General features: G+C 34.0%; 1 protein-coding gene across 4 annotated transcripts; it reads right to left on the bottom strand.

Moving 5' to 3' along the window:
* Nucleotides 1–46,225: 46,225 nt before the first annotated feature.
* Nucleotides 46,226–126,702, bottom strand: GNAT3 (G protein subunit alpha transducin 3). 4 transcript variants are annotated; one of them, XM_081284179.1, is made up of 10 exons: nucleotides 126,671–126,702; nucleotides 126,423–126,561; nucleotides 86,912–87,929; nucleotides 76,749–76,791; nucleotides 73,465–73,606; nucleotides 66,630–66,787; nucleotides 61,511–61,639; nucleotides 50,852–50,981; nucleotides 50,508–50,661; nucleotides 46,226–47,173 (listed from the first exon to the last, which is right to left on the bottom strand). In XM_081284179.1, the coding sequence occupies exons 3-10, from the start codon at nucleotides 87,027–87,029 to the stop codon at nucleotides 46,983–46,985; spliced, it is 1,065 nt and encodes a 354-aa protein (XP_081140305.1). In that variant the 5' UTR covers nucleotides 87,030–87,929; nucleotides 126,423–126,561; nucleotides 126,671–126,702; the 3' UTR covers nucleotides 46,226–46,982. The 4 variants fall into 4 exon arrangements, with proteins under 4 accessions (XP_081140305.1, XP_081140307.1, XP_081140306.1 ...); XM_081284181.1 differs by having other exon boundaries at nucleotides 86,912–87,091; nucleotides 126,423–126,679; XM_081284180.1 differs by having other exon boundaries at nucleotides 86,912–87,227; nucleotides 126,423–126,678.
* Nucleotides 126,703–144,179: the final 17,477 nt, after the last annotated feature.

Below are 144,179 nucleotides of genomic sequence, written 5' to 3'. Positions count from 1 at the left end.
TGCCTCCTGTTATATTTGCTCTATTTTCTTTTTTGCACTTGATTATATTTTCTGAAAGATTTTTCTGCCTATTACTTCCATCTGATAGGGAACAGATAGATATGAGCAGTAGGAACATGAGGAAACAGAATACCACTCTAAACTGGGCTCTCTGTGCTAACCCCATGTGCTTTCTTTTTAAAAGCAGTTTACCAGGCTGGGGTTGTGGCTCAGAGGTACAGTGCTTGCCTAGTATGTGTAAGGCACTGAGTTCAATCTTCAGCACCACATGAAAATACAGTAAAGATATTGTGTCCACCTATAACTAAATATATATATATATATTTTTTTTTTTTTTAAATCAGTGTACCAATATCCCTGCTTGGTCTAAGTCAATAGGGAATACCACATTCCTCAGCAAACAACCTTTTATCTACAGGAGAGATTCAGACCCAAAGGACTCCAGTCAATATGAATACAAATTACCCTGGCAGGGTGGGGTGGGGGTTGTGACATTTACACAGACCAAATTCCTAGATTCCAGGATTTGGGAAGATAGGATAATGAGAAGCAGAAAACCCCAACCCTAAAATCTCTAAGAACACATTCCAATTAGAACCAATCAATTTATTCCAAGGTGACTCACCGTTGCCATGATTCTTTCTTTAAAATGTCATTATAATAGTAACTCATCTCCCCTCCATGGGTTGAGATCATGGGCATTGGGTACTTGAAAGTCTGAGGCAATACTGTTGTCAGTTAAAAGTGAAGAAGTGGACTTGGGGAGGACTCTGTGAAGACTTCACTGGTACCTCCAATAAAGCAGGAAGGCAGGGGGATTGTACCATACCTCTTCGCTCCAAGAGGACATACTTGCTTCCTTGGGAGTGTCCCCATTTTCTTTTTTCCTATGTCTTCAAGAATCTCATACCTGCAATCGTTGTGATTTGTATAAAATCCTTTTGGCCTGGTCACAAGTTAACAGAAGACTTCTCTGCTACCTCATCTTTACATCTTACTAAAATTTTTAAACAGATCTCCAAGTATACATTTAAGCTCTAACAATGGCAGCTCAAGTTGTAGTTCCTTCTGGTGGTGCTCAAGATGAAGTTTCCCTCCTCTCCTCTGTCAGCTGACACCTTTCTCCCTGCCTTCTGCTTTTACATTGTCCCATTTGCATCTGCAGAATCTCCCTTTCCTTTGGCTTGCATTGCCATGTGGGTGTACCATTTTTTAATCCTTTCCTATCATTTTTTGATGATATTTGAAAGTTCTCAAATATGTGTGCTTGGTCCCAAAATGGGCACTAAGGCCAAAATGTTAACTTCATAGCTGAACAAATGTATTCTGTGAGACACTTTGTGAAAGAATGTATAAGGGGAACAAAAATGAGAAATCAAATCTAAGTTATCCTAACCTTAAACCAAATTTCATTTGCCCTGAAAAACAAAAACAAAAGCAGAGAAACCCAAGAGAGTAAGTGGAGTGAAACGAAATATAAATAATTGATTTTTAGTTAGCAATATAATACATGTAGCTGGTTAAAACCTAAACACAAGTGGACTGCCCAAAAATTAGCTAAAGTGATCTCATAGGGACATGCCTGTTGCCTGCCATGTGAATCATGAACCTTCCTATTCTCTGAAAGCAGTAACTTTGGCATCTAATAATTGGATTTCTGTGATTATCCAACTATGCTTTCTTGATATGGCAATGATTTCTTAGATACCTTTTGTTGTTGTTGTTGTTGTTGTTATTATTATTATTATTATTATTATTATTATTATTATTATTATTATTTTGAGAGGGTTCTCTTGCTATGTTGCCAGGCTGGTCTCAATCTCACTGTCTTCTCACTTCAGCCTCCTGAGTTATTGTGATTGCAAGTATGCACCACCACACCTGACTTCTTGGATATACTTATATGCTACAGATGTTTTCCTTGATAATTCCATTGTATCAGTGGAACAAGGCATAGTGATCAGGGTGGGGGTTGTTTTGCATTTTAGATGATCATCAATTATGAGAAATCTTTGGATTAATGTCATGATTTCATTATGGCCCAAAGGAAAGGAAATAAAAGAAAGGAAAAAGCTGATCATTGCTGATTGGAGAATACATTATGCATTTAGGCATCCTGGGTGTCAGCTAGTAGTTTGGTGTTCTGCACGAACTTGGGGCATATGATTGGTACTGAAAAAAAAAAAAAAAACCTCTGTTTAGTAAGTAATTTATAATTAAATTTTACCCTTCTTGAAATGCTGTAATTAACAGACTAGAGATTATTCTCTTATTGTGCTTATTAAGTAAAAGGAAGCACATTGCAAGACAAGTAATATTTTGGACTGTTAAAAGTGTATGTGAAAAAATCGAATAACCACATAACTTTAAAATTAAATTACTAAAACAATTAATATAAACTATATAATCAAGTATAGAATGAAAATTGCATATAGTTTTAAAATTTATAATATTCAAGAGGGTATAATGAAGAATATGAAGAATAGCATTATCTTGTATTACTCCTCTGTGTCAATTAACAAGGTAATATAGATATATAAACATGAAAAACTTTAAATGAGATATAGTTTATACACTACAACATGCACCAATTTAAAGTGTACAATTCAGGGATTTTTAGCATATTAATATATCTATCACAGGATTGGGTTCAATTTTTGCCATTATCAATTTTTTAGAATGTTTTTGCTGTTTATGCTGTAATGGTTTGGATGTGAGGTGTCTCATATGTAAGAAAATGCAAGAAGGTTTAGAGGAGAAATGATTGTGTTAGGAAAGTCTTAACCCAATCATGGGATTAATCCCCTTATGGGATTAACTGAGTGTTAACTGAATGCAGGTGGGGTATGGCTGAAAGAGGTGGGTCCCTGGGGGTGTGCCTTTGGGTATATATTTAGTATCCGGTGAATGGAATCTCTCTCTCTGCTCTCTGGTCATCATGTGAGCTGCTTTCCTCTGCCACACTCTTCTGCCATGATGTTCTGCTTCACCTTGAGCCATCAGGAATGGAGGTGGCCATCCGTGGGCTGAGACCTCCAAAACCATGAGCCCCCAAATAAACTTTTCCTCCTCAACAATTTTTCTGTTTGAGTCTTTTAGTTACATAAGTGTAAAAACTGACTGAAAAAGATGCTCTGCTGTAGATCCCCGGATACTGGACCAATGAAGTGGTCACCTCCTCCTCCTTTCTCTATGGACTTGCCTTTCTGGAAATTTCATATAAAAGAATCATATGATATAAATCTTTTGTATCTAGTTTCTTACACTTAATATTTTCAAGATTCATTGCTATTGTAGCATGTATCAGTACTTTATTACTTTTTATAGATGAATAATATTCCATTATATAACTATACCACATTTTATTTAAAAATTGGGGCTGCTTCTGCTTTTTGGCTATTATAAATAATATTGCTATGAACATTCATGTACACATTTTTGTTTGAGCACATGTTTCCAATTCTCTTGTCATATGCATCTATAAATATCATCACTGAGTCATATGGAAATTTGTATTTAACTTTTCAAATAATTACCAAACTTTTTCCCACAGTGGCTGCATCATTTCAGTAGTAGTGTATGAAAGTTCACATTTCTCTATAGTCATAATAATGAATGTAAAGTGATATCTCATTGTGGTTTTGATTTGTGTTTCCATAATGACTAATAGTGTTGGAATTTATTTTTCACATGCCTGATGGCTATTTATATGTCTTCTTTGGTGAAATGTCTATTAAATTACATTCATATTTGCCCATTTAAAGATTGAATTATTTGTCTTTTTGTTGGTTTGTAAGAGCTGTTCATATATTCTGGATGTTAGACCCTTATCAAATACATGAAGCAAAAGTATTTCTCCCATTTCAATGACTACCTTTTCACTTTCTTGCTACTTCATTTGATGCACATGTTTTAAATTTTGATTGATTTGCTTTTTCTTCAGTTGTGTATTGTTTAATTATCATATTTGAGAAAATATAGTCTGATCCAATCTCACAAAGATTTACTTCTATTTTTTATTCTAGGAATTTGGTAACTTTAGCTCTTGCATTAAACATTGGATCCATTTTGAGTTAATTTTTGGTTATTGTTTTAGACATGAATAAAACTTCATTCTAGTTGCCTTTCACTATAGGTATATACAAGCACCATTTGTTGAGAATACTTTTCCCCATTTAATCTACTTCGTTTTAAAAATTAGTTCTGCAGCAATTTGAAGATATTTATGTAAAATATTACATTAGTATAAATTTTCAGAAAGCCTACATCACTTTTTATCTCTTCTTATATTTATTTTCCCTTTCTGGAAACCTTTAGAAAAATCTATTCATAGTTGATGCTTTGAGATTATACCATGAATACATTGCAGTAGGATTAAAAAAAATCTTTTGGCTAGACTTTTATTCTGACATTCAAGCTTCAGCAGTTTTATAGTTTTGAAACATGTCTGTTAGTCTCTGACACTTTCTTTCAAGAAGTGGGGTATATGTCTCATCTGCCTGAATCTGGGCCGGGTCTAATGACTTGTTTCTAATCAGTAGAGTTTATTGGAAATGATGTTATGTGACCTTCCAAATCTAGATCATCAAATATGATGCAGCTCTCATAATGCTTCTTGTTGTTGTGTTCACTGTGTGTTCGGTAGGGCCATTGTAGTGTATGGATATGTGTGCATGTTTTTAGGGGGAATGTGTTCCCTAAATATTGTGGGTACTTTTTAATTAAAAAAAGTCTTTTATAACTTTATGGGTTTTATTTTTCTCTTCTATGTGCTTATTATATCCTATTTGATTTTTCTGTGTATCCAACATCATATGTATCTCCTTTGAGGAAATTAATTTTAGAGGGTTTTTAAATTATATTTTCTCTGGTTCCTCTCATTGTTCTTTTTCTGCTTATTTTATGAGGCCCATTTTTTTCCCTATTGGAGGGATTTCTTATCTGCCTATTGGTCTATAGCTACCTGTTCATCATGTAAATCTGCCACTTCCCTTGCAAAATTAAGTGTTTCTGACTTGCAGGCTTCATAGTAGATCTGTTTTTATTTTGTCACTGTCTAATCCCAACATTTGAAAATCATATTTTCTGGGCCATTCCATCTTCCTGTGGAAGAACCTATGCCCTCCTACCTGTGGAAGCAATGCAGACCGTGTTTACTTGGCTGTAGTTATTACTAGAAATGATGCAGGGTTGGGTCCCAAGAGTTTCACCATGCATTTAACTTTCCTCTCTTAGCCTTTTGCACCTGTGACTCTCCTACACTGGTCTGGAAACTCCCTGACTTAGTTATGCCAAGCAACAAACATAGGCTTTTTGGGAGTCAGTGGAAAAACACAGTCATTTGGAGAGTAGAACTGAGCTAATTACCATTCACGTTGATTTTTAATAAATCTCCGTATTTATTAAAAATAAATATATGCTCTGTATTTAAAGTACCTTTCTGAGACCGTAAACTCCCAAACTGTGAAGAAATTAAGCATCCCCTCCACATAGGTTTCTGCAGGGTCTCAAGATTGTAGATTTTCTTGCTCTAAAAAGTCAAATACCATTTGTCTGTAAGCTTTGAATTTTTCAAAATGTGTTGAAGTGTTCTTATCCATCCTTCTATCCTTTTCTCTCTTCTTTCTTATTGTGCTTTCATATATTTGAAATAATCTTTTACTGTTATTTTTGTGGCATGTGAAAAAATAGCTTTCCCCTTATTGAACTAAAATTTTGTGATGAACTTTTGAGAATTTGAAAGTAAATTATCAGTTTTTAGGACATGGCATATAAAATCCAGTTGGAATAATATGATTGTTTATCTTTGTAGAAATAATATCACATCTGATACAACTGAACTTCTATGATATGTAGAATTATATATAGGTGACTTGTTTTCTTTGTACCATGTTCTTTGGAAAAGCAGACAAAAATATATGACATCTGTGTGTGTGTGTGTGTGTGTGTGTGTGTGTGTGTGTGTATACACACACACACACATATATATATAAATATGAGATATAGATAATTGAAAAACATAGTGCACTTTATGTTTCAGATTACATCTGTATTTCAGAATATGCTTCCCCCAGGGAGATTGGAATCTGGGAATTGGTAAAGGAGGCATTGAGCAATTCTTTCACTCATAATGTTTTGAGCCTGACTGGTAAATTAATTACAATACTTTCTATCTGCAGTACACTTGGGGAATTTATTTAGATTTGCTCTCAGAGCTTACTTCCCCAGAGAATATAAGTCAATTATGGTTCAAGCTCTTCTTGTCTCATTAGCTACTTGAATAATATATATGAATGATGGCCCAGGAGACTAGAATTAGGAAGTGCTTGTCTCAATCCCTGATGAGCTTCTGAGTCAGATAATCTTATGTGCCCATTATTAGTTCAAGATCTGCCACAGGACTGACTCAGGGATGTTCTGCTTCAAGAAAAACTGATGGCATATAGCTTTTTTTAGTATATAAAGACTCAATTGTTCTAGACATCTGTAGCTTAGCAAAGTACTTTTAAGTCATCCAAACTGCTTCAAAATCAAGATCCAAGTAGTATGTCATTTTTTTCTTATTTAGTTGTTACAAAATAACTAAGTATTGTGTTCCCAAAAAAGTAGAATTTTTAAAATTTTTAAAAATGACTGATTCTATGTAGCCAAAAATAACATGCAGTGCAAAATTATTTTGTTATCTTATTCTCATGTTCAGTAATTTTTGAAGCTTGTAACAGAAATAAGCTGTGGACTTATCTGTCGAATTCCAAAAAACATCATGACTTGGGTCATTATTTAAGTAAAATTTTAAGAAAAAGTATTGATTTACAACGTGTTTCCCAAATGCTAAGAAAAAGAAGGGTTAAGTACAATAAATACAGTATGGTTAAAGTCAGAATTCATAAAGTAAAAATAAACTCTTCAATGACAATATGAATAGTAGTCCCAGAAGGAATATGATCATTCTTTCCAAGTTATGTTTAAGTGTCAGAATATGTATAACTGAGAAACAGAATTAGTTTGACTTTGAATTAATTTTTACAACCCTCTGGAGAAGGTGGGATGAAGAAACAAAGCCCAGCACATTTACCAGTCTCTGAGGAACAGATGTTTCCTATGTGGTTAGTGCTTCATTTTGGTAATGTGGTTAGCTGACCCATACCCATCATTCCTACTTGCAGTTACAGAATTGACAGATAACATGAATATTTATTTGATTCTATTTAAATTTTATGTTGTCATTGAATTCCTTCCTATTATATATAAACGCAAAATCTTTCATTCACGGATGAATACTAGAAAAGCCTAGATTTATTATAAAGAGATTTGTACTATTTATTTGTCTACAGAATTCATGAATTTTGTTCATGTTTTATGTATGTTCATGCACAGTGTGATATTGATTATATATTGGATTTCACGAGTTGATAGATTGTTTCAGGCATCTGAAATGAATAAATTAGAGGTGAGTTAAGTTTTCATAGTGTCCTCTTTCTTTATAAATGAGGATCACCACACAAGCAGTTATCTATGATGACTAGTATTGACCAGAAAAGGAAGTGTGAAGTTTAGCATGCCTTTTGTAAGTTCAATCACCAAGGAGAAACCTAATTTCAATTAATGTCTCATTATAAACATAAAGACCCAACTAAAACAAAGATAAGCTTCCTCAATAAGGAATTAGAATTACCCTATGATGAGATACATTTAATTGACTTTTGTAGATAGGATTTGTAAACAAATTTAGCTTTATTACAATTATTATTATAGCATGCACAAACTTTTTCTACAAATGTTAAGGTTTTAAGTAGATCCCTACTGGTAAACATTCTAACATAACAGACAAGCTCCATCCTCAAATCTGTTTCTTCTCATAGTTTAAAAACAAATATCTTGGTCTATGTAAGTAGACATTTTCTCATATTAATAATATGGATCTTTCTATTCTCATTATGTACAAGGGCACATTGCTTGTGTTATGCCTTGTGCTCTGCTCACTTGAGGACTCTGAAAGCATTCGGCCTGGTTTTCAAAATACAATGATAGTTCTAATTGGATGTGGCAGTTGCTATGGACTGAACTGTATCACCACAAAATTCATATGTTAAAATCTAGCCCCCAGTGGGTCTGTATTTGGACATAGGGTCTTTAGGAGACAATTAAGTTTATATGAGGTCACGTGGGTAGGGCCTTAATATGATAAGACTGTGGTCTTATGAGGTAGAGAGACCTTTTAACCAGTCTTTCTGCCATGTGTGGATGTAGCAAAAATTGGCGATCTCAAGGCAGGAACTGTGCCCTCACCGAACACTGCTGGACTTTGATTTGGAATTTCTAGCCTCCAGAACTGTGATAAAATAAATCATTGTCTGAGGCACTTCATCCATGTTATTTTGTTATGGCAGCCTGAGCTGACTAATAGAGCAGTTTATAATTAGGTCTTCAGGCACATTTGAACAGGCTGCATCATATATTTCAGAATGGACTGATTAATTAGGAGTTGTAATTAATTGGATAGTAGTCACAGAGAAATGTCAACTCTTTTTAAAAAAATAATTACAGAATAAAAATATCTTTCATAATGTCACTGCCTTATTTAACAAAGGTTTTGAAATGCTGTGCTTATTATATATGTGTGTAAGAACTTTGTAACATTTGTAACAGCAGTTACATAACCTTAAGTTCAATAATTACATGATAAAAACCTCATGTGCATTGAACACTTACTATGTATTAGTTTTTTAAACATCACAGTATGAGGTAGATACAGCTATTTCCCCCTGCCCCCATTTCACAGATGATGAAATTGAACACAGACAAGAAAATGATGAGGACACAGGGATTTTATCAGATATTCTTAATGCCCCATTAAACCATGGTACCCAATGCTATATTATTGCCATAGAGACATATCTGCTGCATATTACCATGGTAGTGTCCATGAGAAAAAGCTTCCCTTGGTAATGCTGGAGAGCCTCTGCCAGTTTTCCTCTCTTGTTTTCCTTTTAGAAAGGGTGTTTCCATAGTATTTTTCTCATGAACATGTTTTGTCTTTTAGACATAGTAAAAGAATTTACCTAGAAAGTGATTCCTCATTTATAATCACTTTCCAAATTTGCATCCATGAGTTTATGCTCAGAATCAATTTGATTGAATTTGAGGAGTTTTCCAACAAAAACTTATGCTATTACTTAAAAAGAGCTAAACACATTCCTTACGTTTTGTACCCTTCTTTATTTACTGAGAGTACTCAGAATTTTATTTCCTAACATGCCTTATTCTTATGCTTACCTGGAGACAAAGAGCAAAGAGAGAGGGAGCCATCTGTCTCTTAGCACTCTAAGAAACTTCCAGAGCAAATCAAGTATATTTCCCCTCTTTTAGATTCTATCTCTTAGTGAGTTCAGGCCCATAAAAACTTCTCAAAATTTATGAGTGCTAACAAATAGGTGCACTAATGACCCATAGAAACCATTTTCAAAATGATGTCCTGTATCTCCAGCTTCTCCTACACCATTAAAATAAAGGACAGGGAATGGAGTTTGTGGGGCATTCACCAGGAGAATTCTCCCATAGATCTACAGAAACTGGAGGAGAGGCAAACTGCTAATCAATACATTTGGAGGGTGAAAATGCATGCACTCTCCTATGTTTCCTGTCATGAGTGTCTGTTGGGAGAATCAGTACCACCTGGCTCCTCATTACACAGCAGCTTCTTGGCCCAAACAAGCTGTTTCCTCAAGTCCAATGCTAATTATGACACAAAACAGACATTAAACACTAATAAGTACAAGCTCATCATGTAAAGATATGAATTCATGGCATCTAATAACATAATAATATATATGCTTCAAGAGAATGATTTTTCTCCATGGGAGATAACCTGTTTTTGTTAGGAGTTAGTTAAGGATTTTGTTGGTTAAGCAACTGCTGAAAGGACATGAGTCAAATAATTATCTTTAGGGACAGCTAAGTCAGAGAAAGCCCATCAAGTCTCTGATTTTTGGTGTCAAGTTTATCCAAGTCTCTAACCGATGACCATAAATATCATGATAAAATAATTTATAAAGTGAAAGAAAAAATAAATATGAAACAAAGTTAAATTAATAAATGGGAAGCAGATAGTTAAAAGGATTAAACTGAGAGAAAATAATAAAAATGGATCAAAATAAATGAGTATTTTAGAAGAAGCAATATATAATTTAGAAAATAAAGGAGTTAGAAATTTAAAAATGTAGAATAAAATTAGAGAAAATTAATTAGGAAATAAAAGAGGTAAAATGCTAATTAGGAAAAAGCTTGTAAGATGTAAAAGTGTGCATAAAATGTATCTCATGAAATGTTACAAATATGTAAAGAGGTAGGATTCTACAATAAGAATAAGAATAAAGGATTACAGATATTGAATGTGAATTACAATATAAAACTATAAAAATAAACAAGACCAAAAAAACCCCCCAAAATAAAGAGAAAGCTATTTAATAAAAAGTGATAAAAAGAAAAAGTCAAGACAATTAAAAGAACTGAAATCATAGCAAGATATTACCTTAGATTCTCCCAAGATGTGTTAGACTTTGGCAATACTCTGGGCTAAATCAATAAAGTCTATGACATGAGCTTAGTATAGCATTAAAAAAATTCTTCATTGCAGAAATTACTAATTTCATGAAGTAAAAATTGCACCATATGAATACACTTATCTGTTTATATTTTAGGCACTAATGTTTTGGAGACATAGAAAAAAAGCCTTATAACTTCTGTATTGGGGAAGGAAAAACATTTTTTCCACCAGAGTATAAGCTGAAGGATATTTGTAGGATTGCCCATGTCAAGATACTTATCTCAGTTTGGGTATTGCAGGGTGCAGAAGAGAGAAATAGAAAGTCTGAAATAATTAGCAAGAAATAGAGCCAGAGCCAGAAATTAGTTAAGCGGAGCACCCGAGAGGTCTTCCAGTCCTGATAGAAACTGGAAATAAATGACTGAAAAATGGCTCTGATTATTTATTTAAGGGGGACTACATCAAAGGCAGGGGTAAGGTTCAAAAGGAGTCTTTCTTCTAGGTGTGGCAGGGTCTTGCAGCAATCAGGTTGATTGGCATTTTGGCAAGCCACACCCACTTCTGAGAGGCTGTGTGGCTCCAGTGTGTCACCCCATCTCTGATGGATGCTGTGCTGAACTTGTGAGGCAGCTAGGTAGGAAGCCATATGAACCAAGCATTTTCAAACCAGCAGGGTCACTGCAGGGAGTTCCCAATACCAGGCTTTCCTGCCTAATGGCTTTCACATCAATTTGTTTCACACACAGTTCACGGATGGCTCCAGGCATTTGGACATTGTGTATGTATGTGATTATTTTAGAAACCAGAAAAAAAAATCTTTAAAGACTAGAATAATGAACTCTGTGAGTCAAATACATATGTGTTGTTATTAAAATATGGCCTATTGAAGTCTACTTGGTCTTGATACTGGTTTGATATAATTTTCTGGATAAAGAAAAATAGGCCATATCGGTGATTTCTGAGTTCCATCTTAGTCATGAGTTCAGCAGTGGAGAAGGATGTAGCAACTGCCTGGATGAGGTAGGATGGTGAGTCCCTGTGAGTTATTAATATCTACACTGGTTTCTACAAGATCTTAAAAAACAGAGGGAGGAGTAGGTTGAGTCATGTGTGAAGCAGCTCTGGGTGGTAGTGGAAGGCACAGGATAAGGAGATGTCTGAATGCTGGTAATTGGGTAACTTCACTGAAGATCAAAGGCTGATGAATAAAATCCTTATTTTACATCTTAACTATCTCCTCAAAGACCTGTCCCCTGGAGAGACAGACATCACTAGGCCACTGTTTTTTTTTTTCCCAAAACAGACAATGTAGGTATAGTTAAAAAGATATACACTTATAAATCTTCCATTGAATGAAGGTTATATTGTGAAGATATTTCATATATAAATTTATCCCCAGTTTTTTCCATAATCTGAAACATCTCATATTCAATAATAAATAATATTGCAGCAGAGTTGAGCTATATTTCTTGTTAGTGTCTCTTATTCTTCTACTTAATCTTCTTTTGCTTAGAGTAAAAGAACTGTCTAGAATGTCAACCAAGAAAATAGATACAAATTTGGGAAGTTACCACATCTGAATTTAAAGTGCATCAGGCGCAATATGCCTTGCAGACAAAAGGTGAAACTAGGCAGACAGGTGTAGAAGTAGCATGAAGAGAAGAGTAGAAGCAAGAGTTCTAGGATAAAAGAGAACAATATACATGTTTTATAGTCAAGCCTGGACCCTTTCTGTTTACATAAACATACACACACACACACACACACACACAGAGAGAGAGAGAGAGAGAGAGAGAGAGAGAGAGAGAGAGAGAGAGAATATTTCCCATTAATTTCTAAAGACGGTCCTGAATTCTAACTCTGATCTTTATTTGAATTTGACTTTAGACTAGTACTTTTTAATATCTGTGACTTGATTTCCTAATATGTAAAAATAGATTTAAATATGCTTTCTCTGACTTGTTTACATACTGTTTGGAAAAATATAATAGGAAAATTGATGTGAAAATCCTTTGTACTGTTAACTTATGTAAGTCCAAGATTTTTTTTTTCCACAGAATTTCTCTCAAGAAACAAATAGTAATAGCAATACTATTTAAATTGTTAAATATTCATTTCTGCTGATCTGGTTTATCTAGACTTATAGAGACTGCCAAATCAAATGAACAATTATGCATATAAGAATATTAATTTTGTCAGTATTTCAGTAAATCATGTTTCAGTGAATCCATGAAGTGGAATAATATATGATTATTTAATTGATAATAAAGTGCTTTTGTAGTAACAGGGAATGCTTTATAAACATGGTTTATAAATATTATGCAGTGAGGTAGATGTTATTGTTATGGACTGAATATTTGTATTCCCCAAAATTCATATAGAGAAGCCCTACCCCTGAAAGTGATAGGATTCAGAACATTTGGCATTTGGGAATTAATTAGATTCAGATGACCCCATGAGGATGGGAGCCACAGAATGGATGAATGCTTTAGAAGAAAAGACTCCAGACAGCTTGCTTTCCTTCCCTGTCACTGTGCACACACAAAGAAGTTACATAAGCACATAGTGGTCATCTTCAATCCAAGAGAAGAAACTCAAAACAAAACTCACCTTTGGCTCCTTGATCTTGGACGTTTTAGGCTCCAGATCTGTGAGAAATAAATCTCTGTTGCTTAAGTTGCCCAGTTCATGATATGTTGTTATGCAGGCCCAAGCTAAGACGCTTATGCAAACCTATGTTGGAAAAATGTATATTAGAAGAAAATGAAAGAATGGATTTGAGCCCTTAATGATGGTTAGCACCAGAATGTGAGAATTCATGCTACCTCCCTTCTTACTCCATAAATTTTATATTGAAATTTTCTAATGTTCCTACATTATCATTCTCATTTTAAAAGAGGAAAAATATACTTTTTAGGAAATGTAAGTCAAAATTAAAATTTTAAAAAGAGTACTGTAAGTTTAGAGTGAAAGGACTGATATTATTAGTGATCATTTACTTATAAACCAAATAATTAAGCTTCCTAACCTCCAATATCTTTATTTGTAAATTATATCTAACAATATTTACTCTACCTAAAGTCTGGGAATTTTGTAGGGGAAACCGAGATAAAAACATATGAAAGCTGTCAGAAACCACAAAAGTGCTTTTCACATGTGTGATATATTGCAAATAAGTTAGTCATTAAATCTGGGTAGAAACATTTCTGAATAAGAACAAGTGTTCAATAAGAACACTTTAGATATGGGAAATTTTAAGACTAGCTAGCAAAACACAGAGATACTTTAAAAAATTCTCTTCAGCTACATGAAAGGGGTGAAAATTGAAAGTGTTAACATTGCTAACCATGTGTCGGAACAAAAAGTACTTTCCTATTATTCTGGAATGGCAGATATTTTCAATGATGGAGTTCTTACCATTTCCTTTTTGAAAGTATCATTCAGGTTTTCTCTCGGCGAACCTTATGTTTACAATTTCTCTTCATTTTAGTCTTTGTGTATTTCAGAAAATTGAATTAGCATCTTTAGTTCTGATCAGACTATGTTAATCAAGATCTGTGGTTCCTTGCCACTTTCAATAGTTCAGTAAGACTTATCAACAGAGAACAACACTCTGAATTTTCCTGAGAAAAATAATCTATGCCATTAAAAAACCCAAACAATCCAAACCTATATGCTTTCTTGATTGATGCTGAATTAACTTTAGCAATGTCTGCAATAATATATTAAAAACAGGCCAAGTTTGATGCTGAGCAGTTTCACTGTATAGTTGACAGATCATTCACTTTGAAAAAAAGTTGTTCTATTTTCCTGTCACTTACCTTCACTTTATTGTGGGAGTAAAAATCTTGGTGAAACAAAGGAAGGTCATATACGGTATGAAATAAAAAATAACTGACATTGCTTTCTTAGAGGCCAAGTTTTCTGTGGAATAGCTTGTACCCACAGCTACAAATAAATTTATCCCTGGGGTCATCTTTTCCTCAAAAGTAGGTCACCTTATTAGAAGATATATGAATACCCTGTTGCATGTATATGATCCCAGACACCCAAATCTACATATTTTTCATCTGCAAATTAGGAGGATAGAAAACTTCTAATCTAGAAGATTCAAGGTTACAGGCTTTGAGTTGTCAATGAAGATTTAAAAAAGAAGTTTAGTATTAAGTATAAATGAACCCAGTATTCAATAAAAAATATATATATATATATATATATATATATATATATATATATATATATATATATATATTTTTTTTTTTGTATCAGGGATTGAACTTAGGGGCACTCAATCATTGAGCCACATCCCCAGCTCTATTTTATATTTTTTATTTAGAGAGAGTCTCTGAGTTGCTTAGCACCTCGCCATTGCTGAGGCTGGCTTGTTGCTGAGGCTGGCTTTGAACTAATGATTCTCTTGCCTTAGCCTCCTGAGCTGCTGAGATTACAGGTGTACACCACTGCGTCTGGCCAGTGAAATTTTTATCTGTGGTTTTATAGAAAAAAAAATAAATGAAGGTAGAATTCTCTATCTAGGTTCTCTAGGTCAGAGCATGCCAGATTAACTAGATAAGAAGTAGATATTGTAAAAAAAATGAAATATATGAAAGTCACAAAATTGAACATTTGGAACTGAAAATGGTGTTAATTCAGAGAAGTTACACATGTAAATAAAAAGCTGTGAAAACAATTGTTTAGAAGTTTACTTGGACATAGTTATTACTTTTATTTCAATAGCTTTATTGATATATAATTCACATACCATGTAATTCACCATTTTAAGCATACAACTTAGCATATCTTAGTATCGTCATGCTTGCAATAACCATCATGACAATCTAATTTTATCTATTTTCTTCCCTTCTAAAAGAAATTCTATAATTCTTAGAAGTCAAGCAGCTTTGCCATCCATGCTCACCTACAGCCCTGATCATGTATTAATCCAGAGTCTATCACTGTGGATTTGCCTATTCTGAATATTTCATATGTATGGAATCATACAACATGTGGCCTTTTAATTGCTAAATAGTACTCCATTGTACAGATATACCATTATTTTATGTAATTACTCATTGGTTAATGGACATTTATATTATTTCACCTTTGGGGGTCGTACAAATAATGCTGCTATAATATTGATGTGCAAATTTTAGGTAGATGTGTGCTCTCTTTTTTTCTGAGGTATATATTGGACTGGAATTGCTGGGCCATTTGCTGACTCCATATTTAAACCACAAGGAACTGCTAAACTCTTTCCCAGTGTCTAAACTATTCTGTTTTCCTGTTAGCAGGGTTTGGAGGTCCTGCTCTCCCCACTTCCTCACTACCACTTCCTACTTACTGTCTGTGATTTACACGGTAGCCATTCTAGTCATATGCTATCTCATTGTGGTTTCGATTTTCATTTTTGTAATGACTAATGATGTTGAACATTTTAAAATATGCTTATTGGTCACTTGTGTAGCTTTGAGAAATATCTATCCAAATCCTTTTTACATTTTAAAATTGTGTTATTTATCTTTCACTTGTATTTTTAGAATTTTGAGTAACTTAAAATTTAAAATCTTTTATCAATCCCTAGATAATTTTTATTCCCTCATATCACATAGCTATGCTCCTATTGTTTAATTTTTTTAATCAATCTTGTCACTCAAGGTTTACAATTCAAAGGTAAAAATTTTTTGACAATGACAAAGTAAAAGAAAAAAATAATTTCTGCTTAATGATAATTGTATGAAAATACAAACAGAATGATGAAGTATACTAAAATTTTCATATTGGAATAATTGAACATATTTAGCCACATTTATTCCTATGGTAACATATAATTGAAAACACAATAAAAATATAATTATTTGAAATGTTTACACTTGAGGATAAACTATGAATAAGCAGATGTGTGTATCTCTGAATTAATTGGTTTTCTTTCTATTAGGCTTATGTTACACATTTAATCTTATAGTAGAGTCTAAGCCAGATTTGAAGTTACAGAAACCCAAACCAAATTGATGTAGGCAAAAAAAATGACTGTATTAGGGAAAGGTCCATTGATAGGTCTTGCCTCAGGTATAGTGGTGCACTCCAAGGCACACTAATGCCATCAGGTTTCATTTTCCTTCCATTTCAGTTCTACTCTCTATGGAGGATTCATTTTCAGGCTGGCAAAATGACCATCATCAGTTATAAGCTGTGCTTCAGTGATCCTGATCAATTTGATAAGTAAACTTTCTACTTAATAAAATCCCTGTGCTTGGCTGTGTCTTCAGTTGGGCTCCCTATTCACCCCTGAACCAATTCCTTCAAACAGCTAGAAGATTTTGGTGACCTTATTGGATAGGGTAAAGTCACAAGTTAACTCTTGGAATTAGTTGTACATTCCATTCTATCCCAAACTTCATAGTTTTACATGTCAACTTGGCTAGACTATGGTGTCCAGTTATTTAATCAAATACCAGTCTAGGTATTTCCATGAGATATTTTTAGATGTGATAAATATATAAATCAGTAGACTTTTCAGTAAACCAGATTGCCCTTTACGATGTGCATGGTCCTTACCCCATCAGTTGAAGGCCTGACAAGCAAAGACCATGGTCACCTGAATAGAAAACACTTCTGCCTTGGGGGCATACCATGGAAATTCTATAGGAGTTTCCAGTTTTGGGACACAAGACTGCACCAATTCTCAGAGTTTTCAGACTGCTAGCCCACTTTGTGCATTTTAGACTTGCCAGCCCCCACAATCATATGAACCAATTCCTTAAAATAAACTCTGTGTATGTGTATATGTGTGTGTGTGTGTGTGTGTGTGTTTGTGTGCATGTGTGTGTGTTATTATTTTGTTTCTCTGGATAATTGTATTTAATATAACACATGATTTAAGTTGGAGGAGTTTTTTCACCTAAACATCAAGTTTCTAATATGAAGGAGAAGAGGGATGGGATATATGTTGGATATCAATATTTATGAAATTTGCTAATATTTTGATCTAATATTCAATTTGTTCTGAAAGTTTCATTTGCAATATTACTTTAAATGTTAATACACAAAAGTAATAATGCAAGTATTTAATAATGCAAGTATTCTTTTAAAAATGGAGGAGAAACATAATGGGTGTATTATATTCTCATTCACCTATTAAGACATAGCATCTACTAAGTATTTTCCTTCTTGAATATTTTGGAAGATATCATACAGTATAAAGATATCATACAGTATAAAGCCAATATATTTCAATATACAAAATGACTATGATATACCATCTATGAAATGAAGATGTATGTACTTCATATAGATTACCCATGGCAAGAAGTCTGGGGTAGAAATTAAAGAGGAATATACTGAGAAAAGTGGCTTTAAAAGGGAGCCAGAAACTTCTTTAATACCAAGCTTACAACAGCTTTTAAATTTATTTTAAATTTATTAACTGGTACAGTTTCTCAAATAATTCCAGAATTTTAATATATTAGATGTCATAATACTCATTTTATATAGATTACTGGAAGCTTGTCTACTGAAACAGTTTATGTACACACACACAAACACACATATACTTTTGATCTGAGTCTAATGGAATTCTAGTGAGTGCTATGTGGAACTATTCAAAAGCTTTAGAAATACCAAGGGATATGGAAATATGACAGGAATAATAAGGCATAGAATGTGAACCTATGTAAATTACAATAAATTTTGTTCAATTACTATCATGGATAACACTTGTATTTGGTGCCAGAGACAGAAAACTATGACATAAAGGTCCTGGTGGGACAGAGAACAGAATTATTGCTTTGTTTAGATTGCTTCGCTCCAAAGTAGCAAAGCATCCAAATTACTTTTGGTTAAACAAACAAAACATATATATTGCAGTGTCTGAGTTAGGGAGGACAAGGATGACTTAAGCAACTGGCTCCAATTTCCTTGATTCTCTTGGCTCTGTTCTTTGATTGGTAGTGAGATGAGGTTCATATCAAGGAATTGTCATTTGTACATGCAGAAGGAGAGGGGCTGGGATTGTGGCTCAGTGGCAAAGCATTTGCCTAGCACATGTGAGGCACTGGGTTCGATCCTTAGCACCACATTAAAAAAAAATAAGCAAATATAATAAAGGCATGCTGTCTATCTACAACTATAAGAAAATATAAATAAACAAATAAATAAATAAATAAATAAAAGACTCATTCTGAGTTCTACCATTTCAGATCAGAGACCTGGATAGTTAGTGCCTGCTCATGGAAATAAAAGCACTACTGTCAAACCACATGGTGGCTGTACAATAAAAGAGGACAGGAATGGGTGACTACGGGAACAGACTCAGTTCTCTTAATAAATACAAATACATAAATCACATGTTCCAAATTTAAGAAAAACAACAGAATTATTGCTATAAATAGTTCAGAGAAAATAATAGTTACCAGTGTTAGAATTAATGGGAACCATTAATAAAGGACATAGGATTTGTGCAAGGCTATTGCAGCAAAGATAGGAAAGGAAAAGGAAAACAAAATAGAGATTATTCCCAGCTGTGCCCCCCGCCCATAGCATGAGCAAAGTCACAGAGAAGCTATGTTAAATATAGAACCTATCTTAAATACAGGATTTAAGAGCCAATGAACAGAACAGGTCAACAGTACTGGATCTCACTTTCAGAGAGTTTGATAGACCCTGACTGCAGAAGGTCTCATGTACTAGTATAAGGGATTTGTATCTACCTTACTGACAGTAAATTACACAATTGCACAAAAAACTCAGCTAATTCATATGAGATCTATGTTCTAGTTTGCTTCTGACTAGCTTTGTATCCCTTCATAAATCAGGTAAATTGTCTAGTTCTAAGTTTCCTCATTCTATTAATAAGTCGGAATAATTAACTTACCTTCAAAACTGTTTTATTTTGACTCTATAAAACTGAAAAGCCATCATTATGATGTTTTAAAAATAAGAGATAAATACAGAAAGTATTGAGTTGAAATGCTGGGGGACTTACAACATGGAGAGGAACTGGTGTCTGAGAGTTCAGATAGGAGTTGATCATTTCTTGGGCATCATGTGATAAGAACTTCACTATACTGCAGCTATGGGAATAGAAGACAAAAATGAGTTGGTTTTCAAATGAGATTTGAGTTTTGAAGGAGATTTCAGACTTTTGACAGACTGGATGATGGAAAGAAGGTGAAGTAAATCAAGATCAGTCCGGGAGTATGAGACTGAATAAAGTGTCAAATGTGTGAAAGTTAACTGCAGGAAGCAATTTGAGGAAAAGATGTCATTGAGCTCTTTAAATGGAGATGAACCTAGGCTGAAGACCATATATGAAAATGTGGCTGGGAATGGTGGATTTGACGCTCATTTATGAAGAGGCAATGAGTCATAAGATGAAAATAAAGATAAGACGACAAATAGTACAGAAGAAAAAAGAGGCACAATGATGGCTCAAGGGTATGTCCATATTGAAGTGGTCGATATAAAGGTGTAATTTAAGAGAGGATGAAAACAGAACCGTGTTCCAAAACTGAAGAAGAAACTCATGTCAAGGCTGCAAATAGTTCATGGAGAACAAGAATAGAGACATAGATATTAAATGTGGCAAGAAGGAGATCCAGAATTGGTGACCTTGGAGAGAATAATTTTGATAGTGTGAGGAAAAGACGTACTGTGTCACAATAGTAAGAGACAAGGAGGTGGCCAATGCACATTAGTATTAGCAAAATTGCTCTTTTAAAAGAAATCCTCTGATAAAGCTATTGCTCAAAAAAGAAAAAAAAACATTTATGTTGAGAGAAGAAAAGTCACTACAAAGAGAAGGAATTTTAGGGGGGGGGGGAGAATTATGATAAAGCACCAGATGATGAACACCACTGTAAGGTAGAATGTTTCAAAGAATAAGATGATTTTCTTATAGATACAAGTTAAGAAGAGGTGTTAAATTGGAGAAAATTTTATTTTGGTTGCAGAAAATGTAAAGTAGCTCTATACATGATTATTATTATGACATTTGCTAAGCATCATTATATTCCAGGACTCATGATAAATAATTTCTGCATTGAATGCAATTCTCATAGCAATCTTATGGAACAAATAACATTGCTTCATATTAGAGACTGATAAAACAGAGGCCTAGCATTTGGGCAAATTACCCAAGATCACAGAACAGGGAGGTATGACCTATCTAATTGCTTTTAATCATTATAGTCGTCCTTCTGTTATATGGCCTTAATCTCTTTCATATTTTTGAAGAGGATATCCTTTCCTGACATTTGGAATGAGTGTGGCATATGTTTGTGAACTAGATTCATGACCTATTTTATTTTCCTCTTTGCTGCTGGGGATCAAGCCCAGGACCTCGCACATGCTAGGGAAGCACTGTACTACTTATCTACACTACCAGCCCAATTTGGAACCTACTTTTCTCTAGAAACATAGTCTAAGGTAGACATGAAATATGAAAGCTTAAGTATTTCTAAGTTCTGAATTTCTGTATTCTACAGAACTGAGAAAACAATTATAAAAACTACAGGATTCCTGGAGGCAATGCAGTGCCCAGAAATTCATGACTTTGCCCTCCAGTAGGGAGCAGCACACACCACCATATGCAACTATTTACTCCACTTGCAAACAATGCAAGACAAAGAAAAGTTTAAGAAGACTCTACTGCATTAATGTAGTGAAACAAACTGAGCCTCTGATAAGCATAATCCAGAAAGGATTTAGCAAAATACATAGACTGCAGTTCTTCTCCTTATTATACATTCATTAGTTAGAAGAGCTATGTTGTCAGTTCTGCTTGAATAATAAGGGACAGTCTTAGAAATGAAATTGATTTTAGAGTAATCTCCAGGTCAAATATGATTTAACTTAATATCAAACAAACACACTTCTCTAAATTTAGAGAAATAAGAGGGAGCTTGCATCATCAATACATGGAATTGAAGCATTAAAGATTTTCCAGCATCTAAAACTTTGGAGTATGAACAAGACAATTACATTTGCCATTGTCTACATGAAAGAGAACAAAGAGAACATGGAATTTCTACAAGATGGATCTTTTTTTTTTTTTTTTTTATTAGAAGGCCACTAGGTTATACCAGATTTTTACTTTGAATATGACATATCCCGTGTGTTTGCTATTTAACCAATTAGGTTCACATCACTGCTATTACATTCAATACTTCATATAAATTCATTTTTTGGTTTGATGATATTATTATTAAAGTAAAGATGAAAAATCATGGTTGTTTCTGAGGGCACACACTAGAACTTAGGGAATAGAAGAGAAAATCAGGGCTGGGGTTGTAGCTCAGTGAAAGCACTTGCCTACCATGTATGAGGCAGTAGATTTGATTCTCAGCACCACATACACATAAATAAAATAAAGGCCCATCAACAACTAAAAAATATAAAAAAAAAAGAGAGAAAGAAATAAAAGAGAAACTCAAACCACCTAGTGATTAAATTTTAAATGTTAAGGGGGAAAACATGATTCAAGATGATCTTGAACTTTTTTCATTACCAAACACAACATTTAAAGATTAAATACATTAATTCCAGAGTTAGAATGTGGAGAATTGCCTGTAGGAAATAAGGTAAGATTTATTGAGAAACTAACACAAGTTTTGTGTAATTATGTCATTTGTTATTATTTTACTTTGTTTTTGCAATCCTGAGGATCAAACCCAGGGCCTAGGGCATGCCAGACCAGCACTCCATCATAGGACTATGCCTCCAGGTAACAGATCTATTTTACTGATGAAAAATGGAGGCTTTAATAAATTATGTACTTTATCTTATGTCACAGAACTGGTGAAATTAGGATTCTAATATGAGCCTAACTCACTCCAGATCTTATCATCTGTCCAAAATACCACACCACCTCCCTTCCATGATTCTAATATACTGAGAGAAGAATCCTATAAACGACTTGAGAACAAGTTGGCTTAGGGAACTAGCAACAAAGTAGACTCCCTCCCAAACTTTCCCTTTTTACTCTTCTATCCATATACTTTCTTTAGATAATAATCCCTAAATCTAAAGTAGAGGGTGGGTTGGGAGATGTTTACATATAGACAGTCTCTGTCATTCAGAAAAATGTTTAAAAGCTGTGTCCTGAAGGAATTACATCCTCCTTTTATTCCTGTGTGCCTGTGAACACTCTCTTCCCCCTCAGTTAGTTCGTTTCCTTCTATACTTCTGGTGCACTCCTTTTAATTTGCTGGGTTGACTTCTCTGACTAGTAATTTATTCCTAATCTTTCACACAGGCTGTATCCTATCACAATATGAGGTTCTATAGAGGGAGTGCTAACAAGTCAGTGAACTACATTTAATGATGTTTGCAACTTACAGTAAAGTGTTTGGATTTTTTACAGCTTACTTGAAATACAATAGGTTACATATATGTAAAATATATAATTTGATTAGTTTTACTTTTATACACCTGTATAAACATCACCTTTAAGAGGATAACAGATATTTCCACAACTCAGTAAAGTTTTCTTGTGCCTCCTAAAATACATCCTTTTATTTTCTATTTCTGTTCTAAGCCAACAACTGATTTGCTTTCAATTCTTAGACTTTTGTTTATAATATCTAGATATTATAGACTCATAAAGAATATAGAAATGATATTAATGTCGATAAGCAGAAGAAAAGTTGTTTAACATTTATAGACATCAGGGAATAAACACTAAAATAATGATGAATATACATGTACTTGAATAAGCAAAATTGAAAAGATCAATGACCATATCTGTTGACAAGGAGGTCAAGCAACTGATGTGGGAATATAAAGTGCACGGATGCTCATGACAACTGAATTTGTGATAGCCCCAACCTTGAAACAACTCAAATGTCCATCAGTATGTGCAAGGATAAACAAACAATGACATATTAATACAGTGCAATGTTACACAGTGATAAAAATAATGAACTATTGACCGGTGTAACACTATGGCTGAATCTTAAAGAGTTTACATTTTTAAAGCCACTAGCCTGCTTTGGGGGTTCTCGGTGAGGGAGAAGGAGGCGGAAATGAAGGAGGAAGTGAGATATAAATTTATTATAATAATGTTAAGATCCATCCCCCACCCCCTGTCAGATGTACAGTCGAGATAGGCTCCATTATATCAGAAACAGAGAGAATACAAATAAAACTATGTTAGTAGTCTTTCTTCCTGTATCCTCTGTTGTCCTTCTTTCAGGAAGTCTTAAACATGGTCCTAGGACATCTAGAAACCTTGAACTTTCTTGGCATGTCTTTAATCAAACTATACAACTCTCAGCTCTTAGAGTAATACTGGATATTGACAACATTGTAATGTCTATAATTTTGAGGCTACAAAAGGAGAGACTCATGATGAATGACGTCTAAAAGGAAACCCTCTGGAGCAGATAGGTGTACTTGAATTTCCAGAGTCTACATAGGGACCAAGCAAACCTGACAGCCAGAGTATATTTTCTTTGGGGCAATATTACTTCAGAGTTATTCCACTTTGAAGAAACACATTGAATTAATGCAAAATATGAGCTATTTAAGGTATACAGAGTATGATTTCTTTTAAGACTTTTGTTTCTCCATAGCCTAATTTCTTTTTATAATTTTTCATCCTCTCATTAAAGCTTTCCTAATTTCAGACATCCTCTGACGATATACTCGGTCAGGGGGCTCTCTTTTTTTGCTATTCCTTCTGAACAAAATAATTTTTCTTCTAGTTATTATAAAAATTTCTTAATTGTAGATTTATTAATGGTATGTTTTTCTAGGTGACTCTTTAAGACTGTGGCCTTTATTTCTTCTCATAAATAGCAATTCCTGACTCCTCTCAGGTTTTCAATTAGAGCCACTAAAAACCTTTCTTTCTTTACCCTTTCCCTTTTCCTCATTGTAATTTCATCTTGCACTGTTCCAGTAAACAAATCGACATAATTATTTCTCAAGCTGATAATATGGCGCATCTCCAGTGAATCCTGCATAGCTATATGTGACCTAGATGAAGGCACTTGCTCCTTCAACTGACCTTCTACATTTGCATGCATCTCATATTCCCTGGTTCTATATTTTTGTTTCCTCCAGATGTTTTATAATTGTTCTCATTCTCTCTCTTACAAAAGAAGATTCCATAATATTAAGTAAGAGAGATTGATATTCTGCTTGGATCAGTTAGACCAACATATGACAAATGAAAACCTGAGGTAACTAGAAGAGTATTGGGAAAGGTATGATCAATCAGCATGTACTTGTCACAAACTAGTAGACATCTTAGTAAGTGTGATATCAGACTAGAAATAAAGAGAGATACACAAACAGTTCCATAAACTTAGCTACAAAGATGAGTACAATTATATTTTGCATTATTTTTAATATGGGAGGCATTTTAATTTGATGTAATTATTTCTATAAAAACATATGACAATTTCATAATTTGAAACTGGAAAATGTGATTAAGTTCTTAACTGTCCATAATCAAATCAAATTAGACTGAAACAAAATGCTTTCTAATATGTATTATGAGCTTACTATTTATTAGTTGCTATTAATAGCCCTATTGACTCAATTGATCTCTCACATAATCCAAAAAATAAGGTTTCTAATATTATTAGATTTCTTCAAGTAGGAAACTGAAGCTCAGAGGAAATAAAATAAAATAAAAATATACATAATTTCAGCCAAGGCCAAAAAGTCATTTTAGGGTATAAGGCACAATGGAACACATAAGAATAAAAATCTGTTCCCAGAAGGGGTAAGAAATGCCTCTATCTTTATCATTATGAAATGCTTCTGGGAAGGAAGATGCCTCTATCTTTGGAAGGAAATAAAATATATAAATTTCCCACAGAGAAATTTTCTGTCTTTCTTTTCCTGGCTTCTGCATATGAAGGCATTCCTAGAAGGGTAGTTCTGGAAAGCATTGGCTAGGAATGCCTAGAAATGTAAAAACACAAGCAGATTATGTAGAATTGTATCTCAAATAAAAAAGAAATAGCTGACATATGTTGAACGTATGTATTCAACGTAAATACAAAGGAGACTGAATTCAAGAAATGAATTTATAGAGTTTGAATTATCTGAGACCTACTTTGACTATGTATAGTGGGATCAAGTTCATAGTTTTGAGAATTTTGTAGGGTTAGCTGCGGAGTTTTGGAATATGAGGAGATACAAAAGCCAGTTCAAGTGGTTTTGAGGATATTGCAAGTTTTCAGCCATTCTGAGAAGGGTAGAATCTGAAGAAGAAGAGGAGGAGGAAGAAGAAGAAGAGGAGGAGGAGGAGGAGGAGGAGGAGGAAGAAGAGAGAAAAGAAGGGAAAAAAGGGGGAACAATGAGTCTTCAAAAGAAGAGAGGCACAGAACAGCAAGGGAAGTTGTGTGGAGGAATGGAGAGAGTGAACAAATATGAGCACAGCATAAAGTTATTTGAAAAAAACTCCAATGACTATAATTCTACCATGTAAGAAACAACTGGCTTTTGAACAATAGAAATTTAGAAAGATGCTCAAGTGATCATAAAGACAAGAAAGCTATCATGCTAACTGTAAGTGTAGGAGGACCTTGACATGCAAGACACTTCTTGAGAAATCATTTTCTGATAACATGGCCCTTAGTCCAAAATCCGAATTTGTAATTCTCAACCTGAGTGAGTTTAGCTGGATAGGCTTGGAACCAAGGATTTCCCAGACTAAGTAGTTCTCAAGGGCTGAGACTTGTTGTTGTAATTCTTCCTGTTGAGTGAGAGGTTACACCAGGCCTCCAAAAATATTGGGAACCTAGATTTTTATATAGAATTAATCCCCCCCAAAGTATCAAAGTGAAATTTCCAAGGAAATGAGTCCCAAGTAAGGGGTTAAAGAAACAATATCTCAAGCACACTAGAAATTTTCAAACCTTTTGACTTATAAGCTATATCCAGTTCCTGACTATATTAGGTTTTCATTGATACAAATAAAAATGAACAGAAACTTGAAACAACACAAATTTATTATCTTACAATTCTAGTGAATCAGTAGTCAGTACTGGTTAAATAGGTTTTCTTTCTTTTTTTTTTTTTTTAAAGAGAGAGTGAGAGAGGAGAGAGAGAGAGAGAGAGAGAATTTTTAATATTTATTTTTTTTAGTTCTCGGCGGACACAACATCTTTGTTGGTATGTGGTGCTGAGGATCGAACCCAGGCCGCACGCATGCCAGGCGAGCGCGCTACCGCTTGAGCCACATCCCCAGCCCTAGGTTTTCTGTTCATCATCTCACTAGACTGAAATCAAGGTGTTGGCCAATGTTGTGTTGTCATGTGAGGCTTGGTTCTTCTTTCAAGTTTAAGTGGATTTTGATACGATTCAACTTCCAAGGGCTATATGACTGATTCTAGCTTGTCAATCAGCAATTCTTTGCCCAATGTGGTGGAACATACTTGTAATCTCAGTCACTTGGGATCCTGAGACAGAAGAATTGCAGGTTTGAAGCAGTCTGGCACCTCAGATCCTCAGAAACTTAGTGAGACACAGTATCAATAAAATAAAATAAAACAAATAAAATAAATAAAATAAAATTTCTGGGGATGTAGTTCAGTAGCAAAGTACCCCTAGGTTCAATACAGAGTAACAAACAAAACAACAAAAAAGCTTCTTTGCTATAAGTTTGTTTCCTCTGAATTTTATTCAGTATTTTTTCTTTATATTTTATTTTTTATAGTTTAAATATATTATGCCTGGATACATTTTATTTCTGGCATTTGTGCTCATTGTTTTCAGATCTTCCTGGATCTTTGGTTTGGTGTCTAACATCAATTTGGGGGAAATTTTCAATCATTACTCCTTCAGATAACTCTTCATTCTCTCTTCTTCATCTGATATCATTATGTGTACGTTACACTGTTACTCTGTGTTTGTCAACATTTTGTTTCTGTGATCAAAATATCTGTAAAGAACAACTTATCCAAGGAAAAGTTTATTTATTCAGGGGTTGAGTCCATGGTTGGCCAACTCCATTGCTCTGGGCCTGAGAGGGGGACTGTAGAAAATAATGTCAGAAGGGTGTAGTTGAGAAAAGTTGTTCAGCTTAAGAGAAGTAGGAGACACACACAGAGAGAAGACAGGGCCATGGACAAGTATAATCAAGGCCATATCACCCAGTGACCTAATTCCTCCAGTAGTGCCCCACCTGCCTAAAGTTACCACTCAGTAGATGATTCAAATTTGAGTTCAGTAAATGGCTTAATCCACTGATAATTCTTTTCCTGGCTTCTGCTGAGGAGGTTACAACTCATGAGGATACAGTTCTCATAATCTAATCATTTCACCTCTAAACATTCCTACATTGCCTAACACATGAGCCTTTTGGGGCCATTAAAGTTCTAAACTATAATGGGCACCCTTTGTAGCTGTCCCACAATTACTGAATATTCTACTCTGTTTTTCCCCAAAATGGTTTGTTTTTCATTTTGTTAGTTTCTATTGACGTGTTCTCAAACTAAGAGTTTTTTTCTTCAGTCATATCTAGCATACTAATGAATTTCATCAGAGACACCTTTCATTTCTGTTTTTTTAATCTCTACCATTTATCTTAATCTCTACCACTTATCTTATTCTCTTGTTAGAATTTGCATTTCTTTGCTTACATTGTCCATATTCTTCTATGCTTCCTGCTTTTTTCAATTTGGGCCCTTAGCGTATTAATCATAGTTGCTTTAAGTTCCCAATCTGAAAATTCTTATGTCTTCTGCCATATTTGAATCTGATTTTCTTCAAACTGTGTGTTTTGCCTTTTAGTGTGCCTTATAGTTTTTACTTGCTAATTGGGTATTATGTATTAGTTAAAATCAAACAAACAAATAAACAACAACAAAACTGAAGTAAATAAGCATTTAGTAATATGTTAACAAGGGGTAAGAGTAAAAAAGATTATAGTGTGCTGGAATGGGGTATTCCTCCTCCTTAAATAGGATCTGGAAAAAACTCCAATAGTTAGGATTTGGAAACATAGTTTCTTTTTTGGAACAAAACTTGTTAAAAGCAGAATTCTCTGGCATATTTAAAAAATAGTTCCTTTTCCTCCTCTCTTGTCAGGAACACAAGTTTTTTCTCCCATATTTGCTGTGAGAACACACAAAACTGTGGGGATCCCTTTATAATTGCATATCCCTGGAATTTTTAACTCTTAGCCTTGTGCACACCAAGCCACCCACAATTTGTCAATTGCAGTTTAGATTTTTATACCCCAGAACTGTTTCGTGCAGAAGTTTTTGCTCATGGATTTCTTCTCTAGAACATTATAATTTTCTGTATTCACCTATCAATCTGCAATATTTGAGGTAGAAGTTAGAATGAGATTATCACCTTCATGGACAGAGAAGTTGTTGGTGTATTTAACAGGAAAAAAAATACATTGAAAGGATAAATAAGAAGTAGAGGTGATTGCTGGTTTGAATTTGGGACATATTTGAAACATTTTCATTTCCAATCAACACAACCTTATCTACTTCCTACCAACAACATGTTGTTAGTACTCACTGCCACTCATGAGTATCACTTTGCCATCACTACAAGAAACATATCTTTGCCAAATCTTCATCAATGACATCTGCATCATTAATTCCAATGGCTATTTTCCAGACCTCACCCAAATTAAACTTTCTCCATACTTAATAGAGTTAATTGTTATTTTCTGATTTTGAAATATTCTCTCCTCATCACTGCACAATCCCTAGTCTGGATCCTACTTCTTTTATTTTTATTTCCTTTTCAGTATGTTTTATAGTCTCTTCCTCTTTGTTAAGTAATTGTTATAGTTTTTCAAGGCTGTATCCTAAGCTCCTTTGTCTTCTTCATCTATTACCTTAGATAATCTCATTTGCATCCATTGTTTCTATTACACTCTTGATAATTGAATCTTGATTCACAAATATCTTGCTCTAGCTCAGACTTCCCTGAGCACCACACAAGAACTTCCAACTCTGTACTCATGTCCACTGAGGTATCTCCCAGACTCCTCAAGTGGCTCATGTTCAAAATATCTGCATGTGCTCTCTCTTCCTTAGATTTCTTCCTCTTTTACCATTCCTTACCTCAGCAAGTCACAGCCATACCTGAATCTTCTTCCCCGAAACTGTCCTGTATCCCTTTCTATGTTTAAGGAGATGAAGTAACCACCAATACATGTAGCGTGGGCCTCCAGAACGCACCATACCTCTGCTGCTTTTTTATTATCCACATGGAGTGGCCTAATTCAATCAATTATCGTCTCCCTTTGGGATATTTTGAACAGCTTTCCATTCATCTGTACAAGTCCATTCTTTCTATCCTTAGTCATTTCTACACACTAGAGCCACAGTGGTCTTTTTGAATGATAAATCTTGTCATGCTATCCCATTACTGAGCACTTGTTTTCAAACTAAAATGAAAAAATCCTTAATGTTTCCTCACTATAGGATGCTGAAGAGCAGCTGTAGCCACCTTGGTCATTTACATGATCCATGGATTTTTTTTTTTTTTTTTTTTTTGCCTCAGGGTCTTTGAACCTGCATTTCACAAGGCCAGGAATAGTTCTCTTCCTCCCTTCATTTTATTATTGCTTTTCATCCTCAGTTCAAATTTAGTTATCTGAGTAGCTCACTGTCTTATATGCTCTGTACTTAGGGAATCAGGGTCATTGCTTTCATTAACATATTACATCTGATTTTTTTTTTTTGTGGCATTGATTTGTATAATAGCTTTATCCTTCAGAGACTGGAAGTTCTATGAAGTTAGAATTTGTGCTTGTGTTTATTCACCAGTATCGTCTTCTCATTCAGTAATAGATAAATAATACATATTGAGAAAATGAATAAGTGAATGACAATGTGGTAAAGGTTGTAAATATGAACTTTATCATTTATTTCCTCCTGAGATATGTGGCTTGCCTTCCTTACTACTATAGATGACAAAATTTTGAAAACCAACTCTTGTCTTATTACATTTTCATCAAATGCTAAAATTTGATTATACAGTTTGTTCACATTTAAATTGAAATAATGAGTGGAAATAAAACAATACAAATCCATATTTTGCTTAGATATTTAAAGCAATATCTTCCCTACTGCCTGGTCATAAAAATCATAAGTTCTTTTTCCCTAGTAGAACAGAATCTGGGTAGGAACCCATGAATCTCCACTTTTAAACAATTATCTCTGGTTCTAGGAAGGCAAATTTGAAAAATAAAGTTTAATACATTAATGCATTTGTATTAATAATAGGTATCATGATAAGAAAAAAACCCACTGACATTATTCACGCATGTCTTATGGGATCTAATTTCCTATCTTTCTCTTTTACCTTCCTTTCTTTCTTCTATCTATATATTCTTATTGACAGATCCTAAAATAAAAAATGAGTTTATTTTCAATTGAATTGCAAATCTTGTCTTCTTTATTCCTGATTCAGAAGAGCACTTGGGTTTCATCTGATCCATGTACTTCTAAGGCAGAAACAGGTTCGTACTCTTAAATGATAAGAAAGTCGTCACTTATATCTTGAGGCAGAAAATACGCTCTTACAGGTTGAATGTGTATAACGGGCTTGTATCTAATAATACACGACTTATCCTAATCCACCATGGTGTTATTTTGTCTCATACATTTTACTGCATATTCTTTTGAGAAATCTCGATCCAAATGCTAACATTTTTCTAGGTTCAACTGTGTGGGTTAAATTGTCCGGAAAATAGCTTGGCCTTGGAAGTCATGTTAAGATTATTACAACACCATTTTAGTGAAAAATTAGAGTGTCAGGGAAGAATTTTGCTCAGATGAATAACCTCACTTTGATTTAATACAAAGGGGCAAGGGAGAGAATCTTTTCTTTTGTTCAGCATTTTAAAAATCATGATAAATCAGATTAATAACATTCTAATGGTGCCGATTTTGGAAGCAGTAATATTTCTGCTAGAGTAGGATTTGTGTTTAAGCATTACAATTCTATAACTCAGGTATAGCCATCTTTATGTTCTATAACTTAAAGATATTCATCTGTACTTCATGCTGAACTCACTTTGGATAGTCAGGGTGAAAGTCAAGTTCCTAGGGAATGCCAAAGGACCTCTATTTACCCACTATTTTTAAAATTTTATTTTATTTATTTTTTAAAGAAAACTGTTTCACAGAATATTTCCTTATGGTAGTTAAACTCCATTTGGTATTGGCTACTGGCTTAAACCATTACTCAGGACGTGGTTTCACTAGCTCAGGACAAAGATCCCTGTCCCGAGAACTGGACTTTATCAATCACCAAATCTGCTATTTACTGTGAGAAATCTGTTTTCCATGTGTTGTGTATCAAAAGTAATGAAAGTTGTGCCCTTATTTCACTGAAATTTAGTTTGTGACCACATCACTTTGTGTAGAGCAGAACTGAAAGCCAGTCAATAAGTAGAAAAAATATTTGAGGTCTTTCCTCCTCCTCCCCATAATCTGTCACATAATCTGTGCTATAATTTTATTGCTATTTCATATTGTCTAATATTTCCCAGTCTATATTTTTCAAAAATACTAGCTCAGTAAGTAAGGGCTCCAAAAAGTAAAAAGGAATTCTTATAATCCTTCTTTCTCAAAGATACAGAGCATTAAGGAACATGTTTCATTTTATTTAATCTTATATGTAAAAATGTTGTTTGATGAAATTGATCTTCTCACAGAGTCCAGTCAAGTTACTGAAACAGAAGGGCATAGATGACTTAACAAACAACAGAAGTTTATTTCTTGTAGATTTGAAAACTGTGAAGTTCAAGATCAAGGTGCTGGCAGATTTGTAGTCTGGTAAAGACTCAGTTCCTGGTTCATACAGACTTGTCTTTTTTGTGTGTCCTCGAAAGGTTGAAGGGGCTAGGAAGCCCACTGGGGACTCCTTTATAAAGACACTAATCCCACTGACAAAGGAACCACTCTCATGATCCAATTGTCTTCCAAAGATGCCATTTTAAATACCATTTTGGTGAGGATTTGGCTTCAACTAATTTGGAGGAATGCAGATTTCAATAGATAGTATCCTTTGACCCTGATTTTTGCTGAAGTAGTTCAATGTGGGAAATTATGCAATAACAACTTGAAAGCTGCTTGGTGATAGACACCTTATATTGAATGTTAATCATTCCACAATGACCTTCAAAGTGCCTGTTCACAGTAGTTTTTACTGAAAAATCTAATGAATAAATGAAAAAATCCGTAGATGGATGATTACATAGATGGATGAGTGAATATATAAATATATGAATAAAAATAATTCTTTGGCCTAAAATAATGAATATAATTATTAATTATAGTGAAGATAAACTAATGGTTGCCAAAGTCAGATGGTATAAGTAAGAGAACCAATATTTTTTAACAGATACTTAAAAATTTATCCTGTAACATACTCCTCTTAATCAAAGCATTAACCTTTGAGAAAATGTTTCTTCCAAATTTCTTTTCCTTCTGCCTCATATTCTTTATCACTTTCTCTTCCAGAAGCAAGTCTTGTTCTCTAATTTTATGAATCCTGCTTGATTTCTATCATAATACATTACATTTGCATGGAACTTCCTGCCCCCTCCATTGACAACTGGCGGCTCATCTCTATCACACACCAGGCACTCTTACAGATACTCCATGGACATTGACTCACTCTAAGCTGCTGCTGTTATCATTTTTCTAATTTTATAGATGTGGATAGTAAGGAGTGAAGGAACTCACTTCTGACTACAGAAGTACTAAGTGAGAGATCAAGATATAGGACCAAATGTCTAACTGAAGGACCCTTATATGGCATTACTTTCCTCTATTTATGTTCTCTCCAATAGAAAAGGTGTTACTCTTTGTTTGCTTCTCTCTAAAGGCAAATATTGTTTTATCCTGGTAACCTAACAAAGGATAAAATTAAAACCACATGTCTAAATTGAAACCTGGGGTACCATTTTATTATTTTTCCTCATAATGATTATGAACATTAAGGAGAAACTATATTGAAACTATTATACCTCAGAAAACAGAATATAATATAGTAGAACTTTTACTTATGATTCAAGATACTAGGGTTTGAAAAGAGCTAATCCCTTCTAGTCTGAAAACAACCTTTCAAGTAAGAAACCCCTCATATAACCAGATGTTTAAAAATTGATAATACCCTTTGAGTTCTAGATGGTGCAGTTTTATCATATTGTGTTCCTACAACTTGTATATCAAAACAAGAACTTTCCTATGTCACAATTTATACACATCCATACTTTCTTGTTTTTTGATATCCTTTGTTGGAATAGTAATAAAATATGGGTCTACATGAGTAGTAGTTCTTGATGAAGTGATTTAAAACTATAGCATGTTTCTATATAGTTCTAACATCCTCAGTCAGCTGACAGTTGGAGATTAATGTCACAATTAGTATGTGGATATTTAATATCCCAACCCCCTGAGTTTGGAGCACTTGTAAAATGCTATGGGCTCAGCTGGGCATTTTGTTGTCATCGATCACAAAGGTAATATAAAAAGACATCTGCTGAGCCTCTGAGGAGATGGAGTTTGAAGATAGGCTTTTTATGGAGTAGGACTTTAGGCTAAAAAAAAAAATAGGAAAAGAAAAAGAAAGATTTCAAAGTCAAAATATTGTTTTCAGCAGGTAAATATCAGAATGAATTGTGTGGAATGTTATATGATTATTAGAAAGTCAAATTGTGTACATTCACCATTTAGGCTCTGTGTGAGTTTTATAGATTGCAAGCTGGTTGTAATCTGGCTTGGTCATTATACATGGGGGAAAATTTGCCTTTTAAATCTACTTAAGAAAATAAAATGATGCTATTTATATTTTGGGAAGATAAACAGAACTGAGAGCACAAAGAGTACAAGAGCAGTGAAAATTCATTGAATCTGTCTCAGAATTTTTATTTAATCTTTCATTAAAGATATCCTAGGAATTGTATACAAAAAAAAAAAAAACAATGTAAACCCCTTAATTAGTTTAACTTGAAGTTTTGAGCTTAAGAAGGACTAAGTAAATGGTAGGGTTCTCTAGTATAAATAACACAAAACACTTCTATAATCTATATTTTTCAAAGGTGATTTAGGTGATGTGAGATAATGCCATTCGTTATATTCAGCCACTTGAGTTGATACTTTACAGCAAGAAGACAAAACCTTTGTAAGTTGAAAGTCTTGATCAGTTTATAAGTGAACAGAATGACAATAGAAAGAACTGAAAAACTTAAGATGATATCCTAAAATTACATGTGTGTGCACATACACAAAGTCAGAAATGTATATAATTTCATCATTACTAGAAATGATCATCTTCAGTCCTCTGTATCTAAAAAATAGATGCACAATAAAATGTTATTAAACTGTATTATTCTCTAACCATAAATGCATTAATATTTATTTAGATTTTTAGTATTAGAGACATTGCTAAACTTTCTCAAAGTTCTTTGATTTTCAACTGAACTTTATCATATGCAACTAAATATTCTTATTCATCTCAGGGAAGAAAAAAGATATCTTAAATGAGAAATCTAAAAGGAAACAAAAGATATTATAGAAAACTACAAATAAAAGCTGCATTATTATCTACTGAATTTGTAGACATCATAAAGGGTTATTAGCCTGTATATTAATTATCCAAGTCACACTGCAATATTGAAGTGTAAGCATGTTCCTATGATAGGACTTGATCAAGTAAATGGTTTGTAATCTCTTAGAAAGTTACAGAGAGTGAACACTTTTAGTAGAGGCTCCAATGTGTTTTAGAACCTATTGATATTTTGGAGAAAATATGTTTTAGGCTTGTAAAATATTTGAGTATGGAGTTCAGAATCTGTCCCTTATTAAAGAGACAAAAGTTGCTCTTAAAAGGCTCAGAGAGCAGGGGAAAAGAATGGATTTTAAAACTAAAGTTATAACTTTAAATAGGTTACCCTCCAATCATTGTAAAAATATTATTGAAAAGTTAGGAAACAAAATGTTTCATAATTTCAAAGCTTGATTGCATTATTGTGTTTTGTTGTTTTGAAGGTACTGCTTCATATCTGATAATTCTGCTTTTTTAAAAGCAGTTAAAGAAATGATCCCATTCACATTTCAAGGTTCATGTTTCTTGTATGATGGACTGATAGATTATTACAAATTTTTGTGATGTACTGTGGCTGGTCATCCAAAGCCTAAAAATTCATTTGTTTTGCATGTCTGCTCTGGGTTCAACCACCTCATACCAAACCTTCTGGGACAGCCAGACAATTCATCGTCTACAGAAGCATCTCTCAGGGGTGAAGGCAAAAATAGTATTGCTTTCTTCAAAATGCCTTTAGAATTCTATTATTCCATTGAATGGCATGGGGTTGTTTTCTTCTCTAGAAGTACGTATGTATCTTTATTGACACTAATGAGATGGAGTTAATGGGTCTGGGAAAGCAAGGATTGCTGAAATATTTATATCATCTCATTTGGAATATAAAATAAGTATGTAAGATTTACCAATTGGAAATTTTACCAAATGAATTCATAAGTTTTTTCAGGTCTTAACTGGGTAGAAACAAATGATGCCTTCTTACTCATGGCATGTTACTTTCTTGAGGCATTTCTATTATTCCTTATTTCCCTTCCAAGAATAAGAAACTAGGAAACTTAAAACACACATACATATGCATACACACACACACACACACACAGAGTTTTGGGGAATCCACATTACTATGCTTATCCAAAAGCATGTTGTCTGTTCTATGTACTAATGACACTGGATGAAAAGAATTTACTTGCCTTTGTTATTATGGCAAGGTCTATGAGGAAGGAAATTCAAAGTGGTCAGGGAGCACATAGAAGAGATAGGTTGCCAACACTTGGCACTTGAGGAGAACATTTCTGGAAAAAAAAAATGGAAAAGCCCCAATATTGAGTTAATCAGTTTATGAACAGGGAAAAGAAAGAAAGGTGTTCCAAGAAAGATAATGTTTCTCAGAAAATTTACATTTAAGAATAATAGCAAAACATTGTGTTAAAGAGGTAAAAAACATGTCAAATCACGGAAAAGATCTAAATATTATAATAATGGAACATTGGTTTGGAGAACCTTGGAAACATTTGGATTTGTGTAAATGTTATACATTTTAGAAAGATTATCCTGGAAGTTGGGTGAAATGGGTTGAAAGTGGCATAAGTGAAGGCAACATGGGCAATTAAATATGATGCTCCAGGAATCTCATGATAATGAAGAAAAGCACATAAATAAAGAATGTCTAGAATGTGGAATCAATAGAAAGTGTTGACTAATTTGAGATGGTTAAGAGGTGTATGAAAAAAAGAGTAAAACTCAATCAGGATTGATCAACTGAGAGAACATGAAAGGAGTGACTTGGTGGAGGGGAAAAACACATACATTTAATTTTGAAAATATTGTATTATTTGTGTGTATGTGTGTGTGTGTGTGGGGTAAGCTTCCTGTGCAGATTGCTTCAGGGACATAGATACATATACATATTTATTTCTTTTTTCCTCAGTTTTAGCATATTCAAATATGGTTGTTTATTCTTGTCTTTTGAAGGCTAGGGGTTCTTTGGTTAGTATATTTTGGTTTGGTTTTGCATTATTTTCATTTGTTTGTTTCTCTTCTTTGCCTTTCTCTGTTTTCTTCTGCTAACAGCCAAATTCTATTATTCTCTCTTCCTCTCTCTCATTACTGTTTCTCCTATTCTCCTCTTTCCTTACAATGATTACCTATTACATCTCGTCTGCATTTTCTCTGTTTACTTCTTGAAATCATAAACCCTTTTTCAACCTTTCTAGTGCATCATCTTTTCTCTAAATTAATTGTATTTTTACAATCTTTTAGAAATAATTGTTTTACATAACTACTGTATCTGCCCTTAATGCTGATACAATTATTACTTATGTGGATGAAATAGTTGACACCTGTTGTTTGCTTCAAAGGCAGATCTAATTTATGATTATTGTTTTTACTGTTGATAATTTCTGGGGCTGGGGATGTGGCTCAAGCGGTAGCGTGCTTGCCTGGCATGTGTGCGGCCTGGGTTCGATCCTCAGCACCACATACAAATAAAGATGTTGTGTCTGCCGAAAACTAAGAAATAAATATTAAAAAAAAAGATAATTGCTGACCCCACCATTCCTAGTTTTTTAAGTCACAATACCTGACTTAAAATTATACTATAGAGCTATAGTAAGAAAATGTATGGTACTGGCATAAAACCACAGACTCAGACAGTGGTACAGAATAGAAGATACCGAGCTAATCTGTGTCACCTATAATCATCTGATTCTTGACAAAGATGCCAAAAATATACATTGGAGAAAAGACATCCTTTTTAACAAATGATGCTGGAAAAACTAGTTATTCAAATGTATAAGAATGAAACTAGACACTTATCTCTCAATACAAACAATAATCAACTCAAAATGGATCAAATAATTAGGAATTTGGAATTCCTAGAAGAAAACATAGTGTCAAAACTCCAGATTTTAGACACAGGCAATAATTTTCTCAATAGGACCCCTTAAAACTCAGAAAATGATGCTAAGAGTTAATAAATGGGATAGCATCAAATTAAAAAGCTTCTGCACAGCAAAGGAAACAATTAGGACTGTGAAGAGAGAACCTATAAAATGCGATAAAAAATTTTGCTACCTACTTTCTTACAGAGAATTAATATCCAGACTATAAAGAGTTCAAAAAAAATTATACCAAAAATAAACAAATAAATAAATAACTCAATTAGTATATGGGCAAATGAATTAAACATATTTCTTAAAAAAAGAAAATAAATGACCAATAAATATATGAAAAAAATGCTCAACATCTTTAGCAATTAGAGAAATGCAATACACTAAGATTTCATTTCACTCCATTTAGAATGGCGTTCTCAAGAATATAAATAATAATGAGTGCTAGAGAAGATTTGAAGAAAAAAATGAACACTTTTATACTGTTTGGGGACTGTAAATTAGTACAACCACTATGGGAATCAGTATGGAGGTTCCTTAAAAAATTAGACATGAAACATGACCCCACTGACTTCTCAGAATTTATCCTGAATAATTAAAGTCATCATACTAGTGATACATTTATACCCATGTTTATTATGCCACAATTCACAATAGCCAAACTATGGAACCAGCCTAGGTTTCCATCAGATTAGTGAATGAATAAAGAAAGTATGTATACACAATAGAATTTTATTCAGCTATAAAGAAATATACAATAATGTCATTTGCAGGAAGATGGATGGAAATGAAGACCATTATGTTAAGCAAAATAAGTCAAACTCAGAAGTTAAAGGTCATGTGTTTTCTCTCATGTGCAAAAGCTAGAGAAAAAAGGAAAAGAAAGATGTGGCTGGATCTCATGAAAATCAAAGAGATATCAGTAGAGGAAAGGGACCAAGGGTTGAAAGGTCAGGAGGGAAGAGGGAAATGCTGAGGAGTGATATTGGCCAAATTTTATTATTATACTATGTATTGTGTGCACGCACCAACATGTTACAACAAATTCTATAATACATCTATAAAATGTAAGTATAATACATCAATAAAAAACTGTGGTGAAAAAAAGAAGTGAATGAGTAGAAGCCAACAAAGGTTAGGGTTGGAGAGAGCAGATCTGGCAGATGAACTTGCAAGTGCAAATATGTGAAGGTCAGGGTCATATGCCCTCAGTGCTGGAAGTACTCCTGAAAACTATTGTAGTACAAGGATGATCTTGGCTTCCAGGAATTTAAAAAAAAAATAATTCTAAATTATTACATTTAGGCAACCAACCATACAGAGAGGGTAGAACTAGATAAAAAGGGATATTAAAGTTTAGGATATTTCCATTTCAGAGTGAGTCACTAAGAAAATATGGACTCATTCTTTATGAATTTTAACACTTTTGAGTTTCATTGTATGTGTGAGACACTGTCAGAAAAAGTGGATACCATAATATACATTATAAAAGTTGCCTTTAGTATTATAATTATTATTTATTTATATTGTTGTTGTTTTGGTACCAGACATTGAACCTAGGGGCACTTAACCACTGATCCCTGTCCTCAGTTCTTTTTATTTTTTATGTTGAGACAGGGTCTTACTACACTGCTTAGGTCCTTGCTAAGTTGCTGAGACTAATTTTAAACTTGAAATCCTCCTACCCCACTTGAAGATTAAACACCCAAGAAGCACCAAGGCAAGTGTAGAAAGAAAGTTTTATTTAAGAAAAGTATAGGGACAGACTTCCCTTCCAAAGAGAAGGGGCTCCAGAGCTGGGTATCCTAAGGAGCAGGGTATGTCTTGCTCTTTTATATACCCTCAAATGCCCCTTTTAATTATTGCTTTCTCTTTCTTCTCCATGTATGTGCCTGAGAGCAGGGACTTCAGGGGTTAATTGTTAGCAACTCAGAGTGCCCAGGAGCATGATCACAGAGGTTAATAATGGTGGAGAGAGATGATTTGAATCATGGTCATTTTGACTGCCTTGTGGCTGCATTTGTGCTGGGAACTACCTATGCAAAGGTACAGGTCAAAATGGCCCAGTTGCTATAGTGACACCAAGGAGGACACTCTGTGCAAGGGCTCACAGTTATCAGTTGAGACCTTGAGTTCAGGCATGAACTCCCAGGGATGGAGAATTCTGAGCATAACAAGATGACCCTAATGTCTTGCCAGTGCTGCGTCTCTCAGATTGCCTGCTTTGCTGAAAAATTTCCCTAAAATAACATTTTGATGAAACCTACACATTAAATGTGTTGACCTAGCTCTGGGTCAGTCAAACTCCAGTATAGTTTGACAACCCACCTTGCCCCAGCTTTTTCTCTGTATGTTGATCTGTTTGTCTTTTCTGCATTCCACATTGCCCCTTGTCTAGTATCTCCTTAATTAACAGCCATGGCTGAGAGATGGGGCTGTGGCAAACAACACATTGTTTTCTCTTTGATTACCAATCCTTATCCTCTCTCAACCCCCATCATCCATTACCTACACTGACTACCTGACCTCCATACCTGCCTCAGTTTGCTGAGGAATGTGACACATCCTGTCCACTTAGGCACATGTGGCTGTAGGCAGATTGCTTTCTCTCTGATGGGGGAGCAAATGAAGTATATGATCAGCACAGTGGGCCCAATATATAGAATTATTCTCTTAACCTCATGTTTCTACCATCCTCATCTTTCTGTCTCCTTACCCTATTGTATAATTAGTTTTTGAGTGAAAATTTTATATTCATTTCTTTTAAACGTACAATCCAATAATATTTGGTAACCTTATCAAGTTTTCATGTGATTCTTTAATAAAATTTTTATACATCAATCAATGCATTTTCCTTCCTTTGGATGGCAATATATAATCCACCTGGTTTAACACAAAATGTTGCCCTTGTGAAAGCATTTACTAAGGGAAATATTAAGTGCCTGGTTTTTCTTCCTAGGAAAAAAATAACACACCAAAGCCCTCAATTTTAATATGACAATGAAAAGAAAAAACAGCTTTTAAACATTAAGTCATATTTCAAATGTTCATTAAAAATCCTTCATACACTCATCTTCCTACTTTTGTTTTTTTTTCTGTAATAATTAAGCTTCTCTAGCATCAGTTTTTAAGATAATATGCTAATTAGGAAGATTAGTTTACAGTTGTCTGTAGTGACTGGGGATTTAAATGACCACTTTAAAGTAAAATAATGTTCAATGTTCCTCCAGGGTTGGTGATAGAAATGGGACTTAAAATCAATTCCTCAAGGATAGTTCAGGGTTCTCTAGAGTGACCATGTCACATGTCCCAGCAGAAAAAAAAATATAATTCAGGAACTTATTGTCACAGATTTCACAATGAAATATTTGATTAGTAATTTGTTTTTGGAGTCTCAGAATTTAACAAACCTTCTAAGAATGCTGAGTCTAAAGTCCAGAATATTGTTGTCCAGGACACTTCCACTACTGTTTTAAGATTAAAACAGAACAAAACAAAAATCCAGAGAAAATCATAGCAAAATAGTATAGCTGTTGCTTAAGATCATGGAGCAGTCATAGGGGAAAAATATCTTTTCCTTAGTTGTTGCTAGGTTAATGGTTGATACTCCAATGACAAAAGATAGGTTAGCAAAATAAAAGCATCCAACTTTACCTAATATAAGTTTTACATGACTTGGGAAACTTCAGAAATGAAGACCCAATGAAATAGGAAAAACTGTTTTTATGCTTAGGTTTCATGAAGACTGGACAATTGTATAAAAGTTTGATTGGACAAACGGGGGTCTAAACCAATAAAATGGGATAAATGTAGCAAGTCCTATTGGTTTAGACTCTTGTTGGCTTCTCTGACTTCATTCCTTCCCATGGTGTCTGGAAGGACCCCCTGGAAGGAGGGTCTTGTGACCTACTTTAGAGGATATCAGAGAATTCCTTAATGGCTCAGAAGAACATGGTGGGAGAAGGTCACAGCTTCTTGCTTCTGCTGTTTTCTCAAATACCAAGGTGGCATGTTTTGACTTAAGTCCTGAACCTCTCTCAGTACTTCATTTCATATTTAGAAGGAACAGAATTATGGAAAAGAGTAAGCCTCTGTGTCTGTTTTTATGTAATGTAAATGGTTTATATATACATTTTTATACTAAAATTTTATACCTTCTTTTTAAAGAGTGGAGATCATTAAACTAACTGCTGTAGGTATTAGTGGAGTGTACATCACATATGTGAATAAAGATGTCTGGTTGTTGTTGTTTTTTTACTTGAGGAGAGATGAAGCATTTGTGAACTCACTGTGAGGTGACAGACTTTGACACTAAGGGAAATAAAATTGTTTATTTGCTGGTAAATCATTTCACATACACTGTGCTTTATATAAATATGTACTTTGATATCAATGTTTTCAAATGGAATAAAATATTCAAATTTTTAATTGAATAAGAGAAATGTGTAGGGGCTGTGGATATAGCTTAGTTGGTAGAGTGCTTGCCTTGCATGCAGAAGGCCCTGGGTTCAACCCCAGAACCACCCCCCCCAATATATATATATATATATATATGTGTGTGTGTGTGTGTGTGTGTGTGTGTGTGTGTGTGTGTAGCATAGATTATTTTTTCCTCTGGATTTCTGGATGGAGTACTTTTTATGATAAACTCTTCTACTAACTCTAAGTACAATCATCTATGTTGTTCCTCCAGGGTAAGGATCTTCATGCATTAAAATATTCTCCACTGTCCTTGATGTTATAATGGCACTTAATATTTGACCATTTTTTTCAGAAGAGAAAATTTGCAGTAGTATACATTAGAAAAATATTTTTAATCGTATGTGTGCTTGATTTGTTTCGATTTGACCATTTTAGGAAATATAAATGTCTTCCAAATAAAATAATTGTTTGGCATTATGTCTCACAAATTACTTCTTATCTGAGAGGTATAATAATTAGAGGGCCATTATTGTTTTTATGATGTGAATTGGGCTTTCTTATTTCCCCTTTATTTAATGCAACTCTATTTATTACTTAACTAGTGTGACAAATGTGGCTTGAAATAAAAATGGTGCTATTATGAATGCAAAATGTGTTAGTGGTGGTAAAAGCAAATGTCACAGAGCACTCATTTTCCTCTTGATTTGGTGGAGTGGTGGTTGAGGAAAAGTCGTAATGAACAGAATAATAGAATGGTTCATGCTTTAGTAGAATGGAATTTTACTTTGATTTACTGAAAGGACACACATTAATAAGTAGGCAACCGATTGCAACTTGCAAAACACAGTAGTTGTCAGACATTCAATTATTTGTCTTCTACTTTACACTGTGAGCTAATCAGGATTTGAAACACAATACAGATTAATGGAAAGACACATTTTACAAAATTAATGATTTTTTACATTTAAGCAACAGTTTGAAAATGACAAGAAATAGACCAAGAACAGAGACTATGTATCTGTAAAACACTACAAATTTGGAGCTGTTTGAAGTAGCTTTGTTATTCATGAATTTGAGTAAAATATTGCATATTATGATTATCAGATTATTATATACTACTGAGCTAGAAGCACAAAATGAATTATGATTCTTAAGAAGATTTTATTCTTTGTTCCATTAAAGTTACTGGTAATCCAAACTCATGTTTGCAACAACTGGGTTGAAAACACATGATGTAAGTGTGCCCCCATGTGGCTATAGATTAGTTTGTAAGAATGTCAGAAAAAGCATTAATGGAAAAAGGGCTTAAATTGGTTACATTTTCCAATAAGAATTTACTAGAACATCCATAGTGAAGTGTTGTCTCCTATTTTAAAAAATTAATGTAAGTTACAGAATCCATAATTTCTTCCATCATTCTTACAAATATTTTTTTTTTTATGTTCAGCCATCAAACATTTAACCTGTGTATCTACCTCTGATTTGGAAAATGTAAAGATCCATTAATCAGAAACAAAGATTTATTTTTCCTCACAAATGTGGTTTTGGTTGAATAAAACTTGAGAACTTCTGCACAAGTGTTTTAAAGTACATTTTGTGGTTAAACTGAATGATGCATGAGGTAAGAATTTTTGTTCTAGGGCAGGCCCATGATCTGAACAACTTGTTTGTTCACATATATGATGTACATGAAGACTAATTTATTTCTAAATTTTTTAATCCATAAGATACTGGATATTTATAATAAATATTAGTGATCCTACAGAATTCAAAATCCCTTGTCCACAGAATTTCTTTGTAGAATTGACAATTTTCATGATATTTTGACAAAAAGGTATAATTGCCCAGTTAATCATCTTCATTTATAACTCTAGTCATTAATCCCATGATACAGAGTCTTGTCTGTCAGCCAGTTCATGATTCTGGAAGAGCTAATTCTTAATGACCCTGTTGTGTAAGCCCACATCAGATCCCTGAAATAGTGCAGTGTGTCTGCACTGGACAAGTCTTGGAAATGATTGAGTTGATTGTATTACGGGTCTAAGGCAAACAGGACTGGGGAATATTTTAATTCAGGAAAATAAATCTTGAGCTGAAGAGGAAAGTATCAGAATAATGCTAGAATGTGTTTGAGGGGCATTTCTTTTTGTTTGTTTGTTTGTTTGTTTGTTTGTATGTCTTTCATTTGTTCGAACATGGAATGAAGCAGCAAAGACCCAAGGCTGCTTTGGGATGCTTCACACCCAAGGCACAGACTGTATGGTTAGAAGACTGAATTTTCAATTGAAATGGGTATTTAAATCTTAACCAACCTTAACATTGCTGCTCTCAGTTGGCATTTCTGTAGGTGAAAGCAACACTTCTCATATTTTCATTATGTTACTACCTCTGAGCCCCAAATACTGTACATCTACTCCAAATTCTTATAATAAAAACTCAAAAAGTAAAACAAAATGTAGATTTAATTTTAAAGAATGCAATCATAATATAATATAAACCTTAATTTTTTCATCACCAAAAAATATTTCTCCTTAATTAAAATATATTGGTTAGCATTCAAGAAAAGTTTTTTGAGTTCAACCATAGGATTGGAAGAAATCTAACTTTTAAATTAACTTTCATTTTTAATTTTGTCCTTTAATGTTATTTTAAAAGCCCTTAGATGATAATAATTCATAAACAATATTGATGACTGTCACTTTTTACACAGATCAAAATGAGTTCTGTATTTTTAAAGCAAAAGTTGAATCATTTTTCACCCCACTATTTCTATCTAAAAGAGAAACATAATGATAATCAGAATTAAAAGTCTAAATAGCAATAATATTAATGTTTCAAATAATATACTTTTTCATTTCTGGAAAATTTTTCTCACACTAAAGATAAATAGGTTTAAAAAGAGTGTTAGGAGACCAAATTAACAATGGATGGGATTATATTATTTGTAGTATTAATTTAAAATTTCACAGTATGGAATATCTACTAAGGAAGTTATGACTTGCTCTTGTATAGATATTGGTTCCTAGCCAGAAAACTTTATTGAATGTCTGATCAAAATGACTGTTCTAGGATTTTTGTGCTTGATAGCTTAGGCTCCTTAATAATAATTTATATTCTACCAAAGAATTTCAATTTTATTTTTAATAGTTTATTTTTTATTTGTGTGTGTTATTTCCTTTGACTCTGTGTATGTTACTTCCTTTGTGTGTATGTTTTTTTTTTTTAAATCCACGGACATGCTAGTCAGAATTATTTATTGAGTTATAATCATTCTTACGTGTGTAGAATGGAAATGTGTTACCCAACAATGAAGTAGCTACATCAAAAGACAGAGCTATTAAAATTCACCTGAACTGTAGTTTGGCAAATTGCTTAATTTATGTTCCCTGAATCTCACCTTATAAAAATCTAATTAATTCTCTTTAAAGAAACATTATAAATCTTATGCTTGACTTAATAGTCTAACTTATATATTACTTTTTACAATTGTAGGATAAATGATATTGAAAGATGTTTTGAGTATAGTTTATAAATGGTAGACACTTTTAAAAATAAAAGAAATTCACCATTTTTTTCTTCACAAATAAAGTAATTTAGTTTGTAAGACACCAATTTAGCTTTGAGAAAGTAGAGTTTGACCATTAGGTTACAATATACTATTTAGAGTGTACCATTTAGAACTAATAGAGAAAGTCAGCATTTCTTTTAAATATCTTCTGTTTGTTCCTACTTGCTAATCATATTCCCAAAACTCAAAATACACTAGGCTAAGAACTTTTTTTTTTCATTTTCTCTTGTGGTTTAGTATTGTTATCCCAAACCCCATGTGGTCATCAACTGTAAAGATGTTCCATGCCATTTTGTAATAAGATTTGGGGAATAGGTACTCTACTGAAGACCTTTAGGCTACAAAGCTTACATTGTGTGTTTAATTATATATTTTTCCCTCTCTTAACCAGAACTATGTAAATAGACATTATTGAAATTTTCGAGTCTAAACATAATTGGGCAATAGTGATTTTTAAGGAAAAAGGTAGCAGATATAATTGCACTTAATTATTTTTCATATATAATTGCCCATCAACAAGAATATGTATAGTGAATGCTTCATCTGCAGCTGCTAAACTGAGGTACAATTAACCAACAAAATACTTTCTACCATTTTTGAACAGTCTCTGTATTATTGGCCCAGTTATATTATCAAAAAAAGTGAATGCCTTTAAAAATCTGGCCAATGGAAATGATATGAAATACTCTGCATTTTTTATTACTCTATTTTAAAATAGGCCATTTTCAGAAGTTTATTTCTAAGAAAATTCAGTGTCACTAATATGTACTGGTATAGTCATCAAATATGTCATTTTTTAGACCTGTGGATCAGAATTTCTATTCTCTATGTTACAGAGAAATTGAAACTTACCAAGTATAGGTGATGATGCATTCAATTTTTATGCGTGAAAAATGTTATCTTTATAATTCTAGCTATATTTCTAGATAAGCTAATATCTATTCAAAGTAATCACATAGCACCTTTTATACACATATGTCTTGAAAAGAGTACACAGCAAAAGTAGTAAAAAAAGGATTGATTAGAAAAGCCCACAGTCTTTCAGATTCTCTTTGATTATTATATCTGTAACTGCATCAAACACAAACTTGACATTCTGGGTATCAGTAGCACAGGTCATGTGGGAATAAATTTCCTTATCTTCTTTTTTTAAATTCAGGTCTAGAAACTGATTCTTGATGTAGTTCCCTGCATCTTCAAATGTATTTGGCCCTAGTTAAACAAAAAGCAAGTAAGTATTAATTGTATGTCACAAAGGATAAAATGTAAATAATACTAGTACCTATTAGGTTTTTACTTTGCGTGCTGCTATTTGATATACCATGTATTGAAAAATTAAAATAGGAAGGGTAAATCACCAGAGATTTGTGCAACTTGTACTTGGTGCTGTAACTGTGCTTCCCACAGGGGGAAATCCAGAGGATAAAATAGAATCTGTACGAAAAAGCTCACAATACAGTAGAAATACCAACATATTTACAAAGCAAGTGAGCAAAGCAAACCTGTATATACATCAAATGCTGTGAGTTGGTGTTCCTGTGGATGTGCATGTGTTTTAATACAAACTAAAAAAGTGAATGGAAATGTTAGATGATGAGGCTGAAGAAGGAGGTCCTACTTGAGTTGGACCTTGACAGAGAGTTTAGAAGGGAGAAGAGAAAAGTATGAATGAAACTGAACAGTGCAAGTGAGAGTGCCTTTACCTCTAGCCTTGAGGGTAGAGTTAGGACATGAATTAAGAGCTGAAGAAGCAAATGACTATTGTGGAGGAATTGAAGTAATCAAGTTGAATAGATGATATAGGCCAGATCATAGGCTGTTTCTAATCAAACCAAGATGAGAACATGGAAGGTTATAAAGAAGTCTCTGGAGTGATGTTTTCACTGAGCAATAACATGAGGAAAACTGTGCACGAGAAACCTTACTATTAGGACATACCATAGGTCACTTGAGAAAATGAGAAATAAAATAGGTTAGCAGACAATACAGGTCAGCATAAAGTGGCATATTAATTGGTTTTATAAACCAAATGTGCTTTGAGAAGACTTGACATAGGAAGGACCATAATAATTTCCCAAGGAAATAAGGTTTAGTCCTCCCTGTCTTTGTTACCGGGAGCAAAAATTTATGAGAGACAATCTTTAAAACCAAATAACATGGCTGGGTCGGGGAGTAGCTCAGTGGTAGAGTGCATACCTAGCATGAGTAAGGCCCCGGGTTTGATCCCCAGTCCTGAAGAAAAAATAAAGATTTGTATGAAGATAGGATATAAAAATAAAGCCATAAAACATGGCTAAAATCCCAAACACTGGCAGAATCAAAGCTGATGAGCATGTATAATCACAGGAAACTTCATTCACTGCTGGTGGGAATGCAAAATGGTATAGTCATTATGGAGGGCAGTGGGCAATTTCTCACACAGCTAACTATAGTCTTACCATGCAGTCTGGCAATTGTGCTTCTATGTGGCTTCCTAAAAATATGTCCGCATAAAATCCTGCACATGGATGTTTATCACAAATTTTTCATAATTGCTAAAACTTGAAAGCAACCAAATTATTCATTAATAAGTGAAAGGATAAGCAAATTGTGGTTTGTTTATGGATTGCAATATTATTTGGGAATTTAAAAAAAGAACTCTCTGTCAATAAAATAAACCTTGGAGAAAACTCACGTGCATATTGCTAAGGCAAATAAGCCAGTCAAAAAATTCTACATACCGTGTGACTTGAGGTTTATGATATTCTGGAAAAAGTGAAACTATAAAAGAGTAAAAAGATCAGTGGTTTCTACCAGTTGAAGGGCAGAAGGATGGCATAAATAGGTGGGACCCAGGAGATTTTTTGCCACCAAAACTGTTGTAATATGATAATCATGTTCTGGTTTGGATCAACAATGTCCCCCAGAGGCCTATGTTAAAGGCTTTGTACCCAGCTTGGCATAATTGAGAGGTGGTGGAAATTCTAAGAGTTGAGGTCTTTGGGGGACATTCCAGTCAGTGAAGGTGTGCCCTCAAAGGGGATTGTGGGACCTTTCTTCCTTCTCAGCCATGATGAGGTGAACAGGCTTCTTCTGCCACACATTATCACCATGATTTACTGCTTCATCAAAAGCAACAGGCTAACCAACCAAGAATTGAAATCTCAAAACCATAAAATAAAATAAATATTTTTTTTTCCTAAGTTGATTGAACTCGGACATTTGCTATAGTAACAGAATGCTTACTAACCCAGATAGATATATGGTATGCATATGGCAAAACACATAGACCATAGAACACCACAAAGAGTGAACCCTGATTAAACTTTGGACTTTAGATAATAATGTATCCATATCAATCATCCATCAGTCAAGGCATCAACAAGGCATTCAGCTGTTTACAAAACAGGAAGTTGCATTTGAATTTGAAAAAAACACTTTTATGGAACTTGATCTTTATAGTCACTGACTAACAAGATTGACTCTAGAATTCTGGAACCTAGAGAAACCAGAAAAGGCAAAGATGCCACTATTTTCAAATTCATTGATGCTATTTGCCTGGAACAATTCAGACACTGAAGAGTCACTACGATCTAACATAGCATTACTTGTTTTCATTAGTATGTATGTTTAAAATGCCCATCTGAAATAAAATTTGCATTCCCATTATGTTGAAGATAAAAGTTTGAAGTGTCATTGATGTACTAAATGTGACTCTCATCTAAAATTTTCCAGTTTGTTCAGTGGATATATATTTTAAATAGTATGGAAAAGATGACTTTTTTTCTCCTTAAATGGTCTTTTCATTGACCAACAATCTGTTTCTTTTAAAATCCATTTATTGGGCTGGGGATGTGGCTCAAGTGGTAGCGCGCTCGCCTGGCATGAGTGCGGCCCGGGTTCGATCCTCAGAACCACATACCAACAAAGATGTTGTGTCCGCCGAGAACTAAAAAATAATAAATATTAAAAAAATTCTCTCTCTCTCTCTCTCTCTCTTCTCTCACTCTCTCTTTAAAAAAAATAAATAAAATCCATTTATTTATTTATTTTACAGTAGAATGCATTTTGATATATTGTACACAAATAGAGCACAACTTCTCATTCCTCTGACTGTACATGGTGCAGAGTCATTCCAGTAGTGTAAACATACATGTATATAGGATAATAATGTCTGTCTCATTCTACCTTCTTTCTCATCTCTACAATCCCTCCCCTCCCTCTCCCTTCTATACAAACCAAAGTTTCTTCATTCTCCCCTATCCCTCCACCCCACTATGGATCAGCATCTACTTATCAATGAAAACATTAGGCTTTTCATTTTGGGGGATTGGCTTATTTCACTTAGCATGATATTTACTAGTTCCATCCATTTACCTGCAAATGCCATAATTTCATGAGAAGATGACTTTTTATTTGTAAGATTCTTTTCAGTTTGGATCATAGACATGACTAAATTACAATGATCGGCTTCATCCTCATAAATATTAAATGTCAAGATTCAGACAGGAAAATATACATCTATATAACAACTTATAGCTATGGAACAAAAGGAAAAAAATATTACCAGTATATTCTGGAAAGCAAATGCTAAGATGCACCTTGTTGACCTTTTCTTGAAAGAGGTCTTTTTTATTGAGAAAGAGGACAATGGAGGTGGTTGCAAAGTACTTGTGATTACAGATACTGTTGAACAAGTGAAGACTTTCATGCATTCTGTTCTGTTAGGTATGAAAGACAAGAATGTGTAGAATTATTATTTGCAAAATGTGACAGTTGGGCATCCTAAACAAGGATCTAGAAGTGATATTTATCTTGGAAGGCCTTCATTGAGTTGGGAAATGCCATAGCACTATTGAACAATGAAAGGGTTTGTAATTTACCTTGGTCTTGTTTTCCTTTCAGACTTACCACTTCTTCATCTTCTACTAGGACCATGTCATAGGCACTGAGAGCAGCACAAAATATAATGCATGTAACTCCTTCAAAGCAGTGAATCCATTTCTTTCTCTCTGATCTCTGTCCACCTACATCAAACATTCTTAAAAAAAATCAAATGAATAATGAATCTTGCAAAGATCTTCCAAAATTTGCAAAAGGTTAACATAGTTATATGGATGCTCCTACAATCTTGAAATGTATTCTTTTGATTTTTATGGATTATAAAATGTATCTTATTTGGTCTACTTGCAACTCAAGGACAGCAAAAAAAGTAAAAGTTCCTCTTTTTGTTTTCTTGTTGTTGTCTTCTATCTCTATACAGAGTAGAGTAAAATAATTTCGACACTGAGCAAGTGGAAAATTTAAAGGCAGTTTAGTTTTAATGAAAAAAAAAAGTACTAGTCTTAGAAGATTTGGCCAAACTTTATATATATACTCTAGAAAGAACAGAAAGTGCAGAAAGATAGGGCGCCTCTATAGTGTTGTTGCCATGATTCTTGCCTGATTTCTTAGTCCTTCCTACAAGCAATTATTTGCATCCTATGGACTAGACACTGTGCTACCTCTGCTTACACAAATATGAACAGAAGTTGTCACTATATTCAAAGAATTTGCCATCTCACAGAGGGAAAAGTAAGCAAGTTGTTATAATATTATGTAATAAATATTCAATACATGGGAACATGTCAGCACTGAGGAAGAGTTAAGTCAGCTTGAGGGATCATGAAACTTACAGAAGGAGTTTGAAAATTTTATCTTCCCTGTACTTCTACATTTTGGTAAAAGGCAGCATCATAGACAGGGAAATGCAACAGTAATTACCCTTAAATTCCTCCCTTTCCCCCAAATACTACATATCCAAAATCACTACCTAATTCATCCATTTCTTTCCAACTCCTCTCTTCTGGTGCAAGTCAACAACATTTCTCACCAGGACCCCTTCAAAGTGTCTAACTGGTCTCTGTTTCCACTCTTATGGCCCTCAAACTGGTTCCCACAGCACCCAGAATTTTGTTTCAGTGTATCTAATTTGATATTTTAGGGAATTTAACAAATTCCTTATCATACCAGTTTTCCACTTAAAATCTTTCCATGGGTTTCTTTCCCTTGGAACAAATCACAAACTTGTGATGATTGACTTCAGTTGTTCTGGTTCCTGCTCTCCTTTCCAAGCCTATTTCCTTTCACTTTCTTGTCCTTAATACTGTCTAATCACGGGGCTATGTTTTTGTTGTCTTTGAGGTTTTGCATGGTTTTTCTCTTCTTCCTGTCACAGGGATTTGCTTTCTGAAAGGCCATGCAAATTATATCTCTCTTCACCCCCCTATCTATTTGCTATATATGGCCTTACTCTCTTTCCTTTATAATATTCATCATAATCAATAATTAACTTCGTAAAATAATTTTTTCACATTTGATATCTGTCATTTCCCTAATAGAATAGCAGCCCCACAATGGCAGGAACTACTATGATATAAAACTGCTTTATTTTCAGTGCCTTGGCACCATGCCTGATACATAATAGACATGCAATAAATTCCTTCTAAATAAATTAATAGAATCCATGTTAATGGAATGGAGGCAGAAATTTTTACACAAAACACATGCATGTCATCAAAGCATGAGAGAATTTATCATGTTTGGGGGTCAAAAGTAGTTTATATATTTAGAAAAAGATCAAAGTAAAAACATTGAGATAATTATCATTTACTCATTCATTAAAAAATACTTATAGGGCACTTATTATATGTCAGGCACCAAAGGTTTAGCTACAGGAAGTTCCTAATCCTGTGGAGATGGTGATGGTTGTTCTTGTGTTTGGAAACGAACTTAAAATATCCCCACAGGATAGAGAGGGTAGGGCTGTTACTAGAAATGGAGTGGCCATTGAGTATGGAAGGTGACAGATGTGGAGAAACCAAATAGGAGATGAAGGATTAGGCTCATCAGATGTCTGGGGAAGAATGTTCCATGCAAAGGCAGCAGAAGAAAACAGCAAGAGGAAAGAATTTGAGGAAAGAGGAGTATGCTGGACACATTTGGCTACCAATAGTTTAACTGCACCTTCATGTTACATGAGAATTTGGATTTTATATCATCATCAGTAGGGGACTGTGGGAGGTCTTAGGTATGAAATTTGCCTTGTGTGTGTGGTGTTATCACTTTGAACTGAATACAGAAGATCAATTTGAAGAAGAGACCAGGGGCAAACAAATAAGTTACAGGGATGTTGTACCAGGTTAAAACCAAACTATTAATTACTGGAAAGCATCTAAGATATACCATCTTCAAAGAAAATAACTCTACTTGTGATAATAAATACCAATCAGCTGACTTACTAGAGATAATCAAAAGAACTATACATTATACATCACATTTCCCATAGAAACCAAGTAGAGAATAGATATATAGAATACCAAAAATACATACTCACACACATGTATATATTTACTGATAAAAGGGGGAAAACTTGAGATGTTCTAAATTTAGTTATAGGTTAGAGGATACAGGAGAGGAGGAGATAAGAGAAGCAATTCAGCTAGTGGCTTTGTGTCAATCAAAAAGAGAGAAAAAGAATAAAAATAAAAACAAAAATCTATGGCAACTCCCTATGCATATATTGAAACCTTTGATTCAGAACTCCAGGAGGATCATCAAGGTGTCATTCTCATTTACTTATAGCCCCAACCAGCCAAGAGACAGGTGTTTCCCTTTGCAAACTCTCTTCCTAACCTAAAACTGTGCCCAATTCACATTGTCTCCACTGTTATCTCTGGTCAGTGCAGGTTCAGTATAATCAATGCATGCCTTCTTTTACCCAATTTTTCATTATAAAATATGTTGGCTTCTTAGACCCAGTGAACATTTTTTCAGCTGCTACCCAGCTATGCTGCTTGTGACTTAAGAAATTTGTTGTTTCAATCAATCCTTTTATTTCAGGTTCTCATGGTCTCCAGAATTTTTATTTTATAGCCCAATTACATGATCAGTAGTAGATTAAGTAGAAGCTCATAATATTGATTATAATGGTTAAAAGTTATGTGGATTAGAAATTTAAAATCTGTGTCTATAAAAAATATCATATATCAAACCCTCTACAGTTTCAAACATGTAAATAAATTAAGAAGGGGAAGTGAAATTTGACTTTAAGTTTGTATTTATGTGAAGGTTACCCAATAGTTTAATTTCTAATAATTAGTCAACATTCTCCAAGGAAGCAAGGGTAATATGTATACATTCAGACATTTAAATATATATTCAAATATTTTATTAAATCATAAAAGCAATTTTGGGATTTTTTGTTGTTGTTGAGATTTTGCAAAAATAGAGACTAATCTGTGCCTTTATTGAAATTACCTATGGGGTAAGTATGGGGGAAATGGAAACAGTTCAGATCTTGACTCCTCTTTACTCCTCAAATTCCCATGTCACAAATTGTAATACATTGGTCTTAATTTAACTCACTTAGTAAGAGTTTACTATTTGCTAGACATGTAATCATTGTGTATCAACTAACTCATTTAAACCTCATCGTGAACTTACAACACAATTATTTTTTTTATTTTTCACATGAGCTGTTTCACAACTTGCTCAGGACTTATTCATTCAATTAATATTTGCTGAGGCTAATGTTTTCTAGGAACCATGATAGGTTATGTAGATATGGTTGTCATCCTGTGTAAGTTATTATTATTTTTTTTAATTTAGACCAGAGATCCCCACAGCTCTCACTCCCTTACTAGTGGACTGGCATCATCTTCACTTTGAACTTTACCCTTCTTTTACCAACCCAGAGAATAGTTCTATGCTGCCAAAAAGTCATTGGGCAAAAATGTCAAACTCCTTCCTTCTGAGAAGTTTTTTTTTCCTCCCATCATTTTAATGAGCATTGTATAGATCTTCTGGATTCCAGGCTTTCTACATATTCTCTATTTGATTATATTAGGTATCATTTTTATTTATTGGCAATAATGTGATACTTTGAACAAAGATGTATTAGCTTGTGGATTCTGGTGAGGTGAAAGCAATCTATATCACTAGATTTAAATTTATGGTGGGTTTTTCAAACTCAAACCGCCACTCTTAGTCCCATCCACTAGATTTTAGGAACCTCCATGGTTTATCTTCAACTTCTATTCTAATCCCTCTGCAGGGTTTGCTAACGGCAAAACCAATTCATCATGGAACCAGGATGAAGGTGATTGGATGAGTGGAATATCTGTGCCAGGAGAGCCCCAATGGTTAGTTTCCACAGTAGGAATGTCAGTGTTATAAGAATTAAATTCTAGGACACCTTGATTAAGTTTTGTCCACTAAATAGAACTTGAATCTGCCCTGTTAGCATTTATTTTTGAATCTCCTTTTCTCAGCTTATTTTATGCCCAACTATCCATTTCCCTCTATTTTGATTGATACTCTTTTAATCACTCATATTCAAATCTCGAAAGTTTGAGAAAATCCTCTTTTCAAAGTTATTTTGAATAATTGCTTAAATTCCATGCATGGGGATGACCAAATGTTTTACTTCAGAGAAAAAGAATATTTTTCTCATGTTAATGGTTTTATTTTGTTTTGTGTTTGTCAGGTGGTCTCTAATATATAAAAACAATAATAAGAATTACCAAGTTAAGTCAATTCTAATTTATGGATTCTATGAAGCACATAAATTGCACAGAACCTGGAAAAATAAACTTCATATACTTCCTACATATTTATTTCCTACAACATATATTTCCCACAACATAATAGCCTTGAATGACTTTCCCCGAAATTGAAACATGTAAGAAAACTGAGATAAAAATGAAATCGAAAGCGGGCCCAGCAATCTCACTGTGTGTTTCCAGACATTCTCTTAAGATTTGACTTCTTTGCAGCTTACTAGTGACACATTAACACCAGGCATAAAAGGTAGCTGTTTTTCTCTCTAGGTAAATGTACACAAATATGACAAATAAGAACAGTGAGAATAATACTTTGTGGTATAAAAGATTTATAGGAATTGTGTGATCTTCCCCAAAAGAAAATTCATATCTACTTTTTCTTGCCTTTGTGTCAGAAGGGAATATAGTACTGTACCCACATTAAAGGTGATGAGACTGAGTATTTGAAAAAGAAATGGTTTGTTTTCAAACTCACAAATAGTAAGGGCTGGAACTTGTGCAGTATGACCCTTAACCCAGTGTTCTTTCAGCAAATTATGCAGCTTCTAGGTTTAATGGGCTTCCATCTTTCTCAAGCAAGGGAGGACAAAGATTAGTCATTCTTTATTGTTATTAATAAAATGGCTTCAGAAAGTCTGAGAGCAAATGTTTATAATCTCATTTATGACTCACTTGATAAAGAATTTTTTTTTCTGCACAGATTGATGTAGGTCCAGGGAGCATTGAACATCTCTCTAATGCCATCTGCTATTATTGAACTGAAATGCTTATTAGCAATTCAGACCAAGGACCAGAGTTTTGCTTTTGAATTGATCCTCCTGGAAAGCATGCAAGCTCTAAAAACGAGTTAGACTTTGTTTAAATATCATGGTAGTAATTTATTTTTCAAGAATTTCTGCTTCATCTTAGCTTTTCTTCTAAATTTTAATCTAGGCCTATTTTTTTAGAGATGTAAAGTATTACAATCTATTAAAATAATTTGGAGATTTCTAAGTGGAATATTCACTTATATATTTGACTGTAGAGATATTCTCCAATTTATATATATAGAAAAGCAAAGACAAAACAACTCCATTATGATCATTCTGTGGAAAAACAAAACTAAAATCAAAGAAAAACATAGATACTTGCTGCCTGAATGTTTAGGTTGATGAAATACAATGAATTCTATTCATTAATTAATGAATAGAATGGACATGCTTGAATATCCTTACTTCCCTTCGTAAAATAGCTGGACCTTTAAGAATATTGAATGGAACTTACAATGCCAATTTTGTGCACATTTTTTGTTTTATTTATTTATTTTTTTTGGGGGGGATAGTTACTTATTAAGTCTGATTTTTAAAGTTAGGATTCTTTCAATGTTAAAAGGAGATTTTTAAATGACTGATTATGAGATAGCTAAAAATTAACAGACCAGTCTTTTAAGTGACCACTGTATATTAATTATGTGTTAAATCATCCATGGTATTAATATAGGGTAAGCCATTAGTGCTGTAAGACTGTATTACACAGTTGACTAACCAGTTGATTTTTATAGTTCTGTTTTAGACAACAGGAAACCTGTTGAGTTTTAAGGGTTTATGTTAAACAGTTGGCTAAATATCTGACCACAAAAGATTATTCAGTTTTCATATTAGAATAAATTATTATGAAATAATCTTCCCTTTATAGTTCCTGAATAATTATTGCATGATCTAGAATAGCTAAAAAATCAATAATGTTTCTACTACTAATTTATGTTAGATGCCTTTGTTCTTCCAATAAGCATATGACTATTTGAAAAAATATCAACATTTCTAATATCTTCTTCTGTATACTTGACCACATAAAATTAAGATCTAATCTGAGTATGAATTTATTTTAAACTCTTCTGTTGAATGGGGTTTATTTAAAATGTTTGGCTCTATCAGAGTTGGGACAGCTTCCTAAGACAACTGCATATGAGGGTCAACCAGTGAGTCTGTGCCACTATTACACAGCTGTAGCAAGATACTTTAATTAAATATTTCCCTTATCCAATTTCTGAAAATAGAGAAGGGTAGATAATTATAGAAATCAAAGATGTTCTCAGAGGTCATTCTGAACCCCTTAGTTCCTCATGATTAAAAACAGAATTGAAAGCACTTACAACTATAAAGGAACTAGAGTCTCTGTAATTGTCAATGCTATTTCACCATGTGGGTACAGAGCATGTGTGTCTATGTATTTGCAACTTTAAATGCCCACTAGATAATTCTCTGATTATTATATAATTGATTCCATAAAGTCATTAAAACAAATTCTGTCATTTGAATAAATTAGACTTCTTATTACACCACATACTCTTTTGGTAATATTAATCAGGAACATAACTGAAACAAACATAATATGCACGAGTTAATGTTCTATGAGATCTAGTAGACAATAACAAAGCTTACCAATAAGCTGAAGTGACTCACGCCCCACACAAATAAACAGTAAAATGACTTAGCTTCATATTTCAGGAAAACTGCCATTTATCATGTATCACAGATCTACTCAAATATTCTTGAAAGCAGTTATGTTAAATTTACAAAATTTAAAGCTCCATTGTCATAGTTGCTGACCTCTTTTCTTTGGTTCCTATGTAATGTACTTTCAATTCTAGTTTTTAAATCATGGGATGTTTAGGAAGAAATTGACTTCTCTATAATTGTTTGATAAACCATAGTAGATCTGTTTCTAAGGAGTTATTCTATACCAGTAGAAGGGCTTGTACTTGCATGGAATTTTCCACTTACATAGTACTTTAAACATCTGTAAGAATAATTACAGTTTGACAGTTGGAACTCTGGTTTGAAGAGAATTCTAAGGTAATTTCCATTAAATTAGATAATACATGAACATTGTACACTACTTTGGCAGAGATAATTTTTCATTTTGGTATTCCTATTTAAAATTCAAAGTTCTCTTATTTAAAATGTAAATGAAGTCTTTAGTTTTAAATAGTCATAAGGATGATCTGCACCATATGAATACAAATCAATGCTAATGTAATATATTTTAACACCTGGGCAATTGCTGAAATGAAGTTGGAAGGTACATTATTCTTATACTTCCCATCTTGAAATATAAAATTTTACACTACACAAGGCTGTGTACATTTGGACAATTTTGTTCAGCATGTGAAAAAAAGGTGATTCAACTGTGAGATAAGTTATGCTCCATGTATATATAATATGTCAAAATACACTCTACTTCAAGTATATCTAAAAAAGATTTTTTAAAACGTTTTATATACATCAAGTATTGTGACTAAAAATGTTTATAAATAATTTAAAATGATTCCATAAGAAAAATAATCATTAAAAACTATTTTATATCTCCCTAATAAGCATCCTCTTTCCTCCTTCTCCCAGAACATAATTGTAAATGACCAATAGCATTGGAAGAAGCATTGACTCTGCAGAAAAAAAAAGTGATTTCCACCACAACTTATCCAACAACCCACCAGTGAAAGAAAGATGGGCATTTTCGTACTTTGTACTTGATCCTTTGTACTTCTATGTAAAACCTTGGGTAAATCTTTGCCCTCCTTTTAACATTTCTTAATTCTTTACCTACACAAGGACACCACTGCCCAACTTTGGTTCCTTGAAAGTGTAGAGATTGTATACATAGAGTGATTGATACAGTACATTTATTCATTCAGTAATAATTGACTATATAATTACTTTGTGCTAGTCACTATGATAAGTATGGAAGATAGAGATATCAGCAAACATGCCCCTGACCTCCTGGAGCTCAGGGTATATGAGGGAGACACATAAACAGAAAGAGAAAATGAATAATAAAAAAAAGTAATTTCATATATTGGTATTTTTTTAAAAAAAGGAAAATAGTATGACATATCAATATTGTAATGGAGATATATAATACTGGCATAGCTCATAATAGCTGTTTATTTACATTTTTTTCCCCAACTCTGCATTTAGTCACATTCAGTGACATTACATTGGTAGATTAAAATTGGCTATGCTGGGGATGTTTACTCCAGAGAAATTTTCGAGGGCCACAAATTGGGCCCTTCCCACCCTTCTTCCCTCATTAACTCAACCCACTGCCTCAGAAAGCCTGCTCTTAAATGTTTGCCAGCACATTTCTAGATGTAATGATGGCAGATGCAGGGATTGTAAATAGATAGAATGATTAAGGACCCAAGAGGACATGGCATTTGATTTGTAATCCTCAGGATAAGGAGATAGTCCTTGCCAAAATCCAGGGGGTCCTGCCCTTAGGTAAAAAGAACAGTAAACACAAAGCTTGGAAAGGTAGAAAAGAAAACAAGATAATTTATCAGTGACTATTTATGAGAAGGTACTAAATTGGTCAGTATGTTAGGGAGTGACCAGATTTGTTAACTGTTAGATAATCTCTCAATAGATAACATTAATTCTAAAAACTGGTTTGCCATCCAGATAATCTGGAACCTAGAAAATCCCATTAACTTATGTAACATCAGCTACATCCAGTTATATAACTCTCTGCTAAGACTCACTTGATCTAATCTTTAGAACAAACCCAATAGGCAAGTTTTCCTTAACTCCTGTTGCTGTTTATCAAAGAACCTGGGATTAGAACTTTGGACTCACTGACCGCAGGGCCCACACTGACTCAGGGCCCACACACAGTCTAATGTACTAGTTTTAGTTAGGAATTTGGAGAAGAGAAAGATGAATAAGACAGAAAACAGAGTGCATTGAAAATACTCAGTCAGCGTTAAGATAGCAGAAGGGAGAATAAATTGGACTCGGGTTTTCCAAGGAAAAGTCCAGAAACTGGACCAAAGGTCAGCAGTCTGAAGAAAGTATTTGCCAAAGAGGGATGACACAATAGTGGAGCCAGGACTGACGCAAACTTTTTTTTTACACTTGCCCAGAGAGGATGTGGATTTCAATTTGTGAGGTCCCTCTGCCCTACATGATCTTTGGCTCACCTTTCAGAAAATCAACTGTTTGTGGGCCTGACATTTCATGTGAATTTCAAAAAGATTTCATTCACATTAATTGAAAATATTTTATCTACAAAATAGCTGTTCTAATTAGATTTTATAACTACTGTGCATACTTAACATTAACAACACTTATCTCACTGAGTCAAATATTATGATACTAATTACCATTTGCTTACTTTTTGACACAAGTGGGTTGACACAAATGATTCATGCCAGTTTTTCTCTAGTTTTTTTGACTCTTTAGAAATGTTTTCATGAATCACCTTATTAATTGTATTGATTTGTTTTCATTACTAAAACATACAGCTAGAACTTGATGTTAATGTTTAATGTTCTACCTCGCCCATAATCCATGTTCTATTTTGCTCACAAGATAAAAGTGTTAAGTATCAAGGGATATCTTCTAATGCTATGTTGGGGGTTTTCATTTCTGATGTAGTCAGTGATTTTGCAGTAGAATTGCTAGGAAAAACTCAGTAATCCACAGCAATAAAAATAGTGATTCATTTTCATACCCAAAACATGCTATAAAATATACCTTGTAATTGTAGTAAACAGCATCATATTCAAATAAGTCTTAATTATTTGCATTTTTAAGACAAGGAAACAGATTTAATACAAATATTTCAAGCAAATTGGAAAATAAGAAGGCAAAGGATATAGGATTCCTTGCACCTGTTGCTTAAATGTTATCTAAGTATATTTCCTTTTATAAACCCAAAGTAAAATATCAATTTCAGATATGGAAAAAATAAAATCTAGCTTTCACCTGCTTATGACAGAAGCACTTTAGACTGGGTTGGGGACACTAGGCTTGCGATGAGGCTGGGGTGAAAGATCACAGGAATAAAGAGTCCTGTTACTGAAAGTTATCAGGCCTAGTGAGCACACCCAAGGATTCAATGCACCTGACTGTGAGTTAGAGATTTTCTTCATGAAGATCTAACCTGATACACACACCTGTCCACACTTAGAAAAGATATTTGATCATACCTGAAGTTCAGGTCTTTAAAGGAGAATTGAGTTTCAATGATGCCAGTAGTTTTCACTCGTGAATGCAGAACATCTTGCTCATTTGGCACATACCCAGGAGCAGTAATTCTATCTAAATCATTAAGGTAGCTAATAAAAACAAAGGGAGACAGCATTTATATACATTTAACTTTGTACTGGAGAATACCAGAAGCTGCAGAGCATTGAGTATGGCACACAACTGCCCCCATGGGGCCTCTTCTAAAGGAAACCTAATAAATACCGCCTTAGCCTGTATTTTAAGAGGCTTACCTGATAAATTTGCTCGTATGCAAATAGGAGTATAAAAGAAAATTTTTCTTTACAGGGTTTGAAATATATATATTCAAATATATATGCATGTATAAATGTATATTGAATTGGTTGGCTTGTAATGCTTGTAATGATAGTTGCTAGTCATTCCTCAAAATTCTGCAATTTGATTTTAGGCACTTTAGATTTTAAGAGAGGAATAGGTTTAAGTATCATAAATGGAAGCCTGCTTGTTATTTTTGTGTGGGTTGCCCCCTTTAGGACTCATCTATTTCCATTAAGTGTCATGATATTTCAATGAAGGAAGTACCTGGTTTTGGCTTGCTGGCACATACTGGAACTAACTCATGAACTTACTGACCTACCCCTGATAACACTACTGGGATCAGAAGACCCAATGCTATCATACCCACTCCCATTCCCCTCTGTCAGTGTGTTGTTGGGCACTGAACACTTCAAGAAGACGTGCTAGGGCTGGGGATGTGGCTCAAGCGGTAGCGCGCTTGCCTGGCATGCATGTGGCCCGGGTTCGATCCTCAGCACCACATACCAACAAAGATGTTGTGTCCGCCGAGAACTAAAAAATAAATATTAAAAATTCTCTCTCTCTCCTCTCTCACTCTCTCTTAAAAAAAAAAAAAAAAAAAAAAAAAAAAAAGAAGACGTGCTAAAGATTCCTGCTTTTAAACTGAATGCTGTCTTTTTTTCCCCCCACAGGATCTTGGGGTGGTGATGAGCAGGAATAAATCTGATTAAGCTCTGTATTCTATGAGTCTGTTAGATTATAGGAAGAAAACTGCTATTACCTCTTCACCCTTGAAACTGGATTATATCTGTGGGTTAAAAGTGTTTTATTGCTTAATTGTTTTTAAGCCAGTATTCTAGACTTTTGACACTAAGGCTGCTTACTGATATGTTCACAGAAAGACTATGGACATTTAAAACACAAATAGTGATAGATGGTAATGTTTTTATGGCAAATGAGACCATCACATTGAACCAAGTTTGCATAATATCACCCAAAGAAAGGTTAAAATTAGTGCACTGCCATTGAGACTGAGTTTGAGAAATGGGATTCAGCCAAATGTTAGTATTGTTAAAAAACTGAACTTGTTCAGGGTTTAAATTGAGGAGCTCTTAGCATCTAGACCAATGGCTTATAACTTTATTTTATAATTAAAATATATACTTAAAGTAATATAGGCAATTTATTTCTGGAGGATCTTTCACTTTTAAGCAGAAACAAACGGAATAAGAAGGTATACCAAATTCTATAATTTTGTCATTTAATGCGGAGTAACTAAGAACAGAGTAGGGAAGAAGAGCATGAGAAGATGACTAACATTAAACAGGGATGAGAGGTGGGAGGGACAGGGAGAGAGAAGGGAAATTGCTTGGAAATGGAAGGAGACCCTCAGGGTTATACAAAATTATATACAAGAGGAAGTGAGGGGAAAGGGAAAAATAATACAAGGGGGAGAAATGAATTACAGTAGAGGGGGTAGAGAGAGAGGAGGGGAGGGGAGGGGAGGGGAGGGGGGATAGTAGAGGATAGGAAAGGCAGCAGAATACAACAGACACTAGTATGGCAATATGTTAATCAGTGGAAGTGTAACTGATGTGACTCTGCAATCTGTATATGGGGTAAAAATGGGAGTTCATAACCCACTTGAATCAAAGTGTGAAATATGATATATCAAGAACTATGTAATGTTTTGAACAACCAATAAAAAAATTAAAAAAAAAGAGAAAGCCACGTTTTTAAAAAATTTTAAAAAAAGTTAAAAAAAATAAAAAAATAAAAAATAAATAAAAATGAATTGCAGGCTGTGTGTGGCTCAGTTGTAAAGCACTTGCCTCATGTGTGAGGCAGTGGGTTTAATTCTCAGCTCTACATATAAATAAATGACTCAAATAAAGGTTCATCAACAACTTAAAAAAAAAAAAGAAGGTATACCAAAGGGATCTTGGTCAGGTGCAAAAAGAAACTCACATCTCAGAAACTTTATAGTGTGAAAATTTATCACCATTTTTTAATTCTAATAAAGATTCTTTCTTTAAAAAAAATGATAAATTGAGATATAAGTGTATCCAAGAAAGTACTGACAGATTCTGCTAGTTGTTTTTATTTATTTTCTATTTGGAGAAGCAAATCTCTTAAGGGATTTTTCTATTGGCTTAGTCTGCATATGCAGTGGGTATACTGTTGATTCTTTGGTTCATGCCTGAGTAAAAAAATTAACTAAACAAGCATACCTATCAAAGTATAAATTGGATTTGTTTTAGTGATAGCTAAATAAAAACTTTAGTAAAGACACATTTTAATGCACTTCTTTTGTGTGTATAAATGATTTCAGGAAAAGCAGAGGCCTTAGCAGACTGAACAATTTGCATTTAAAATGCTTACTTTAATAAACAAATGCAGCATTTGCGTGCTCTAGCCCACAGTTTAAAGCTTAAACCAGAGGTCCTTAAAACATGTGGTTCAAATCACATAAAAATACTTCTTTTTCTAGTCATGTAAAAATGGTATTTTTCCTGGTGAAGTTCATGTTAATTCTTAAAGCATTTGGATTAGTACCCGAAAAGGCCCTGCTCAACCATGCAGTCCTAACTGATATCTTTGACCTGCTTGACACCACTCTCATGTCTTCTTTATTCATTTTTAAGTTTTTGTTTTGCTAGAACTGATGAGTTGATATGTTGCCAGCCACAGCAATCCTTTTCTTTACCCTGATTAGATTCAATTCTTTATTAAGTATCTTTGGAGGTTCCATAGATTTGAGAGAATGACAAATATCTTACTTTTGATACATACCACACACACACACACACACACACACACACACACACACACACACAAGGCAAAAGAGAAATGTGGAAACTTTGCTCTACATAAAGACTATAAATTTTATATTTAATTTTACAATGTGAGTATAATTCAGTATTTGAAAAAAATCTACTTTAAATTTTTGAAAGAAAGCAGTGTCTGGCTAACAATTTTTCTTAAACAGAGACATGGGGGAAATTGCCATTTCTGTTACTTTGTGGCTGTGCACAATTATCTGAGTAGTCGAAAAACTGTGATAATATGGGCAACATTCCCAAATCTATGCAAGTTGATATTGTTTAGCTGTATGTAACTTGAAGAACAGATAAATATTTTAGTATGAATCTATATTTGCATAGAAAATATTTTAAACAAAGAATAATGGAAATTTTGAAAAGTCTACTAAAATGTTATTTTGTGTGTTTGCCCCTTTTAGATACGTGAATTGTAAATAGCTCTTTGCTATCAAAGAGGAAATAATTTGGTAAGCACAGTGGTAACATAATTGCAAGTATGTTTCTTTCAATATTGTAAGAAATATCTAATGATTAATTAATTCAAATCTAGTATCCAAATCAAAATGTATTAATTATAGTTTACCCATACCAATCTTGACCAAACAACATTTTATGGGAATATTAGATAAGTTAGCTCCTAACACATTTTAACTGCCTTTATCAATGATTAGAAGTAAGCAATGTTTTACTTTACTGCAGGGATCCCTTTTACTATTTAAAAGTGGTAGATGCTGAAACACTTATGCAAGGAGTTAACCAGTTGATGTAATCACAAAGTGGCATCCATGCTGACCTTCACCAGAGAAATAAGAACAGCACTTTTCTCCAAAAGCAATGTGCCCACTGGAATTTAGGGTCTATAGTAATGAATGGGCAATTACTAAAGACTACACCCAGTCTTGGAATTTATATGGTTCTTTTTTTCTCCATAATCATTCTGTTCATCAGTGAATAAAAATCTGAAGTGTCATGCAAGGTTCATTATTCTATCCTCAAATGATCTTTTATTTATTTCACTTTGCATTACTTTTGTTTCTTGTTCACTTTATTAAGTGCTGTTAGCATGTTCTGTTTGTACATTCTTATGCAGTTAAGAAATATAAAATGGGAAATTAGATAATATTTACATACATGTGCACACATTCTTGGAAACATATGGTGAGATAGGTTAAGAACCATTTGCTAAAAGGGAAATTTGAACTCATGTTGACAATGAAATTGTAAGTAGTGTTAAAACTGCCTAAATTTCTTTTTTTTTCACTTCAACTAATTTTATTTATTTTTTATTTATTTCTTACATACATGACAATAGTGGAGTGCATTACATTCATAATTATACATTCATACACAATTTTTCGTAACTCTGTATATAGAATATGTTCATGCCAAATTATGCCATTATACATGAGCTCTGCTTACTGGATAATAGTAGATGAGAAAATCATATCATCATTCTGAGACTCCAAAAGAATCCCACAGTATACAAATGTTTTGGAAATCATCACATCATTTTCTTCTAGAATTCTCTATTTTTCTCATTAATCCAATGAACCAGAGCATGTGTCAACAATAAAATCATCCTAGGAGATGATTTCAGTAACATTGATTGAATAGCCCAGAACCTCAGTATGCATGTCACCAGTCTCTGCTAATTTTGAGCATGATGTATAATTGTTTATTCTTTTTAATTAAAAGAAGATATAATACACACACACACACACACACACACACACACACACACACACACATATATATATATATATATATATATATTTGGGCAAATAGTTTCAAAATTGGTTATTTTTACATCTAATTTATGCCATTTTGTTATTTTTTCTTTCTCTTTAATTGCTTTGTATTTTACTTTGATAATATGTAAAGCCATTTACTTTTTTCACTTGTAAACACAAATATACAGTACACAGAATAATAAAATTGTAAGTGTTTCAACTGAAATTTCTGTCCAGGTGAGTTCACTTACTAAGCTGCTGAGTCATTGAGCTGGTATTCAGATGCCCTTTCAAAGCAAGCTTGAATTCCTGGATCTTCCCAGAGTCGTTTTATTATCTCAGCCAGTTGAGATGTCATGGTGCCATCTTCCAGGGTATTAGCCATTGTAAAAAGTTGTTGCTGGTCTTCCTAGAGAAATGTTTTGGTTGGAAGGATAAAAATGTGTAAATTTGCAATCGCATTTTGCTCTCTAATAGAAATTTTATGATTTTATTTTAATCCTTTTGATAATGATTCTACTGAATGTCTTTTTAAAATGTATTAAGATCTACAGAACTGAAGTTCCTTATAATGGTTGGTGGAAGTCCAGTAAAGTATTCCTCTGCAAATTTATAAAATGTTCTGTGGAGAAATTGCTGTATTTTGGTATACATTACTGACTTCTGAAGATGATATAAAAATGATAACTCTTGGTATATATTTAGTTATCAGGTATGAGAATACTAGCTAAAAGAATAATACAACTAAACTGGCATGTTGTCTTCCTTAGATTATAATCATACTTTTTTTTCAAGAAAAAAAAAACATGCCAAGAAAGAATTATAGTAAGAACAGAAGATAAATTCAATATTTTAAATTTGTATATATTTAAAAATTAATATATGATATTAGTTGCCATCAGAAACCTCTTTGTAATCTTATAAGTAAGCAATGATAAATACTTAGATCTACAAAAAAGTTTTTGAAAATTCCCAGAGGTGTTTTGAGTACATGTCTTTGGAGCAAGTCAATAGAGCAGAGGTGAGAACTGATTAAGAAATAAAAGAAAAGCAAGTATTGTGTTAGCCTTCTTACCATGATATTTAGAAGTTTCAAGGGAAGAAGGAAATAGACGTTTACTGAGTAAAAGAGCTCAATTTACAGTACCCTACAATTTATTTAAACTCATAATTAAAACTCTTTAGTGACAAAAATATTTGTTTTAAAGATTAGGAATTTGAGTTTCAGAGTCATAACAATAGCTCAGGCAAATGAAGGAGGAGTCTGGGCTCAAATCCTGGCTGTTAGCCTCCAAACTCCCATTCCATCCAGCTAGGGCTTGTAATCTTTCTGCTGAATATTATCACAATATTAAAGATCACATAAACTCTTTCCCATAATCTAAACAATAACAATGAGACAGATGCTCTGTTTTCTCCATTTATATGTGAGGATTGAAAACTCTCAAAACTTAGCTTGCCAAACCAACAAACACAATAAGTATCAGAAGAGGAGTCAAACTCAAACACATTTTATATAACGTCAGGTTGCTATGAATGAATTAAGAATCTGCTGCTCTGCTGATATGATTCAATTTATTTTTATTCTAAATTTATTATAGGTTTGTTTTATCATTTTTATAAAAAAAAAGCTCTCTTTGTGTAAAAATCAAGGATATGTCTCTTAATGACTGTTAAGACTAAAAAGCCTTATTTCATCTTTCTTCATAATCAGGTTTTATTATTATAACCAAATTGATTAGATGATCATTGGGCCAATTGTTAAGTGGCCCCAAACAGGACTTGACACCATTTTCTTGCATCAACTCAGGATAAATTTGAAAAACCCTTCCTATTAGTGAGACATGAGAGAACTGCAAATCCAGTGAAATATGACTTTTGCTGGCAGCAACCTCTGTGGCTCCTTCCACTATTAAAGTGCCTTTTAGGACAAATGATGCAATGACACAGCTGCTCACACAGTTTTATCCCTAAAGGGAACAAATTACATGCCTTGTCAGCATTCCTTTAGAAACCAAACAAGTACACTCTTCCCTTTCTTTCAAAATATTCCATTTTCAATTAAAATACATTTTATTTGTATAGGTATCACTGTTTTTTTAAACCATAAATAGCATTTAATTGAACAAAGTACATCTCAGTTCTTGATGTGCTTGTGTACACATTGAAGCATTACTTAAGGAATCAAAATTTATATTTTTAAAGATTTGCATCTGCCAATCAAAATTTGCATTTTAAAAATATATAAAACCAAAATTCATATTTATTTTGAATTATTTCAGATTATTTGACTCCTGCATTTTAGAAACTCCAGTAATTTCCCACCAATCTAAAAAAATAATCCATATCCTCTTCTATGGCTCACAAGGCTCTACATGTTTTGATACACATCTTCTTTTCCAACCTTATTTCCTGCTCCCCTGTCTCTTCTATCTCCTCACTCTCTTCAAGCCTCAAGAAACACTGGGCCTCTTGCTGTTCCTTGAACTCCACCAGCTCCTTTGAAGAGGTTTTGGATGCCTGTCCCTCAGTGCTTTTGTTCAAGGCTCCTCAAGGAAGCCTTATCCTACCACTCTTCCTTCTATCATTTTCTATCCCCTTACCCTTTCTTATTTTTCTTCACAGAGCTTAATACTATATATAGCACATTATTCTTCATTTTGTCTTTTGTATTTGACTGGAAGCACATGAAGGCAGAAATTATTTGGTTTATTTCCACATTCTTAAGATGGAGAACAGAACCTAACACAGTACATGTCCCTAAAATGTTGTTGAATGAATTGAGTTCAAATGATAAATATGCTCATTAGCCCTGAGCTCAGGTTTAAAGAAATGTTAAGAGATCTCCAATAATCTGCCATATTTTTCCAATAGTGCCTTGAGGGTTGGGATGACATCTGAAGAAGATAATCTATTTCCTTATCACATATTTAAAGAAACTCAGGAATTATGGTGACTCTGAAATGGCTTTTACTCTCCAGGTGGTGTAACTCTGGTTCTTTAGCTGTCTGCTCCTTAAACATTCTGGAGTTACATTGTGTACAAAATGCAATACGCATTTTTATACTTTACCCAGGACTTCTTTATCAATATTACTCATCTCGGGTGGTTTTAAGTTGTCATGAAATTCATTTTCAACCCTGGAGTCATATTCCCCAAAATCATATCAAAGAAAGGAAAGAATACATACATAGTCTAATAATTTTGAGAAATACTATATTAAAAATACCAGATTTGGTCAACTAATGGATTTCCAGTCTTTGAGTACTAATAAGGGTTGTAAATGTCTAAGTTATAGTATGTGTATATTCCAAATTTCTTTAACCATAAAACTATGATTGTAGAATACTGAGGAATCAATGTTCATTGATTCGTATTACAGGTTCACTTTGTAAAGTGCTACATCAAAGACAGTCAAACAATATCCAAACCACATAGGAAAATTGTTATAATTTTGTCAGTCCAGTGACTGTTTTAGATGGCCTAAAATATATAATAAGAATATTCAGAAAGGATTAAGTAGAAATTAACTGTCTTTATTATTTCTAGTTTCCTGGTTCTTTAGCTGTATGCTCCTTAAACATTCTATACTAATAAAGTTGATCTATCAAATGCTAAGCCAAAACAATGAAAAACAAACCTCTTTAGTTGCCCTTCCTCCAACCACACATCTCATCCCTCTTCTCCTCCTCGGCTCCAGTTTCTAAAAATGGTGTCTTTTTACTGTTCTCATTTCCTCAACACACTTCATTGGATTCTAAGTCTACCATTCTTCTACACCTTCTCAATAATTCCCGGTGACACCATACTGCTAAATGCAGTTGATCCTTTTTAATATGCTTCCTTCTTGAACTCCTCTCAAGACATTTCCACTTGAATAACCTCCACTGGGAACACTTCTCTTGAATTCTGTGATTCCATGTAGCTGATTTTCCTTTTCTGTTAATTATTTTACCCTCTCATTTGAGGTTTCCTATTCCTCTCAAGTGATTAGAAAATGTTGGAGGACTTTTTCTTTTAAACACTATTATCTAGGTTTTATTCTCCTCAATATAATTTTCTTCTCATTCTAAGCACCAAAATTCCTCCTTTGAGCTTCAACTTCACATTTGCAATTCCTTACATATGTGACTATCTCATAGAATGTACCAATGCAATAGTTCTAAAAGCCATGACTACTTAATGTTTCCATTTTTAGTAATTCTGCAAATAAGGATCTAGAGCTCCAATTCATCTGTGCTGCCCTCATGAAATAGCAGATGCTTTGTAATTACTTGTTAGATATCAAGCTTTCCTCTCCTGAGGACAAATATTATTACCATCTCGATTATTGCTTGAGTGCTCGGTGTATTTCCAATATTGAACAGAATGTGGGCCACAAAAATAATTATTTAATTAAAAATAATATTTTTCAAATGATGTCTGATGTATAGATTTCAATACATAAATTTTAAAATTTTACATTATATTACATTTTCAAAATGATTTTTGAAAAATAACAAGATCTAATATTTACTAAGAACTTACATTATGTTGTATTTTGAATAAGTGGATTATTTATGTTTTTGCTTCCTGTTTTAACAGTCATTTTGATTTAAAGAGAAAATCACTAACATTTTGTGTATGAAGAAACTAAAAACTGGAAAGTAACTTTTCCTTTCTTAGAGAACCAGTTTACTAATACAGTTTATGTAAATTTTTTATCAGGAATTTCTTCAAATGGCAATCCATGCAATAATGCACATGGTTATGGAAAAATACATTCACTTGTATAAATAAACAAATCAAAAGCTAATCAGAACTCTGAAAGTAATGCATATAGTGTTCAGCAATTAATCTGTTGAGTAAACAGTTTCAGTCAGGTAGAGAATGTATTAATCCTACAATTAAACACTAACGGTGGTGATTGAAACTGCAAGTGTTTACATCAGTTGAAATGAAAATATGAGCTAGGTAATGCTTGACATCAGTGATGTTTTGATATTTGAGGATATAAGTATTTCTGGGAAGTCATGACAATTTCTTATGGTTGCTTAACTTGCATTCTTTGTACCAAAGTACAGTTTGAATGAATTGTACTCTTTATTTGCTGCATAATGGCAGCAATGTAGAGAATCTTATTTTCATTCCACTTGTATGTCAGATCATTAAGACTCTTAACCAACAGATTCCAAACATTTAGTGAGATCTGGCTTCTCTGATTTAGGGAACACTGGGCCATATGAAGCACACATATTTAAGAAAAGCAGCAACAGAGCTGGGCATGGTGGTGCATGCCTATAATCCCAGTGGCTCAGGAGGCTGATGCAGGTGGATGACAAGTTCCGAGCCAGCTTCAGCAATTTAGCAAGGCCCTGAGCAACTTAGTGAGACCCTGTCTCAAAATAGAAAAATAAATTGGCTGAGGATATGGCTCAGTGGCTAAGCGCCCCTGGGTTCAATTCCTAGTACCAAAAAAAGAAAGAAAAAAGTATCAAAAGGCAAGGTTGTGACATGCAAATTCAAACATCATTAAATCACTGTCAAAGGAATTTGGAGGGTACAGGTAATTCAGTAACTAGTATTGCTGGGGGAAAAATATTCCTTATTATAACAAGCATATAAACAACAACAACAACAACAACAACAAAACAATCTCTTTATAAGGGAAAGCACTGTAGTAGAAACCAGAAGTGTTTAACCCTAAACTTGAGCTATTTGAGGCAAGCCAATTAACCATCTTTGGAGCTTATCTTTCTCATCTTTAAATTAAGGAAGCCATATCAGGTTATCTCTTAAAGGCCAGTTTAAAATCTTAGGACCCTAGGAAAATTCAAGGTGAGAGATAGGTGAACTACCCTTAGATAGAACATAGTCACTAAGTTTCAGAATGATAAAGAATAATAGGATCTTGGAGTTCAGCTCCTCCAAGTTCTCTTTACCCAGGTGAGAAGGAAAGTGGATACTGAAAAGAAGGTAACTTAGTGGTGTTAGCTATAGGGAAAGATAGACATGGAAGTCAGGAGACCCAAACTATCCATGGGAAGAGCATCCTTAGCATTTCCTCCTTTTATGGAGAAAAAAAAATGACAGAAGAAAGGGGATTTGTCTTTCCATTTAAAATTAACAATACAGAAAAGACCTTTTTCTTTTCATCCTAATGACTTATAGGGTCATGTGGCTTTCTTTCTTATCCTTACTATACTGTTCTTATATTTTTATTCTTTCTATAACAAGATATCTAAGAATTACATTGGAACAGTTCAGTTGATATCCCCTGGGGGTAACCAGATGCTCCTGGAGGGACCATATGGACATGGATGAGCTATTCTTATGGATTATAGTCAATTACTCTTTTTATGAGGGGCATCAGCAATTGGTCTTCCAGTAATGATATATGTTTAATTTCCCAACTAGAATGGCCTTATATGTTTTCATATAAACTTTTAAAGTAAGTGAATTTATATTTATTGTAATGTGAGGTAATTATACAATATAAAAAAGAGAAAAAATCAAATTATTTACTGTTAACTTAAAAACAAAACTATGATTACTGGAGTATATTTAGTATGCAAGTATTTTATTTATTTCTACAATTTTGAATTCTTTTCTAAAAAAGTTACATTGTAAAATAAGAGTTTCCCTTTTGCTACATAATCTTTGTAATTGTCATTGAACATGAATGATAATTGTGGTGTTAATATTAAAAACCTTAAAAAATTCTCCTCAAGACATCCCACTTTTAAACTAAAAAAAGTGTAGGGATATTGCACATTGAATTTTATGCAATAAATCCCTTTATATAAATAAATTCTTTTTTAATCCTTACAAATATTTTTCTTTATTATAGTGCAATATTCTATATTAGATTTGATCCTTAGGAAAACAGTTAATGTTGAATAAATTTTATACCACACAGTATAAAAGAGGAATTTTATTTATAGGAAAATAAGAAATTTAAATCTGAATAGATCTAATGTTTCAAAAATTATGATTTCATGTTCTTAAATTTTTGATATTGATTAGAACCTCAAATATTTTAATTCCTAACATCTTATGGCTCAAACTCCATTGAAGGACCTTAATTGTCATTATTTCTGTACTTACAGCACTTCTGGGATTTCCATAATCAATCCCAAGGGTGGTCATGGCTTTCACAATGGCTAGGATGGATTGCAATGTGTTACTGTAAATTACTGCTTTGAACTCCATGCATTCTTGCTCACTATAACCATTCTTGTGGATGATCCTATAATTTAAACAAGAAAAGGTTTTTGTGAGTTGCAAAATTATTGTAACACTAAAGCACAGACACAATAAATTCCTAGAATGAAATAACTGTATATATTCATTAAAATATGTATAGGCTAAGCCCCAGTGACTTTATGGTTTTGAATTTTTATTATCATTATTCTTTAATACAATATTTTCTTTCTGGGCTACCCATGCTAAATACAAAAAGTATATAGAATTTTTTTCTAGGTAAAACTACTTCTAAAATGGCTAAATTATGATTTTACTTAGACTGTGGATTTCTTTTACTGGAGAAAATTTTCCGTATTTCCAGGATAAAGATATATCAGGATACTGAAACCTGGTGTAGTGTTTACAGCATAATATTTAGAGGAAGTAAAATCATTTAGTAGGACATTCATGTCTTTTCCTATCACTTAAGACACCCTGGAAAATAGGAGTGCCTACTTTCTATTTATAGCTTTAACAAAGGCATTTCTTTTTTAAATTTTTTACCTACTTTTTTAAAAATGCAGGTAATTGCCCTCTCTTAATTCCTGTCACTCTGTTCTGTGTACGTGCCACAGAGCCTTCGAGTTGAAATAGCCAGACACTTTATTTGGCTGAACTCTTATCTTCCTTCCACTCATTGAGTCACAAGACAAGGTTTTACTAATAGTTTTGGAATAATAACTTAAAATAGTTTTGCTCGTGCTTACTGGACTTTTTTTTTTTTTTTATTTCGATTGCATAGTTTGTCTTGTTCCTGTCTGTTTTTTTTTTTTTTCTTATTGATTTTGGAGTGCTATATATTCATTTTTGGCTGTCTTATTTCTAAATATTTTTACTGTGTCTGAAGACATAAAAACTTTAGCATAGGAAATAAAATGTGTACAAATGCTTCTGCTAGCTTTGAAGAAATTAAAACCATCAACTACAGGAATCTGCAACTAGAAAGAGTGATTATTGAGCTTGGCCAGCTGGCTGGCTGACTCACTCTTTCCCTATTTCCTTCCTTCCTTCCTTCCTTCCTTCCTTCCTTCCTTCCTTCCTTCCTTCCTTCCCATTTGATTACCAATAAATGCTGCATTTCTAAGTAGATACATGAACGTCTTGCTGCATTTAACAATTAAATAACTTTGATAAACAAAATGCTCAGAAATTATAGAATAAAAAGGTGATATGTCTTTATGAATAGATCAAGTTCATTAAAGAAATCATGATTAAAAATAAAACTGGAAAATATTTTAAATGTTAAATTAAAATAGTAGTTATGAACAAAGTTGGAACATTTATGTTTTCTTGGTGGAACAAATTCTGATGACTCTTTTTATCAGAAGGCAAAGAAATGTTAAGAAAAATGATAAAAGCAAAATTAAAAATATCCAGTTGAAGTGGGTCTTTGAGAAACATTTTTTTTTCAGGAGTTGCATACATTGATTTCCATAATACAGAGCTCTCTAAGTTGGTTCCTTCTATCTCTGTTCAAATGAGTAAGCTTTATTGGATATTTTCTGCTACATACTGCATTATTTACTAAAAAGAATAAGTGAATCATACTAGTCTCTCCTCCCCCAAAATATATACACTAGAGCCCTACTATAAAATACTGTATACAATAGCTGTATTATTTAAAATTAAAAATAAAAAAAATTAATTGCTCAATCATACTGGCTGGATTTCAAGTGGTTATTAAAGCCACATGTGGCTAGAAGCTATTATTTTGGAGAGCATAGATATCATCAGCAATGTTCTGTTGGAGAATACTATGTTACAGAAAAGAAGAGAATACAAACAGGGTGTTTTTTTTGTGTGTAATGTGGACATTTATAGCAACATCTGCATGTGATGAGAAGCATTATAAAAGAAAGAGAATTATGAACTCTATAAAGAGTGGGTATATGGATGGTGGTAGGAAAGATTTTCCAGGGACGGTGATGAGTAGCTGATTATTCAGGTATAAGTAGTTATTCCTACATGGTCAAATGGTCAAATTGTCATTTCTAGATGGTAGTTATTTATAGATGATCCTAGGAAGAAGGATCTGTATGAACATACAGATAATTCCAATTACCAAGCTTTCAATATATATTAAGCACTGTGGTAAGTGAAACTCTCACATACGTACGTAATGGCTGCATAATATTACAATTGAAGGATGAATAGATCCATAATTTTATAACCTAATTGGCTGTGTTTTCTCTTAATTAATGGTACTTTATTCTACCTCATATTTTATTAATTAATGACATAAATCTCCTTATACACACATTTTCAAAATTTGGATATTTAAATTATTTTATTTTTACTTTTGCATGCTTCAAATTGTTATTGAAATAGAAGAAAAGAAATGAAACAAGCAGTAATTTATATTGTAACCCAATAGTTTCATCATTGACTGGGGTCATTCCCTAATTTAATATATCTGAAAGAATAAGGCTTTTTAACATTTAAAAATATTCTACAAAAGTATTCCCCTTCCCCTTCCTCCCCCTTTTTATACAGTGACAATTGTCCCTTAAAATTTTTTTAGCAGGGTCAGAGTTAAAGTTTCACTCATTTACCTTAATTTTTCTATCACTACTTTATTCATTTTAGACCTTGCCATTTTATTTTTAGCACTTTTTTGCCCCTTATTTTTCATTAAGAAATATAGGTCTAGTTATTTAATTATAAAGGACAAAAAAGTATAGAAAACAAAAGCAAAATAAATTGAAATCCATTATAGCAGTAATTCAAGTATGCATTTCATTTCCACATAGGCAAAATGCCAGGGATTAAAAAATATTGTTTCCTCAAATGGATAACTGACATATTTTAAAATGTTTTTTGCTTCTGCCTACAGTAATAGGACCTCTAGATCATTCCCAGATTAAAATAATTAAATCATGGCTGCTTTTAGTATTTATCCTGTTGAGAAGCAAAATTTAAAAGAAAAATGGTAATAGCAAGTATTACTTCTCTGTTAGGCTTTCTCTTGAAGAAGCGAGGGAATATTTGACTAAGAACTAGGATAGCTCTATCACTACTACCAGCTCTAGTAGTGATATGTAGTAGATGAGATTATCAATCAACATTTCTCAAAGCATTTACTATAAGAATGGTAACTACATGGACTCACATGAAATATTAAACATTTTACATAGTTCTGTACCTACTTCATTTGTTTAACGATTGTACTTTTTCCAGATTCACCTGCTCCTGCAACAAAAAGAAGGGAATGTTATCAAGCAATATGCAAAATTGGTATAAATATTAAAACCTGTCACTTTCTCATGTGTAAATTTTAACAGTTGCCTCACCTAATAATATCTCCTAAAGCAGGGGTTGTATAGTGCCAGAACAGAATTGTATCATTGCGATTGAACAATTTGAGAAGCTAATACCTCCTGGCTTTGCAACCCAAGGAAATAGTCCAAAATTTCCTCAGTCTCTAAGTCACTCTTGCTCTCCCAAAATGTTTCCTCATACATCTCATTTTAATAAAAGGCAAGAAGAAATAACAAGAACTAGGCAATAACTTTTTTTATTTCCAGATCTGTTTAAGTCTATTATAACTAAAGGATGGGCTCTTCTCTCCAGTATCTTATTTACCTTGGGACATTGGTACAATCTCTTGTATTTGAACAAAGAAAAGTTTCTAATAATAGAAAGCAAGCCTAAGGAGCCCATGGGGTGAGGATTCATGTGAGAATGTCACAAAATGCCTTATGCATTCCTAGGTGCAGCCTAGGAGGATGGTGTGGGGGATTGCAAGTAAGAAACCAGTAGTAGTTCTACAGAGAAATATATTGCATTTATCTGGAATGTGTACTTTAATTGATGATATACAATATAAAACTTTAGTTTTTGTATCAAGCATCCTATAGAGGAATAAAAAACACTCATGACTTCTATAAGATAAAACACGAACCCCGGATGAAAGGAGTTGGTTGCTCCTGGTTACATCGCAGGGTCTTTGGAGGATATCTCTTGAATCTTGTTTGTCATTAACAAGTATTTATTTGGGAAATGAAAACTAAGAAACACTAAAGTAGAATGTGATGAACAAGGTTTGAGGTTTGCTTCCATCTCTTTGTGTGACTGTGTTATATCTTCAGTAAATACTTCAATCCCTTAATTTTCTCACTTACAAACTGAGAATAATTACCTCCCAAGAGCACTAGAGAACTCTTATAATAAGCATGAATTCTTCACACACTTACAGTGTAAATATACACGTAAAGCAATGTTATCTGAGGATCCAAGGATCTAAAAACTCTGCAATGATTCATAGAACAATATAATATCCTATTGCGGATACCTCCATGTGCTTAGCAAGTAAAGCTGGAGCAACTGGATAGCTGTATATAAAAAGAACAATGACTCACATCCCAATGTACTAAAAATTAATTTGAAATCATTGATAAACATATATAAACCCCATATTTATAAAAGTCTGAGAGAAATTCATGGAAGAATAAATTCTCACAATCTTGAAGTAGCCAGATTTTCTTGGATAAGACTATAAATTGATGCAGAAACAAAAAGTAAAAACAAACAAAAAAGGACAAATTGGATTCAAAAACAAACAAAAAAAGGCACAAGCCACTGACCAAGAGAAACACTCATGTATGTATCAGATATAGGCAGGTATCCATTGGTGTACATGCAGTGGAGCTCAGGGATATTAACATAAAGGATGTTTAAGAGGGCAGGAACACAGAAGTAAAGATACTGAGAATGACAATGAAAATGAGAGCATTTGATGAAAATATTTAATTATTGCCACAGTTAGCAAATGATTTCTTCTCTCAGAAACTCAGGTTGAAATTCAATCCCCATGATGGGATATTAGGAGATGAAGTCAGATGGGATCCTTAAGGGTTGATTAAGGCTCTGCTGGACAAACCTCAGGAATCAATTAATCCATTTATGAAGTTTAGGTTTAATGGGTTATATCAAGAGTGAATCTGCTATAAAAGCCACTTTGGCTAGGTTTCTCACACACCCTGTCTCTCACCATGTGAAGCCCTGCACTGTGTTGGGACTCTGCCAACAAGAAAGCCATCACCAGGGCCCTTTACCCTGGACTAGAAACATTGGCAAAAATAAACCATTTTTTTTTTCTTTATAGCTTACCAGGTCTTGGTATTGTGTTATTAGCAACAGAAAATGTACTAAGTTACTTATCTATGAATCTTAGACATGCTGGGGGTAGGGGTGGAAAGAAGTAAATTCAGGCAACTTCTCGGAGTTTTAACTTTTCTGATTTTACAGATAAAAGTAGGAAGTCACCAAAAAGGAGTTAAGTGTAGTAACATAAATTAGATCATGAAATTTTTATGTATTATGTATGTATAAAGTGTTGTTGAAGAAAACCCAGAATTTTATAATTAACACAATATCATATCTTAAATGTGTCTCATAGTTTCATTTATCAACAAAACTATGATATTGAACCACAAGAGGCAAAAGCATGATCTAAAATGTTAAAGTAGAGTTTTACACTGTTGATGCTAATTTCTGTATCTCTAGGAGAAGCAAATGGCTTCATATATTAGAACCAGTTTCAGAAATTGGGTCGTAGGACATTTTTGAAGTCTAAATGTACCTTCTTTCTTTGTACAGATTTCAAACTTGTGCAACTAGGGCAATTTTCAGATTTCTGAAAATTCAGGATAACAAATAGACATAGATATTATCTTTTTAACAGCATGGTAGCCAACTGCCCTGTTTTTACCAAAAGTAGCATGATTTATATGTAAGCAAAAGTAGCATGACAATTGATAATCCCAAATCTCAGTTTTATCCAAATTATACTAACATGGGTATCCACCCTAATTTAGACTTTTACACCAATCCTCAACCACTCTATCATTCTTTCCCTACTCTATCTTTACTTTTTTGCTAGCCTATATCCTCTTCTACATGTTTAATTATTTTTCCTGTCGGTTTTCTGTCAGGATCTTTGTTTTGTTCATGAAGATATCCAAAGCATTTGGTACCTAACTCGATAGATTATCAATGAAGCAAATTATTTAAACTCATACTTCAAAAATAAGACTCTGAGGCTGGGGTTGTGGCTCAGTGGCAGAATGCTTGCCTTACATGTGTGAGGCACTGGGTTCAATTCTCAACACTGCATATAAGAAAAATTTTTAAAAGTAAGATTCTGTCCTTTGTACTATATGTAATTTTTACTTCATAGGATTAAAATGTTTTATTAAGCTTTGATGAACAGATGTAGATACACCTAAATTTAATTCTGTTTCACAGCATTTTTATCTTGTCCCTGGCTTATCTAAATATAGCTATTTTGTGCAGTTGTCTAAATCAAGGCCTACCTTATATTATACTGAGGAAATAACAATGGTGAAATTATAGTAATAATGTTTCATTGTCTGGTGATGATATACAGATTCTTTCTGCTGGATAAACCTCCAGAGTTCTTTTTATGCTTTTGTGTCAGTGAGCTCTATACCACGGGTAGTGAAAGTTAACAACAAAGTTGATGAATATAAAAATCAACCAAAGTAATTTGCTAATATTTCTTCTTTGACTTTACCTAACATAACTAAACACAAACTGACAGATTGGGTATGACCATTTCTTTTAGTGGAATCAGTAATGCCCAAGAATGAAATATCTAGGAATAAAATAAAATCAGATTATATATCACCTTGCACATTTTTGGAAGAAAAATGTCCATATTATTATGCATGCCTAAGAGTTTTTGTTTGGGAGAGTGGCAAGAGCCCCAAACAATGAAATTTGCACAATATTCTTGTTTGCTGATTTTAGAAAATTTGCTATTTTGCTATAAGATATACATCACATTAAATGGAAAATTATTCAATAAAATTATAAAACTGCCCTTGATAGAGTTTTTAACTCTCTAACAATGAAAGTGAATGTTAGATATTATAACTTCATCCAACACAGATGACAGTTTTGTAGATTGTCTCACTTCTCCATGTATATATATATTTTTTACAGACTTGAAATTTCATTACAGATACATGGATATATGAGAGAAAAGTTAGTGGACTCAGGGGAACTTCAGTAATAGCCCATGCAGCTGTATTTAGTGTATTTTGTTCATAGTGGAAATACTGGGGAAATTAATTGTGGAGAAAATATGAGATTGAGTAAAGAGGATCTTGTTGCTAAATGTCAATTGAGTTACCTTAAATAATTCAATATTGTCTATGATTCCCACAATGACGTAAAAACTATTTAGATGTTTTATCTTAAATGAAATAGCTACCTTGAGAGAAAGTTTGTAAGAATTTTCCAGAATTGAGACTGGAGTTGTAGCTCAATAGTAGAGTGTGTAAGTAGCATACATGAGGTCCTGCGTTCAATTCCCAGCACCACAAAAAGAAAAAAAAAGGGAATTTTCCAAAACTATGTGACCATGTGTATCATGAAAAAATATTGCATTAAAAACTACTGTTGGTCAGATAAATTTAATCACAAATAAATTTCATTTTATGCCTATTGTTATAGACTAGTTCCTGTCATTCCTGAGTACCATAGCAGTTTGACTCCAATAGCCCTTGCAGATATTAAAGTCTTTGGAAGCTCAGGTTTATTATATGACATATTGGCTCATAATCTATGCACATTCTATCCACATTTAAAATATTCCCTAGATTACTTATAATGGCTAACATTATCCCTCCTACTAATTTTATACTATATTGCTTAGGTAATAATGACAAGAAAAAATTTAAACATGGTTAGTACAACTGCAATTTCTTCTTGAGTATTTTTGATCCTTGGTTGTTAGAATGCATGCATGTTGAGCCAATGAATGCCAAGGGTAACTGAATAGTCAGTTGGTAATCTTAATAATGACACTAAGACCTGGATTTCTAAAATTATTCCTGAGGCTAGAAGGTATATTTTTACATACCAGTTGTTTGTAATTTAGCTGGCAATTCTTAATGTATCTAAGTTAGGTAGAAAAAAAATGACTTGCGGCTTTTAATGAAGCTTCATATTAAAAATTAATACTTTTCCCTTAGAATACTTTTCAAAAGGTTTCTGGACCATCCTTGCTCTATGTAGTGACTTCATTATTCTATATGAAGGTCCAATATAATCAACTATAATATTAGTATGAAAAATCCTAAAGAAAAAAAATTCTATCTAAAATCTCTTTGATTATTTAAAACTTCATTGCGAAGTTATTTTAGAAATGAAGTAAGTGCTCAGTCCCACTCTCACATTGATTGTCGGGTTTAGTTCACAATCACCATTCCATTCTTGCAGGATTAGATCATGTTACAGAGTCAAATATAGACACCATAACATCATGTTCACATATGCTGAGAGTGTCCTGAAATAATCTCTTCCCTTCAAATTGTGGTCATCACTAACATTATTTTCTAGGTCAAGGGGTACCAAGGGAATTTTAATAAGATATGCATTTGTTCCTCTGAAGCAGATAATGTTTCAAATAACTAAATATTTAAATTTATACTTCTCAATTATTTTAATTTAATACTCAATTATTTTGTTATAAATATAATAAATTAGGGATTTTTATTCCATATTTTATGTGCAAATATGAAAAAAAATTTAAAGCTGGACAGTATCAATGCTAGGCTAACGCTCTACCACTAAATCACAACCTCAGCCCATATGTAAGTTTTTTTGTAGATGGTCTTAAAAATCATATAATTATAGAGTAGAAACTTTAGAAATTATCCAGCTATGTATATAGTTTTATTATGCACATGAGAGAAATTGTCCAGTAGAGATTAAAGTAGTCATTCAATGTTCGTCATCTCCTCAAAACAGAGAAACTATCCTGACTCCCACATTAATGTGCTGTCATGTCACATTCTTTTTAGGTATGCACTGATAAAATCAGTGTTAAAAGTGTTTCAATACTTACTTTATAAATCTTTTTGCTCCCATTTTAAGTTAATGTGAAAAGTGTGATTTTATAGACAAATTGCAAATTGTATTGCAGTGTTGGCTGTCATCTGTTGAAACTAAAAATGTTTTGAGGAGTCTTTTTTGAAACAATGAGTTTGCTCTACTCATTATCCCTCCTTCTAATTTAGCAACATCAAAAATTTCTGTCTCTTTTATGTGACAGTCCTTCAAATAGTCTGGACTCAGAGAAGAAACATGGCATAGGCATCCTTATGATTTGGGGATTAAATACAGGCTTACACTCATTTCTGACTATGACTTGTTGTCTTCATTAAATATAATGTCTGTGAGAGTCAACTTCCTCTTTTTTAAAAGTTTAGAGATTGTGAGGATTAAATTATGGATATATATGACCTAGAAAATAGTGTAACATAGAGTGAGATCTCAATATTTTCTCACATTTGAAGAATGTGCTACCATCTTTATAAAGAGATTTCCCAAGTATAGTGTCTTCCATTCTTTTAATTCTTTCATTGGAGCATGACTGTTAGACCTCTTACCCTCTGAACTACATTCCATGCAAGAACCAACATTCTTGTGGAATGTCAAGAGTGAAAACTGTGCTGAAGATACAATATTTACAAAGAGTATTGACATCCTAATATAGTAATATAGGAGTGCAAACTAAGTCTGCCTCACCTGATGCTTGTTTTTTAATAAAATATTCTTCATAATAGAGACTATGATTTGTTTACTCCCTTCCCTGAGCCTTTTGTTGTTATCACATTTTTCACCTACATAGAGGCTCTAATTAAAATGTTTCTATTTTTTTTTCACATCAATTCATTCTATATAGCTTATTCCACAAACTGTGTGTATATGAAATATATATATATATATATATATATATATATATATATATATATATATATAATGATTAGCTTTTTGATACAGGTTTCTAGGCTTCAATTTTATCAAAATTCTATAGGTTTTACAATGGTAAAATTTTGGAATGAAGAGACTAAAGCAGGAAAATCATGATTTTGAGTTCAGCCTCAGCAATTTAGGGAGGCCCTAAGCAAATTAGTGAGAACCTGTTTAAAAAAAAAAGAAATTAAAAAAAGCTGGGGACATAGCTCAGTGATAAAGGACCCCAGGTTTAATCCCAGTAGCAAAAATAATAATAATAAAATTAAAATAAAAGTTTTGGGAAAAATAAACAACATTGGGTTATTATTTATTTTCTTACAAATGAAAACATGCAATTTTTTTTGCTCATATAGAACATTTAGAATTTTGACTTAGTCTATTACTATATCCTTCCCACTAAATCTTACTTGAGTTTGAAATGCATGTCTTATCCACCTTCACCCAAATCCCTGATAGGGGTGTTGAAGAGGAAATGGTCAAGGGCAGGAAGCTCTCATACAGACTATTTTGTGAACAGGAAACCCATTAATCATTGTAAGTCCTTGTTCAAGATATGTAGTCAACAATGTTAAATATGCGTCATTAAGTATGATGAGCATAGAAGACTTCTGTACATACTGTTTATCTGGTTAAGGGAATTCCCTTCTCTTCCCTGTTTGAAAAGTGTTATTAGGGATGAGTGAAGAATGCTATTATTATTTTTTCACATCTCCTGATATAATTATGGTGATTATCTCCTTTGAAATGATAATATGGTAAATAATATTAACTCATGTTTTGATAGTATTTCAACCTGCACCCTTCCTTGGTTCCTTTTTTCCCCCTTACATTCTATACATCGTTGACACCAGTTAACTAGTACTTTGACTTGGCTTGTGTATCTCTATCTGTGAGAATGAATACCAGCCCTTTTCTTTGTCAGATTTTTGTCATCAAGTTATCAAATAATGAACTAAGAATAATTTCTTTAAAAAGTTTTATAGTGTTGAGATGATATGTCCATGGACTGTTTTGTACAATTTACTTCTAAAACAAGATTAATACATTTTCAGATAAATTTGTGCATTTTCTTTGACAGAAATAAAGAATAAAACAATGTTTAATTTTTTCCAAACTTTTAGTTGTGATAACTTTAAAACCTATAGTAGTTTGAAAACACAGTACTTTGAAAGCTGCATTTTATGTTGACTTTACCAATTATGAATGGTTTGCCTATTTGCTTTCTCATTAATAGGCATATATACATATACACACTTCTGTATACATTTTAATATCCTTTTTTGCTGATCTTTTGAAAGCAATCAAACAATTTAACCAAAAGATGCATAAGAATGTCTCTTCTAAGAATAAGGCCATTTTTTTTCTATATAATAAAATATTACTTTCACGCTTACTGTAAGAAAATTTATATTGATCCAAGAAGGTACCTAAGAAACACTACATATTCAAATTTAACTGATTGTCACCAAAAATGTTTTGTGCTTTTTGTATTTCCTGCATTCAAGATCCAATCGTAGCTTATACTTTTCCTTTGTTGTTATGTTATTTAAATTCTTAATTTAGAAAATATTCTCTTGTTATATTGTCACTTTTTTCCTGATGTTAGCATTTTCCTAAGGTATGGGACTATTTTCACATATGTTGTGTCTGGTTAGATTCAATGTAAATATTTTAGCATAGATAACACATAAGTAACGTATTTCAGTGCATCACATAAGCAATTGTGTGGTATTTGTATATTGAGTACCTGTTTTTGTAATATAGCAATCATAAGCAACATCAATTTATAATATTCCTTATCAGCCAAACTATTTAAATGTTTTATTTATAGTGAAATCTCTTGTGTTCTATCTTTTAAAGTTATCTTTTATTTGAATAGTCCACCTTCTGATTTAATGATTTTAAAAAATTGGTGATAATATTCATAGTACCCATTATAACTTATAATGAATAATACTGTGTTGTATAATTAAACATTTGCTATTTTCTAGATATTTTTATCTTATCATAAAATAATAATAGTAATGAAGAGGGTGGTAAAAACTTTTAGAAGTAATAAATATGTGAATGGTATAGATTGCTGTGGTATTATACTTATCTCCAAATTCATCAGGTTGTATACATTAAATATATACAACTTTTTGTATATAAATCATACATCCATAACGTGGTTTTTAAGTGCCATATAAGCTTTCTTGGATTTTGATAACATTATTTTTTGAAAATACATTATTTTTCTTATCTTATATAATATGATCTTTAGGCCAGAAAATATAGACACTAAAATAAAGAATTTATGATTTGTTTTTCCAGTGCAGGACTATTTTAGATTACTAAATAGCTATTGTCTAAGTGTTCATAATTTTGGGGAATAATAATGAATACAACTTTTATTATAAATTAATGTTTAAATTTTAAAAGCCACAATTAATTACTAAGTTGTCTGTGTTGACCGGATATTGGGAAAAGGAAAAACATTTAGGAAAAAAAAAATAGAGGCTAAATATATAAAATACATAACTCCTTCTTGAGTTATCCCTCCTAATTTCAAGACCCATATATTGACTTAATAGATATTTCCATTTTTGATGTACTAAAAATAATCATGGATTTATCCTAAATAGTGACTCCATTTCTTTCTTCCCCAGCCTCAAACTTGTCCTGAATTTCACATACTGCTGAGTTAAATAATCACTGTTCCTAGCTCTATCCTATTTCCTCCTCTCACTTACCATTCATATGCAATCAGCCCCCAATTCCTGTTGTTTTGTCTCAGAGATAAGTGTATGTTAAATATTTCACAGTGTATGAAAAATGTGTAGGATACATATTATTTAATTCTTTCATTAAAATAAATGTTTATTGAACTTAAAATTGTCTTGAAATATTGCTCTCCATTTAAAATGAATAAAAAACATAGAACAAACATAATTCTTGAACTAAATGAACACACACACTCACACACACATGTTCTAAAGGGAATCAAATGCAGTATTTTTTTAAGTGGACAGGTAATAACACAGGTAATATTCAGTAATCTAAATAATATTTTGATATAATTTGAAGTACCTTGTCATTACTCTCTAAATTACTTGACTAATTGATTTTAATAGCACAATTAAATAAATATATTAATTTTGGTTTCAAACCACTCAACACATTTCTCTTCAAACAAAATTATATAGCTATTTATAACTTTTAATTGAAGAATGTTTTCAGTATTAAAAAGCTGACATTGGGAAATAACTAGGATGATATAAAATAATAAATGCATAAGAGTATTTTTAGAATAGCAAATTGACAAATTGAAACGTAATAAATATTTACCTGTTTAACAAAAAATATGTACTTAAATACTAAACATAATAAATTATGAAATATTTACAGTGAATACAAGTGTGTTTCCAAACACATTTTCATAACAAATTCCTCACAGGGTAATACACTTAAAGTTGGAAAAATGTAAACATCATGGTTGAAGACAAGTCAGTTTTTGAGAGCAATGGGTAAAAAATATTACCTAACAGCAGCAACTTTACAGTTCTTGCTTCCCGCTCAGCATCTTCCTGAAGCTTTTTCTCCAGTTCTTTGGACCTTTTGGCCGACTCCTTGCTCTCTGAACTAATTCCGCTTCCCATCTTGTGCTGTTAGATGCTTGTCAGTTTGTGTGCTCAAACTTTTTCAAGTGGAGAATACAGCTCTGGGTTGGACATAGGATTTAGGAGCAGTGCTCCCACAAGTTGACAGCAGCCCATTCCCTCACACTCTAGGATCCTGCTTTGCCTAAGCAGATGCTTTCTGGTCTGTCACCTGATCAAGGGGTAAAACCATACACCCTTGATGAAAGCCAAAGAGGAAATTCATTATGCTTTCAAATGCAATGATCACTTCTGGCCCACCTGCAAAAACAGGTCATCAGAGTAGCGTAAAATAATGTAGTTATCAAAGTCTCTACATTCAGTGTGATCTGCTATGTGATGTGCAATTCAGAGGGAATGTTTCTCATCGATAGGCAATCTTTATTACTGACATTAAAAATTATTACTGTCAATGTTTGCATCTTATCTTCAGATATTTGGTTTTTCAAAATTTGTCATAATTGCTCCTGTGTCACAATGAGAGTAATTATCTTATCCTAATTTATCTTATCCTAATGCCTATGCTTGGATTGGCATAGTTATTGGAACTGTCTAAATATGTAAGTAAACTCGAAAAACAAGTACATGTAGTTCTTAAGTTTATGCATATTCTATTGCTAAAAGCATAGAATTCAAGAAACAATTTTCTTAAAGTTATTGATTTTAATTGTATAGACTCCATATCTATGAATTGTGCTTTTACTGCCTTGGGAAAATCAATCCATCAACACTAATTGAGGGCCTACTTAGTGTAGACACTGACTTGTGTTCAATTTAGGCAGTATATTAACTCTTTAGGGCCATTAAGCAACAGCTGCTGTGCTGGAAGAGCTTTTTATTGACTTGGTACCAAGGGAATAAAAACCAATGTTCTTTGAAACAGTAGTACTTTCGTTCTTCCTGAAAAGTAAAAACAGTTAATACACATAAATTTGTTCCTATCTTTTAACAACCCAACAGATATCAGGTACTTCTTGAAAACCTGCAGACTCCAGGACTGAGAAAATATTGCACAGTTTTTGATTTATATCAAGCATAAAACATTTAGTAGTAGTCAATCAATATTTTCCTTAAAAATATATTTGTTTGTCTAAGGCAGCAGGTATGTATTTCAAGAAATATTTTCAGATTGCTGAATACATTTAACCAGAAATGCTAGAGTGTGGTTAGTTCATCAGCCTTTTAGTGCTGTGTACAGTTTGAACAGGTGTGTTTTTGAATATGCATACCACAAACAAATAGGCTACCAGATTAAATATATATTCCTACTTTGTTTACTTTTCAAAGTAAAATATTAAAAATATTGGGCCAATAATACATAAACATAGTCAAAACATTCTGGATTTTATGCCTCCAAAGTCATATTATTGATATTATAAACACTTGGAAAGGTACATATGCAAAGATTTTTGCAAATCATGGTATTGCTTTTACAATGCAAAGGGCCTATCCTGAAGGATGAGACTTGTGCTACCTACTTTAATTTATGCTCATTCTTGGAGACAGACCCACTCTAAAGGCAAAATAGTACATGAGATCATTTTTTTTGCCCATTACTTTTATATAGAAATTGAATACATAAATATTCAGGATTCTGGAATGTTCTATATCAGCCAGTGAACTGACAGGATACATTATACAAATTGCATTCAGGTGTAAATATATACAACATGTACCTTGGTTTTGAGTAGGTATGTGTATGTTTATTAAGGCTTCCTAGTTGGATTACTAACCAAAACTGACCAACTCTTCTTGGAGAAAAAACATAAAATTTCTTCATTGAATAAAAATGAGCTTCCATTTTTCCGATATGTTGTCAACTTTGTGAGATTATTATTATTTTTCTATCAGTGGCTCTCTCAGTCCTGAGATAGAATTTTGGATCTATCGTATTATGAGGAGAGAGGCTGGGGCAAGCCAAAGAAGAAGTAGGGTCCTTTTAGCCCTCTCCCCAAGCATCAGCAATGAGTAGGAATTATTAATACAGCTTTTAGTTTGTATTGCTTTCATGTAGGGATATAGATTTCTGTATCTAAATAAATGGTGAAAATAAAAATAAATATTTAGTAGAATTAAATAGTATCCTACCAGCTTGAATATTCTCTACGGTATTTGTCACAGGACTTGCCATAAGAAATGTTGGAAAATTATTTCATGCTGACAAATTAATAGAAAATGGGAGCCTTTTCCTTTCCTGTGCTCAGTGACAGTGTGAGTAGGCTTTCTCTCCAGGATCAGTGTCATGGTTGGTTAATCTCAGCACACTAGGAATAAAATCGGGATTTTTTTATTGATATTTTTTAGTCTCTCTGAAACTTCTAAAGAGCCTCAATATATCCAATTTCAACTTTTAGTCCAATATATATACTTTCCCCCTCAGCCTTAAAAATAATAGCACTGTGTTTCACTTCAGTTATTAAAAATTAGTAAACACTCCTACCCACTGAGGGAAAATTGATAAAGAATGCTAACAGAAAAAAATAAGCCTAATTGGATGCTATATATAGAAATTATTTTTGTTCTTGAAAATAGAAGATTAAAACTTTCAAAACAAAATCATGTTAGAGTTGTTATTAATTGACTACTAAGAGAAACAAATAACGCACACACATGTGCATGCACAAACCCAAAAGCAAGAATGTAATCATCATTGACAATAACTTATTTATTTATTTATTTTACATCAAAGCATTTGCCCAAATGGGGATATCATCCTTTGGCATTACTCCAGGTTGAATACAAAGAATAAAACCTGAAGCTCTAAAAGCCAGTGAAATACCTCAAATCTCAGTAGTATGAATAATTTTTCTCTTGATATTTTTGGTTAGGTTATCTGTGGAATCTTCTGAAGTGGATATTGGTGTTGAGAAAATTTGAGTGATCACTCTTTTGAATTATATTTTGAGTTCAGCATTTACCTGAGATGACCTGCTTTTAATAACCTGATTTTAACCCATGTTTCAGACACAAAGACATCTGTCTTTTTGTCAAGATTAATAACCTGGATTTCTACAGTCAACAAGCTGGATATCCCTTGGGTTGTTACATGTGACTGTCCAGTGTGTGGCTTCAGTGGCTCAATTCCTGCTTGAAGTTACCAAGCAGGCTGTCATCTGTGTTATTCTTTCTTTTGTTCACATATTTTAAAAGAGGTGTTGATTTCAGGCATTGGGTCCCTTAGTGATTTGAGTCCTGGCTGCCTTAGCAATGACCTTTATACTTGTATATTCCCATGATATTTGAGGCAAACCATCCCTCCTTTGCTCATGGTACTCAAATGCGCACTTCTGGGAGACTGAGCACAGCATTTCCTCTAGAGAATCCATGCCTCTTGGGGCTTCCTAAGAGCAATCTTTACATCTTGAGGGAATTGGGAAAAACTTGCTGTTTCAACTTAGTACATCCCAATGGTATAAGTTTATGTTGCCTACATTAAGCTGCATGTCTTAATGAACAATACAAAGATGATTTTTTTAACTCATTGCAATTGATTCCTACCTTTGCTTATTCTACATATACTCCTTTACAGAGTAGCATATGATTAGGCATAAACATTTCTGAATGAGTATCAAAATTGTTTCCTAAATTCTAAGACTTTTTTAATGTGTCTCAATCACATATGTATCTATTTCCTTAGTAACTTCAATTTGGTTTATTGCAACATCCTCATCATTAAGTTTCCTAATTCTAGGCTCTGATTTATCCCTGTCTAGCCTATTCAATTGTGCCAGGCTAAATCCCTTCAACCCCAAGATTCATTATTATTCTTTCCTTCCTGGAAACAAAACCAAAACAAATGGCTTCCTATTTATCACCTCTTTCTACCTTATTCCTACTGCCATACACTCAGCAATTTAGATAGCACAATCCAACTCTCCAAATATATTTCTCAGTAATTCACATAACACATTCTCTATTGAAGCTCAGCTTTTCTCTCTTTCCTAATGAGGCATCCCATCTTCATTTTCATTCATGATATTTTCCCTCACTAAGAATATCTTTCTCCTCCTCAGATGTCTTTCCCCCTGCCCCATGCTACCCATTCTTCAGGAAAGAAATTTGTAAACATGCTCTCCACTGGGCTTCACATCCACTACCACCTGTTGGGTGCTGGTTCTCAAATTTCTGAGAGGCATCTGCTGCCAGGGGGTTTGTTCTTTCCCAATAACTCCACAGGACACTTTCTAGTGGCCATGCCTGCTAGTTCTCTTCCATTTACAAGCTCTAAACTGATAATGTATAGAAGAAAGTCTTGTTTATTGAAATAATTAGTGAACTATGTGTGGTCAATATAGCATCTGACAGCTTTTTTTTTTTTTTGCTTCATCTAGAAATGTAGGATTATTTTCCTTATATTCTCTGGTAATCAATTTTGATATGAAAAACAATGCAAGAAAAAATTAAATGCAAGAATTTAATTGGAAAGTGTCCTTTGGATCAACTTGTGCCAGTGAATAAGGGAATACTGGTAGAGAAAGAGGCAGGATTGCACTGTGGTTGCTACAGAGAACTCATTCTGTGGAGAGATCTGAAGCTGAGAGGTTTTGTCAGGTTTATACTAAAATGAGTCAAGAATTCTGGGCCATTGTATGCCTTTTAAGAACCAATTGTTGGGGGTTGGATATGTAGCTTAGTTGGTAGAGTGTTTGCCTCGCATGCACAAGGCCCTGGGTTCAATCCCCAGCACCACCCCCAAAAATAAAACCAAACCAAAAAATCCCCAAATATTGCATGTGTATTAGTGGGAGAGGCATTATTTTGAGTAAGATGGATATTAGGACTGAGGGTAATTTCTGAAAAAGGATCAAGCTATGACCTTTCAGGGAAACGGTTTCATCATCTCAAAGAAGGAATCTAGGCAATGAACCTGAGCTTTCATTAAAGTACACCTCTCATACCACTGGAATAGAAAATATTCTTAGTATACTCACTATGTCTGGATATGTCCCATGATTTGGATCATTTATTTTTTGCTTAGGAAATTATAAGAAGAAGTTTAGTGAAACAAACTATAGTCTGCATTTCTGGTGATTCACTCAAAACTGCAACTGTTATTCATCATCTCCCTGTTCTGCTACCCATTCCAGTTTCCCCTACCCTAGGTTAGAATCTGGGTGAATCCAGGTTTTTCCAGGGCTGAAGGTGTTTCTGGGATTTAAATAATTTACTTTTAAAACGGAGACAGTGTTGGGCAAGTAAACAAGTTTTCTTAGCATTATGGAGTTTCTTGGGATGTGGGACTTTTAGTGATAAAATTGGGAAAACCATGGAAAACAGATGAGATGCTCATATTCCTAACATTTATACTTGTGTTATCTTTGCTTGTCTGTTGGATGATGATGACTCATATCACAGAGAGTTCTTAGCACCTGGTCTTCATCCCTTTCTTAGTCCATAATTGGTTGTCCTTGCTATTTATTAATAAAGTTGAGCAGGTGAGTCAATGAACATCCCATCAGATCACTTGCCTGCAAGTGTGTCATTGCCCTGTTTTATTGAATGACAGTAGTCATACCTGCTCCCAATGATCAGAGTCAATTGTTTCTTCCTTGGTGATTACTTTCCTTGCCTGCTGGTCTCTTGGCAAGAAGAAGTGTGATGTGATGAAAAGATGAATCCATACTTAGGATGTGTGTAGACTATGATCAATGTGAATGGATCTCTTCTAGGGTGGAGATAGTCCACATAATCAATTTCCTAACAGCTGATTGGTCGCCTGATGGGATGCACTATGTAGGGAGTTAGTTAATTTTTGGTAAGAACATCTGGCAGAGGTAATTAAATAAGTCTTAGTTTTTCTCTTCTTTTCTAGGGCTTTGAGATGAAGGATGAGCTCATTTATTTGTTGGTTTTTTCTTTTTTTGAGGAATGAACTCCAAGCAATGAATTTCCCTCTTAGATCTGCTTTCCTTGTGTCCCATAGACACCGATATGTTGTGTCTGTGTTTTCATTTATCTCTAAGAATTTTTTGATTTCCTCCTTTATGTCTTCTGTAATCCATTGATCATTCAGTAACATATTGTTCATTCTCTGAGTAATGTAGGATTTTTCCTTCCTTCTTTTATCATTGATTTCCAGTTTCATTCCATTATGATCAGATAAGATGCATGGTATTAACTCCACACCTTTATATTTACTAAGAGTTGCCCTATGGCATAATATATGGTCTATCTTTGAGGAAGATCCATGTGCTGCTGAGAAAAAAGTATATCCGCTCGATAATGGTTGATATCTTCTATATATGTCGGTTAAGTCTAGGTTATTAATTGTGTTGTTCTATAGTTTCTTTATTCAACTTTTGTTTGGAAGAGTGAAACAGGGGGTATAGCAATACCAGACTTTAAACTATACTACAGACCAATAGTAACAAAAACAGCATGGTACTGGTACCAAAACAGGTGGGTAGACCAATGGTACAGAATAGAGGACACAGAGACCAATCCACAAAATTACAATTACCTTATATTAGACAAAGGTGCTAAAAGCATGCAATGGAGAAAGGACAGCATCTTCAACAAATGGTTCTGGGAAAACTGGAAATCCAAATGCAACAAAATGAAACTGAATCCCTTTCTCTTGCCATGTACAAAAGTTAACTCAAAATGGATCAAGGAGCTAGGCATCAAACCAGAAACTCTGCGTCTGATAGAAGAAAAAGTTGGCTCTAATCTCCATCTCATGGGGTCAGGCTCCAAATTCCTTAATAGGACACCTATAGCACAAGAGTTAAAGTCAAGAATCAACAAATGGGACATATTCAAACTAAAAAGTTTTTTCTCAGCAAGAGAAACAATCAGAGAGGTAAATAGGGAGCCTACATCCTGGGAACAAATTTTTACTCCTCACACTTCAGATAGAGCCCTAATATCCAGAGTATACAAAGAACTCAAAAAATTAGAAAATAAGATAACAAATAACCCAATCAACAAATGGGCCAAGGATCTGAACAGACACTTCTCAGAGAAGGACATGCAATCAATCAACAAGTACACGAAAAAATGCTCACCATCTCTAGCAATCAGAGAAATGCAAATTAAAACCACTCTAAGATACCATCTCACTCCAGTGAGAATGGCAGCCATTATGAAGTCAAACAACAAGTGCTGGCGAGGATGTTGGGAAAAGGGTACACTTGTACATTGCTGGTGGGACTGCAAATTGGTGCGGCCAATTTGGAAAGCAGTATGGAGATTCCTTGGAAAGCTGGGAATGGAACCACCATTCAACCCAGCTATTCCCCTTCTGGGACTATTCCCCAAAGACCTAAAAAGAGTATACTATAGGGATACAGCTACATCAATGTTCATAGCAGCACAATTCACAATAGCTAGAATCTGGAACCAACCTAGATGCCCGTCAATAGATGAATGGATAAAAAAAATGTGGCATTTGTACACAATGGAATATTACTCAGCACTAAAAAATGACAAAATCATGGCATTTGCAGGGAAATGGATGGCATTAGAGCAGATTATGCTAAGTGAATTTAGCCAATCCCTAAAAATCAAATACTGAATGTCTTCTTTGATATAAGAAGGGCGACTCAAAACAGAGCAGGGAGGAAGAGCATGAGAAGAAGATCACCATTAAGCAGGGAGAGGTGGGAGGGAATGGGAGAGAGAAGGGGAATTGCATAGAAGATGGAAGGAGACCCTCATTGTTATACAAAATTACATAGAAGAGTATGTGAGGGGAAAGGGGAAAAAACAAAAAGAGAGAAATGAATTATAGTAGATGGGGTAGAGAGAGATGATGGGTGGGTAGGGGAGGGGAGGGGGGATAGGAAGGTAATAGGAAAAGCAGCAGAATACAACAGACACTAGTATGGCAGTATGTATAAATGTGTATAACCAATGTGATCCTGCAATCTGTATACGTGGTAAAAATAAGAATTCATACCCCACTTGAATCAAATGTATGAAATATGTTATGTCAAGATCCTTGTAATGTTTTTGAGCAACCAATAAAATAAATAAATAAATAAATAAATAAGTCTTAGTGAATGGGAGATCAGGTTTATGAGATTAGGTTTATGCATAGTCTCTATCCCTGCCACTAAGGCTACTCCATTGCTATGTCCACTGCTTTAACATTGGGCAGCTTGTGACAAAGGCTGAATTGATGTCAATCAGGTTTGTGGTTCTACCTATTGATTACTTAGAGCCTCTTTCAATGGTGGATGCTCATGACGAGGTGTTAACATGTGACACAAATCTTCAACAAGTTCATTCAATCCCATCTCCAGGCCTCTTTGTCCCTGACTTTTCAATTATTTCATCTCCAGGACTCAGAACACCCAGATACTTCATTTATGACTACCCATATATACAAGACCCTATTCTTATCCAGGTCATTTCTTTTCACACAGAAGGATAATTAGTTGCAGTCACCACAGCCTTTGAAGGAATCCTCCTCACAGATGACTTCCAGTTCCACCCTTTGGTAGGGAAATGAGACAGCAACAATTTATTATTGGTTTGCTCTTTTGTATCAATATGACCTACCTGTGGACATAGCTTGGCCTGTTTCTTCCTATTTTACTTGGCTATAAGTGTCAGCTAAGGAAGGAGCTTTGGAGACTCGGCTATTGATTATGCAGCTTACTCATGCCCTTTGGTCATGCATGAGACAAATCCCAGATGTAATATTCCCAAGAAACAATGGCTTCCTGACTTGGTGAGTTTTGTGGAACCTATCTCATGATAATTAGCTTTGGCCACATGGTCACTTGACATCCTATGGTCATATGTTCCATTTCTAGCAGGGTTCAGTAGCATAAAATACAGTATGTATTTCTGCTATAGGTGACATCACTTTGCTCCGTACAGGTCTATGTTAAAATTCTCCTATTCGGGCTTTCTGCTAACTCTACAAGACATATCTTCTCACACTAACATAAAGGTTTTCAACTGCCAGTGATATTGCACCCTGGTGTGCATTTGTCAATCTCTAGAGACATTTTGGTTGTCAAAAAAGGGAAGGGAGATTGCTATAGGCATATAGTGGCATCTGTTCAGTATTCTACAGTACACAGGAGAGCTGCCTCTCCATCCAGCAAGGAATTATCCAGCCTATCTGAAAATAGTACTGAGGTTGAAATACCCTGCTTAAGCATTGTGAATCTATTGAACACATTCATCCACATAGCAGAGCTTCTTCTATGACTCCCTAAACCTGTTGCATATCATTTTCCTGTTCTGGAAGCTCTTTGTATCACTTTAGAAATAAGTTTGAGCTTGTAATTCATTGGTCTATAACTGTTTATATTGTCTCTATGGTTTATAGACACCTACAAGGTGTGGATTTCCACTTTTAGTGACTAGTTGCAAGACACAATAATTCAGCCTTTATTTTAGACAGAGACCCTGGCATATTCCAGACTAGTATATTCTTAGAAATTTCACTGATCTGGCAGGGATCTTTAGAGTTTTTCATCCAGCTTCTTGAGCTCAAGTTTTCCAAATATACTTGTTACTTTTTGCTTACCTTGTCCAATTAGTTTGTTATCATCAATGCAGTAAACTATGAAATGTTCTGAGAAATGGTAAGGCAGCAGAGAGCTTTTTGGCATAACCATGATGGGGTTTGAAAAAGTTAACATATACCCTAGAACAAATAATCAATATTTGTAGTCATTTGTCCAACATGCATGCAAACTATTTCTGTTTAATACTAGATAGTAATAAAGAAAATATTTCCATTGAATCTGCCACTTCCTATGTACTTGAATTTAATCTATATTAAATTGTTTTAAAAATGATAACACAATGAACAAGACATCCACAAATAGACTTGCTCCTTCACTCAGTTTGTAGCCATCCACTGTTGTCTGCCAGGGAACTTTTGTTTTATATGGCTAACCTAAGTTAAGTAGGATATGACAGATTCTACCATTTCTAAACCTTTATATATTAAAGTTGACACTAATGACTATAATTTTCTCTAAAGTGCAATATTGGTTTTATTTAATTTATTGGCTGATATACTAATGTTCTTGGGTTGCTGTGACAAAATATCAGACTGAGTGACTTAAACAAAAAAAAAGTATTTTCTCACAATTCTGGATGCTCAATTAGATAAAGGTATGGCAGGATTGGTTTCTGGTGGGAATCTATTCCTGGTTTTCAGATGACTGCTTTGAAGAATGGCCATTCTTGTCCTCCTAAGGATAATCATTGATTCTTCTGATTGTTTAAGTTGAGCATACTTATCAGCTGTTCCTTTCTTTTGGCCCTAAGAATGCTGTGTTCTATTAACCATTCCCATAGGACTCTGCATGTCAGGCTCTCCCATCTGTCACTTTGACCTTGACTCCCATGATACTATACCTACTTTGGTTCTCATAGTTAAATGTTGGCCCCTGGCCTCTATAATTTGGGAATCTTTATCCCATTGATTTGAAGAAGACTTAGTCTATAACTGTATTTTCTATTATCAACCCTTGTCTGTAAATAACAGCCTCACTAACAACAAAATTCCTTTCACTAGTGGATTCCTTTTAATTTAAGTACATGGAAAACTATATGACAACTTCCTGAAGTCTGATTAATTTCCAAGCCCTGTGTATCATTCATTCTAACATGCCAGCTTCTCTGAGTTTTTGTTGCATCCTCTATCATTTGTCAACATTAAATCCAGCCTTCCAAGAGACATCCTAGAAAACATTAACGCCATCTCTCAGAGTGTTGAATCCTGTACAATAGGAAGGGCCTTTTGTGTCCTACCTCTCCCTTACTCAACTTCATGTTCTACCTTCCTTTGGTTAAGAATCTATCTTAATACCTATGACTGTATGTATGTGCCCTTTTGTATCTATCATCTTCACTTTTTTGGCTCCTGCAATTGCACTTTGGCTAAGGTTCCACAGCTCTTTTGGTTTATATTCTCTTTCTACAACTAGAAATTCTAGACCTTCCACTTGAGGCATGTTGAAAGCACATTATAGATATTGACATGGCCTACAGGAAAGGTAAATATAGATACTCAATAAAATACATGCAGTCTTGTAACACAGAGGACTCTGAATTGACTTCATACAAGGAGGAATGCTAGCTTGTAACAGGGAAGAGTGAACTGTGTCTGCTAGCCCAGAGAGTACAGGGGAATTTAAAGATTCAAAAAAATGTGTTTTTTTAGTGTTTAATCCCAGGAATTCCTATTTTAAGCTTTAACATCCCTATTTTCCCTGTATTGGCCTCATTTTAGTTGATAGGCCAAGGTTGGAAATTCAGTCTTCTCTGGACTTGGTTACCCTTATTATTAAGCCCACCTCAGCATCATGTTTTCAATCTCATCTCCATTTCAGGAGAAAGAGTGTATTTTTATGTAGCCAGGAAGGCCCTCTAGGTTTTAGATGTTAGATCAAATTGATGATTAATCACTACTATTGGCCTTCCATTTTTACCTAGTGAATTGATAGTGAGTTTCCAGCAATAGCCAACAATACTATAGCCATTATAATTTTTACTTTCCCTATACCTCTCAAACACTGAGATTTGTCCCACCTACACAGTGTCTCTGGAAGTCATTCTCAGTGAAAGCTTTAAAAAATTGTACTGCTCTTCAAGCAAGAAACAATTAATAATATATCTACCATGAAAAATGGGATTGTAATTGCCCAGCTGACTGGAAGATGGATGTGGATAGTCTAGTCCCAATATCCCATTTTAGAGTCTGCTTTTTAGTACCAATCCTGGTACTAAATATTTTAGATTAAGTTCCTAGAAACAAAATAAGAGACAGAGGTTTGCATGAGCACAGGAAATGGCAGATATCCTTTGGCACATATACTCATGTAGACGATAGCCTGCATGGCTGGGCAACAGGAAAGATTAAAATAAAATGCAATTTCAAGAGACACCTCAGTCCATCCTACAGGGAATTTACAACTAGAATGACTCCTTAGATATAGAGAGAAGGAGGACGAACACCTGAACTTCCAAATTATCCTAGCTTTTGAATGTGAGCGGCCCTCTAGTAACAGCTATAACTTTGTCAGAGAAGGTCCTTTTGGTCAAAGATAATTCCTGCAGATGGACTCAGATACCAATACTTCTGGTATTTAGAAGAGGCCCTCAGTGATGAAAAAGTTGTAGGCAGTGCACTAGAATGTTCACTCTAGTGGCTTTTGAGTAAAGGTATTAAAGAGATAAGGAAATGAAAGACATGGGCGTGTCAAAGGAAGAAAAGGGAGGTAAGTGCCGGAGCTCAGGCAGAGTGTGTTTGAAGAGTGGTAAGAGAGCCAGGTTGGTTGGGATAAAATGTGTGTGGAAAAATAGAAGAGTAAAGCAGAAAACTAGTGGTTGTGAGGGAGGGTGGATTGTCAGACTACCCAGAGCTTCTTAGAACAGGTTAGGAATTTGGCTTTTACTCTGTGAGAGACTGAAAAAAAAAAAAGTTGAAAGGTTTTCAGCAAGGTTAAGACCAACATGTAGAGAGGAGCATTCTAGGCATCCTGTTGAAAATATGCTGGACTTGAAGGCAGAAACAGAAAAGTTAATTAGAAAAAAAATTGCAGTAATCTGGATGAAGCAACATTATTTAGGCAAAATATTGCAATGGCAATAAGTGATCTGATTTTGGATATATATTTTATGGGCATAACCAGCAGGATATGCTGAAGCATCTGATGTGAGATTTAAAGAAAGAGTGGAGGCTGAGTATAAAGCACTTATTATTGAGATGGGAAGAGCCTGGACATTAGCAAGGTATCAGAATAGGACTTTCTAGTACTCATCTCTATGCAGAAATAGAAATCTGAACAGCTGTCCGTAAATGACAACACCTTCCCAAGTGCTAAGAAAACTAAGTGAAAAATCACAGCATCTGAGTTTAACACAAAAATAAGAGTTTCATTGAGGAGAATTAAAAGGACAGTTTAAATTACCTCACTTCACCCCTCTCCTGACTCCATATAGCACAGTGCTGAGAGGGACTTTAGGGACTTTCTAACTGGAGGAAAGACAGAGCAGTTATGTACTAGACTTATCCTCAGATCCCCAATCTAGGCCTGCTCCAGGAAAATCCAGCACCAGGCAGGCTCCCATAGCCCAAACTCCAGGGTGATATTTGTGGACTGAACCACCAGGTCTGGCTTAACCAGGCTCACCACAGGGTCCTAGCCACCCCTGCCCTAGGCTGGCCATTGGGGCTTCAGGTCCATCACATCACTTGGATGGCCACAGTAGTCCTAGACATAGTCTATGCACATATCAGGTCAGCCCTATGGGCCCAGATTCCAGGGTCAGATCAAGTTACTCAGCCCAGAGCCACTTCATAACCGGGTAGGCATCCCTGTTCTAAGGCAGTAAGCTAGCACTCACAGACATAGGTTCTAGGTGCTCTAAGTAAGGGGTGGGTCCCTGTAGCTCTATTCTTCAGGCAAGCTTCTATGTCCCTACCATCCATATGACCATGGTCCAGGCTTCACCTAGTGCTACAGTGATCCCTATGGACCCCAGATTCAGGATTGAGCCAAATTCCAGGCCAGCCCACAGTGAACCAGGCACCAAATTCTTCTACCTCTGACCTAGGCACCAGGCTGGCCTGCATGAGCCTCCAACAGCAAGCCTGCCTGTGCATCACTCTGAAATGCCTACACAGACAACTGGAATGGGCTCACTGGTGAAGGACTTTCCCAGACAAAGCCAGTCTGCAAAGACTGAAAAATCCCCTACATTTGAAAATATGCAGACCTCATAGCCACAGAATAAAGAAAAGTCAAGGAAACAGTACTTCAAAAAGAATAAATAAGGTACTAGTAACAAATCTGAAAGAAATAGAGATTTATGAATGACCTGACAAAGAGTTCAAAGTAATTGAGGAAGGAAAAGCTGTGAAGTGAGTCATGTGGAAGAGAAAAACCAAATGTTAAATTTTTAATATGACATGCTTAAGTATTAGACAGCTAAATTAAATTTCAAGCAGACTCATACACATGATTCTAATGCATGAATATAAACTAGATTCATACATAACTTGAATATAATTTAGGAGTCATCAACATGACCATTAAAGCTACAAAAGTAGATGAGATAGTCAATATGTGAAGATAGAAAAGAGAAGTCCAAACACAATCTTGGATCTGTGCCTAAGATCCGTTAAAAGAACTTAAAATGTTATTTCTAGCTGGGTGCAGTGGTGCATACTTGTAATCCTGGCTACTCAAGAGGCTGAGGCAGGAAGATTACACATCTTATGCCACCCTGGGCCACTTAGCAAGACCTTGACTCAAAATAAAAAATAAAAATATGTAGCTGGAGATGTAGCTCAGTGGTACAATGCCCCTGAGTTCAATCACCGGTACCATATACTCACAAAAGTTATTTCTAATGTGGAAGTTAAAAATAATATATTTTCCTCAAAGTCAGAAAAGATAGAAACTGTTTTAAGAAGAGGGAGAGATCCACTCTATCACATTCTGCCAATTAGTCAAATAAAAATTATTTTGATATTTAATCATTGAATCCCATTAGGTTTACATTTAATATTTTCAGGACCAAAATATCATTTGAGGGACATGTAAGACTTGTCTAAATACTTATGTTTTCAAGCAAGTTAATAGACTATTCCTGAAATATGTTCTTTCCTCTTTCTTAAAAAAGAAAGTAACTTCATAATTCTGCCAAAGGTCATGTTCAAATTTAGCACCCTCTGACTCTTTGAGTTCTATAGTGAAATGTGAACTGGTAAAAAGCTTGCCCCCATTAGCCTCACAGATGCTTTTCTGAAAGCAGTTGTTTGTAAGGATTTTAACAGAGCTTGGGCAAAGCTTGCCTGTACAACAGCTCTGCCATGGAAACTCACAGAGTTCACAGTTGGAGGAGAAGGAGTGCTCTATAAGTACTGTTTGAGCTGGGCATCAGTTTTTTCACGCCCTTAGTGATCCTGTTTCTTGGACTTCCAGACTCATATTGGAATTTATATCATCAACTCTCTATCAGAACTTTAAACTATACCACTGTCTTTCCTGGGTCTACAGCTCATCTTGCAGACAACAAATGATGGGCTTTCTCAGTCTCCATAATGGCGTGAGTCAATATCCCACAATAACTCTCTTTAAGAACTTATTGCAATTTATTTAAAGTATCCATATGTCTAATTTACTACCTATACTATTGATAAGATGCAGACTTTACAATGGGGGAAATCTGAATTAATATACTAATTTCATCATTACTTGTGACTCCATGAATCATGACACCAGGTATTGCCAGTGTGATGGTATTTAAAGGTGGGGTTTAAAGAAGTAATTAGTCCATCAGAGCTCCTCTGGTGTGAATAGGATTAAGGCCCTTATAAAAGAGACTTCTTACAGTATTTGCTGACTTGCCCTTTCACCTTCTGCCATGTGATGACACAGCATTCTTCCCTTTTTAAGGACACATCCCTCATCAGTCAACTAAACCCTCTGGCACCATGACTTTGAATTTCCAAGTCTCTAGAACCGTGAGAAAATAAATTTCTGCTCTTTAGTAGTTACCCAAACTAAGCAGTTTGTGTTATAGCAGCACAAATGGACTAAGATATACCATACATCATTTATGTGTTACCCTTTCATGAATATTTCTAGGTAAAAACATGAGAAGAGGGCTGGGGATGTGGCTCAGTGGTAGTATACTTGCCTGGCATGTGTGAGGCCATGGGTTCAATCCACAGTACTTAAAAAACAATGCGGAAGAATATTATGAGAAACATATTTTATATTTCACAAGTGATACTGGAAATATATGAACTTTAAGGCAAGAACATTGCAAAACAAGTATCATTAAGAAGCTCAATTATTATTTACAATACAAACCAATGAGAGCTCTTAAAATGTCTGCTAGAAATCTAAACTGAGGACAGTTTTGGTAAATTTAATTTGTCCCTCTTAATTAATAATAAGAATCTAACCTACATAAATAAATGTAGTTATATAAATATGTAAGTTTCCTTGGTCTATCATAACAAAATATAATACACTGGGTTCCTTAAACAATAAAAATTTATTTTCTCCCAGTTCTGAAGGCTGAAATCAAGATCAAGGTGTTGTCAGGTTTTATGTCTTTTGAGGCTTTTCTCCATGTTCACAGATACCACCTTCTTGAAGATGTCAGGAAGAGAAATTAATCTGTTTCAGTGACTGCATCTTTCTTTCCCTTTCTGGTGCTAGCAAAAGAATGATTTGATATTCCTGTTGAGCCATCTTTTCTTCACTAGATCCTCAAATGATTTATCTTGCTATTTAACCCTACTCATAAATCTAATGAACTTTTGAGCTATAATCTTTCTATAGAATGATTCTCCTAAAGATTATTTAGGCCAATACATAGATGTAGATACATGATTGGAGAGTACTGTTATGGTAAATATCAAAAGAGTCACATGTACACACACACACATACACACACACTCACATACACACACCATTCAAGGAGATCAAAGGACAGATTTATTACCTTTAAATGGTGCTTCTGATATATAAAGAAGTTGTTACTTCAGCTAGGCTTGAATTACAAATTCCAATTTCAAGAAGATAAAAAGATATGGATTCAAAACATCGTATAGAATACTAGAAGGTCATAGAATTTTAGGCTATCTACAAGGCAGACATACTGTTCTCCTGATCTTATATAAATCTCATAATATCTATTGACTTATTTTCCCTCTTTGTAAAATGAGACACTTAGCCATTTCTTTTGTAGGTGAGAAATAATGTCTGTAAAACTCTAAGCAAGGGGCCTGGAAGATCAACATAACCAGCACTTATGACTTTAACAGATGAAGGAAATTGCATATCCTGATACCGGGAATCAGGAATTCCCACAGTCACAAAGGAGATTGAAAGACAGTACAGTGAGCTCCCATAAACACATAACTGGTTTTAGAATTGTGGGAGCAATAGTAGACCAATGTGGAAAAGTAGATTTAAATAGGATTGTGGAGATCATTGAGTTCAAGATTAGAAGTTATTATATATATTTGAAGGTGCTAACAAATATTTTTGAGTAAGCTAAATAAAATAAATATTTTCAGAATAGAAATCTCCAGTGCCATGCTGCAAGAAAGCAGAATAGAAACAGAGAAGCAAATACAAGGCTAGTATCATAATTATAACATTAGAAACAGAAATGAGAATTAGGGAATGAATGTGGGAAAGTAATTTTAAAATAATGTACAAATACCAGAAACAATATCAACAAAAAGATAAAAGATACTTTATGGAAAAGAGGAACATGAAATTGAAACTTTCCCTTCTGAAACTTCCATTGATTTTGGAGGTTTGACATTTTAATTTCTCTGCTATGTGGCTCCAATATACCCCTCTAGTCTCATATCTTATCACATTGCCTTAATTTCTTTGCTGTACCAGGCAAAATTTCCCCGGGGACTTTACAGAGTTCCTCAAAATAAAATCTTTACCTTAGAAGGTGAAATCTCTCAATACATCTCACACATGTTCAGGATATCAGGGTACATTCATTTTAAAATTGAAAATATATGTTGTGTAAATCAAAACTTTTTTTCAAGGCAAGCACAGAACCAGCAGTCAGGGTATTAGATTTGTATCAGGTTATGGGTTGACTCAAACAACGTGGGTTATGAGCAGTAGTAATAAACCCTTGGCAGAATGTAGAGAATTTCCTCTGTTATCCTGTGTAGTGTGTGCTTGTAATGGGCATGGACATCACTGCATAATCATTGTTTTTATTTTATTTGATCTGCAACTAATCCCTTTAAAGAGAGAGCTATCATCTTGTGTGCTGAGTCATTATTAGCACTATCTTATCTCCCTCTTGACAGTTTTTCTCTCCTCTTCTTCCTTCTCCTCCTTTGTGTTCCCCCTTCCTTGTACATTCTTCTTTAACAGCTCAGAGGTTTCCAAGCACTTCCCACTTTCCAAATATCACATTTTACCCAAATCCTCCCACTCAACAGAATACTGCAATTCAGAACTATTGTATTCCTCTGAAGCTCAACCCTATTAAAACTTTCTTAGCAAGAAACATGGGGTAATGGAAAGTCAAGCAGAACTCACTGAGTTTAAGTCTCTTACCTAAAAATAAAGATATCAATATCTATTGTCACAAGAGAATGAACTAACCTATGAGAGAATGTTAGCTCAGCAACTAGCAAAAGGCATTTCTTCCAATATAGCATTATTCCTTGTCCTGTGCCAAAAAAAAATTTGTTCTGATAGTACTCACCTTAATATCCCATGCTGATTATGTCCCCAACATAATTCCTGAGTGTCTTAATGGATGTATTTACCAAAATTTCTCATAAATATTCTATTGGGCCAAGCCACCTAACATTGGAAAACTTACTCAACTCGTTTCTAGAATTCTGTTGCCTGGTAGCTGAGAGCTCTTAGTTTGCCCCAGAAATTTCCCTCAGCTTGAAAATATTTATTTTACCCTCTCTTGGAAATATTCTGTGTGCAGTGATTCGTTCTCCAAACTAAGATAAATATGAAGGCCCATCCCAACCTCAGGGCTTCCTATGAGGTTGGCTCAGACCTCACAATTACTACACTGCCATCGGACTGTAGCCCGAGTCCCTTCTCTGCTTAATCCTGCTGCTTTATTTTTCCCCACAGATGATCTGAGAGCACTCCCTAAAAAGCTGCCTTCACACTAGTCTGTTTCAGAGTCATTTTCCCACCACACCAGTAATATGCTCCAGGGCAATGATGTCCCAAACTGCCCATCATCATCATCTCTGCAAGCCTGTTCTTCACACAGCCTTCTCTATGCCAAACAGTGCCAGCTTGACTCAATGGCCCAAGGTGTCCTAGACTTTCACTCTCACTTCATTTCCACATCCAAGGAAGCAGTCTTTTTGTTTTTCATTCTGTAGTTTTCCTCCAACATTCGACTCTTTTCCATTCATACTTACACTGCTTGTGTTCAGACATTTATTTCTTCCCTGGTTTATTGTAATAGTATATGAACTGGTGTCATTTTTTGTGGTTCCTCTTCAATACATGTAAAATTTATTATTATAGATTCCTATAAAGTATTCTTTAATATATGGTGATTTCCCTAAATATATACACTTTAATATAACTTCAGATAAATATGCTAGAATGTGGCATTGCCAGAAGCCAAAGTCATTTGAGGTGTTACTGCTCTTCCTGCTTTGCAGTCAGTGAGCTGAAGACCATTTCCTAGAACTAGATCTCACTAGGAATTAAAGCAAAGGGCCATGAAAATTTAGAAGACTGAGAAGAATGGGGAAAGGACCACATTCAGTGGGAGAAATTGGACAGAGTAACTGGGGTCACAAATGATAACAGTACATTTCCATTTTGCTGAGGAGTTGCTTTCCCATAGACCACTTGCTCCTAAACTTAATTGACCTGATTTATCATGATCAGTCTTATCATCCTTCTTCACCTATGACATTTCTTGAGTAGTTTCTGAGAATAATACACTCACTATTTCGCCTGGGGTAACAGTTATCCCAAGTAAGTGTTCAAACATATGTTACTCTGGGAAAGAACTCATGTATGCACCTTTGTGCACACACACAAGCATCTTCACTCAGCTGCGGGGCGGTGGGGAGGCGAGCTTGACTTGGCTAATCAGTTCAACAAGCAGTGGCTGACCTTGTTATAGTGTACAGATCTTGCACAACCCAGCTCTTGCTCAACTCCCAGCATCTTTTCCTTTTGCCACACCTCATGACAGCCCCAATTGAGTCCTAAGCATTTTAGTCACACATGACTTCAAGACTTTGCACAAACCACTCCCTCTCCTGAATTTTCTTATTGCCTCATTCCCCCCAATTTGCACAACTCTCCCTAATCTGTCAAGTGTTAATTTTGATGTCTTACCTTAAAGCTAAATGAAAGAAAACTCTTTACTATGCTAGAATAGGTTGAGTATTTTCGTATGTTTCCCCCCCTATGATTTTGACTTACCTTGCTGATAGTATTTACTGATACATGAAACTGAGTTATTTAATTTTAATTTCTCAAATCCAGGCTCCAAAAAAAACTAGGTACATCACTAAGAATTATTTATAATTTTGGTCTGACCTGTGTTAGGCATTCACAATTTGTTGAAAGAATGAGTGATTTCTGCATGTAAATGAGTTTTCTTTGTTTAACTTGGTAGAATATTGTGGCTTTGAATGCAGTTAGACAAAGTTCTAAGCTGTGGACATTATTTTTGGAGTTTTTCTTTTCTCTTGAATTAATGCTAATAGAAATGTAGGGCTGTGCATCAGTCAAATAGAATAAGTCAAATTGTGTTAACAAACAATGTCACAATTTCAGTAACTTGAAATAATAGGTTTTTTTTGTTGTTGTTGTTTTTCCATTTTCCTTGCTCATGATTACCATCTTCTCTCACCCAATTCATATGTTGCAACCTAAATCCCAATGTGAGGGTAAATGAAGGTAAGGTATTGAGAGACAATTAGATGATTATCGAAGAGCCTTTTGATGGAATTAGTGTCCTTTTGAGAGGGACTTCAGAAAGATTTCTTGCCCCTCTACCATGCAGGGTCACAGGCTGAAGGCCATGCCTATGAGGAAGCAGACCAGGTATTGAATATACCAGTTGACCTTGTACTTCCCAGCTTCCAGAACTGGTAGAAATAAATTTTGCTGTCTATAAGCCATCCAGTTTAGGGCACTTTATTATGGCAATCCTAATGAACTGAGACACTTTTACTATATGTGGTTATATGAGTATTCCTGTAATGAGAACAGAAACTGGAAGATAGAGTACTGAGATATATAAAAAATATATATTTAATAAGCAAAATAAAGAAGAGAGATTTTATACATTCTAGCACATTCCATGATGAGAAACATTTATGTCATTTTCCATGCCCAGAAATGTACTTATGTACACATGTGAGAACAATAATAGTGAGGCATTTGAGAGTATTTAGATATGTAAAAAATTGCTATGAATGAAATTTTCCTATGTAAGAGAGGCATTTATCTTTTGAATCATATGTCATAGTTTTCTAAAAGACAACTTACTAGCTTTTTAAGACTACAATTAATAATCTAGAAAAAAGAAAGCATGTTTTCTTTTTTGCATACATGAACTAGTGAAAATGGAAAACTTTCTCACAGAAAGCTTCAATGAGAGCTTGCAACTTGTTTGCAAGTGACTATGTTTCTTTCCATTTAATATGTTATCTTAATCTTTGGTTATTAGAAATTATTCCAGGTATTCATGGAATTGTATTCCTAACTGATGTGCTAGCATTTTCTAGCTTATTTGTCACAAGTAGAGAGGACGACTTGTTTTCAGAATTTTAATTTTTAGTGCATTTTGCTACTGAGACTGTAGAGTGTGGCAGTTTGTTCAATATATATATCAACTCCTACTATTGCATAACTTTCTTCTTATGCCACTGACTTTCTCCTTCTGTAGGCAGTATTCTCAAGGCAGGACTAATACTGTTAATGAGTCTGTGTATACTTAAATGTATGATGTGATTCAAATGGTTTTAAATTTCTTCACAAACCAGAATGAGTATCTCAAATTCCCATATTGGCCACACTTTAAAAAAGGCAGCTCTTTTGATATATTTATATATTTTTTTGTTTGTTTTATTTGTTTTAATTAGTTATACACATCAGCAGACTGCATTTCAATTCATTGTACACAAATAGAGCCAACTTTTTCATTTCTTTAGTAGTACACACTGTATCATTACACCATTACTGCAATCATGTATATATACTAGGGTAATGATGTCCATCTCATTCCACTATCTTTTCCAACCCCATACCCCCTCCGCTTCCCTCACTCCCATATGTTTGTTTGTATGTTTCCCTATGTTGTTCCCTATTTTCACATTTCATTTCTCATAGTTTTAGAGAATACTGTAAAATTGTGGTTATTTCAAAACAGTCAGTAGAAAGAAATAGAAAGGCTCACTGGTGAGAGGCTGAAATCAATCACTTCCTTTCTTATTCCATAGTAATTTATACTCCAGTGTTGAACAGAGAGGGTCAAGGAAAACTACTGTTCTTCCCATGACTTGGAATTATAACTTTTGATCTATGATGAAGGATGTGCGTGTATGTTTTTCTCTTTTTCAATTGATGTTTTATTAACTTATTTCAAATCTTCCAATAGTTCATATCTCTAATCAAGTTGAAATGTAATCATAGCTAAACCCCCAATTCCATTATTAATTATTGCCACATTACTTGGGTAAGATAATATGGCACCCAAAGTACACTGAGGACTTAATGACTGAAGTGATTCTATTTTTCTTCTTCCTTCTTTTTTTTCTTTTCTTTTATTTTTAATTTTCATAGTATCATATATACAATGTCTTTAATAAATACTATTAGAGTAACAAAATAAAAAATTAAGTAGTTATACTTTACAACATTATTCAGTTATTAAAAAGATTTTTGGAAGAAAAACCTAGAAAATCTATTCTTCTGAGTAGTTTTAATGAAGACTTAAAATATATTTTCCAATGAACACTAACTCAAAATAGGTGAATTCAGAATTGTGATGAGTAATAAATAAAGAATAAATAAGAATACATAATAAGTCATTATAGTTTACATGTAATTTTAAAATGTAGGTCAAGTATCCCTCCATGGAAGGCACAAAGTGATCAGTGAATGGGCTACCTTAAAAAATATTTTCCAAGTTTCTTTTGATGAATAACTCATGATATGTTAATTTTAAAGAATGGATAATCTTCTAAACAGTTCCATAAATAAAACTATATACAGAAAGCAATAATTGGAGTACCAAATATCAGCTGGAGTGATTAATTGCAGTATTATGAAAAGTTCTTGGGTATGAAGGTTAACTTTGACAGAATATCAGAGTATCCCTCAGAGTCTCATCACCAATTACTTCTCTGAATTCACCTTGGATCTTCTACTTTTATGGATCACTTTGCTATGCTTTTTAACCTGCATTTATTTCTTAGATCAGTTGCTTCTTTAGTATGACTGTATTTGGTCTTAATTGGCCTAGATTCATTATCTCCCAAGGCCATTAAACATTTTAAAACAAATACAAACATATATTTATGAACATGCTCTATTGCTTTTCTTTAAAAGAATGTAACCTTTATTATGGAAGAATGGTATCAGATCTGAGAGAAAAGCAAAGGAATCAACTGAAAATATTAAATTAAAATTTCAGAATTCTATTTAGGAAATCAAAGGATTCCAAAGCCTTATTCAAATTTACATTTAATTGCTCATTTACTCATTGTTAAATAAGGTATTACAGACAAATGAGAATGAATGTTTTGATTTTTGCTATAATTTTTGGCTATGGTATTTTAAATTAATATAAGTAGATTGAAAGGCTTGCAATGAAATCCTAAGTTGTTCATTTAAATCTTTTTGATGTTCCATAAAATAAACTTCTTGAATTTGTTCTTATTAAACAATATAAACACAGAGGATGACACTTGGCCATCATAGGACTTATCAGAATCTCTAAAATACTTTTGTCTTTGACTACATCAGCAATTTGCCTCTAGGCTGATTGCTTTACAGGTTTTGCACATTGACTCATGTTCATAACTAGCAAAATGATTCAAGGTAAACACAAAATGAAAAAATACACTCTTTAGTTTCTATATTCCTTGAAAAATCTTTCCAAGTACAAAGTTGTACTATTATTACCATTAATAATATTAGTAGTAGTAGTATTGCTAAAATTCCCACCTTTCAAAATTTATGTAGTAGAAAAAATGAGAGTTTGTGTTTTTAACTTTTTTGTATTCTTATTTGTTATATATGACAGCAGAATGCAATTCAATTCATATTACACAAACAGTGCACAATTTTTCATGTCTCTGGTTGTATACAAAGTAGAGTCAGATCATTCATGTTTTCATACATCTACTAATGGTAATGATGTGTGTCTCATTCCAACATCTTTTCTACCCCCATCCTCCCTCCTTTCCCCTTCCTCTCTTAATCTATCTAAAGTTTCTCTATTCCTCCCATGCTGCTCTTCAGGATCCCCATTACGAATCAGCATCCTTATATCAGAAAAAAACATTTGGCATTTGGGTTTTGGGGATTGGCTTATTTCACTTAGCATTATATTCCCCAACTCCATCCATTTACCTGCAAATGCTATTATTTTATTCTCTTTTAATGCTGAGTAATATTCCATTATGTATATAAACCACATTTTCTTTATCCATTCATCTACTGAAGGGTATCTAGGTTGGTTCCACAATTTAGTTATTGTGAATTGTGTTGCTGTAAACATTGATGTAGTTGTGTCCCTGTATGCTGTTTTTAAGTCTTTGGGATATGAACTGAAGAATGTGATAGCTAGGTCAAATTGTGGTTCCATTCCTAGTTTTCCAAAGAATCTCCATACCGCTTTCTATATTGGCTGCACCAATTTACAGTCCCACCAACAATGTATGAGTGTGTCTTTTCCCCCACATCCTCGCCAACACTTATTGTTGTTTGTATTCTTAATAGCTGCCATTCTGACTGGAGTGAGATGAAATCTTACAGTGGTTTTGATTTTCATTGCTCTACTTGCTAGAGATGTTTAACATTTTTTCATATATTTGTTGATTGAGTGTATATCGTTTTCTGAGAAGTGTCTATTCAGTTCCTTGGTCCATTTATTGATTGGGTTATTTGCTTTTCTGGTGTTAAGATTTTTGAGTTCTGTATATATCTTAGAGATTAGTGCTCTATCTGATGTGCTTGTGATAAAAATTTGCTCCCATTCTGTAGGCTCTCTATTCAAAATCTGCTACATCTTCCTAACGCTCTAATTTCTGCTAGAATTCCATTCCTGTCTAGGAGCAGCTTTCCAACATCCGCTTCCTTCCTGAGCAAACCATAGAAATGAGGAAACTCAGCTAGAAGAACCTTCAGAGCAGAAACATGTTGCATTTATATTTTTTTATTTTAGACTTTCTAAGAATCCCTGAGGCACAAAAGACCCTTAAAATATACATATTCACATTCTGTATCACTGATTAAATGTACACCTCAATGAAAAAATAGTGATGAACAGACAGCTCTTGTAACAGAAAATCTGTCACCTTGCCCTCCCCTTATTCTTTCAAGTTACCTGAAGAGGACAAGTATGATTGACTATTTGCTTATTCTTCAGTGTAGTTAGAATTTTTAAAAAATTCTTAAGATTATTTTGGCTTAAGGATTAATACTATATTAAATGTCTTAAATTTAGTTTTATTAGGTATATAGGTCTTGGATGTCCTTATAATTCTTTGAAATCAACATTGTTTTCTTTCTCTTGTTTTTTTCTCTCTTTCTTTTGCATCTTGAAAATATTAGGCCCAAGGAAAGCACATTCTTCAGGTTGTTGTATTATTTTTCAGAGGGAATCATATCAATTTTCTTGTGATTCTCTACCTTATCCTATAAGACTTTAAAGAAGCAATGTCAGGAAACTGTTACCCTTAAGAAAGCTGAGCAATTGAAAACTGAATTATAAAATTCATATGAAACAGAAGACATTTTACAACTTATTTGAATAATAATAATAATAATAATAATAATAATAATAATAATATATTTCTTAGAGGCATAACCAGAAAATAAAAGTAAAAAATATAATGAATTTCTTACTAAAGAAGAATGAGCAAAATGGCAAATAAAGCATACTATTGCCGCAGTCTTGGCTGGGCACAGAATCACGAGCCACCACACAGCTTTGTAGATTCAAACAGCAAATCTTTATTCCCGAACTCACACCGGCCTCCACACACACGTACTGGGGCAATCCCAGTTCTGCTGCCACCCAATTCACCTACTCCACGAGGCTTTTTTTCCCAAAATGCTCTCTGAATCTCACGAGAACTCAATGGGAGCTCAGGCAGCAGGAACGCCCTAATTCCAGCAGCAATAATCCTCAACATCGAACTTCCCTAAAATCCAAGGTCTTAAACTGGGAACGCCCTTAACCCAAGGACCGGGATACTTCCTCAAACCTGATCAGCTCTAAACCCGGATCCGCCTTGGTCTTTGAGCAAGGTCACCTTACATGCAATGTCAACAGCGAAATCATTAACATGGGGTACACTAGCAAGGAAATTTTGATGCGTCATTTCTACTTGGTAATGGCCCTCAGCATACTATAAAATTAGATATGGCATTAACTATAATATTTCATAAATATTTGAGAAAAACATGGTAATTTATTAAATCTGGAAAAAGTCAAAAGCTTGAAATTTTATGGCTATGTGATATTTATAGACTGTATAAAAGTATGTGTTAAAATGTTTTATATTCTGGATCTAGATAATTTTCTCTTTTTTATGATTTTTTTTGTTTCCAGTGCTGGGGATTGAACCTAGGGCCTTGTATAGTATATTCTACCACTGAGATATACCCAAACACTCTTAATTTTCTCAAATAAATCAGCCAATCTAAAACCAAGTTTTCCTTAGTTAAGCCACCCATGGCTTTTCCCCACTTGGCCCAATGGTACACACATTTCCCCTGCTGTCATTGCTAAGAAAACATCTACTGAATTCCACATTGTAAAAATAGTCATGAGTGGGTGTTCCATGTCTACTGTTATCTGTACTATACTCATTTGGGCCACTAGAGTACCTTCTCCCCCACATGGCTCTCAGAGACAGAGGGTTTTGTATTCACCCCACTGTACCCAAAGCCACTGTTTATAGTGAAAGATGACTTATAGGAAGACTATACTATGGCATTCAGCTGGAACCAAACCCAACATAGCAATCTTAGGAACTGAGCCCTTGTCCTGTGGGATCTGATGCTTTTTCTAGGGAGAAATTGTCAGAACTGAATTGAGTTTGAAGACATCAGCTAATGTCCACCACTGCAGAATTGCTTGCTTGTTGGGTGTGGAAACCCCATTCCCTCTGGTATTAGCAGTGATCTATGTGAGTATGTAGCAAGGGAAAATGCCTAAGTTTGATTTTGAAATTGATTTTTCTTAACCCATTAGGTGTTAGAAATGCCATTCACTAGAACAGCCCTGGAAAACAGAAACATGGTTTTTGAAAAGAGAAAGGATAAAAGGATGACAGATGAACTGTGATTCTTCGTGACCATGTGGTCACCCATGTTATGGAGTAGCAGCTGCTCCAAAATTACCTATTAAAGGTAAACATTACCAATGAAATTTAAGATGGGTCCAACTTCTGGAGAGTTGGTTCACTGAATACATAAGAAAAGAAAATCAATAAGAAAATAGCATAACATGTAGTTCCTTTGTTATTGCTATCTGTAATAGCTAAAATAAAGGTAAAATAGAGCATTATGTCAGGCCTAGAGGTTAGACAAACTCAGATAGTGGTCTGTCCAAATTCAGGCCATTACTCCTCTTAGGCAGAAAATTATGCCCCCTTAGTACCTCTATGATCTGTGGTCACCAAGAAGTGTTGAGAGCCACAGCTGAAGGGGCCTCAGCAAACTTCCAGCTGCCAGCAAACTTCCAGCTGCCAGCTGATGATTGGCTCACAGCGGCCCCAGCAAACTTCTAGCTGCCAATTGATTGGCTCCTCTGCATTGATGCTCATTGGGCTGTTTCCCCGCCCTTTCAGACCACAGAGCTGCTCATTGGGGGACTTTTTTTGGCTCTGCCCATGTGACCCAGCCAATCAGCCTCTAGAGCAGGAGGAGTAGGGGAGGTTGAGAGGCTTGTGGGAAGCCAGTGGTGGCAGTTGGGCTCTGAAGGTTTTCCTGAGGAGCTGTGTGGTTTGGAGTGTGTGGTTCTAAAAATAAAGTTCGTTTCTTTTGACAAGTGGCTCCTGAATTGTGCCCAGCCAGACTGCGGCAAAGAAGGAGGTTAATGTGGGAGAAGAAGAAAACCAAGAAATCATCAAAACTAGAGGGTATAATGTGAAGAAGTTATCTCCTTTTATAGATCGGTATAATCAGCCTCCTGAGGAACTTTTACTAAAATCGATTATTAGAGTAACTAATTTAGTAGCAATGTCTTCTATTTAAATGCAGTGGAGTTAAAGAAAATTCTTGATTGTTGTAAGACCCACAACCCATCATAAAACAAGCACATGGGTTGTTTGTAATACATATACATAGAAGGTTATTCACCTGGCAAACTGGATAAAGGCCATTGTAAGGTCTATTAACCCTGGAAAGATGAATTGATTTTACCTATAAATGCCAAAAAAATGAGCCAAATGAGGAACCTGACATGCTTTCTGTGTGAGCCATGGTGGCCTGAATTTTTGATGATCAGGATATACCCATGAATATACCCCCTACTCAGGTTATGGTAAATGCTGGGGTAAGGAGGCTCCTTCTCTGTGAGCAGCCCACATAACCTTATGGATGAAGAATTAACAGAAAAGCCTTGTTAAATTTTCAACTTTCCCTCATGGGTCTTATGAATGTTAGTAAAAACATTAGGTTAATTAAAAAAAGATTGGTAAAAGTCATTGGGCTTATCCAAAAAAGATAGGTATATTTGAAAGTCTATTAAGAAACAAGGTAAGTAAATAAAACATTTGCAGTGATGAAACTAAGAGTTAAAAGGAAAAGAAGAGTCATGGCACTCACCCCAGCAAAGTGGAAATGTTTTTATGGCTATTAGGAAATATGATGGACAAATTGGAAATTGATGGGGTTAAAAATGTTTTAATACAACAGTATGGAAGGTTAAGTGGAGCAAAAGGAGGCCCTGCTTGATCCCCAACATTAAAGAATCCTAAACAAGTTTCTTACCTTTACTACCATTTGGAGAAAAGTTTAAAAGGCAGAAGGCAGAGAAAACAATGAGAAATTTTGACCAGAACTTGTCTGAGGCAGTCGTCACACAGATCATTCAAAGTGAAGAATGATTGGGTCCCTTAGCTCTTGCTGAAGACTCCAAAGCCTTTTCCATAGAAGAGGATAAGATGGTCTGGGGATAGGGAAGAGAACTTCTTAGATTGGAACATAAACATGTAAGGGTTATTAGAATTGTAGAAGTTGGAATGTTTCAACATGCTTTATGTTAAAATTGTGTCTCCTCACGAATGTACAACCAACTAATTCTTGACAAAAACACCAAAATCATATTGGAGAAAGGACAGCCTCTCCAATAAATGGTGCTGTGAAAACTAGATGTTCATGTATAGAAAATTTGAAGCCATTTCCTCTCTTTCACTCTGTATACAAGTCAATTCAAAATGGATCAAAGATGTAAATGCAAGACATGAAACTACAAGAAGAAAACAGAGGAGAAACACTTCAAGACATGGTATGGGCAATAATTTTTTTTTTTTGGTATAAGAACTAAGAAGCATAATAAAAAGACAAATAGGATTAGAGCAAATGAAATTTCTGCCCAGGAAAGGAAACAATCAACAAAGTCAAGAGCCATTCTACAAAATGAGAGAAAATAGGTGGAAACTATTTATTTGACAAAAGATTAATCTTTAGAATATATAGAAGATTTAAAAAATGACAACAACAAAAATATGAACTTCAACAACAAAAATATCCAGTATAATTGGGCAAATGATCTGAGTATGCACTTTCCAAAAGAAGAAATACAAATGGCCAATAAATACAAAACAAAAATCTCAACCTATTTATTCTTCAAGGAAATACAAATAAAAAATGCAATGAAAATACTACCCAGTTATAATGGCTAATATCAAAATGATAAAAAATAAACACTGACAATGATGTGGAAAAAATGGCACTTATACTCTGTTGGTGGGAATGGAAATTTGTACAGTCATTATGAAGTGTAGTTTATTGTTTTCTCAAAAAAATAAAAATAGAATTGCCATATGATCCAGCTGTACCAGTTCTTGTTATATATCCAAAGGACAGAATATCAAAGAGATACCTGTCTGCCTATGTTTACTGCATCACTATTCAAAATATCCAAGACATGGAGTCAACCAATGTGCTTGTTTATGGATGACTGCATACATAAAATGTAGTATATATGCACAATGGCATATTATTGAGCAATAAAAAATAATGAAGTTCTGTAATTTGCAACAAAATGAGTGGGTATGGGGACGAGAACATCCTGAACTGGAACATAAACATGCAAGGCACAGCAAGACAAATACCGGATGTTCTCTTTGATGTGCGGAAGGTAAAAGTCTATCTGAATGCAGAACAGTGATTGCTACCAACTGGGAAGTGTGCAGGGAAAGCAGCCTGAGGAATGTTGGATAAGGATTCCAAATCAGAAAGAAGAGTAAGTTTAGTGTTCCACAGTACATTGAGGTGATCATGGTTCACAATAACCTGTTCTGTATTTATGAAACACTGGGAAGAGAGGAGCTTGATGACAATATTAATTGAGTACCCTAATTTTATCAGTGTATTCTGTGCATGTATATTGAGCTATTGCACTATACCCATAAATGTGTACAATTATTACATGTTAATCAAAAATAATATTATAAAATGGGATTGTAAAATTGTACTTGAGAGTGTTCAATTTGGACAGGAAAAGACAAACATTTCATGAAAATGTCTCTTTGGCCAGCTTCCAAAGAACTCTAGTGATATAAAGGAATGGAAGAAAGTAGGTCAAAAGGCAAAACTCCTAAAACACATGAATGTCAATGGCAAGAAAAATATAAAAAAAGAACTATGTTGAGGAAATTCTTTTTTGTTTAGTTTAATAAAATATTTTATGAAGAAGAAACGAAAACCAGCATAGAGATGCATTACACTAAAAGAATAGTCAATTAAAAGAGAATCAAGTCCAATTTAAGCCACAGAAATAAATCAAAATGTCAGGAAATACAAATTATATGTTATGGTTTAGATGTGAGGTGTCCCCCAAAAGCTCATTTGTGAGACAATGCAGAAGAAATTATTGGGTTATAAGAGTCATAACCCTATCAGTGAATGAATCCCCTCGTGGGTGGTAGGGTGTGGGTGGTAGGCTGGTAGGTTGTGGCTGAAGGAGGTGGAGTGTTAGGGGTGAGTCGTTGAGGTATATATTTGGTATCTGACGAGTGGAGTTTCTCTCTGCCTCTGATCATTATGTGAGCTGCTTCCCTCTACCACACTCTTCCACTATGATGTTTTGCCTCACCTTGCTTGAGCCATTAGGAATGGAGCTGGTTGTCCATGGACTGAGACCTCCAAAACAGTGGGCCCCCAAATAAACTTTTCCTTCCCTAAAATTGTTCTGGTCAAGTCGTTTTAGTCATGGCAGTAAAAAAGCAGACTAAAACATTATCTCTCAATAATAGCATTGAATATAAACAGTCTAAACTCTTCAATCAAAAGACACTTAGGTTGGCATATTGGATTAAAAAACAAGATCCAACAGTAGGTTGTCTGCAAGAGACTCACCTCATAGGCAAAGACATCCACAGACTGAAGAGGAAAGGATTGGAGAAAATGAAACATTCACATGGGACTCATAAACAAACAGGGGTTGCTATTCCCATATCAGATAAAGTGGACTTAAAACCAAGATTAATCAGTAGAGACAAAGAATGCTGCTTCATACTGTTAAAGGAAATCATATATCAATAAGATAATAGTCATAAATATTTATGCCCCCAAACAATGAAGTATTTATTTTCATCAAACAAACCCTTCTCAATATTAAGAATCAAATAAAACACAATATAATAATACTGGGTGACCTTAATATGCCTCTCATCATTCAAACACATGCTAAGTAAATATTCTGCAGAAGTAAAACATACAATTAATAATAATATGTACCTTACAGATATATAGACTATTTCATCCATAGGTGATTAAATTAAATTTCTTCTCAGTAGCAAATGGAATGTTTTCTAAAATAGATCACATTTTAGGTCACAAAGTAAATCCTAGCAAATACAAAAAATTAGAGAATATATCTTGCATTCTATCAGACCATAATGGAATAAAATTAGAAATCAATAATAAGATAAAAAAACAGTAACCACTCTAACACATGAAGATTAAATTGCACCTTTAAACAATGAATGGATAGCAGAAGAAATAAGAGTAGAAATTTAAAAATTCTTCTAAGTAAAGAACAGTGATACAACATATTCAGATCTCTGGGATGTTTTGAGGAGAAAAGTTTTAAGAGAAAAGTTCATTACACTAGAATAGTCAATTAAAGGAAAATAAAGTCCAATTTAAATCACAGAAATAAATCAAAATGGCAGGAAATAAAAACTGTGTGTTATGGTTTGGAGGTGAGGTATTCCCCTAAAGCTCATGTGCGAGACAATGCAAGAAGGTTTAGAGAAAACATGATTGGATTATGAGAGCCTTAATCCTATCAGTAAATGAATCTCCTGGTGGGATAAATTCAGTGGTAACTTCAAAGAGAAAAGTTCATACCATTGAACTCATACATTAAAAGAATAGAAAGATTCCAAATAGAAAATCTAATGTTATATTTCAAGGCCCTAGGAGAAAAAAGACAAACCTTTACCCAAATCATTAGAAAACAGGAAATAATTAAAATCAGAACAGAGATTAATGAAATTGAGATTAAAACAAATTTACAAAAGATCAATGAAATAGGAACTGATTTTTTGAACGGATAAACATGGTTATTTAACCCTTAGTCAAACAAACCAAAAGTAAGAGGGAAAAATCTCAAATTATTAAACTCTTAAGATGAAAAAGGAAATATAACTGCAGACATTACTGAAATACAGAGGATAATCAGAAACTCTTTTGAAAATTTATACTCCAATTAGGTAAAAATTCTTGAAAATATTGACAAATTGCTAGGATACATGACCTTCCCAAATTGAACCAATAGGGTATAGAAAACTTAAACAGATCAATTTCAAGAAATAAAATTGAAGCAGCTATCACAAGGCTTCCAACAAAGAAAAGTCCAGGACCATAAGGATTCTTGGCTGAGTTCCAAAAGACATCGAAAGAGCAAGTAACAATCCTCCTCAAATTATTCCATGAAATAGAAAAGGAGGTAATACTGACAATCCATTTTATAAATACAGAATCAATGATAGAAAAAAACAGACAAAGACACATCAAGGAAATAATAGTTCAGGCCAAGATCCTTGATGAACATAGATAAAGAAATTGTTAATAAAATATTGGTAAACTACATGCAAAAACACATTAAAAGCATAGTGCACCTTGATCAAATAGGTTTCATCTCAAGGATGCTGTTATTCAACATATGTTGTTGGTTCAACATACTTCAAAAAAATGTAATTCAACACATAAATATATATGTAAAAATATAATTCAACACATAAATAGATATTTATTAAAAAAATAAATATCACATGATTATCTCAATTGATGCAGATAAAGCATTTGACAAAGGGCAGTACCCATTCATTTTTTTAAAATACTATAAAAACTAGGGATAGAAGGAACTTACCTTAACATTGTAGTGGTTATATAAAATAAGCCTGTGCTGAACGTTATTCTTTTTTATTTATTTATTTTTAGTTGTAGATGGACACAATGTCTTTATTTTTTTTTTTTTAATTTTTATGTGGTGCTGTGGATTGAACCCAGGGTCTCACACCTGCTAGGCAAGCGCTCTACAACTGAGCTACAGCCCCAGCCTTGAACATTATTCTTAATGGATTAAGACTGAAAGCATTTTCTCTAAAAACAGAAACAAGATAGGATGCCAACTTTCACCATTTCTTTTTAACATGGTTCTTGAAAATCTAGCCATAGCAATCAGGAAAGAGAAAGAAATTAAAGGGATATAAATAGGAAAAGAAGAGCTCAAATTATCTCTGTTTGCTGATGACATAATCCTATATTTAGAATGCCCAAAAACTCCACAGACGACTTCTAGAGCTCATCAATGAATTCAGCAAAGAAGCAGGATACAAGATCAAGACTCATAAATCAACTGTGTTTCTAAACACCAATGATGAACGAGCTGAAAAAAAATCAAGAAAACTCTTCCATTCACAATAACCTTAAAAGAAAACAAAACAAACTTTTGGAATCAATCTAACCAAAGAGGTGAAGAACCTCTACAATGAAAATAAATTAAGAAATTGAAGAAGTTCTTAGAAAATGGAAAGATCTCCCATATTCTTGGATAGGCAGAATCAATACTATCAAAATGACCATACTACCAAAAGTACTATGTAGTTTCAAAGCAATTCCCATCAAAATTTCAATGACATTCTTCACAGAACTAGAAAAAGTAGTGGTAAAATTCATTTTTTAAAAATAAAAGGTTGAGAGTAGCAAAAGCAATCTTTAGCAAGAAGCAAAGAAGAAAGCATCACAATACCAGGCCTCAACTAATACTACAGAGGTATAGTAGCAAAAACTGCACTGTACTGGCACCAAAACTGGCATGAAGAACAATAAGATAGAATAGAAGACACAGGGAGAAACCCACATAAATACAGTTATCTGATACTAGACAAAGGTGCCAAAGTCATATGTTGGAGAAAACATAGTCTTTTTAACAAATGGTGCTGGGAAAATGGTAAATCCATATATAGTAGAATGAAATTTAACCTCTATCATCCTGCACAAAACTAAACTCAAAGTGAATCAAAGACCTAGAGATTATATCAGAAACCTTGGAACTGCTAGAAAAAAAATGTAGAGCCAACACTCTAACAAGTAAGCTGAAGAACTGACTTCCTTAATAAGACTTCTAAAGTGCAAGAAGTAAAATAAAAAAATCAGTAAGTTACATGGCATCAAGTTAAAATGCTTCTTTGCAGCAAAGGAAACAATTAAAAGCATGAAGAGTGATCCAATAAAATGGGAAAATTCTTTGCCACCTGCTCTTAGATAGGGCTTTATTATCCAGGATTTACAAATATCTCAAAAAACATAACATAAAACAAAACAAAACACAAATAACCCAACAAACAAATGGACAAAAGAACTAAACAGACACTTCTCAGAAGAAAAATATAAACGGTCAACAAATAACATCTCTATCAATTTGAGAAATGTAAATTAAAATTACATTCAGATTTCATTCCAGTCAGACCAGCAATTATCAAGAGTACAAGCAACAATAAATGTTGGTGTGGGATGTGGGGAAAAGGGTACACTTATATATTATTGGTAGAACTGCAAATTAGTGCAACCATATTAGAAAGCAGTATGCAGATGTCACAACAACTAGAAATGAAACAACCATATGACTCAGCTATCCCATTCCTCAGTTTATATGCAAAGATTTAAAATTGGCATAATATAGTGACACAGTTACATAATGTTTATAGCAGCACAATTCATAATAGCTAAATTTTGGAGCCAACCTTGGTGCCCTTCAACAGATGAATGTATAACAAAAAGGTGGCATATATGCACAATGGAGTATTGCTCAATCATAAATAAGAATAACTTTATGGCATTTGCTGGTAAATGAGTAGAAGTGGACACCATCATATAAGTGAAATAAGCCAGTCCCCCAAATTCCAAGGTTCAATGTTTTCTCTGATATGGAAATGCTAATCCAAATTAAGTCAGGGGAGGGGATAAAAATATTAGAAGATCAGAGGAGTAGACAAATTGGATAAAAGGAAGGGAGGTAGGATAAGACAGGAAAAGACAGTGTAAATAATCTGACCTAATATTCCTATGTACCTATACAAATATAGCACAGTGACTCTCACCATCATAAATATCCATAAGACACTAACTAAAAAGAAAAAAGAAAAAAAAAACCTAAGTAAATAGCAGAAATATTAGTAGTGGAAAGGAAATGGGGAGAGAGGGGAGGGAAAGGAGAAATACTAGGGATTGAATTAGAGCAAATTATATTCCATGCCTTTATGATTATGTCAAAATAATTCATATTGATACTTATTTTTTTATTGGTTGTTCACAACATTACAAAGCTCTTGACATATCATATTTCATACATTAGATTGAAGTGGGTTATAAACCCCCAATTTTACCCCAAATGCAGATTGCAGAATCACGTCGGTTACACATCCACAATTTTACATAATGCTCTATTAGTAATTGTTGTATTCTGCTACCTTTCCTATCCCCTACTATCCCCCCTCCCCTCCCATCTTCTCTCTCATATTGATACTTATAACTAGAAATAATTAAAAAATAAAAAGGAAGAATTTTCTCATTTTAATGTGGCTATCCTGAAGGTCTGGAATGATGTGTGATATTGGGTGCTCAGTTAATGTTTGTGGAATATGTAAATAAGCACTGAACACATTACTTTCTTGAAGTATCTGTGGAAAATTCCAGCAACTAGATTGAAGTATATGTAACTACTAATAACTGAACCTTCTTTACCTGTAAAAAAATGGTGATTTCATGACAGAACTTCAACATGAGTGATTCTAATAAAATAAATAATAATAATAATGCTATAGTGTGTTAGAAAAATAGTCTACCAGCTATGCAACTGGTCTCTGATAATGGCAAAGGATTATTTTATTTGATTAGGTTAAATGGTTTAGTATAAGATTCATAGGAGTTTGTTAAAATGAAAATTTCTGTATTCTTTACAATTGGGATGCTACTGTATTAAAGCAAGCCTAAATCCATGTGTGGCATTGAAGGACTTTTACATCAGGTTGTGGCTTCTGTGTTCAGTATAGCTCCTCACCAACCCCTTCTTTTCTCTGTACTTATAATGATACATTACACATTCTTCTCCCCCGCCTTTGTTGTCTTTTTCTGAAATGCACCATTTTGTCAAATTAATGAACATTTTGTCAAATTAATGAAGCTCTTTCTTTATAGGCTGACTTAATTATTGTCGGGTCCTCCCATTAAGCTGGTAAATTCCCCAATGGCAGGACTATTTGTTGACATCTGCCTGGTACCTTTATATGGTAAATACAATGTGATCAATAAACATCTGTAATATCTTTGCAGTAGAATGGTCTACCGTAGTATAAAGCTAAATGACATAAATATAAAACAAAAATGGATATTCTATAGGATGGCCTGCAGAGGTTTCACTTATTAGTTCCACTGGAGTGAGGGGTAGTTTTAACAAATGCTTCATTTAAATGGTGGCAAATCAGGGTTGAGTTTGTTTGAAGGCTAGTGATTTTGCCTGTAGGCAAGAACTGACTATGGTTCAGCGTTTTCTCCCTCCCTCTCTCCCTTTCCATTCCCGTCTCTCTCTCAAAATGAAATGTATTGTACATATTATTTTTCATTAACTTCTCAAGTGTTATTGTTTCTTAATGTCTACCTGTTTTCATTCTTGAAGTTCTCAATATCACCCTCGTCAGTAGTTCTACTTTTTGTTTTCTTATTTCTTTAATACAACAATATACTGTTACTAGTGTTCTTAACAGCAAATTCCTGTCAGCTTTGTATAATTCTCTTGGAATTTGTGCTCAGTATAAAAAGGAGTTGGCTTTTGGAAGCATCCCAGAAATTATGACCTATGATTTATAACATTTACTTAATGATACAAAAGAAAATAAACAAAAGAATGTTTTTTAATATCTTGGGAGACTTTCCCCATTAATATCTAATTTTAGATTGTTTTAGTTCCTGCTGTTGGAGCTCTTGGAAGCTGGAAGTTCACACAGTGCTTTCAAATTATAGAAGGCAGAGAACATATGGGACCAAAGTCCTGTTTTTTATATTATACAATTTAACCTTTCCCTTTAAAATTTAATCAGCATGAGAGGAAATAAACACTTTTTGCCTCCATTGTACAATGGGAGTGATATCCTCCTCCATTTCCCCACTGTTAGTCAGGTTCCAGATGGCTGCCTTTTACTGCAAAGTTTGATTTAGGTTCACTCCCAAAAACAACTTGATAAATATTTTTACCAAGCAGAAAACATCTGCTTCTAAGATGGAGCAGAGGTGAAGGGCTAAGTACTACTCTAAAACTATTCATAGATTCATATGTCTAAACCGGACAAAAATCATTTGTGAGAATAACTCTTCGATATTGCATTCGCAATATAACCTAGAGGGGAAAAATTACAAGAGGAAGTTAAGGACTTATAGAGCACAAAGTAAATTTCAAAAATTGATTTATGCTTCAGAATATTTTCTGAACAATGATAAAGATGTAAAATTACAAAGGGGAATAAACAGAATATGTAAAACCCACTACATTTTCTAAGTTTTTAATGGCTTCATATAAAAATCCAACAAAAGAAGTACTTGTGAAAACATATAGGTTTGAAGAATTTTACCCATGTGTTTGATTCATTAAAAAAGAAAAAGGAAATTTTTAGATATGAATTTTTCCATTCTGGTTACATCTGAATTGGAACAGTATATCTCTATATTGACTCTACATAGTATCCACACTTCACAGTTCTACATTTTATTGACATCAAAAATAAAAACAGATGTTCTCATTCATTAACCTTGGAGGAGGGGATATTATAAATATGAAAGAAGGGGATTTTATGTTTCATTGATTCTGCTATTTGGATGAGTAACTAACTCTCTCTTTCTCTTCAAGAAAGATCTGAAAATTTCTATTAACACCTAGTTCAATAAGAGTCTTATGTAGGATATAACTATTCTTTTCCTTAAGTTTTTATTGACATATCTTCTTCTATGCAAAAATTTTTGTCAGTGAATACATTCTTTCTCCAGATAATTTCAGCCATTAGATCACTAAATCATTTATGAAACTTAAAATATGTGGGTAACATTTTGTGGGATAATTGTTCTCGTTTACTGAGCTGCACTTGTGTGTGAGGGGCCATGGTAAGAACTTGGCACACTCTAGTCTTCAACTGAGAATTGTCATATGTATAAAAGGGGGATGATAATGGTATTTACCTTTCACCTTTATTGCTTGAAAAAAAAAAAGGATTGGTAAATGAAAACACTTGGAACAGTGCTGGCCATAAAGTAATTTCCATATATATTAAAAATATTTCTTAGTATAATATCTAAAACAATATATCAATATTTTACTTTGTGGAATTATCTCATGGCATTGGTAATGTTTAACATTTAAACATTGAGGAAATTAAAATTTCAGAGTTTAAATAACATGCTTAATTTCACAAAGTATGCAGAGAAGACAAAACTGGAATTCTTCTCTCTAAATCCAAAGCCCACGTTTGTAATCTACCTCTTCTGTTGGTCCGATTTGCCCACCCCACACACTTGTCTCCCAGCACAGACAACATCACCATGAAGAAGGCATGTACCTTGACTCCCGTGCTCAGTTATGTAGAGCCTGTTCCAAAGGAAGCACTTGCCCCAACTATGCTCTACATAGTCCATTTTGACTTTACTGTATGCTACTCCTCGTTTTACATCCCATTTCTGTTTCTTGCTTTCTGTTACTCTTACTCGGTCTTACCTCATATTCTTTCATCTCCAGGCAAAGATGAGAAAGTTTGTCTACTTGAAAGCAAAGCTATCCACTCTATCATGGTGAAAGCAAAGCTATCCACTCTATCTATCAGATATCTTTTTTTCCCACCACTTCTTCATATTCAAGAGAAAGGGCACAGTGCTTGCTTCAGTTAGTCTTGAAATCCTGTCTTGATTTTAGTTTGCAATTTGAAGTTTACTTAAGAATACTTACGATTCTCTTAGAAGAGTAAGGCTGTGTGAATTTACAGGGAAGAAATGAAACTCCAATGCATTGTTCACAAATGTGGGACTCAGTTCCAGACAAGGCATGATTACTGTGAGGAGGATAGGCTCATCCCTCTGCAGAATGTCTAACCAGAAGAGTAGTTTAACTCGGAAGAAGTAAAACCACTGAGAAAGGAGTAATTTGTAGACAATAATCCACAAAACAGTAAGGAATTTCTGAAAAAAAAACCCCACCTTTTTTGAGTATTGATTTTCATCATTGAAATATAGACATAACTACTTACTCAGGTTGAAAGATCTTTCTGCCTCTTTAATTAAAAATTTGTAAACAAGTAATTGCTGTGATACAAATCAAGAGGAAAAGTCGCCCTGTTACTTCCTTCTTTTCAGTCAGGAATATAGGCAGAGCTTCCATCTCTCTTCCTGTTCTTTCAGCAATAACCTCCATCCTACTGGCCTAGCGATAACCTTTTCTGCTACTGTTTCCCCAGTGAGAATGAATTAATAATAATTTGTCTTATAGAAACCCAATTGCATATCAAACTAAAAAGCAAAGTAAACAATCAAAAATGTGATGAGAGCCTAGATAATGGGAGAAAATCTTTACTACCTGCATGTTAGATAGAATTTTAATCTCCAGGATATATAAAGCAGTCAAAAAGCTTAACACCAAAAAAATCAATAACCCAATAAATAAATGAGCAAAGGAACTCAACAGACACTTCACAGAAGAAGAAATATGAATGGTCAACAAATGAAAACTGTTCAACATCACTAGCAATTAGAAAAGTACAAATTCAAACTACACTGAGATTTCCTCTCACTCCAGTCAGAATGGTAGTTATCAAGAATACCAATAACAATAAATGTTGGCGAGGATGTGGGGCAAAAGGAACCCTCATACATTGCTGGTGGGATTGCAAATTGGTGCAACCACTCTGGAAAGCGGTATGAAGATTCCTCTGAAAACATGGAATGGAACCATCATTTGATCCAGTTATTCCACTCAGTATATACCCAAAGGAATTAAAACCAGATAATATAGTGACATGGCCATATCAATGTTCATGAAAGCTCAATTAACAATAGCTAAGCTATGGAATCAGCCTAAATGCCCTTCAACAGATGAATGGATAAATAAACTATGGTATATATACACAATGGAATATTACTCAGCCATAAAGGGAAATTAAATTATGACATTTGCCAGTAAATGGATGGAACTGGAGAATATCATGCTAAGTGAAATAAGCCAACAACTGAATGTTCTCTCTGATATGCAGGTGCAAACTCACAATAAGTGGGTGGGGTGTTAGGGAAAAATAGAAGTACTTTGGATCAGACAAAAGGGCATGAAGGGAAGAGAGGGGGACTGAGAATAGAAAAGATAGTAGAATAAATCAGACATTAGTTTCCTACTTTCATATATAAATACATGACAAATATAATTCCACATCATATACAACCAGAAGAACGGGAAGTTGTTCTCTGTGTATGTACAATATGTCAAAATGTATTCTACTGTCATGAATAACTAAAAAGAACAAATGAAAAAATGGAAAAGAAAAAAAAAAGAAACTCAATTGCTATGGAAATAGGGGCTACTTATATTGACATTTCTCAACTTATTCTAAAAGAATGAATATGAATAGTTCATTGCTTAAATATGCTGTGTATCATGCTAGGACATATAATTTAGAATGTGTCAAAAATGTAGCAATTAATGCAGTTCCACAATGTACTGAAGATTTTTTTTCTTTTATAATGTTGGTTCACATATCTTTAAATAAATTTATCAGGGTAAGTTGACATAGCATGGCCAACTTGAGATTAAATAAAGGAGTTAAAATTATCTGTTCAGGATGACAGAATACTTATTTTGAAATAAGGACTATGAAGAACTAGTGTTAGAATACTTTTCAAACATATCAGAAAACTATGATAAAGCTTCTAATTCAACTTTCTCTGTGATAGCTTTTGTTTATGGAGCCAAACATTCTTATGCAGTTGGTAATTCATCTAAACTTTTTTTTCCCAAAGCATTCATATGTCTTCTGTTCAGTCAATTTTCACAACCTCAATAAACACTTTTTAGTTTGTTCAATTTGCAAAATTTTATGGCCTTTAATTCTCTTGTCTAATTCTTCAATTCTCCACGTTTAAACATGTAATCTACTTGTCTATGGAGTTTGGGGATTAAATGAATGTTGATTTCACTTGGTTGAAAACTCAGATAAAAGTCTCTATCGACACCTTTTTCTTTTTTGAAAATTTATTAGATATATATGACAGCAAAATGCATTTTCATTCATTGTACATAATTGAAGCACAACTTTTCATTTCTCTAGTTGTACACGATGTAGTATCACACCCTATAGGCAGTCTTAGGGTAATGATGTCCATCTTATTCTACCATCTTTCCTGCCCCCCTACACCCTCCCCCACCTACCTCTCCTTTGCCCAACCAAAGTTCCTCCATTTTTCCATGCCTCCTCCCTCCCCATTTTGGATCAGCATTCACTTATTAGAGAGAATATTTGGACTTTGGTTTTTGGGGACTGGTTTATTTCACTTAGCATTATATTCTACAACTCCATCTATTTACCTGCAAATGCCATGATTTTTTTAATGTTGAGTAACATTCCATTGTGTATATATATCACAGTTTCTTTATCCACTCATCTATTGAAGGACGTCTAGGTTTCTTCTACAGTTTAGTTATTGTGAATTAAGCTACTATGAACATTGTTGTGGCTGTGTTACTCTAGAATGCTAATTTTAAGTACTTTGGGTATAGACAGAGGAGTGGGATAGCTGGGTCAACTGGTAGTTCCATTCCAAGTTTTCTAAGGAATCTCCATACTGCTTTCCAGAATGATTTGCAATCCCACCATCAATGCATGATGTGCCTTTTCCCCCACATCCTTGCCTGATATGTGGAAAAAAAATCCAATAGGAAAGGATGCTAACTACCACAATTTCTTCAATTCCCTAGGAAATTATTAATAATTCATAGGAGATTTAAATAAGAAAAAAGAGATGGGAATGAGAAGAAAATGATGAAGAAAAGATTTCCAGAAAATCTGAATAGTTATTTTATCCTTGAGTAACAAATTAGATTTCTTAAATTTAAAACATTTGTTGCCAAAAAAATTAGAGAAAATCAGAAAATATAGTGAAATTCATGCACCCAACCATTTTATTTAGTTATTATTAACATTTTGCTATATTTATTTCAAATAATTGGATTTTGATGATAAAAAATTGGGGGTGGACATTTTAGTCAATGCACATTTCCTAAGGAAAGGCACCAGGATAAGGCTATTCAGAGTTGTTTAAAAACAAGTTAATTAGAATGATAGGAAACAAAAAGGAAATCAAGTTTGTGACACAGTGGTGTCTGGATCACAGGAACAGCAAGCTCAAGAATGCAATGTGTGTGCATTAAGGGGCAACAAGGATAGAAGCGAGATAACATTTTGTGTGTGTGTGTGTGTGTGTGTGTGTGTGTGTGTGTGTGTAAAATACTATAAAGTATCATCTCATCTATCTTATTTTATTTCTAAAAGATTTTCTGTATTTTTTTCTCTAGTGGACAGTAGTCTTTTCCATCAGAGTTTCTCTTTGGGAAAAAACTCTAGCATGATGAATTGAATGATGGATTGAATGATCTTCAGGGAAGAATGAAAGCACAGAAGTCCATTCAGGGACATGGTATAATTGCTACATGAGTGCTAATGAAATAAAGCCAAGAACAGGGATTGGAGAAGGATTGAAGTTATGAGTACTACTTTAGATTAACTTTCAAGACATGACAATGGACTTCTAATGAATCCCAAGGGAAAATAAAAAATAACAATAAGAAGAAATAACAATAAAAAAGAACAACAATAAGCTAATATTTACTGAATGCTCACTGTGTGCCAACACAATACTTAAATTATTTCATGAAATATTTGTAAAATTCAAAGTCAAATGTCATTGTTTGTTCTATTTAAAAATACGAAGAAAAATTGAATGTGAAAGGAGTTAGAAAACTTCAAATGAGTTAAAACAAGTTTATAAGTAGAAGACTACTTGTTTAAGTCCAGTCATATTTGACTTCATAGTCTCTCCATTTTCTATAGTACCTCCCTAAATTCACTTAAAAATAGATATTGAGTAATAGCAGAAAAAAAGATGGTGATGGAAAAACTCTTCATGGAATAATGATGAGTTTTCGAATATTGTCACAGAAACTATGATGTCCTTTAACACCATTCTTCTCTTCTTCCATAGTAAATTGCCTTCCATTTTTAAAGTAGTATCAGGCTGTTTAGTATAAATACATTTACTAGAATCTCTTGCAGTCAAGTATGAACAGGTGACAAAATTCTAGCCAGTGGGATGTAGGTGAAATTTTAAAACAGTGTCCAGGGAATGTCATTAAGGATCAGATTTGTGCTTTCCTTCCACCTCCTGGGAGATGGAAGGTAAAGACCATGGCTGAAGCTTCATCAGGAATCCAGTCCTGGAGACTGAAAGTCCAACAACAGCATAGAAGTGTTTTGGATACCTTCCAATGTGGATGAGAAAGAGAACCAACTTTTAAAGTTGTGATTAAATTGGAATTTCTGCCATTGGAAGCACAATCTTTTCCTATCAGACACAGATACACTGAATTTGGTTTCTCTTATATTACTTCTTCAGACAATCAATGGCTCTTTCTACTGTGCAAAGGGAAATAAATACTTTCAATGTATGAATGTCTGCACTTTTGTTTTTATTGTTTTTACATCCTTAGATATTTGAATGATAACTTTTGAACATACATTTATTGTTAGTATTGCTTTCTTCCATGAAAGCACTGTGCAAGACTGAAAGGGATTTAGAAGTTAAGTATAATTTCAGTTTGAATCTCACCTGTGCCAAATGCTGTCTGTGTATCCATGGAAAATTCCCTAGTCTCTCTGAAATTCTTTTTTTCCCCCATACTTAAAAAAAATCTGCATGAAAAAAATATTATAAACAAACATAGGTAAATATGTATAAATTGCTAAATAAATCTGTTTTTCTCTAATTTATAAACTTATAACCAAGTTCTGGCATGCAAAAAGTGATACAAGTTGAGTAAATTTTAATTTTACAGATGGTTGTCCCAAAGTAAATATAGTTTAAGTGTTAAACAAAGGCCATATTGTGGAAACTGTGGTCAAGAGGGTCTCAGTAGTTAGTACCATTTTTAAAAACTAAGCACTGGGTATAACTTAATGACTTATATACCTTTTGATCTATATTTTCCAGTGAAAAGACACCACAGAGAAGTTAACTCTTTAATGCAGAAAGACGCAAGTTTATGTAAATCCTCAAAATTTACAGCGAGTACATAGATAGTATACAAGGAACAAATATTTAATGTTTACAATTTATAACATCACTTCTGGTTCTTAGTTGAACTTCAGTAGACTTCTCATATATTTATGATACTATATTAGAGCACTTAGTAGTAGTGTACTTGAATAGTCTGGGTGAGTCTAAGCCAAAGAACCTAATGTTATAATTGTTAGACTACTGTCACCATATACCTGATATTAATAATAAAGAAATAATGATAACTGTAAATTCATAATGAGAAAGAAACAGCTCTGGAATTAGTAGTGCATTTTATGTAGAATATCTTCCTTAGTTATCAAAAGACCATGTTTGATTTCTATGAAAGTTGAAGAAATTTTAGGAACATGTGACATTTTAGGATTAAACTGTTAAGTATCTGTGTTAGTCAGCTTCTAATTGCTATGACCAAAATACCCTACAAGAACAAATTTGGGGGGAATTGAGTTGTGGTTCAGTAATAGAGCACTTGCACAGTACATGTGAAGCACTGGGTTTGATCTTCAGCACCACAAAAAATTAATTAATTAATTAATGTGTTGTATCCATCTACAAGTAAAAAGAAACATAAAAAATAAAAAAAATTCTGGGGAAAAAATTTTTATTTTGAGCTAATGGTTTTAGAGGTTCAGTTAATAGTCAGACAACTCCATTGCTCTGGGACCTAGGAAAGGCAGAGCACCACGGCTGAAAGACATGTGGAGAAAAGCTGCTCGGCTCATGGTAGCTGGGATGGGGAGGGAGGGAGGGAGGAACCAGAAAGAAGATATATAACCCTCAAAACACCCCCAGTGATGTACTTCCTCTAGTCATACCCCATCTGCTTACAGTTACCATCCAGTAGTCCATTCAAGTTATTAATCCATCAATTGGATTAGTCCTCCTGATATTAGGGTACAGCTCTCATAATCTAATTATTTTATCTTTGAATGTTCCCTCATTGTCGATCACATAAGCTTATTGGAGACACCTCATATCAAAACCATAATGATATCTATCATGTTTTTGTGGGGCTGACTTTCATTTGTTCTAAATTACTTTCCTAAATATTTTTTTTAAATATAATGAATACTCAATCTCTGAAGAATAATTTATGTAGTCTGAATAGTAGAAGAATTTTCATGTGGTAGAAGGAGAGTTAATGAGCAAAAGAAGAAAGAAAATGGGTTATTAAGAAATGTTACCCTCAATGCCAGAAATTATATATTAGATCTATTTGGGATACATTAGAGAGATGCCATAAAATATACGCCTTACTTTCAATTATTTTGATTTATGGAATATGTTTCTTTGCATGTAACACTGATTACTTGAACTAAATCATGTATAACATATATACATGTATTGTTCCTGGTTTTGACTATTATAAACAACACTCCTGAGATCCAGAATATTTATGTTTGATACTCCCTTAGTACAATTTATGAAATATCAAATACTCTCCCCTAAAACCAAAGTGACATTGTGCACAATATGAAGATAATCAAGCATCATATATATACTACATTGTAACAAAGAGAGAGAGTTATCGATATTGAACATAGCCCTGGAACTTGACTGAATGCTCACTATTGACTTACCCATGTAAAGTTCAACTGATATTTTTAAGATTCTCTTTCTTTATAGGTATTGAAAACTTTTTTCTTGATTGATAGATATATACTAAGTACCATATATGTCAATGTGTTCAAATAAAAGTAACATATTCACATTGTTACTGCAATTGAGGCCACTTGGTTAAGTCTATGGTAGACTATTGTCATCCATAGAGTTTTTGCAACACTTCTTCAAGTGAATTAAATGAAAATGTTGTGATAACCACCATACACATATCACTAAATCTTTGAAGATAATATTAATCCTTAAAGTTCTACACAGAATATTTTTTGCTTCTGAAATTTTAAGAATGAGAAATTTCAAAAAGATCCTCTTGTTTTTTTTCTTTATGTTATCTTAATTAATTGTTCTTACCACATGTATTACAAAATACATATTTTCAGCTGAAAATGTATCCACCTCAGTTTGGACTTGTATATCCACAAATTGACTATAGTGTGATCTTTGGACTTGGGATCTAGAAACTTTTTATTAACTGGTGTTTTAGTCAGATTTCATTGTGACAACAACTGGGGAAAAAAAAACCCTAAGACAAGTTTAATTTTGACTTAAGGTTTCAGGTTTCATCATGAGGTCAGCTGGATCTTCTGTATCAGGTATTATGACAGAAGGGGCATGGTAGAGGGAAGCTACTCACCTTATGGCAGATGGGAAGCAGAGAAAGAGAGAGAAGAGAAGGGAAGGGGAAAGAGAAAGAGGAGAATGTGAATGAGAAAGAGAAAGAGTCTAGGGACAAGACAAAGACCCTAAGGGCATGTTCCCAAGGACTCACTTCTTCCTCCTACACGTTCCTCCACCTCTAAAATGACATCAAATTAATAATCCACTGAATCCTCCGTGATTCAATCACTTTTCACAATTTCACCTCTGCACAGAGTTGAATTAGGGATCAAACTTTCAATACCTGAAATATGGGGGGACATTCCAGATCCAAACCATATCACCTGGCCTATTATAAATCACAGTATAAACGGGGATCTATGCTTGCTTTTATTTCTCTTGATGAGGTAGGGAGATAGATTTCCCATAGGCAGCCAGGATAATGGCATTGGAGAAGGACAGAAAGGGAGGGGGACATCATGTCCACTTGAAAGGAGATATCAGGTCTGAAAGACATCTTGTGACTTGCTTCTCCCTGCCAATGTTAAACATAATGACGTCTTCTGGGTTAGAATACCTGTTTCTGTTCTGACAACTCCAATTACAGTAACCCTTCTATAGGGCTTACCCCATGCTATGCCCAACCACAAGCAGACTAGTCCCAGAAATGCTTCCTGTTTCCCATGGATGTGTCAAACTACAAGATTGGACCTGCCCTTTTAATTACATAAACAATCGACTGAAATTAAGCACTTCTGATTGGCTTATTAAATTTGGAGCTTGAGAGTTTGGTCCATGCTAATACCCCTCATTCCACCAATTACCTGTGCTAGGTCATCAACTATGTCTTTAAAATCCCTTAGACAACAGACAACCATTGGCATCCTCTCTTGGATTATTTTCCTTTTGGTAGCTCTGCTTTGTTGCTATTACTCTAATAAATTCTGTTACTTTTCTCTCACCCCGTGTACATGGATTTCATTCCTCAAATTCTAATACAAATAACCCAACTGGCTACTTCCATTTTACATCTCATTTGGGTTCCATGAAGGATAAGTAATAGGAACAAGGGAACTCTCATTCCTCTTTTCTGTGTTCTTTCTTAGTAGACAAACTATCTTTAAACACTGGGCACATTCAGCCAGTTAAGTGATGAGCTCAGATGCTGGTCTGAAGACTCGGATGATAGTCAGAGATGATCCCCCTTTACCTAGGCAGTGAGAATGTTAGGGCTGACTTGCTTCAGTTTCCTTTCTTTGGGAGAGAATTGGTATGTGAGACAAAGGAATGCTTGAGATAATTGGAGGCAAAAGGGTAGTGTGACTTCCTGATGCTGCTCCAGGTTTTCATGTTCTGAGTCTGATCCCAACAACTCTCAGGGGTACCAAATATTGGCCACTACCTATTTTTCTGTTTCTGAATAACTTGGTCCAGTGATGAAGGGCACCCTCACCTGACCGACCCTGGATCCTGAGATGAGATATTAGTCTGATCAAGGTCTTTGGGAAAGAGGTGGCCCATTAATCTCTGTAGCGTGAGCAAAAAATTTCTCTCCTTTTCTGCAGAAATGCCTCTTCCCCATGTATACTCTGGTGCTCAGTTTACTTCCAACAATGCCATATATCCTACTAACCCTAACATAACACAAAACATACAGGTCTGCACACATATACATAAAAACAAATAGGAAATAAGGTTTTATAGCCTTTTGCCAGTATTAGATTCCCAAAGGTAGGAGACAAAAGAGTTATAGATGTTATTACACAGACTTTAAAATTTAACACTTTAGAAATTAAAATAAAGCCTATCAGAGATTTCTTACAGTGTGACTTACTCATGGGAAAAGTCTGTATAGTTGGGGTTGCTAGGAGTACAGTCTGCCATCCATTGTAGACACTAAAATCAAATGTTCAGGAAGTCACTTATCTTCCATGGGGACAGATTTACTCCCATCATAAAAAAAATATATTTATTTTCCCTCCTTAAGACTCTCCAAAGGAGGGAGTTCTCTTTTTTCTTTTAGTGTACTTGAGAGTTAACCATTGAGTAACTAGGCTCTGAATAAAAACACTGGAAAAAAAAAAAAACCAGGGTAAAAAAACTCCAGTTTAACCAAACAAGACTAACTGGTGTAGGACCAAAGGTGATTCACAAGAAGATCTTGAGCTCAGAAAGATACAGAGACATTTAAAAAAAAAAAAAAGGCACAGCCATAATTAATGTAATAAAGGAGCACATGGAAGGTGCTATCAGACCAGTCCAGAGTGCAAAGAACTTACTGAAAGAACAGAATCCCAGAGTAAAAGAATAGAAGAAACAGATCCCACAGACACTTGCTTTTAAAAGTGAAACTTACTTTCTCTAGTCTCAAATTGATTTGGCCACTGGCACTTGTACATTTCAGGTAGCTATCAGGCAGACACCTAAGAAACAAGGAAAACATGAATTTTGAGCATGAGAGGCAAAAAGCTTATACATAAAGCACTTTTGACCATTTTTCTCCCTTTTGGTAAAAACAAGTCTATCTGTAAGGTAGTATTATCGCTTATGTTTTCCTCCAGAGGCCGTTATCTCTGTCCCCAAGCTGATTGATAAACCGGCCAGGTTCAAGTGCAGAAAACCTTAGGCATTTTTTTTCCTTTAAGGTCTGATAGTCAAATTTAGTGCAATTCCTTTTGATGCATTCCCCGGGGGGGGGGGGGTGGAATCTGGTTTCCTATCTATGAGACAGAGGGAAGAGTTAGACAGTCCCCTATTATTTCTTGTCTTCTATGAAATAGAGCACTCTCTGGTTTTTCCTGCACACAAGCAAAACTCACTAGTGGCAGATTCACTCTCAAGTGTGACTATGTGGGGGAACAAGTCTATGGACTGACTTGTGTTTACCACTAAGGCCCCATCCAAAGTGCCATCTGGTGAACTGGAAAATATCCTAATTGAAATCATTTTAACCTGCTTATTTCTAGGGTTTCTTGATCCCACCATGAATTGAAGACTTTTGGAGGGAGAACTGGGCCTCACCCAGAATGGAGGTGCTTGCATCTATAAATCATATACATTGTACTAAAACTGTCATATAGATAAATCAATGCTCATTAATCTATGAAGAATGGATCCAAATGCCAATTAGCTTTTGTGACATAAAATGGCTAAACAGTTAAGAGTTGTCTTTAAAGTTAATTCACACATTACTCTAGGTTGTTAAACAGTTACTAGAGTGTTAGTTTCTATGAAAGTTTTAAAGTGTGATGTTCATTGCCTCTAGGATTTTTCTTTTACAGAAAAGAAATGGCTTAAAATGTCAAGTAGGCCTATCTAATAACTTGGTTTTCAATTTAACATAAATGGAATAAACTTTTATAAATGTGTTTGTTAAGAGAGGAATCTGATAAATTTGCAAAGTTAAAACACATATCAACTGCTAAATATAAGTATTGTGGTTTCTTAAATTCTATAAGACAACATATATTTTGTCTATTAAATGTGATTGTATAGGTTGTTGGTAAATGGAAAACTAATGTAAGACTGCTTTGTTTCTGGGTCTTCACTGAAAGCAATATTGCTAAGAGTTAAAATTCTAACAGTTAAAATTCCATATACAAAGAATATGCAAGGTTTTAGCTGTTGATTAAAGCACTATAAAAAAAACTATTTTATTTCATTGAGGAAGGGAGTGATAAAAATTGTTTCAGAAAGTAAATTTAAGAAAAAATCTGAAACAACAAAAAAGAAAAAAAGTATCTTGTTGGGTGAAAAGATCGTAAAGTGTCTAAATAAATTGCAAAAAGTTTATGGAAGGTAAATCTTAAAAATTTGTGTGTAATTAAGATGACTATAATTAGCACAAAGCTATTTAAATTTTTTTCTATGGTCAGATTTTAATATAATGATATAAAGTAAAATCAAATTTTCTAGGTTTAACAACAAGAATTTCATAAAACCTTGGTCTACTTTCATTTATCAAGGTGACTTCTGTGGGTTTTTTTTTCATTTTTTTTCCATACTGGGGATGAACTTAGGGGCACTTGACCACTGAGCCACATCCCCAGCCCTATTTTGTATGTTATTTAGAGACAGGGTCTCATTGAGTTGCTTAGTGCCTAGCTTTTGCTGAGACTGGTTTTGAATTCACAATCCTCCTTCCTCAGCCTCCCAAGCTGTTAGAATTACAGGCATGTGCCACTGGGCCTGGCTAAAATTACCTAACATTTCTGTTGCTTAACTTTCCATCTGCAAATGAAATTGTTGGGCAAGATGACTTCTGGATTCCTTCCAACTGGAACATTCTCTCTTTATGTTGGTTCATTTTCCTTAGAAATCTCTTTCTTTTCAATAAACTATGTTGTCCTATTAAAATAAAAACTCCTACATTGGTTTATCCTAATCTTATCTATCCCCCTCCTTCATGTTTTACCAAGTTCTTTTCCTGTACTGCATTCCAACAGGACTGGCCTTCTTAGCATTTCCTAAACATAACAAAACCTTTCTATCTCTGAGTAATAACACTTATAGAGTCCTCTCTTTGGATTGGTCTCTCTACCATTAAGATACACACACACACACACACACACACAAACTGGTTGCCCTCATGGTTCCTAGAACACAACTACCTTCCCAAAGAAAGCCATAGAAACTAGAATTTCTCTTCCCCAACGGTGATTCATATAAAATCTAATCTTCAATGACCTAAACTACCTTGTTTGATAGTAAATGATAAGATGCTAATTTCAGAAAGGGTTCTGACTCACATTTGCAAGGAAGAAATGCTGAACTGACTAGATACCTGGTGGGAGATGGTGGAAACAAGACTCAAGGTACGGACCACCAATGTTAGTAGGCATGTTTGCTGTGAATATGACTTAGAGACACAAAAATGAAATATGTCACATTCCTCTGTCTTTATATCAATTTGAATTTAATTCTGGGTAACCAAATGCCTCTACTACAGCTTAACTTCATCTCTATTATTATGGAAGTTATATCACTATACATAGTGTTAGAAGATAAATCCAGAGAACAACCATGATGATTAACAAGGACAAGATATTAATAATAAACCTGAGTCTAAAGGTTAAATCTAGCATTCTAAAGAGAACAATTTGGAGTTTAGGAGCCAAGTAAAGCAGATGTCATATGTTGACACTATGGTGTGGTTGTATGGATCAAAATTTCCAGTTATATGGGGCAATGGTCAAGGTTGGATTACATATACTTCCCAATTTGCCTTAGTAATCCTAATGAAGACAGCAGTCCTAGTTTCCATTTTTATTATAGAAGAACAAAAAGCCTAAGGAGAAGACAGCTGACTGTGCAATTGTATCTTGATTTCATAGGGTTGAGAAAAGCATGTGATTCTATTTGGTTGGAATGTTGACCTCTGGCACAGTTATATCATGTGGTAGTCCTTGAAATACAGGATAAGTTCTCTACTTTCTGATAGACTTCATGCTTATCTGAGATTCCCACAATCAGCACAGGATAGGTAACAGAGTAACTCCATTACATATATTTGCTACTCATGTTATTACTTGAAATTAAAATAGAAATCATTGGGTTAGCATTCTGTAACAAAATATACTAATAATCAATTTATGATGTGGATGGGTTTGTCTCATAGTCTCACAGATTTCAGCTAATGATCATATAGCATCACTGCTTTTGGGTCTTTGGCAAGGCAGAACATCAGGCCAAAAGTGCATGTTGGGAGTTTGTATGTTCATTTCATTGTGCCAAAGCAAAACAGAGAGAGGGAATGGCCAATATTCCAATATGCCCTTCAAAGGCACACCACCAATGAATGACCTAACTTCCTTCTACTAGGCCCCACCTCCTAAAAGTTCCACCACCTCCCAATAGCACCACAGGCCAAGGATCAAGTCTTCTACACATGGGTCTTTGGGAGACATTCAAGATCCAAATTATATCAGGTATCAATCACCTAAGTGTTCATGGAGTTGTAAATCCCTAGATAGTGCACACCAAAGAATAAGGGAGATCTTAATAGCAGATATATTTCTTTATACTCCTTATGTGTGGGTCTAACACTGGCCCCCATCACCAACCAGCACAAGAAACATTAATGAGGACTTTAAGTGGTATTTATCAGATTAAATTAAATATGCTAACTGAAGTGGTCCATATAAACAACCTCATATTGAGTACAAACAGATAATTTATACTCTTATATTAAACTCAAGAATGTATTAGGGGCTGTGCACAGCAGCTGTTTAAGTCCAATTAGGAGAAAATAAATTCAAGAACTTTAGTTCATTCACAGGGAGTTTCATGGAAAAGAATATATTTTTTAGAAGGATTTATGAAGACAAAAATATGGACCCAGTTACTCAAAACCAGGGTCCCAAGGTACAAGCAACATTAGCAGAATAGCCTAATACAGACCAGTGTGGTTGCTGCATGCTTTAAGCCACAAGACACCCCATGACCTGGAGGTATAACCAGCGCACACTGATGTCATTCTGGTGAGGTGAATGGTCCCCCTACAAATGCTAAGAGAATATGTCTGAGACTCAAGGGGATCCATCCAATCTAGGTATCAACATTTTATTTTATGGAGAAGGGAATTTAGTCATCTGGAACATAACAGTGTTCATATGCCATTTTAAAAATAAGTTTGTCTTTTACCAAAAAAAAAAAAAAAGTCTGGAGTCTAAATTTTACTTCTAATCAGAAACACTTGACAGCAAAGAGATGCACGCACATGTGTACAGAGACAGTTATGTTTTTGACAGTAAATTGCTTAAACAGTTTTCTGTTCCTATCTAAATAGGAAGCTGATAACTTTCCTCTTTGAAAACAGAATTGTCTTTCTGCAATGCCCATACTCAAAATAATTGACAACTAAAGCTTTTTAATTTTTTAAATTCTTTTTTTTTAAAAAAAACAAGGACACATTGTAATCCTTTTAGATGGCCTCATTCACATCATTGCATACACATGAGCTCCTTTTAAAAATGTGTTGTTTGTGCAAAATATATGGTTGATATGACTATTTTAATATTTTGTTATTGTTGAGACTTTTTGAAGGGGTTATGCTTTGCTTTTGTTGCTTTTTTTGTAATGTGAGGAGTAGTAGGGGAGGAAAAAATTACTATTCAGTCATATTTACAACTGAATATGGATTCTGGTGAGAATGTTTATTGTGAAACATATGAATTAATAAATAAGAGATAGGATGTTTTCCTGAATACTTGCCCCCCCCAAAAAAAAAAAACCCAAACTTCCTAATTCTGAAGCCAGATAAAAGCTCTTCTGGTGATTATATGAAAGTTAAAAAGCAAGAAGAATGGCTGTGATGGAATTTATTAGACAAGATTTTTTTTAAAAAAGTGAAATCCAGAGGGTGTATTTAAGTGGCTTTGACAAATACACACATTTCCTTTGTTCTTCTGCTATGTTCTTTTTCTTTTTTTCTTTTTTTATTTATATATGACAGCATAATGCATTACAATTCTTATTACATATATAGAGCACTATTTTTTCATATTTCTAGATGTATACATAGTATATTCACATCAATTCGTGTCTTCATACTTATAATTTGGATAATAATGATCATCACATTTCACCATCATTAATTACCCCATGCCCCTTCCCTTCCCTCTAACCCCTCTGCCCTATCTAGAGTTTGTCTATTCCTCCCATGCTCCCTCTCCCTATCCCACTATGAATCAGCCTCCTTATATCAAAGAAAACATTCAGCATTTGGTTTTTGGGGATTGGGTAACTTCACTTAGCATTATCTTCTCTAACTCCATCTATTTACCTGCAAATGCCATGATTTTATTCTCGTTTGTTGCTGAGTAATGTTCCATTATGTATATATGCCACCTTTTTCTCTTTTATCCATTCATCTAATGAAGGGCATCCAGGTTGGTTCCATAGTTTAGCTATTGTGAATTGTTCTGCTATAAACACTGATGTGGCTGTATGCTGTTTTGAAGTCCTTTGGGCATAGACTGAGGAGAGGGACAGCTGGGTCAAATTGTGGCTCCATTCCCAGTTTTTCAAGAAATATCCATACTGCTTCCATATTGGCTGCACCAATTTGCAAAATAAAATACATGGGAATCAACTTAATGAAAGAGGTGAAAGATCTATATAATGAAAATTACAGAACCCTAAAGAAAGAAATCAAAGAAGACCTTAGAAGATGGAAAGATCTACCTTGCTCTTAGATAGGCAGAATTAATATTATCAAAATGACCATACTTCCAAAAGCACTATACAGATTTAATGCAATTCCGGTCAAAATTCCAATGACATTCCTCATAGAAATAGAAAAAGCAATCATGAAATTCATCTGGAAAAAAAAGAGACCAAGAATAGCTAAAGCAATCCTTAGCAGGAAGAGTGAAGCAGGTGGCATCATTATACCAGACCTTAAACTATACTACAGAGCAATAGTAACAAAAGCATGGTACTGGCACCAAAACAGACTGGTAGACCAATGGTACAGAATACAGGCCACAGAGACTAATCCACAAAATTACAATTATCTTATATTAGACAAAGGTGCCAAGAACATGATAGCCTCAACAAATGGTGCTGGGAAAACTGGATTGTACTTCTTAAAGACCCTCTTTTTTCCAGGGAGTAATTTATGTGCTTTAAGAGTTTTCATTTGCAATACTTAAACATCAACAAGCATGGTTTATTGCACATAATAACCTATGATGAATTCTTATTATATAAAGAGATTTGAAGTTAATAATATTAATATTGAAAATCAGGATGCAAATGTTTTCTATTTTGTTATTCCTATAAATAATGCTTCAATGTTCAAAGAAGGTTTTAGTTCTCTCCCTTTGGTCTTACTCACCATTTTAGATTTTATTCAAGTGTTATTTCCTAAAAGATGCTCTTGCACATTCCCTAAAGCTGTAATAGTGCTGTTTTGGGTGCTCCCTGTACAGATTTCTGTTCTTGCACTTGCCTGCTACATTCTGGTAATGCTGTTCCCTCTATGTCTGTTTTCCTGGCCACACTGTCAACTTCTTGAGGGACAGAAACATAACATTCTTGTGTCTTCCATGCCTGAAATATAGAATGTGCTCAATATTTCTAGAGTAAATGAACAAATAAGGATGTTGTTCATCTTTCTCCATGACTATCTATTTATGATATCTGAAAGAAGTAACAACCAAGGATGTATACAGTTAAAATACTACATTTCTATCAAATGACATTTGTGGAAGATAAGCTAATTCAATGTAACTGTTAGGAGAGAGAAATTGTAAACATTTGAAATTCTTAGAATGTAATTTCTTTTTAATAATTTGCAGCTCTGTTTATTTATCACAGTTAACCAATGTTACAATTTCAATTAAAAAAGATCCCACTTAAAAGCTAATATTCGAAATGATAATATAACACAACCTAAAGACTAAAAGAACCACATCCAATATATAGTTAAAGTTATTTATGATGGTTTTAGCCAAAACAAAACAAGCCTAGAGATAAAGTTAAATAATTTTCAATTTCTTCCAAATAAATAACAGAAGACTTCATCCATCCAGGAGGAGTATCTGACTCCTTAAAATAACAAGTCCCATCAAAATAAAAAAAAAAAAACTCCAAAATGTTTGGGTCTTTTAATAAGAATTTAAATGAGTAATATGTATATCTCAAGTAGCAACTAAATTTCTTGGTTACCAGAAAATAATTAGAATTAAATTTAAATCACATAAATATATCTTACCCCCTTCATAAGAATAATACGTAATTTTACGTGCTGCATTTGTGTACAATGAATCGAAGTGCATTCTTCTGTCATGTATAACTAACTAGGACAAACTTAAAAAAAGAATATGTAATTTTAAATGTGGTAATAAACTAGAAGCAGCAGCACACCCCTGTAATCCCATCCACTACAAAGGCTGAGGCAGGAGGATTGCATATTCCAGGCCAGACTGGTCAATTGAGCAAGGCCCTGTCTCAAAATAAGATAAAATAAAACATAAGAAAGGGCTGGTGGTGTAGCCCAGTGGTAGAGCACTTACCTAGCATGTGCAACACCCTGGGTTTAATCACCAGTTCCATAAATAAAAACAAAATTATGTTAATAAAAACTGTGAGGCACATATATAATTTTTATTCATGGTAGCCCTTCTATATCTACTCCTACCTCATCCCAGTT

Source organism: Spermophilus citellus (genome assembly GCF_964194105.1).
Source record: "Spermophilus citellus genome assembly, chromosome: 3".
Lineage (NCBI taxonomy): Eukaryota > Metazoa > Chordata > Mammalia > Rodentia > Sciuridae > Spermophilus > Spermophilus citellus.
This window is presented reverse-complemented; position numbering and strand designations above follow the sequence as displayed.

Excerpts from the sequence above, each read along its gene's own strand:
- GNAT3 (XM_081284179.1), bottom strand. The coding sequence starts at position 87,029 with ATGGGAAGCGGAATTAGTTCAGAGAGCAAGGAGTCGGCCAAAAGGTCC. Across the intron at positions 73,607-76,748 it reads ACAATCGTTAAACAAATGAA|GATCATCCACAAGAATGGTT; the intron begins GTAGGTACAGAA and ends TTTAAATTATAG. Across the intron at positions 61,640-66,629 it reads CTCAATGACTCAGCAGCTTA|CTACCTTAATGATTTAGATA; the intron begins GTAAGTGAACTC and ends TGTTTTTATTAG.